Raw genomic sequence first — 144,179 nt, forward strand, 5'->3', positions numbered from 1 at the left:
TCGGAAGGTCACAAGTTCAAATCCCACCTCCACCAAGCTGCCACTGCTGGGCCCTAGAGCAAGGCTCAGTTTAAGTCATGCTGGGTGTCTGGCAAATGCTGTAAATTGACATTTATTGGACTTCATTCAACAATGCATAGGACACATCAAATTTAAATATGTATGAGTTCATTTTCATTGACCATTTATGGATATTTTCGGGTACAGGGAAGACTGAACAGGGTGTTGCATGAATCTGATATATTTTGTGCTGCCCCAAATGATGCCCCCAGATCTGAACATAGAAGGTAAACCCTTGGCAAAGAGGGGGGATTTATGTTATTATTTCTAGTTGTATGTTAGTTCTCCATACTAATAATGCATGCAGAAAACAGGATCATGGATGTTTTAAAACCAGTTATGGGGTTTTAAAACCAGCGGATCTCATCACACCCCATAAAACCTCTTCCTATGAGCTCACACCTCATCTACACTTCACTGCTGAAGCTTCACACCTCCAAACAAAGACCAGTAGCATGTCTTCAAGGTGCATTAATGCACACATTCAGGAGGTGTCAACCAGCAATTTATGTTGCAACTAACCTCAGAAGATAAAAATTCTCAAAATCTCAATATCACTTCATTTTCAACCGTTGTTTCCTAGTCAAAAGTGGAAAACTGGACAAACGTATTTGAAACATGACTTTTGTGTTTTTTCCCAAAATGTTATTACAAAGAGGCACACAGTTGTAAATTTACCTGAAATTAAACGCACTTCAACCCAGAGATCCAAACATGTTCCAGCTTGCCTTTGGCCATATGCACAATTTGAGTTCTATTAAGATATGGTTTACATGGATTAGAGTAGAAGATCTTGAATGGCCTTCTATAGAGCTCTGACCTCAACCCTACTGAACACCATTGGGATGAATCACAGCACTGACTGCACTCCAGGCCTTCTCACCTCACCTACATCAGTACCTGACTTTACTAATGCCTTGTGGCTGAATAAGCATAAATCTCTGCAGTGGAAATCCATATATAGTGTAATATCTTCCCAGAAGACTGAAGGTTATTATAACACCAAATGGGGACTTGTAAATGTTTAAAACTGTTCATCCACAGATTGAAACTACACAAATCACTGCTTACACCAAACTTAAGGCTCCCAAAATACTTACAGGTGTTCACTGTGATGTTCTTAACCTACTAATTAGCCACTCTTTTATATTCATTAAATTCAGGCCTTTGAGCCTTTAGAGAGTGATAATGTCAAATAATGTCTTCAATAGTACATATTAGCGTGTGTTTGAGGGTGTGTGGTCTACTGGTTAACACACAGGATGTAAACAGGTTGCGAGAGCATGAGAGCTGTGACTTTAGGCACAAGGAAAGCTGTGACAGTTTCCCAGAGTGAGGAAGATCATTATATACCACCAGTTCACACCAGGAGTCACACACTACTGTATGTCACACCTTACATCCCTTTAGCCAGCCTTACACATCCCTGTAATTCGCAATTACACACACTCACACACACCTCAGATTCATACAACCAGCCTTACACATCCCTGTAATCCACACACACATACACACACACACACACACACACACACACACACACACACACACACACACACAAACTCTGAAGTTTTTGGCTCTTCCTTATTTTTAAACTGTTTGTTGGATCCAGGTGTAACTTTCACAGGTTTTAATGAAAACTGTAATGGTCTGATTTATTGCCATCTATTTATTGCCTTCTATTGATGGCCTGTTATGTCTGATACCATTATGGACCAGTGTTGAGAAGTTGTACATAACATATTGGTTTCTTCTGGACATTAGTAGAGACCATTTGGATATCATCAATCCTAATTCCATCATTCCATCAATCCTAATTATTTACACTGGTTCATTGGTTTGATAATAACGAGTTAATGTTCAAATTTCTCTAATGATTTCCATCAGTCTGTGTTCAGAGGTGCAATAGGAAGATATTTAAAAGATCTTTAAAATATAGTGCTTGTGGGATTGTTGCATTTAAATAATTGAGTACATGTTCCTGTACTGAAGACCAACATGAAGAAAGAATAAACCTAATTGACTTATATTGAAAATCTAAAGGGCATTTGTTAGGCAATTTTCATTTAAACATTTCCAAACAAGGTTCTTATGAGGAGACAGTTTTATCTGCTGTATTACAGTTTTTTCTCAGGTGCATTTCTCTAAACAGCACATTGGATTTCTTGCAAAAGCCTGTACTTTTCTCAAAATCCTTAGTTCATCTTTTGAAGGTAAGTATTTGTGTCAATGAACATCTCATTCCCATCAGAATGACAAGTCCTTTTGTCATTGTTCACGAACAAGATCGTCAAAATGTTTAGTCATGTTGCCAGTATGACGGCGCACAGTTTCAGCATTTCCTGATGTAGATCTTGATGCTGCACATTCCCCTTCGTTAGTGACATTCAAGATTCTTCTGCAGAATTGATCAATTCAAGGCACATTTACAAACCAAAAAAAATCGATCAGAAATGAAATTCTCAAAACTACTTGCTCAACCTCCACATCATGTAGTTTCACCTGCACACATCATGAAAGTAGTTTCTCGTTGCTTTAAATAAAAATCTAATATGCTTTCGTACATTCATTTAATTAACTGTGTACAAGTGTCTGCAATTTCCTACATTATCCACTGTTTGTCATGTTGATACAAAAAGATATTATACTGGTTCTCACCTGAATAGTCTAAACCCCCAAAACATCAGTTCATTGCACAAGTTATTGAATACAAAATGGTTAAACCAATTCATAATCACCATCAAAATCACAAGTCCTTTTGTCATTGTTCACAAACAAGATCGTCAGAATGTTTAGACATATTGTCAGTATGTATATATTATATATATTTTATATATATTGTCAATATACGCACAGTTTCAGTATTTTTCCATGTAAAATACGGTTTGGATTACAATGTTTTAAAATGCACTTGGCTGAATTTTTCTGAATAGCATCTATAAATTTCAACATCACAAAATTATTTATTTGATTACATATTTGTTTTATATTGATTGCAAGAGACCAGAGAGGATTCACGCTGTTGCTGTACTGTAATAGTGTCTGTTTCGTTTCTTGGTTGTTCATATATTTTTTAGAAATTGTAATTCTCTGTTTTGCTCTGTTTGTATATGGAAATGACAAACTTTAAGCTTCATCGACCAGAGGATCTTACACAATTCTCACTTCACAGTCAGGAAGATAATAACGCTGTAATCTTGTGATAAGCGACATCGAAGATACTGTGTAGAGAAGTGCAAGCAAAAAGTAATTTGGAAACTAATGCATTGTATTTAAAGAATAGAAGAAGATCAATGTGACGTGACACTGTGTATTTGTGCCTATTTCATATTTATGAAAGATATGTATATATATATATATATATATATATATATATATATATATATATATATATATATATATATATATACACAACAAAAGAAAACTGATTCGACCGTAACCTAAATATATCTTATTCATCGAATGTTAACGAAGTGGAAACTGAAATTAAATGAATTGAGAAGGATGAGTCAATGTGTGTGTGTGTGTGTGTGTGTGTGTGTGTGTGTGTGTGTGTGTGTGTGTGTGTGTGTGTGTGTGTGTGTTGGGGGTGTCTCATCTCGAGTACTGCTCCCTCCCCCAGCTGCCTCGATGTCTGTGGTTGGCCAGCTGGTGCTCACAGCAACACAGCTGTGAGGTGACTGAGACACTTTGTGAACACCAACACTCAGGAAGTTCTTACATCTGCTGCGAGAAACCACCCTCCACTTACCACACACACAGACACACACAAACACACATGTTCCACTCTGTCAGCCTAGAGATCAGAGGGACAGCTTGTTATGCTTCTCTAGGCGTCTGATGGTCCACCAAACACCCCCCATAAGCTGCTACACATGTCCTCACAGTCTGACCGACCGTTTTTTTTTGGCACAATGTTCTTGTCAGGGGTGTTAGCGTTTCTTCTCGTTAATTGGGATGAGTCCATCTGCCAAATCAAAAAGGTCTGACTTCATGTGTTTGTCACTGATTCAGAAACCACTTATTGGAAATTTAAAATAATTAGGATGCCTGTTTGATTCATATCCAGACATTTGCGGTAGTTTTGGGAAACATCTATCCCTCTGGCCTCACCCTACTCTCCTGATTCTTAGGTTCTCATTTTCTGTGTTACCCATGTAATATATCCAGAATGTAGCTGGAAATTATTATTTTTTTCTTCCCAAAAACTTCTATGTCATGCCAATGCTGTTTTCACAAACCAGACCAGCTTCGCTCTACCTTAAAGCGTAGCTGAGTCACTGGCTATCTTTAAAGATAAAATACCCCCATTTTTCTCTATACACTTAGTAACTTATGAAGTACTTACCCAAACACAGATTAAATCTGTGGCCTAGTGAAAAATGCATTAGAAAAAACGCATGAGGTACTGATGTAAAGGAGATAAGGAGGCCTGGGGTGTCCAAATTCCTCCCAAAGGTGTTCAATAGGGTTGAGGTCAGAGCTATGTAGCAGGCCAATCAAGATCTTCCACTTTAGCCCATCTAAAATATATCCTAATGGAGCAGCCTTTGTGAAAAGAGGCATTGCCATGTTGGGGCAGGTTTGGGTCTCCTAGTTCAAGTGAAGGAAAAATTTATTGCCACCACATCCTACACAACTGTGTGCCTCTAACTTGTGGTAACAATTTAAGGAAAAAAACACATATTGCTGGAAAGGTCATTACTTTGGCTCATATAGTCATGAAGTGTGAGATTTTCACAGTGACTGATGAGGAAATTAGAAGGTTCATACTTGTACTTAAGTGTGTTAGCACATAACTGAAAATTGATTCCTGATAAAAATCAGTTTCCCGATTCCCACTTTCCAGTGTCCAAACCCACGTACATGATATATTCAATTTACAACATAGGGAGTTGATTAAGACTATATTTTTTCCTTTAGTAATTACACACATTCAACATGAGAATGAAGCCACAGCCCAGTGCTTCTACAGCAGACCACAAGGGAGGTGATGGTGTTATTCTTCACGAGGATTATGTGTGTGTTCAGGGCAGGGCTTGGTAATGACATGGCAACAGAGAGAATATTGTCCTGGGTTTTGACTCACACCATGTTTTTGGCCTCCCAGCCAAAGCGATGTGAAGTGAGTCTTGTTACCCACTAATGCCAGGTTATGGTGTATGTGTGCTATTTTATTGTATGTCAGTAAAAGTAAATAAAAAAAGATTATTGCAGGGATAGATGCAATGGTTAGAAGTTATCATGTGATGGTGGCCAGTTTCCCCATTATAATTCACTCCAATATGTTATTTGGATGTTTGTTATTTGGATATTTTTTTAGAGGACAGTGAATCTATACTGCTATACAGGCTGCACATTGACTACTCTAAAATATATTCAGGTTTGATTTCTATAGTATTGTCCCTTGAGAAGATATAATCAAATGGTTGCTGCAGCACGTGAACATTTTGTCCTCAAAGTTGATGTGTTAGAAGCAGGAAAAATGGGCAAGCCACTCTGCCTCCTTAATTCTAAGGAAAGACTTGCCAGTTTTATCCACTAGCCAGTTGTCCAACAATAACACATGAATACATGTAGTCCCAGAGTTACGATGGTTTGAAGTTCTTTATATTACGATGCCAATAGCGATCCAACAAAATTGTAAAAAAATGTTACGTTTCGTCCAGCAGGCTAAAGTAGCAGCATATATGTGGTATGATACATTGGGACGCAGCCAGGATGTACGTATCTCCTGCCTTGTGAGATTTCTTTCTCTCGTCAGTGGTCGCCAGTGTTTCGTTGCTTCTGTGTAAGAACTCAGGATAGCTAAACTAGCCTGATGTTGTGCATTAAGATCTTACAGGAACTGTGGTTTGGGAGTGGGCGATCAGCTTGTGTATGAAGTGAGACAAAGCCACATTTGTTAATGCTGAATTTGGTGTAGTGCATAATCAGAGTTTGGAATGATGGTAGTTCTTGAGGTACAACATGGGGGAAAAATGTTGTAGATGCATCAGTGTTTATCTTTGGCTAGCAACATTCACTGATGTTAAGCAAACACTTGTATACATGTCACGTTCTGAAGGGGAGCTCAGAGCTGAAGAGACCACAAGTGTTTCCGAATTGACTTGTACTCATAGCTGAATGCAAAATATTAGAGGGACTGCCTACTCCTACTCTGGGTTTAGATTTAAAAAGTAGAACTATTAACCAGTATTAAACTAGTATTAAACTATAAGCTAGCATCAAAGTGGCTCATCTGCTTCGTTTTAACATCTGCAAAGAAGATTATTCAATCACTTTGGCCATAATATGTTAGCTGCTGATTGCCCCAACCCACACATGGTACCATTTCTTTCATGTAAATGACATTACTCAATCTTACATTTAGGATAGTTTGAGCTCTCCGATGCTTGTGTTTTGTTTTAAGATTTATAATCACACTCTTGATGTCACCCAAATGAGGATGGGTTCCCCTTTTGAGTCTGGTTCATCTCAAGGTTTCTTCCTCATAACATCTAAGGGAGTTTTTCCTTTACCTGCAATACCCGATCCTTAAGACGCACGCTGTTTAAACTCAAGGCATTGTTTGGCCGAGATAGAAAAGACGACACAATACCCTCATCTTACAAGATGCCATGGAAAGCATTGTTTCTGAATTAGACATACATATTACATAACATTTATTTTATGGAATATATACAGTACAGACCAAAAGTTTGGACACACCTGCTCATTCAAAGAGTTTTCTTTATTTTCATGACTATGAAAATTGTAGAGTCACACTGAAGGCATCAAAACTATGAATTAACACGTGGAATTATTTACATAACAAAAAAGTGAACTGAAAATGTCATATTGTAGGTTCTTCAAAGTAGGCATCAAGAGAATGCCAAGAGTGTGCAAAGCAGTAATCTAAGCAAAAGGTGGCTACTTTGAAGAACCTACAATATGACATTTTCAGTTGTTTCACACTTTTTTGTTATGTATATAATTCCACGTGTTAATTCATAGTTTTGATCCCTTCAGTGTGAATCTACAATTTTCATAGTCATGAAAATAAAGAAAACTCTTTGAATGAGAAGGTGTGTCCAAACTTTTGGTCTGTACTGTACGTTTTATAATATAGACAAACACGTTTATACGGTTTCCTCTAACTGATGTATTTTATAATTGCATTCGCTCGACAGTTTTGGTACGTTACAGGTTGCATGTTGGACCAAAGATTAGGTTGATGTGGTATTTTATGCTCCTAATTAGCAATGAAGATTTTGCATATACACAACATTGGCGTTTACATTTATGCCTTTGGGTCCAGTTGTTGCTCACAATTGTGGATTATTTTATAAAAAGTTGGTCATAATTAACATTAGCATTAGTCAAGCCTTCCATATATGGCTGAAAACTCAACTTTGAGAAAGAATGAGGAAAATTATTATTAAATGTTAAGTACAAGCTGCGGTTTATTTTGCTGGCATTTTACTCTTCACTTTTAAATGCGATCCTCCGTCCACAATGTTCACAAAAGAAAAACAATGCAAGTGTTTGATTGATTCACATTATATTACAAGCATTTCAGGACAGTGAAGTGACAAAATGGCTCAGGAACATGACAAGGAGCCCTGATTTCAGGGGGAATGAAACACTGAAAAGCAAGGCATAAATAAAAAAAAGTTTACAATATTTTTGTATATATTTACAACAAAATAGAGTTAGCACAAAGGCATGTTGTCCTGTCGGTTAAAGCTTTCGTGTGCATCTGCGTATTTACACGATTGTCCCGTTTCCTTGACTGCGATGCGCATTTCAGGAAAACGTGCATTCAAAACATAATCGACATTGGTCAAGAAAATCACAGCTGTTCAACAGAAGCATCCAAACGTAATTGGTGGTGCCAACTGGCTGCGAGGCGAACCATCAAGCACACCTTCACGAGCCACGGAACTGCTCTCCATGCAAATGACTGGAAAACGTGAAAATTGAGGAAACGCAAAAAAAACCCAAAAGGGAGTCTCAAGTAAACAGCAACACAAATCATGTACAGTTTGAGATGCTACATTCGTTTCTTCTCGCTGGGAGCGAGATCACGCCTGACTCCTCATCGAACTCTCAAAGTTCTCCTCATCATCTGCTCGGAAAAAGTGTTCGAGCAAAGAAAATGTGTCGCCCTTCATGTTCATCGTTGTGATGTTTTCTTTAAGGGCTGCGTTCCTCGCTCTGGACTTCGCTTGATTCTCCTCACCATGGGAGGGGGTTCTAGAGCTTCTGGTAGGGGAAATCCCTAGGAAAAAACAAAAACAAAATGTGAGGTCATTGAGAGGTTGTAAGACTCGACCCAAAATGTTTCATAGTGTTTAAGACCTGAGATTCAGTACAGAATGAAAGAGAGAGAAGAAATAAGCCGCCATATTGGTGTGGTAGTGGGGGTGGTGTTTTCCCGCCACAACGCGCGCGGCTTCCCCCTGCCCCCACACCTACCCCTTCTTTCCGCCCCCAACCCCCCCGTCCTCCTCCCACAACCACCACACACTGACTGCGGCTCTCCTCATCCTTCATAATAATAATAATAATAATAATAATGATAATACGCTAAAAGCAAAACCGAAGCGTACATGTGATTTCCACGTGTACCTTCATCTAAGTCTTTTCCGCGGAGTTTGCTCGGAGGGCATCGAGCCGAAGAGGTTCGGAGCGCCGCGGCGTTTCAGCTCTTCTCCATGTTTCCTCCTCCGTTTGACGAAAAAATCTGCAAGAAAAAAAAACAACCACGTATTTTTTCCAGATGCACGCGTTATACACGTGGGGTCGTGTATCCTCCCGTATCTCTCTGCCGCTCTCCTACCTGTAATTCGGGTCGTAGTCGTTGCTGCAACGAGTCGTGCACTCGGCTTCCCGTCTCCGTCGCTCCCTCCGGCAGCGGAGTTCTCCCGTTCCGGAGGTGTAGCGGCTGCTGCAAGTGCAACCCTCTTTTTCCCCACCTGCAGCGACTCCTGGTAGAACACCGGCGTCCTCTCGGCCGCCGCTCCCTCCCACTCGTAGTCGCCGTCCAGCGGCGTGCCTGACGCGAAGTCAAAGTTCCAGCGGCGGCGGTCGCGCTCGGAGATCTCGCGGAGCTTCGAGTCGACTTCGCGCTGGAGTTCGTCGTGGTCGACCGCGCCGAAGAGGCTCCGGCGCACGTTGCTGCGGCGACGAGGAGGATTAGAAGGAGGAGGAACGGGGGCTACGACGACGACTATCGCGGCTCCTGGAGCGCTCGCCATGGCGTAACCGCAGTGATAATGATTATGGATGTGTATCCCCGAGCTAAAGCGCGACGTTACTCCGCAACAGCGTCGCTGATATCGGGTTTAAAGAGCCACAGGGCTCGGTAGAAACGTGTAGCCGTTTCGCGCGATCTGATTGGTTCGCTAGAAGCCACCCTCTCTAGGGGAGACCGCCTTCTCTCGGTTCTGATTGGCTGATGGGAATATTGGAATGGCGCCAAAACAGCACTTGTGACGCTTTGTGATTTGTTATTTGTGTGTACGTGTGTGAGCGCGTGCGCGTGTGCGCGTGCATGTAAAGGGTGGTCTGTTTGAGACTGTTGAATTGTTTGGGTGTTGTTTTTCACTTACCAACACAGTAAAGACAAAACAAATCAGGGGCAAGTTAAAAAAAAAAAAATCTTATAACAAAGACTTTTATTTTTTTCTCAAGTTTGTAATAAATTTATTTGTACTGTCTAAGTTTCACATTTTTTATCAAAAATAAAAAAATAAAGATCACTTCAAAACAGTTGAGCTTTTACTGAACTATTTATACGTTTTGCATTTCCTTTCCTGTAGAATTTGCTAAAAAAAAAAAAAAAAGCTTTTATTTCAAATTCCTAGGAAAACCACAACAGGGGTTATTTTTATGAGGTTAATATTGTAGCTTCTGCTTGAGATGACGTATGTGGGTGGTGAAGCTGTGGCTACAGTGAAAGAAGACTTGTGAAATTAGGTTTATTGGGTTTCTTGCTTTAGTAATGGCATTTATTCTTGTTGTGCTCTGTTATAATATTAATGTTCTTTATAGCCGTTGTCTCATGATGGTATTACGTTTTTTTCTCAGTTGCTTTGGAGCGTTTCTCAGATCAGAAATGAAATTCTCAAAACTCCTCGTTCAACCTCCACCTCATTTATTTACTTGTGCACGTCATAAAAACAATTTCTCGTTACTTTGATCAAATCGCGAATGCTTTAGTGCATTAATCGATTGTGTACGAGTGTCTGCTGTTTCACACATTATCAGTTGTTTATGGCATGTTGATCAAAATATATTATACTGGTTTCACCTAAATAGTTTTAACCCCCAAAACATTTTGGCATCAGTTCATTGTATGTCATTGAATGCAAAATGGTTAAATTTTAAGCTTACATTTTTTTTTACATTTTTGGTAAACATTTCTTGAATTGATAAATTGTGCAGATGAATCTTGAATGTCACTAAAGAAGGCGAGTACGGCATCAAGATCGACTTATAATCGACTAGTTCTCTAAAACAGGTCAAAGGTGACTCTTGTGAACCTTCAATTGGCGACAGAGCGAAACACAGAATTACAATTTCTGAAAATGGATGAACAACCAAGAAACTAACAAACGCTATTACGGTACAGTAAAACTGAATCCTGTCGGGTCGCTTGCATTCAGTATAAATCAAATATGCAATCAAATGAATACATTTGTGCTGTTGAAATTGACATTGGACCTCCTGGAGTGTTTAAAGGTGCTGGCATGGAGAAGCTGGTGTTGGATCTGTAATGATCACAAATGTTGAGCTATTTTATGAGTTGCTCAGTAGCTCTTAGTTTTATAACCATAAAGAACATTATCTATTATCACACACTCCAGTGCTCATGTTAGTTCTCACTCTCCAGTGATCTGTATTGTTGAAAGATTTTTGATCACACTCTTGATGTCACCCAAATGAGGATGGGTTCCCCTTTTGAGTCTGGTTCCTCTCAAGGTTTCTTCCTCATAACATCTAAGGGAGTTTTTCCTTTCCACAGTTGCCAAGGCTTTGTCTCAACATTGTCTCAAAGCAGCTTTACACAGATAATGTGGTTATAAAAAAATGAATATGTTCTTTAGAAGTGTAAGTTTGTCCCTGATGAGTGAGCCAGTGGCGACTGTGGTGAAGGAAAAACTCCCCGAAATGTCATAAGAAGAAATCTTGAGAGGAACCAGACTCAGGTGGGGAAACCCATCCTCATCTGGGTTGCACCGATTGTCCATTTATAGCAGATATAAGATGTTGCGGTGTGCAGTGATGGTGATCAGAAGCGAACTTTGGTCCTGAGTCATTGTAGCAGACTGTTGATATAGTTAGTTTGTTAGTGAACAATGACACAAGGACTTTTCATTCTGATGGGAATGAGATGTTCATTAACACAAATACTTACCTTTGAGAGATGATTAAAGTATTTTGAGGAAACTTTAGGCTTTTGCAAGAAATTGAATGTGTTGTGCTGTTTGTACACATTGTACACGTTAAAGAAATGCACTTACTGGTTTGCAAATATTAAGGATGATTCGAAAAAATGCTCCAAAGCAACTGAGAAAAACTTTAAGAGGTTGATTGATTAAGGTTGGAAACCACTATAGGCCTAGTTGTGAAATGCAAGGTTTACTTTATGCATTAATTAGAAAACAATCACAAATGACAAAAAGCTTTTTTTGTTTAGCAAATAATTGTTAGGGGTTTAATAGCAGGAGTATTCATGTAACAATAAATACATGCTACATACTTATTACAACTGAAGGACAAAAGTAAACTGAAAAGTAAATGATGCATTATATAAAAGTGTATTATGTTAAAATGAAAGTTGCCATGGTTCCCCTAATTGATTTAATTGATTTAATTATATTTATGAATTAATAAATAAATAAATAGTAATCTGTTTAACAAATGCAGTTTTATTTTTTAAAGTTTTCTAATTCAGAAAAAAAAAAAATCCCATTTATAGTACAATAGACATAAATTAATTAATTTACATAAATTCTGTGTCAATTGCATTTTTGTCTTCTTTTCTTTCCATCTTCACATATCTGGCAAATCAGTGGTCACCACATACCAGCTTTGGCCCACGGGCCCTAGTTTGGGCATCTCTGATCTTAAACTTTATTTTCTGCTGATTCTCTGAGTGGCCATGTTGATTTAGCATCACTTGCTGAAAATCGAGGTGAGGAAACCGTCCCAAGTTCTCAAGTATGACTAAATTGAGGGGGCGGTTTCTTGTCAAAAGATAAGAATTATAAGTTAGAATTATTAGAGAAATGCATTATAAGCTATAGGTTTACTTACATTGAGCAAAATGAGGCACAACATGGCATCACAGCTTTGTGTAGTTATATGATTACACAAATGTATTATTTAGTTTTATATTTTTTGGAGAAAATCCACTATGATGACCAGTACCCAATGTTAATGATAGATAGATAGATAGATAGATAGATAGATAGATAGATAGATAGATAGATAGATAGATAGATAGATGGATGGGTGGCTGGGTGATAGATAGATAGATAGATAGATAGATAGATAGATAGATAGATAGATAGATAGATAGATAGATAGATAGATAGATAGATGGGTTGCTGAGTGGCTGGGTGATGGATGGATGGATGGATGGATGGATGGATGGATGGATGGATGGATGGATGGATGGATGGATGGTCGGTCGGTCGGTCAGTCAGTCAGTACCTCTCTAAAACAGCATAAAAAAGCATGTCGAGGGCCTGGGCCACATGTCCAACAGTTGTACACAGAAGTCCTGGGAACCATCTTCAAACACACACACAGCTAAACTAACGACATTGGGTTTAAGGTATACAAAGAGCAAATATTCAATAATAGTTTAGTAAAGGGAAGATTCACTTTATCTTTTATAAGTGTGGTGTGCTTGTTTGACTAAAATGTATTGTTAGGGGTCAACAATTTCATGCTTTTACGCTTTTCAGTCATGCTGAATTTGAAAACTCTGCCTATATATTGCGCTAATTTGGGTGTCGGTCATTTTGTAGTTGTGTAATTCAGAGTGAAAACCTCATTCCCTATATTTGTTCATTCGTTTGTAACTACTCTGCATCAATGTACACTCACAAAAGGACTATTTCCCATACTGCAACTCGACACAGCGTCAAAGTTTCCTCTCGGAAAAAGAAGTTTTGCCAAAACCAAAATTAGCAAATTAAAAACACTAAATAGATTTGATTCCATTTAGCTCCATCAGGATTCTGACAGGAAACTGCCACATAATGATTCAGCTTCGCTGTCACAAAGAACGATTCAGGAAATCATTCCTACCGTATGCCATCACACTGTACAATGACTCACGTAACAGATGGTAATAGAAACATACATATTTCATTAAGTCACTTTACATACACATACATACACTGACAATTTGTATATATAATTTCTTGTTCTTTCTTTTTTAATTGCTAGTTTGCACTGTTTTTATGTAGCATCATCTGCAATATTGGGTTAATTTAAATAAGTTACAATTATATAATAACATTTTGCTTTTTTTTCCCCAGGAGCAGCAGTTAAAAAACATGTTGGATACTGGATTGAACTATAAAACACCAAGCTTTACAGAATAACTACTAAAATAACTTAAAAGTTAATTTTGTGCAAAATACAAAATGTTCACAGTAGCTGTGGGATTTTTTAACTTAAAAATCAAGTGGTTCTTATTTGTTATTATTCCAAACTTCTGAGGGAGTAATATCGCCGCCTACTGGATTGTTCGGGTATGTAATTATTTCTATTGATGCTATGCCAGAATGGCAGTAGGATTCAGAAATATGTAATAAGAACGCCACCTAGTGGCCATTGAGCACCATGCATCTGCATGATGAACATGTACTTAAATTTAAAAAAATACTTAAAAGTACAAAAAATATTTATTTAGAAATAGCACAACATACATACAATTTCCCACGAATGAACATATATGTAAATATACATACACAATATTTTATCCCCCAGGCCATCTACCTCATGAAAATGTAACTGTTCTTCCCATTGCGCAATAAAAATATATGCTATATCAATTTTTAAATTGTTGTCTTTGGATGAAATTTCCCTTCAGTTGGTCTAGGAGACCCAAACCTGTTCCAGCATGTCAACGCTAATGCACAAAGCCAGCTCCATGAAGAGTGGAAAATCGCCTGCTATAGAGCTCTGACCTTAACCTTTATTGAGATGAACTGGAATGGTGACTGCACCCCAGGCCTGCTCACCTTACCTACATCAGTACATGACTTTACTAAGCCCTTGTGGCTGAATGAACACAAATCTCCACAAGAACACCACAAATTCTGATTGAACATCTTCCCGGAAGAGTGGAGGCTATTATACCAGATAACGGGGACGAAATGTGAAGTCTTAAACTTAAAAAGCACATACCAATGTGATAGTCAGGTGTCCACAAACCTTTGTCCATAAAGTGTATATTATGTATATTTAAATGCAAATATATGACTACATTAAAAAATTCTAAACATTTTCTAAGTAAAAAAGTTGAAAAGAAAAATGTATGAAAATCTGGCCATGAAACCACTCAAGGCAACGTTGTGGGGATTCATATAACAACTTAATCATGTTGATATAAATAAAAAAAATGGGCCTGATAAGTATGGAAATAGACTTTCAGAAATGCTGGTAAACATCATCTCTGCTTTTAATTACAGATACCCTTACAGACATCCGTGAATGAGGTTTTCAGTGTGTGTGCAGTTGGTATTTGGTCCTTTTTAACTCATGGGAAGTTGCAAAATTATGTATGTATCTCACAACTTCCAATAATAAACTAACTGATCAATATTTACCCCCTGCAAGGTGTAATTATGGCTTTTGGGGCAGTTTACATTTCATTTATGCAGTTATTATATTCAGAATTCACTCATTCACTTCAACCATGGACACCATTTTGTCTTCCAAACTCACAGTATCTTCACATGACTACTGAATAATTGACTACTGAATACAACCAAACAATGAAGACAGACTGAGCAAATAAAAAACGGTTGTAAAAATAAAGCTCCTGGTGAAACAATAAGTATGTGCAATACCCATTCAAGTCCAAAATGCATTTAGCCTGGTGTTTAGCGAAGTATAGAGGTATTTATACATCTTAAGGATGGTAAGAGTCACAGATTCGCATCGGTGCATCGGCAAAAACAGTTAACGATGTGATTCATCGATTTAAAAAAGTGTGCATAGGATACAAGTTGGTCATTTTTTACATATTTGATAAAAAAAATAATTTATTTATTATATATATTAGTAGATGCGCTATACTTTTATTATTTATAAGGTGAGCAATAATTGGTGAATAATATTGGATAGGTAGATTGATTTCTGGTCGCTAAACTGTTTCTCGAGCACGTTCTCTCAGCAACACTGAAGCTACTTGAATATCATGCATCACAACTGTATGGAGACCGAGGCGTGTCCTGAGAGTCACATAGAATACAGAATAGAGGTTAAGCTCCATCTTCCTGAAGACAGAAAGATGAAGAACTCTAAAGGCCTGTTTGTGAAAGGGCGTAGATGCTTTATGTGTAGTTTTAATGTATCGTGTCTTTGGCTATGCATCGAGATACGAATCACATTGGCCTCTGTTATGGAGATGCATATCCCTAATAAATCTAGATTTCATATTTGGTCAGTTGTGGGTGTTTTGTATTTAAATGAACAGTGGCCTTCGTACACAAATATGACTTTGAGCAACCAGGAGTTCTCCAAGCAGACGTGTCCCCACTGCAGAACTAAAAGTTCATGGTAGGACTACATCTGATCTACCTATAGGAATAACTTTAACCCTAACCATTAACAACACATTAATTCAGCCTGGATCATTCACCAGCTCCTGGATGTTTGGTTCAAATTTGTCCAGCTTCATCCAGGTTGGAAGGACTGGATCAGGACTAAATCCACCCAGTGTGAATCCACCACAGGTCTTTGGGTGAATTGCTGTAGGACACACTGAAATTTTAATGTACCCAATGAGAGCATTGGGTTCCCAAAGAGCGTACACACCAAGAGCCTTCCAGCTGGCTGAAATCTCAGTACACTCTCAACATCCAAGCACAGGCTGAACTGTGTATAATAACTGGATCACACTATTTTAAGACTAGCCTACATTTTCCTGATATAATGCATAGTTATGTGAGCTCTTACACCCAAACACACAAGGGGTTGAGATTGATGAAGTGTAGCTTTGAGACTTATTAAGCTGAATCTACTGAACTTCTTACACTCCAGGAGCAAAACCTCGGCTATATGCACAACAATAAGCACATTTTCAGCACTTTTTGCAGAACATTACACACATTGTTTATTACACACATCTAAAACTAAATGATCAAGCCATCAGTTGTGCAGACACTTAATTGTAAACTCAACAATCCGGTGTAAGTGCTATAAAAAAGGTGAGGGGGTGAGAGGAAGAGGTAGACCTGGAGCAGGATGTGGACAAAGAAGATGGGGAACAAATTTATCAGATGCATCATGTCCACATCATCAGAAACACCATTGACCTTCTCACATTGTAAGACACAATATTGTAACTGCAGAAGAACAAATGCAGAGCAAATGAAATACATTGTCATCTGGGACCGATCTGCTCTGGTCCAAAACTGCTTTTATGATCATCCACAATTTTCACTCCAATACCTCCCACCATACTCTTACTTCCTTAACCCCATTGAAGAGTTTGGGGTTTTTTTCGCATGGCGGTGGAAGGTTTAAGATCTCTAGCCCAATGTCACGATACCCCTCATTCCAGCCATGGAGGAGGCTGTGACCTAATTTATGCAGGGTCTGTGCAAAGATGGATTCACCTTTAAGAAGGTGAGGACATCGTCTGTGATGTGGATGAAGTGCTATGGCCAGATTCAACTAGGTGAAGAGAATGGCTTAGGTTTTTTTTTTTTTTCTTGTTTTTTTTTTTTAAATCAGGCTTTTGTTTTGTCTCCACAAATGTTTTTGTTCTTGAACTATAATGTATTTAGAATGTTCTGATTTTCAGTGCAAATTTTGACCTTTGAAAATGAATGAACTGCACGTTTCGTCAGTATAACAATATCTCCAAAGAAATGAAACCCAAACTATATCAGTAGAAATTTTTTTTTTTTACAAGTGTTTATGATTGGGAACATCAGTGTGTAAATGAATCAAACAGAATCATATTCTATGAACCCTGTGTGCTTTATTCTGTGTAAAAATTGGGTTCAATAAAACATTTTATAAAGTTTTGAATGGTGTTTCATTTTGCAAAAGAACTGAGGTGTTCGGCTATTTGTGAGTATGGATGTGTGTGTAGTGTTTTGAAAAAATGAGCCTTTTTAAATTTGTGCTTAAGCTATCATAGAAAAACTGTAATAGCACGGGATCAAAAGCTTATGGACAGTTGGATGAAACCTTTGTATACATTATATAGCCAAATGTATGTAGTCACATGTATCAACCATGTGCTTACTGAACGTCTCGTTGTCATCAAAATAACTTGACTCCTCTTTAAAGGCTTTCCAAATTTCCCACAATTTTGAAGTGTAACTTTAGGAATTTGTGAGCATTCGGCTGCAAGCATTAGTGAAATCAGGCACTGATGTCCGAGAAAGAGGAGGAGGAAGATGTCTGGTATGTAGTGTGTGATCCAGTTCATCACAAAAGTGTTCAGTGGGGTTGAGGTCAAGGCTTTTGTGCAGGAAACTCAAGTTCTTCCAGTCCAATCTTGTCAAAGGTTGACAAACCTTGTCTTTATGACCTTTGCATTGTGTCAGGATATTGTCACTCTGGAACAGGTTTGGGTGTTTTAGTTTCGGCGAAAGGAAATTTGTAAAGCTACAGCATAAATTTGATTATATATTGTATATACACTGATCAGGCACAACATTATGACCACCTGCATAATATTGTGTTGGTTCCCCTTTTGCTGCCAAAACAGTCAACAAATTTGAGCTACAGGAGCTTCGTCTGTTGCTGACCCTGTTTACCATTCTTCCTTCCTTGGACCACTTTTGATAGATACTGACCACTGCAGACTGGGAACAACCTACAAGAGCTGCAGTGTTGGAAATGCTCTGACCCAGTCATCTCTCTATCACAATTTGGCCCTTGTCAAACTTGTTTGAATCCTTCTGCTTGCCATTTTTTCCTGCTTTTAACACATCAAATTTGAACACAAAATGTTCACTTGCTGGCTAATATATCCCACCCACTAACAGGTGCTATGATGAAGAGATAATCAGTGTTATTCACTTTAATGCTCATAATTGCTATAATGTTAATGTTATGCCCGATTGGTGTAATTGTACGCTTCAAATTTTGTCATTATGGCTGTAATTGTCAAACTTTTGGCTGAAAAATACCTACTTTTGGTATTTTTGTAACAAATTGTCTTATCAAAATGTCCTGCAAGGGGTCATAGCTATACATTATTACATTTTTCATTTTAATCTGATTTATTATTATCAAATTAATAAATAATAATAAGGATTATTATTGTTCATGTCACCAAATAGATTAAAACCAAAGTAAAACGAGCCTGTTTGGAAAATATATGAAGTAAAAAAAATGTAATGAGTAAAAGTAAAAAGTAAAAAAAAAAGCGAAGTACTGATACCAGAAAACCCCACAAAGTATAATGTATCTCTGTCAATATTATAAAATATGTCAATCGATGTGTGTTATAATTATATATATATATATATATATATATATATATATATATATATATATATATATATATATATATATTTTTTTTTTAATGCTGACTAAAGTTCATTAAAGGACAGCTCAAAGAGGTAGGATAAATCATGTCAATTCAAGGTCAGCGGTATTGCATGGCCAGGCACGTATGCGCAGATGCTGCGCAATCCGAACACCCTCGAGTGCTCCCTAGTGTTTTCGCCCGAACAGGAAGTGACGCCAGAACGTGCGATATAGTTCGCTGTATGTAGACTTTCCCCGTCCAGGCAGGCAGCGGGCGGTGGGGGAGTTATAGGAGAGGATCCATGCGGGGTTATTGACAAGCCGGTCGTGAGTCAGTACAAAGGCTCCGTGTAGAGGCGCTTGTAGTTACTGTGACGTAGAAGCGTCAGGAAGGTGTTCGTATACTTCGTTAGCCTGAGAGTTTAATAAACGGCAGCAGCGCGTGCGTGAAATGTTTCTTTATTTGAACCGAGGGTCGTTAAGCCCGTTTTTGCCCTAGCTCTGTGACTCGTGCACCGCGCGCGCGTGTATATTGATAGATAGATAGATAGATATTATATTATATTATATTATATGTGCACGTGCCTCGGTAGTCTGACCGTAGCCTGACTAGGAGGACATCGAGAACATAATCCAGGAGGAGATCGAGAACGTACCCAAAGAGGAGATCGAGAACGTACTCAAGGAGGAGATCGAGAGAACGTAATCAGGAAGGGGTTGAGAACGTACCCCATTTACACCTAAACATGGCCAAACTGGAGCAGAAGAAGAACATCAGCACTTTGGCCTTTGGTGACAAAACTGCGGAGGAGAAAGAGGAGGAGGAGGAGGAGGAGGAGGTGGACGTGAGTAACGGTCTGACTGAGCCGCCGGTAACCGGAGCTGTTCACGAGCCTGGGGTCAGAACCAAACCTGGCAAACGGAGCACCGAGAGCGAGGTGTATGACGATGGAACCAACACTTTCTTCTGGTAAGCAAACTGACAAAATGTGTGTGTGTGTTTGTGTGCGCTTATTTTAGACACCAGCGTATACACAGCTACACAATAACTACACTATAACTACACACACATCTATCCTGAGCTGACCTTTAACACCCATACAGCACGTGTTTTCCTTCTCCTCCCTGGTTTTTCCACAACTCTCTTAAATGTCCTTCTACATGCACCTGCACTCCCAATTTCCATTGCACTGGCAATGCTCCAAACCTGTTCTACCACGGCACTGCCTCTGTTCACAGAGCATTCTTTGTGATTTTGTATACAACAAAAGTTGAAAAACTTGAGTGTCCTTGATAGACCCTTGACCTCAACCTCTCTGGGATGAACACCAACGAAATCCAGCAGCTGCGCCTCAAAATCTGCAGCAAAATACACGACGGATGAAGGAGTCGGTCAGGTTCAGGGGTGCACATACTTTTGGATGCGCTTGTATAGGGAAACATGTAATGTGGACTTGGATATGGAGCTGGTTTGATTGCCTCTATTTATTATAATAATAATTTCAGGAAACGGGAAACTTTCCATCGGAATGAACAGAAACATATGGGAATTATTGGGAATAAACTGGGAATTTACTAACTAGCCTATAACATCATTTTGGGTAAAACAACCAGATTTAATGCAATTTCAGTTGAATTTCTACCTGCACATTAATCAATCATATGCGCACAGCACACTTACTGCATTCATCCATATCATAACACGGATTATTTCTTGAATCCTGCACATAAAATATTGTAAAAATAAATAAATAATAAATTACTGGTAATTTTCCAACTTGGAATATTTCCTAAACTCCCCAGATGAAGTTTCCATGGAAAGATATTGGAAATTTCCCATGAGATTTAGACTAAAATCTAGGTGGGCCCCCAAGCAAGGCCCTGTCCTGTTTTTCTTTTTGGATCTTCCCAAATCATCCCAATGCCCTACGTCTGTATGGAGATCTCTCCAATTGGAGATCACTCTGTGCAGCTGAGGAGCCCAGACACACCAAGCTGCCACTCTTGTGCCCCCCGTAACCCCATAGCTGCTCAGGTGTATGAATGAGATAAATGCAAGTTGCTCTGGATTTTTGCATTTAAGCGCCTATTACTCAACAGCAAACCTCAAAAATGATGGAACTGTAATGAATGGACATTTGGTGGCACCCAGATGAGGATGGAGCCCCTTTTCAGTTTGGTTCCTTTTAAGGTTTCTTCCTCATGCCACCCTGGGAAGTTTTTTTTTCGCCACTTGCTTACTCATAACAAACTAATAGGCATTATACGTATACACTCTTCCTTAACCGGTTTATCTCTGGAAAGCTGCTTTGAGATCATGTTCATTGTTGAAACCCATACAAGTAAAAATGAATGAAACCACAGGCTTTTAAGCCTCAACTGCTCAGTTGTAAGTAGATAAAGGTTCCTGCCAAATGCCATAATTATACTCATTACAGAGACTCAGGTGAAGGATTTCTTCCTGCTGACTATACGAATCACCAGCGCAAGTCCAGTTCTTGGTCGCACCATATGACCTTTTGTAACTGTCGGTGTGAGAACTCCGAATTTGTCTGCCTTTTTCACTCAAAGCTGCGACGGCTTTAAAGCATCGAGCGATTCAGTATGAGGAGTTCCACTATCTTCAGAGCGCACTCTGAGAGCCGCGCTGTGTTTTTATTGATCTGCGAATAATGAAATATACATGATCGGCGAGTAGAAAGTGTATATGTTCACCGTCCGCGTACAATTCGATAGAGAGCGGAAACCTTTCTCGGAAGACCGCGCGAGGCGAGGAAGAGTGTGACGTCGGAGCGGGAGCGTGTCAGGGTGCCAGCTTTGCGTCGGCTTTTCTGCAGTTCGTCCTACTCAGCGGAAACGCTACTGTAAGACTGCGTAAAGACTTTAAGCAGGATGGATGCAGTGGATCGAGGGGAAGGGGGCAGGGGAACGAGCGAGGACTTTAAAGACAAAAAAAAAGTTTGTAAAACAGGTCTCTGAGGGAACGGCCGTTTATAGCTGCTATAGCTGTCATTGAGAACAGGAAATGCCACTTGTACACTTGTTCAACAATCTGTTCGCCATTTTTTCGTTTTGCTTTTAGGAAACAATTTAGAAAGTGTGAAAAGAGATTGGATTTTTTTTTTTTTTTTTTTTTTTTTAAAAACATAAACATCGTTTTCAAATGTATATGTTTGCTCTAATAAGTTTGTCCTAATGAGTGAGCCGGGGGTGATTGTGGCAAGGAAACACTCCTTGAGATGGAATGAGGTAGGAACCTTGAGAGGAACCAGACTCGAAAGGGAACCCGCCCTCATCCCTTGGTGGCACCGAATGCCCATTCATTACAGTTCATCATTAGGTTCAGTGATAGGCACTTAAATGCAGAACTGTTCATGCAAAGTGCAGTCCTGAGTTTTTGTAGTTGGTATTAATTACAGCCCAAATCCATCGGTAGTTTTTTTTTAAGTTGCTCAGTAACTTCATGGATCTTCAGGCTATTCATGTGGAAGAGAACGGTGTTTTTCGTCATGGCGCAAGAACGGCTCTGGGGCGAGTGCTGTCACCATACCCTGCAATTTCAGGTTTCTTTTGCATACACCTCAGAGCTGACACTCCCTTTGTCGCCTGATAGGGTTTTTTTTTTTTAAAACCTAAGAAAAATTGCTTTTAACATTCCCTAAAATGTTGAAGCTCAAACAGGTCATTTTGTTGCATCCATCGCTGCAGCAGGAGGTTCAGCAGCCTATGAACCTACACAAAGGCCTCCATGTGGCATCAACGCTGGCATTCCTGCGCTCGGTCAGTCGCATGGCGTGCGCTGCTTGAACCTCGTCTCACTACTGCACGGAGTCATTATTTAATTACTGATTAATTATTTTTGATTGGATTTTTTTCCCCGTGTGTGTGTGTGTGTGTGTGTGTGTGTGTGTGTACAGGCGAGCGCACACACTGACCGTCTTATTCATCCTGACCTGCGCTCTGGTGTACGTGACTTTGCTGGAGGAGACGCCACAAGACACGGCATATAACACCAAGAGGTATGAGTCCGAAGTGTGTGTGTGAGAGTGTAAGAGAGAGTGCGTGCTTGTGTTTATATAAACACTAACTCTCTATTTGTGAGTTATTTGTTTAAACACACAAAGTGACCCAGAACTGATGATCCAGCAGTTCTGTTAGGCTGCATGCTTCTCTTCCAAATGACACTGCAAGAGAAAGTGTGTGTGTGTGTGAGTGTGAGAATTTGAGATATTGTGTCTTTGTGTGTATGTGTGTGAGTGAGTGAGTTAGATATTGTGTGTATTATTATGTGAGTAAAATTTTGTATGTGTGTGGGAACAAGTAAGATATTTTGTGTCTGAGTGAGATATTTTGTGTGTGTGTGGGTGTGTGGTGTGGTGTGAGGGTGCAAATATTCTTGCAAGAAATGTGCATTAAAGCTCAGTTTTTTTAACTTGATTAAAATTCGAAGCCACCAAAAAGTAAAAAAAAATATATATATATATATATTTATTTCAACATCAGTAAGAAAACCTCAGATTGAGTTCATTAACACAAACTGACTGATTTTAAAGAGTAAATGTGTTTGTGTCCGTGCTGCACATTTTATATTTATACTGTATATTGTTCAGTTTTGAGCGATCTTGATGATGAGGTCTGATAACGTAAACCCCCCCTGAAACATGACACTACTTTATGTGGATCTCTTCTGAATCTAAATTGAATCTGAATACAGTAAAATAAGTTGGTGTGTGTGTGTGTGTGTGTGTGTGTGTGTGTGTGTTTTTCCAGAGGGATCATAGCCAGCATTTTGGTGTTTCTATGTTTCGGAGTAACGCAGGCAAAAGACGGCCCTTTCTCACGGCCACATCCAGGTAAGAAGAACAGTTCAAGCCAACTTTGATGCTCCTCCTCTGTTTCACCTCTGTAATATCATGGAGACGAGATCAGTAAAACCACACGGGGCCAGACATTTAAACATTCATGTGTTTTAAAGAGAGATATACGGACAAGTCGGATAAACACACACTTGTCACGTTTTGATATTTAAACATTTATTATGTTTTTTATTATATTTATTATTATTATTATTTTTTGTAATGTCCATCTAATACAGTGAGTTTGCTTCCCTCGTGTAGAGATAGCAGTGGCACCCTGGCGTTTAAAATTATTATTTTTTTGCTGTAATTTAATAACGCTGATATTTGACTTTTTTTTGTCACTCAGTCTTTAAACTCAACCCATGGTATGGCTTGCGTCCTCGTGACAAAATTATTAGGTTGTGAAAGTGACCGTGTCACATGTTGTTTTATTTTTCCTCTTGAGAGATATTTTTTTCCATTAGCTAAGGTTTTTTGCTTCACAGAGACTTCCAGATCACTTTCAGCAGTCACCTTTGTCCCAAACCTAATCAGGGATGACTGCAGAGTAAAGATGTTTGCTTTTCTTAGTTACATTATTATTATTTTTTTTTGGCCACATTTTGACTCCTCAGTCCATGCTATGATTGTCAAGCCCAGGCTTTAAAACTACAGATTAGTGGGAGGGTTCCTTTAAACCACGGACCAGTTCGTCTTGTCAGATTAGGCGTGCGCTTTCAAAAAACGAACCCAGTCTATAATTTGATGCGTGCCATCGAGCGAAACCTGAAGGACCAGATGCCAAGAATGGAGCGGTTCCATAGATTTTTGAGAAGAAATACGTGCCTAAGCCAGCTGTACTTTACAGACTGGTCCCCCTGGTGTGTAAATGCAAATGTGCTTACTTATTTGAGCTGCGAGTAACGTGGCAACGGAGTAGCCTGCGGAGAAAAGGGCAGCTTCGGAGGAAAGACGAGCCGGGTCGCCCTGGAGCAGGCGGTTAGCAAGGGAGCAAGAGAGAGCATGGGCATGAAAGCAGCGATGGCAGCTCGGTTTACACACCTCATGTCTAGAGCCAGTTTGGATCACTTCACTGTGCATGAATGTGAACAGATTAGACGTGAGGTTAGAACGAAGAAGCAAAATGAGCATGTGGAAACTATACTCGTAGGAAATGCTCCCCTTCAATAGTATAGAGAAACGCAGTTTAACGGAGCGCTGCATCACAGTATCTTGTGCAGCAAGAATGTCGGCTATACTAAAGCAAGAAACCCAATGAGCACAATTCAATAAGTCTCCTTTCACTGCAGCCACAGCAATTGCACCTTCTGCATACATCACCCTTAGAAGAAGCATCAATATTAACGTCTTTTTTTCCCCCCGTGCATTATGCCTTTTCTGGAGATACGAAATGACGGCAAATTGTGTGTATTTTGTGCGAATTCTAGAGGAAAGGGAACACAAAAGTATAAATAGTTCATGGAAACAAAAAGCGTAATATCCGTTTTGGCCAACCTTTCCTCACGATGTCCAGCTTTTCCTGAAAAATCCATTATGTAAATGTCCTTGAAAGTGTATTTGCGACCATATACATTTTTTCCTCTTTGTCAGCCATTGTGGAATAAAAAACAGCCATTCAGTCTACACGGATCTGTTTGAGCTTGTGCAGTTTGCTTCAGATGCAGGTTTGTGAGCTCCGACTAGTGCGCTCTCTGACCATCCAATCAAAATACGTAAAAATGCTGACGTTATTGGACGCCTGCTAGATGGCCCCGGTGTCTCCAACTCGAAATCTGATTGTTTAAAGCAACAGCTTTATTCCCATGTACTTTACACTACAGTCACCCGCACTGTTGATTTCTGAAGGCATCAAAGCAGATTTCCTCGACCCCTGCAACACGTGATGTGAAGGCTGAAATATGATAGATAGAAACTCAACATAAATATACACTATTGGAAGCAACCAAAGGAAAAGCTTTGAAATGAATAGAATAGACTATCAGGAATAATTTAAGTCAGTGATTCCGATTAAAAAAAAACGCCCTGTTTCTGGTATAAAGGTTTTGTTTGTGTTCTCATATCTCTGCTCTGTTCTGTTTTTCAGCATACTGGCGCTTCTGGTTGTGTGTCAGCGTTGTCTATGAGCTGTTCCTCATCTTCATTCTTTTCCAGGTAAATATGGAGAGACACACACATGCACACTTGCACACACACACATTGTTGATGATAAACTAAAAATAATAATGCAAGTGCTATTATACATAAATATCCAGTGTGTGTATATATATATATATATATATATATATATATATATATATATATATATATATATATATATAATATAAAATATACATACACAAACAGTTAGTCATCGACTTACGACCTATGCAACTTACGACCATTCGATCAACCACAATCGCTAGCCCCAGCGTACTTTATTTTTTTTACCAGCTTCCGGCATCATTTCACAGTACTGTACATATAGCCTACTCTACTTACGACCAAATCGTGTTACGACTGATCTGTCGGTCCCAATGGTGGTCGTAATTTGACGACTACCTGTGTGTGTGTGTGTGTGTGTGTGTGTGTGTGTGTGTGTGTGTGTATATATATATATATATATATATATATATATATATATATATATATAAATAAAATTATAATAAAAAAATTATATTTTGTTGCAGACGGTGCAGGACGGACGTCTGTTTATGAAGTACATAGATCCGAAGTTGGGAGTTCCTCTTCCAGAGAGAGACTATGGAGGAAACTGTCTTCTCTACGATCCCGGAAACACCACTGACCCCTTCCACAACATCTGGGTAACAAACCACTTTCTTACAACACTCACAAAGACTCACATGCGCACACACTCTTAGACACACAAAACGCACAAATAAATTTTTTTTTTTTGTTACAGGATAAAATGGAAATTCTAATGGAAATTGTTCCTGCACATTTTCTTGGTTGGTACATTAAGGTGGGTATGTGTGTGTTTTTTTTTATTTTTTTTGTGTCTCTCCCTGTTTTCAATCTTGTGTTTTTTATTTTTGTTTTTTTTCCCCCCCTAAACCACTTTTCAGTGTTTTCACATGCAAAGTGTACTTGGGGAAAGTGGCAATGAATGGCCAGGAAAAATATCTGTAACAGCTGGAAGATATGGAAATCATGATCATGTTTTTTTTAGCATATTTAGCGCACCATTTCTCTGTATCTTTTTAATTAATTTCGCTTTTTAATTCTATCTACTTGGCCGTTTTAATTTGCAGAATAATTGGAATAGAATAGCCTTTATTTGTCACACATACATTACAGCACAGTGTAATTCCTTTCTTCACATATTAGCGCAGGGTCAGCCATGATAAAGCGCCCCTGGAGCACAGAGGGTTAAGGGCCTTGCTCAAGGGCCCATTAGTAGCCACTGCCTTTACTACTGAGCTACTCCTGCCATGATATACAGCATATGATACTAAGGTTTTTCATAATATTGGAAAGTTCTACCTCAATCAGTTGTAATAAATGGCGGCATGAGGGAACACCTAACAGGTTTTTTTTTTTTTTTTGCTTTAAATCGAGAAAATTAATGGTCACATATATACAACGGTGCCATATTGGACACTCCAGACTCACAAGCTTTCCTGCTAAATGGAGAAGAACCCCCATGTCATCACAGTAAAACAAACATGACTATAAAACATATTAATGGACTGCAGTACACTTCAAAAAAAAAAAAAAAAGACTGCTTTTCTACTTGGAAAAAGCATATGCAGGATTCTTCCAAAGTCTATCACAAAAGAAAATACTAGAATACTCAGGAAACCGAAACAGTATATAACTTCTAAATGCCATAGTCGAAACTAATGACCGCTCGTGACATCCACATGTTATTTCTGTTTGTCAGACATTGATGATTCGAGACTGGTGGATGTGTATGATAATTAGCGTGATGTTCGAGTTTCTGGAGTACAGTCTTGAGCATCAGCTGCCAAACTTTTCAGAGTGCTGGTGGGACCATGTGAGTATTTCTGTAATTTTTTTCTGCCTTTCTCATATTCTATACACTATAGATCGATATTTATTTACTTCTCTCACTTTCTTTCTTTGTCTTCCAGTGGATTATGGATGTGCTCTTGTGTAACGGTTTGGGGATTTATTGCGGCATGAAGACGCTGGGCTGGCTTTCGATGAAGCCGTACCAGTGGCAGGGTCTGTGGAACATTCCTACCTATAAGTAAGTACTACAGCGAAATAAGAACAACTTCCTCCTGAATATCCTCAAATACGCAATATTCTCGACATCTTAGTTTTTCGCCCTTTTTTTCTGTGCTTTTGATCATGCTCTGGGTTGAAGTGGTCCTTTTGGGCATTTCTGCCAAGGTTAATTGTTCAAATTGAATCAGATGAATCTTTGGAGGTGGGATTTTGGGTTGGAATAACATCACAGGTAGGGTTGAAAAGAGGTGGAAAATTTCCGGTAATTTTGCAGAAACTTTAAATTGGGATCTGGGTAGTTTTGTTAAGGAATTAATTGGAATTTATGGGAATTAATTAGAAATTTGCAGAAATTTGTATAGAAACTGTATCATAAACCGACATGCATGCAAACTAATACAGATTTTATTAGAGATAAAAAAAAAATTAAAAATGTTGACTTAGATTTAATTGTTAGTATAATCTTGTAGCACAACACACACAGCACAAGTAGTTACTTGGTTATATTATAGAGAGGTCAATGTGCAGCCTGTTTAGTGGATATACTGTCCTCTAAAAATAACATATAGCCATTATTGTCAAAATAGCTGGCAACAAAAGTGAGTACACCCTCAGTGAACATGTCAAAACTATGTCCAAAGTGTCAATATTTTGTGTGAGCATCATTGTTATGTAGCACTGCCTTAATCCTCCTGAGCATGGAATTCACCAGAGCTGCACAGGTTGCTGCTGGGATCCTCTTCCACTCCTCCATAATGACATCACAGAGCTGCTGGATGTTAGACACATGGCGCTTCCCCACAAGTGCTCAATAGGGTTCAGGTCTGGAGACATACTTGCCCACTCAATCACCTTCACCTTCCTCAGCAAAGCAGTTGTCATCTTGGCAGTGTGTTTGGGGTCATTATTATTTTGGAAAACTACAGTTTCTAAAGTAAGAGTATCATGTTCTGCTTTGGATTGTTACAGTAAATGTTGGAATCCATGTTTCCCCAATGAACTGCAGCTCCCCAGTACCAGCAGCACTCATGCAGCCCCAGACCATGATGCTACCACCACCATGCTCGACTGTAGGCAATAAACAATTTTCTTAATACTTCTAACACATGCTGGACATCATCTGAGCCAAACAAGTTTATCTTAGTCTTATCAGATCACAGGACATGTTTCCAGTAATTAATGCTCTTGGACAGGTTGTCTTCAGTAAACCTTTTGCTGTCTTTCTTGTGAGCCAGCTTTGGAAGAGGCTTCCTTCCGACTTGTTGCAGTGTGCGGCGTATGGTCTGAGCACTGACAAGCGGACCTTTTGCTTCTGCAACCTCTAAAGCAGGGGTCACCAACCTTTTTGAAACTGAGAGCTACTTCTTGGGTACCGATAATCTGTATGACCCTGGCCACTGTAATGTAACTCAATTTCAGGGTGTTACTGATCTTCTTATAGCCTCGGCATCTTTGTGGTGAGCAACAATTGTAATTCTTAAATCCTCAGAGAGTTTCTTTGCCGTGAGGTGTCATGTTGAACATCCAGTGGTCTGTAAATTTTAACTGCTCTTATACAAGATACACACATTTGTATGGTCCTGTCAAGCAGATAAAAACTTGAACATGATGAATAAGACTGCCGGCTTTGCACGGGTACACGACATACAGCTGTTATCATTTAGCGTGTACTCACTTTTGTTCCCAGCTCTTTTGACTTGTGACTATACAAGCTGCACATTTACTCCTCTAAAATATATCCAAGTTGAGATTGATGAATGTGCAGGGTAGAAATTCAACTGAAATTGCATTAAATCTGGTTGTTTAAACCAAGATTATTCTGCAAGATTTTTTTTTCTCAACTACATACAAGTTCCCTTTTATAGGCTATCCTGCAATTCTGTAAATTCCCAGTTTATTACTAATAATTCCCGTTAATTCCCATATATTCCCGTTAATTACCGTGAAAGGTTTCTAGTAAAAAAAACAAAAAAAAAACGATATTTTGTAATATGTCAATCTGGAGATTATTTAAAATTTCACCACATTATGAACAAGTGCGATGAACTTTTGCAAGTTACTTCAGATATACCTTTCGTTTTGTTCCATCGAATTTTCAAACTTTAAGTTTTGCTCTAGAAGATTCAATTGTACCAGGTATCAGGACAGTGTCACAGTACCATCACCTGTATCCTTCCGATTCAGAGCAACGTTTCATGATTCCTGCTTTTTGTCTGGGTTTCGTGTGTTCTGGGACATCTGGATGCCTGTCTTTCTAACATCAAATGGACGGCATCTCTACCGAGTCATGCAAAGCGCACACCTGTTCTGGAATATATTAATAATCATCACTATTAAGAACATAAGGTCATAGCAGCCAGTTTGACAATATCCAGCAATCACCATTAGAGAGAACTGGAATGAGCAAATATATTTATAGCTGCAATAAAAAAAGTAAAATTGGGAACAAATATAAAAAAAAACAGAATGCAATGATTTGCAAGTCTCATAAATTTAGGTTTTATTTACACTTGTGGAGGAAGTGCACAAAAACCATGTACTTGAGTTAGTAGAGTAGGGACACTCAGTAAAATATTTCTCCAGCAAAAGCACTCCCTTTGAACTTTACTGAAGTAACTACTAACTAACTAAGTAACTACTAACTAACTAAGTAACTTTAACTACTTCAAAAAAAAGTTCTAGTCAGGAGTTTCTTCCATCATTTATTCCTCTCTAAATGTTCTGCTTGCTGTCGAACTGACGCTGAACTGTATGTTGGTACACCAAGCGCCAATCAATACAAATTCAAAACGGAGCACGCGCTCAACCCCGATTGGTGGCTTGCTGCCTGCCTAACCAGTTACATTTCTTTTCCCGCTCATAAACAAAAAGGAACGACTCATTTCGCCAAATGTAGTATAAAAAGATATTTAACTTTGAAATGTAGTGAAGTTCAAGTAAAAGTCTCTCCAAATGGAAACACTACAATAAAGTACATATATTTTTCACTAGAAAAAAAAAAAAACTAATACTATTCCAGTATGACCGAAGTGGTATTCGTCCACTGGCCAAATCAAATCAATAGGCTATATGTTTTGTGAACTAGAACATCTAGGACACAGCGCATGCTTTATTGTCTATTCTAATGGGGCGAGCGGTTTCCAACGTTTTTTCCACCACGGACCAGTTTCACAAACAACTTTTCCACAGGGGGCACACACACATAACCAAACACAATAGCGTGCATATTATATTGCAATTAATTATTGCGTATATAATGAAAGTGTAACTCGGCTCCCCTTAATGCACAATCATTGGGAGTCCTGAGCCACATGTGGTACAGAGAGGTCTTGGCTCATGCGAATCACCTGAGGCAATGAAGTGTTTTCTTTGAAATGGCCATGGACGGTCAGGGAGCCCTCTGCCGTTTCATCATTTTATTTTTTATTTATTTTCCCTCTTTTCCAGTAAACTTTTCAGCATTTTTTTTTCTTGTGCTTATCTTTGCTAGGGCATGGTTGTGGTCTTATTTAATGAAGCATAGAATGCGGCTGAATTCGGTGTAGCTGCCTGAGTGGTAATTTTTAGTGTAAAACACATTGCAGACTGTAAAAGTCAATAGAATGGAAATAAAAGAAAAATGTAAAGGCTTTTATTCTTTCTATATCTAGACTATATCATAGCTTGGAAGCTTAATAATAACCTATAATCCGCCTTGCTGTGGTAATTAACTGCATTTTGGGGCATGGCTACGGGGATATACAGTATATGGAGATGATTCCGCTGCAAGAGCGTTAGTGAGATCAGGTGATTGTTTGAGAAGGTCTGGATTTTTCACTTCACCCCATATGTGTTCAGTTTGGTTGATGACTGGTCTCGGTGCTGGCTGCTCAAGTTCTTCCACTCCAGTCTTTAACACACCAGGTATTCTTGAAGCTCACTTTGTGTAAAGACGGCATTGTCGTGCTGGAACAGGTTTCGGATGAACTGGAACATCAATTACCTAGCCTCTTTTTCTAATACCAGTCAAGGTTTTACTAATGCTTTCATGACTAAATGAAAGCCATGCACCACGATCCAGTGTAAAGCCTTTCCAGCAACAACGAATGGGACTTAAGACTTTATGAACCATTTTTCCTGTTAAGGTCGAAATTTTAATTGTGTATAATGAAGACTTGTAATGTATTGTATTAGGCTTTGTTTGTGGATTAAGAGCATATAGTTGGCTAGACCTGTTAGAGTTCTAATATTTGTAGACAGTATGTTGCTTATCAGCTTGTAGTTATGAGGTAAAGCAAGTATACATGATGTAAAGCCACAAGCTGAAGTCTAATAAAGACTTAAGGTAAAATCATGAGGTAAAACTTGCAGCCACAGGTTAAAGAATGGGATAAAGCTTGCAGCCTTGAGGTGAAGCTTGTGTCCATGAGTTGAAAGATCCCATAAAGCTCGAAGCCACGAGTCAACACATCATAGCTTTCGCTACTAAATTAACACAAATCAAATTAAATTCACAAATTCCCACAGCCAAGCTCCACAATCTAGTAAAAAACCTTCCAAGCAGTATCTAATGGGACTTAAGTCTTTATGAACAATTGTCCTGTTGAGGTTTAAATGTTAGTGGTGAATAATGGAGACTTGTAATGTTATTAGTATTAGGTATTGGATGCTGTAGCCTCATAAACATTGTAGCAATGATGTAAAATCATGAGGTAAAACTTGTAGCCACAGGTTGAGGTAAAGCCTGCAGTTATGAGGAAATGCTTGTAGCCATGAGTTGAAAAAGTAGGTAAAGCCTTGTGCCAAACGTCAAAACACCTCAAGATCTCAATAATGATTCACAATGCTTCATTATCCACAACCTAGTCTAAAGTCTTTGCAGCATTAACTAATGGGACTTAAGACTTTATAAAGCATTTTTTTTCTTTTCTGTTTAAATGTTAATTGTAAATAATAAAGACTTTTTTTTTTTTTTTTTTTTACCTTCACAAACTGTAGAAGAGAAATTGACCAAATGTCGACAAAAATGTTGCAAGTAAAATAGTTGCATAGGCCGAAGTTATAAACTAAACATGATCGCTGCATATCTTTTTCTATTCCAAGCTTTAATAAGTACACAACTCATGTTTACCACCATGTTAATGCAGGTTTAATGTTAAGTTAATACATAAGAATGTGCTAACAAGCAATACAGTCTTCTTCTCATCGTCAGTGACGCATGGAGACACTTCTCGCCGGTGTATAAGAACCGTGCTCTATTGATTAGCAAGGAAAAACTCGCAGCTCAATATGAACCACTGCCAGATATATTTGCTTATATGATTAGCAGTGATGAAACACTGCATTGCACTGCGCTATGCATTTTATCAGTGAAGGCTAAATAATTGCTTGTGTTGTGCTCTCTAGCGTACTCATTATCATAAATTTGACAGACATGATGGTCATTAAAAACTAATCACTTTCATTGGTTTAGCTTTATTGCATGAGCTGGGCAAATCATTTCTCCTCCTGGAAGTTATGTGGAGCAATTATTCAATGAAACAGCAGCTGTTTATTATTGAACATCTCTATGGATGTTGGTTTCAATTCCGTTTGTCCATGGTTAGTGCAGGCATTTAGTACGATTTCCACCGACAAGGAAAGAAATGTCTTTTGAGGAAAATAACCATAAATTTGCTGCGAATGTTACGTCCGATTTGTGAGAATAGTATCTGACTGCAATGTGCGGTTTACCCACAGGGGGAAGATAAAGCGTATCGCATTCCAGTTCACGCCGTACAGCTGGGTAAAGTTCGAGTGGAGACCGGCATCAAACCTGCGCCGGTGGCTCGCCGTGCTCGGCATCATCTTCATGGTCAGTGTGTGTGACCCAATAAAAATGTTCTTTAATGACTGTTCAACCAAGATGTTACCAAAGAACCCTATATATAGGGCATCAAATATATGCTCAAATAAATGAACATGAACAATATTTACATAACAGTTAAATCACTGGATATTTACCAAACTCTTCCACTTCACTCTATTTTTTTTTTTTTTTTTTTTTTTTCTCCTTTTTAGTTTTTACTGGCGGAGCTAAACACCTTCTATTTGAAGTTTGTGTTATGGATGCCACCTGAACATTACCTGGTGCTGCTGAGACTTGTGTTCTTCGTCAATGTGGGTGGAGTGGCCATGAGGGAAATCTACGACTTTATGGACGACCCGTAAGTTACGATCTTTTTTGGCTTTGTTCAATTTTTTGTTAATAGTATTGTGTTACTGGGATTATGTATTATCAGTATTAGGCTTTTGTAATGTTCTAATCATTCTGACGGTATATAATAGCCATAAGGTAAAGCATGTAGCATGCATAGATAGATAGATAGATCAATAGATAGATCGATAGAGCGATCAGAAGTGCAACATGTAGCAATCGTGCAAAAATACAGATAAATAATTGAGGTAAAGCCTCAAAGATTGAAGCAGTAATTTTAAATCATGAGTTAAAGCTTATAGCCACAAGTTAAAGAATGAGGCAAAGCTTGTAGCCATTAAGAAACACAATGAGGTGAAACTTGTAACTATGAGGTAAACCGTACATTTTGTAGCCATAAAGTTTCCATGAGCTTTTATCGGGTTATAGAATGAGCTAAAGCTTGCAGCCATTAGTCAAATAATGAGAGTAAAACCATGAAGTAACACGCTTGTAGCCATGAGGTAAAAGTTGTAAATATTTGGTAAAACCATGAGGTAAAAGTTGTAAATATTTGGTAAAACCATGAGCTAAAACTTTTTATCTATGAGGAAACAAATGAGCTAAAGCATGCAGCTGAGTTAAAACTTGTAGTCGTTATGTAAAACCAACCTTTTTTAAACCGAGAACTACTTCTTGGGTACCGATTAATGTGAAGGGCTACCAGTTTGATACACACTTCTGAAATTTGCTCAGTTTACCTTTAATTATATGTTATTATTAATAATTAATAATAATTATCTACGTAAAGAAACTGATCATGTTAATTTCTCACAATAATTAACAACAATTTAACAAGGTAGGAAACAGATAAATATCAATATGCAAAACTTTATTTCTAAAAATCTCTGCAAGTATTTCCATTTTCAAATGATCACTTCCACGTTTTCACTAGCCACTAACAATTTTTAACAAATCATGCACTACGTTGCATCATGTTTGAGAGAGAGAGAGAGAGAGAGAGAGAGAGAGAGTCATTTTCAAATTCACACCAATGCAAGTGTGATTTTAAAAAAAGAATAGCAACAAAAGAAATTGAATGCAGCTCACTGGTAAGTGGCGCTATGGTGAGCTGTTTTTAGAAAAGGCCCGCAGGCCTTGCAGCCATTCGGTAAAAAATATGATCAATCCATGAAATAAAGCTTGTAGACATGAGGAAAAACTTGAGGTAAAACTTGTTGCTATGAGGTACCATGAGAGAATGCTTGTATCTATTATTTCTATTTTAGCAGTAGTCATTGAAGAAATGGGTACTGAGCGAGAACACCAGTCTGTTTAGAAACACTGACTGAGACAACAAGCAAATTAACCACCAGCCTCCAACCAAATAGATTTCCATTTGCCTGTCGATTCAGAAGGCCCCACCTCTAGCACTAGTATTCCAGTCAAGGCTGCGGCACGCAAGCGCTTCGCTTTACATCACGATTTCCTTAACTAAGAATATTTACATCCCCTTAACATAAAGAAACTTTAAATTTCAACATTGTTATATCATAAACATTAAAAACAAAAAGTGCTAATTGCTTTGTTGAAGAATATGATCAACAGAGGTTTTTAAAAGAATATACTAGATACGCAGTAAGTAATAGTAGTAGCGTTTTTTTTTGTTTGTGTGGTTTTTTTGTAGACGATGTTATTAATACTTGTTGCCCATGCATGTTTTTGAGTTGAAGAACAACCAAGTTTGTGCCAGTGACCCAGTAAACCTACTGAATCGTAAATCCGATGCTGTGTGTGTTCCTGCTTTTTCAGAAAGTTCCATAAGAAGCTGGGCCAGCAGGCCTGGATTGTGGCAGCCATCACAGTAACCGAGTTTCTCATCGTAGTGAAGTACGACCCCAACACCATCATGTTACCAATCCCCTTCTTCATCACGCAATGTTGGATCCTCGGCATTGTTCTCATCCTCACTTGGACACTGTGGCGTTTCTTTTTACGGTGAGCGATTTTAAAAAGCGAACACGAGCAAAGGTGAAAGGCGCAAAGGACTACCTCTGTCTTCACTTCTCAAACAGTGAAGTAAATGCACACAACTTGCTTTGTAGTAGTTCCATCTCTGTACTTCGTAATGGATATTTTTCAGTGGTGTTTGTACGTTTCTGGTTTTCTTTTGGCTGTTTTTCTGCACTGTGCCGCTGTCTTATGTGTGGCACTGATAGTATCTCTCTCTAGTATCTCTCTTTCTCGTGTGTGTGTGTGAGTGGGTCAGCGGTGCAGAGAGGGAGAGGTAGGTGTAGAGTGACAGCTGGTTGTTGTGCCAACATCACCTTCATCGGTCATTCTCATCAGGCTGCTTCTCCCCCCTGCATGCCCCATAAGCCAGACTTGAACTTTCACACGCTAAATTAAATGTCGTGTGAGCACTAGTGTGATATTTTAACAAAGCAGAAGAAAGGAAGCGGCAGTCTTCACCTTAATTCTTTAACAGTCAGCATTTTTAACTGCAGGCCGACAGGAAGTTTAGAGACAACATAATAGTGACCGTAGCCGCTGTCTTGTGTTTCTACTGCACATTAATGTCCATCTTTATTTCAGTTAAATGAAGGCTCACTTAAGCACCATATTTGGTTAAAGTTGATCAGCTGGCAGTAATGATGCCTCCATAGTTTGTGGGATTATATGAAACGTCCTGTCATGCCCCCTATGTTCTGAGGACAAGCAAGAAAAAACGTGTAGCGATGAGGTATAACCTTGAGGTTAATCTATGAGGTAAAGAATGAGAGAAATCAATGAAGTAAATTTTGTAGTCATGAGGTAAAAAATTAAGTTAAACTTGTAACCATAAGATGAAACGTGTAGCTATTCAGTAAAACTACGAGGTAACAAAAATGTAGAGGCAAATTTATCGCATTCTATATAAGTCTATATAATATCTATAGGATTGCAGCAATAAAAAATACCTGAAGCTGGTTACAAGTCAGCTGTAGCTGCTAGTCACAAATATTAGCATTTATCAGGGTTTAAGGATGAATTATTTAGGCCATTCAGGCTTTCTTGTATTGTATAGTTTTCAGTGTTTTACCTTTCTCTCTCTTTCTCACTGCCTTGTAGAAGTCAGTTACTTGTTCACTTCACACATCAGAATGAAGAAAACGTGTGATTTTGGTAAAATGAATGGACATCTTTAATAATACTCAAACCAGCCTATCGGGTACCAACAGAACCTGCTTGAGCCCCTGTGGTATTTTACACTCTTCAGTTTTTACACCTTTCTGTGTAAACTCGAAACACTGTGAACTCCGCATGCTGAAACACTTTATTGTCAACAGAGATCAGGGAAGAATCAGCAAACTGGTCAATAGGAGCTCAAATATTCACCCTTTACGACCGTGATGAGCAGGAAAGCATCTAAGAATATACATAAAACCGTGAGCTGGATCAGCTACAGGAGCAAGAAACTAAACAGCTGAAGAGTTTGGGTGAATCTGTGTCCAAATTAGCTTCTCGATCTTGGCTGAACGCTAATGTTATCTTTTCAAACGAAAACCTCAACATCTTCAGCCGATGTCGAAGTTTTCGTTGGGAGTGACGAGGGTGGACAGGATTAGAAATGAGTTTATTAGAGGGACAGCGCATGTAGGACGTTTTGGAGACCAAGTGAAAGAGACCCGATTGATATGGTTTGGACATATGCAGAGGAGGGACATGGGGTATATCGGTAGGAGAATGCTGAGGATGGAGCCACCAGGAAGGAGGAAAAGAGGAAGGCTGAGGAGAAGGTTTATGGATGTGGTGAGGGAAGACATGCGGGTAGTTGGGTTTAAAGAGGCAGATGTAAAGAACAGGGAAGTATGAAGAAGGATGATCCGCTGTGGCGACCCCTAATGGGAGCAGCCGAAAGAAGATGATGATGATGATGATGATAGTACAGTGGAACCCCGTTGTACGAGCATAATTCGTTCTTGAAAATTGCTCGTATGTTCGAACTAATTTTCCCCATAGGAATGAATGTAAAAGTGATTTAATCCGTTCCGAGATCTCATCCGATCGCTTATTTCTGCACTTAAAAAGTATTTGTAGCCTATTTTAAAAAACAAATACACCGCAAATTACGGTAATATAAACATAATTTAACACTTACTCGTGTGATAGTGGTTGATTGCGAGTGTGAGACGCGCACCACACTCATAACCTCCTCGGTTTCCATGGAAATTCTATTTACTTTCATTTTCACAGCACCATCACTGATTTTCTTGGGAGACATTTTTCAAGATTTCTAGTGAAATAAAAATATAAAACTAAAAAAAGTTACTGTGGGAGAGCGTATGAATACGGGAGCCACTTTTATTTGTTTTGTGTTTTTGTGTCGGTCTACTTAGTGCCCCACGCAGCACGTCTCTGGCACGCATGCACACACACACACACACACACACACACACACACACACACACACTCTCCTCCTTAAATGCACCCTCCGATCACTGGAAAAGAGAGAACAATCATTAGGTCACATTAACTTCAGGTGAGGCAATCCCCTGCCTATCTGCTCCCGGACCCACCCTCCATTCACAAACCGCCGCTCGGCCATGCCCCCGCTGCCACAGTTACGTTTTTGCTGCACTGAACAATGAGAGCGACCGAGTGATACGTCATCAACTAAGTGACTGATGCGACCCTCCGCCGAAAACGGGGAACCGGCAGCGTGGGTTCGCTCGTGCCTTCGAAATTTGCTCGTGAAACAGGGTAAAATTTTGCGAGCGAGTTTGCTCGTATCTCCGTTTGCTCGTACTATAGGTTGCTCGTACAACGGGGTTTCACTGTATAGCGCTCTCCGTGCAGTCTCGCATATAAACACAAACCTCATGTGACTTTTATGATTCACCACTAGAGGCCGCTCTTGTAATGACAGACCAAAATCTGGAAAAACAGGATACATTTTTCCCAATAGTTCCAGCAATCAGCTGTCAGTGCCGTTTAATCAAAAAAGATAAATCAGCCGACCTTTACTTTGCATATACAAGTGATGTTAGGAAGCTGGGATCAGAGCGCAGGGTCAGCCATGATACAGCACTACAGCACAGAGCCTTAAGGTCCTTGTTTAGGGGCCCAAGGCCACTTGGCGATACCACGGCGTGAACCCCCAACCTTCCGAGCAGTAACCCAGAGCCTTAACCATTCTTGTATTGTTGTAACCATAGATATATAACAACCAAGCATGAGAAGTCACTGAGTTCACACTTTTACTTATGATTGATATGAACATTATCTGTATCTGGGGGGGTTTATTTTTATCACACTGCTGCTACATGATTGGCTATTGAGCTAACTGCATGAATCTACACATGTTCCTAATAAATGTATTTTTTACATTAACAAGTCAGAGGTTGGCTAAATGCTTACATTAATTGTATAACCATATTCCCTCTTCATCTATGGCAACGAGGCCTAACGACATTTTGCCAACCAATGAAAATTAGCTCTATCTTTTCCTGTTTTCACAGCGATATCACACTTCGTTACAAAGAGACGCAAAGGCGTAAGCAGGAGGGTTCGGCCGAGCACGAGCGCCCCACCGGCAGCAAGACCCCCGTGACGTCCGGTCGCAGCAAACTGAATGGAAACACAGACCCCTTACGTCTGCGCAAGTCTTGAGGCGACGATGCTGCGTTGCAAGCGTCCAGCACCATGTGATTTACCCTGTGTGCATCCGTCCGCCCGTCTTTTCCTGAACCATTCCAACGCTCCTTTGCTGCAAACACACCCCCAAACACACACACTCACATACTCACATACTCGGCAACAGTGAGTTCATGTTACACAGCCAGAAGGTTAATGAATTTATTTATTTTAAAAAAATGTTTTGCATGATTTATTATTTGGAGCTGTAAGATCCAGAGCATGAGTACATCTTAGAAATATATAAACGGATGCATGACGGAATTACGGACAAAAACGCTCCGTTCTTCCAGATGCCTTATCGACTCCTGTAAAAAGAAAGAAGGATTTAACCGTGGTACTGTACCTTTCCTCAGCAATGCGACGCTAACCTCAAACACATTCTTACATGTGTGTCTTTTAACCTTAGTTTAACCTCTAAATTGTTCCTGGATCTTTTTCTTTTCTTTTTTTTTAATGAAAGTCACAACTTTTCTGTTTCTATGTAACAACACAACAACAAAAAAGTTCTCCAGTGAAAAGGAAAGGTACAGTTCATCTTTGTAGATGATTCTGAATCATTGATGTGTTCAAGGGGTGGCTTATTTCTTATTTTTTTTTTCTTTTTTTCTTCTTTAAAAAAAAAAACAATTCTGTTCTTTTTGCTGCTACGCAATAAGACAGGAAGGTCGGCGTGAGAGTCGAACTCATTACAGATTTTTTTTTAGGCTTTAACTTTACAAGTCCTGGAGTTAGCGCTGTTACACAGTGCTAGCAGTACCACTTGCTTGAACACACACGCACACACACTTCAACAGCTCGAGCGTTGCTTTTCCCTTCATGTTAAAACAGGGACTGAAGCACTCTCAGGAGACCCGACACTCTTATCACATGATGTTTCTCAGGTATTTTTTTCCCCCTTTAGAGAAACAGCCAGAGTCCTCAGTATGCACCAGAAGGTTGCTGCTGATGCTGCACAAGCGAGCTGTACATCAGTACATTACAGCACTACAGTACATCACACTCATAAGTGCGCAAGAGGAAAATAGACGAAACGGTGGACCGGTCACACTTTTTATGGACCAATCTTGCGTTTTATTTTACTTTTGACATTTATTTTTTTTTATTATTATTCACATTTTTCATGGACTGTTACCATGATCGTTGCTGCTCCAGCCACAGAACAAATGTTAGAAGGCTTGCATGCTAAATGCAAGCCTACGTGTTCTCGATCCTCCGCCTACTTTAAGCCTATGGTAAGGTCCGTTTATTGAAGCGTCGGTGTCTCATGTGCTCAGTGCGACCGTTTTAAATCGGATAAACGTGTAGATAAATAGCGACAAAAGCGCATATTCTGGTGGTGTTTGTGAGTGGTGCAATAGAAAGGTGGAGGGTGTGTCTTACAGTTCACCTCTTTCCTAACAATTAGCAGAAACGGACAGACTCATCTCACATCATGTCCAAAATGCTGCTGCTATTATAATCTTTATACTACTAATGTACATTTTTACATTTAGTCTTATGTTGAAATGGGTTGCCAGCACCATCAGAACAACCTCTTACTACTGCTACTACTACTACGTATTACGCTAGGTGTATTTCTTTCCTTTATGTAACATAGGGTTTTAAATAATGTTCCAAAATACTCTAGGATAAAAATTTTTTAACACATTTTGTCTTAGATTTTTTTTAAGAGTGTTCAAATGAGTGAGTGTCAGACAGGGGATTACGCCACCATTCGAATCGACTCCTAAACGCAAAGCCGGGCGATATGACTAAAAAATATCATATTGTAAATTCTTATTAGATCTTTCGATTCATATGTATCACCGAATATGGATTGATTTACCATTTTCCAGCAGTGCAGTAGTGGTGCTTTTGTCTTTTTAGCAAATTTGTAATTTTTTTTTTAAATAAGCACAGAGAAATCATCGACATAACAATCAATATTTAACAGTGAAACAAGCTGTACACAAGCCTCTTTTTTTTATGGAGAAGATTGTGAAAATGTATCTCTATTGATATCGTATGGTCATATCGTCCAGTCCTGCTGATCTCTCACACACCCTGTGTTGGCTCCAAGCAGCACAAGGGATCGAATCAGCGTAGGTTTCAAGTTCAGTAGTATATACAAAACCTCATACCTTTAGAAATTATAAAATGTTTTTTTCTTGAATGAACAATAGCAGTAAAAAAAAAAAAGCGAATTCACAGTGTAAGCTGTTTGTCACTAAGCTTGTTTAGATAATTGTTCTCGCTAGTACAGGTGAAGTACTAAACTCACTGAGACTCGTTTTGTGGAACGTGGACGTAATCTGAAAATGTCGTCTCCTTCACACGTGTTTATTATCCAGATTTATTTTTGAATAACATTTCTGAAACTACTACTGAAACGAAACCCACCTGTCTGTAGCTATAGGTGGTGGGTTTACTGAATGTCAGCTATAACTAATTTTCTTTCTAACGAACGACTGCCCATCTTAAACGTTTCTCTCAAAGGCTCGAGTCTTCACTCTGTCCCCATGCTAACGTAGCTGTCTGCATGATGGATGTTAATATAGATAAGCAATTTGTGTGTAGGTGTGATTTTTGGATGTGGTGTTTCTTCAGGGCAATAAGCTCATCTCTATTTTTCACTACAACAAGGTGTGAGAGAATGTCATGAAGAAAGCCCATTACTGAAAGAGAAGCCTATATGAATTGTTTTATAAATAAAACAAATCTGTCTTTTCATAATGTGTCTCGTGTCATTTTATTTTTAGCCTGAAAATTAAATGATCAATGAATGTCTACCGTGCAAAGAAGGTCGAATCACTCAAGTATTCCCTTAAATAAATACCTTAAATATTGCGTTTCAAACAAGATAAAAGCTATTAAAGGAAAAACTATTACTGATGTTTGACCTTGGTGCGACCTTGTTTGTATCAATTCGCAAATTGAGTCAGTTTGTTTAATTTTTTTAATAGATTCACAGACAGGCCAGTTGTAAAAAAGAGAGAAACAAAATCTGAATTCATAAAAGAAAAAGTGAAATGTCTGTATGATGAAAAACAAGGAAGTGGGGGGAATTGACCTCGATTTGACCTCGATCCTGATTGAATTGATTCCAAAATCGAATTTAAATCTACTGGTTATGTTAATACCTCAAAGTAAATTTTACATTCAACCACTGCATCTGAGAATAGGGACGAGACAAAAATAAATGTTTCTGAGCAAATAAATGGCAGGATAAAAAATTAATAAATAATCAGCTTTTATTCCTTTCAAATAGTCTGCCTCAGGCTGCAATCACACAATAGATCGCTTTCCCGAATACAGTGAAAAAAAAATTAAATTCACATGAATTTGTGAATGTAATCAAGAAAAAGTATAATATTGGTATGATGAGCTTTAGAGCAGCATCAGCATCAGTCCCTACTCATTTGACCTTGCTTTGACATTGACCCTGGTTGAATTGATTTCAAAATCAAATTTAAATCTTCTGCTTATGTTGATACAAATAAAACATTTAACACCCAAGAACAAGAAGGAGACAAACAAATACATGTCAGTAGAAATAAATAATAATTAATAATTATCCTTTATGCTTTATAAATAAAGTCTTCCACAGACTACGGTCGGACAATAGATCACTTCTACTTCCTTAAAAAACAAACAAACAAACAAAAAAAAATCAAGATTCTAAACAAATGATCAGAAATAACTGATTTTCTTTTTTTACATTTCAGCAGATTTTCTTAGATTTTTTTACATTGTTTTTATTTGGATGGAATTTCAATCCAACTTAAATCATAGAATAAGGTCAGCGATGGCATCTTGGTGGTCAAGTCAAGAGTCAAGTGGCTTTTATTGTCATTTCTGCTATACACAATGGTACACAGTACAGAGTAAAAACAAGACAACGTTCCTCCAGAACCCTGGTGCTACACTAAACAACATAGAGCTACAAAACACACAACATAAAGCTACATAAAGTGCATCGAGTGCAAACACTAGCAGACATAAAAACAGAACAGACAGACAGACAACACAAGACAGTGTGGGACAATACACATAACACAAGATGGCGCCGATCTGTAAATCTACTGTATACTCTGAATATACAGTACTGTGCAAAGAGGACTATAAAGACTAGAAACAAACACAATGCAGTGCAAAAACAGCAGTAGCAGCAGTCAAGAGGTGCAAAAAAACAGCATGTAAACAGTGTAATATGGTTAAGTATAAATAATAAATGTGTGTGAGTTTTAGTTTAGTTCTTTGTATTGAGGAGCCTGATAGCTTGCGGGAAAAACTGTTACACAGTCTGGATGTGAGGCCCGAATGCTTTGGAACCTCTTTCCTGATGGCAGGAGGGTGAAGAGTGTGTGTGAGGGGTGTGTGTGGTCGTTCACAATGCTGTTTGCGGATGCAGCGTGTGGTGTAAATGTCCATGATAGAAGGGAGAGAGACTCAGATGATCTTCTTAGCCATCCTTTTTAGGGTCTTGCGATCCAAGATGGTGCAGTTCCCAAACCAGGCAGTTATGCAGCTGCTCAGGATGCTCTCAATGGTCCCTCTGTAGAACGTGGTCAGGATGGGGGTGAGAGAGATGAGCTTTCATCAGCCTTCTCAGGAAGTAGAGATGCTCCTGAGCGAGAAGTACCACTGGAAGTACAGATACTCATGTTTGAAAAAACTCTGTTAAAGTATTGACTGCACTTTTTCACTCAAGTTAAAGTAAAGAAGTTTGGGCTCTGATATTTAAGTACAAAGTCGCTTGTTTTAATGCCACGCTGGTAACTGAACCTCACATCATATTAATATATTAATAAAAAATACATTATAATTTTGTTTGCTAATGAATGTATCCAGGCTGAACAACCACCATATAGAATACAAGTAGAAAAAAGATGATGATGATCAGGTGATTAAGGAAGTATCTGTTCTTATTTAATGAGGTTGATGGGCTGAAAATAGCACACAATGAGAATAAAAATAAATATTGATTATGTCACCAAATAGATTCAAACTAAAGTAACGAGTCTGGTTTAAAAATGTAATAAGTAGAAAGTACAGATGTTTGTGTAAAAATATGTAATTGAAAGTAAAAAGTTGTTACTATAGTACTGATATCAGAAAAATCTACTGAAGTTTAAATACTTTGTTACTGTACTTAAGTAGATTTTTTTGATATCAGTACTATAGTAACTCATTAGGCATAAACCTATAAGCAATAACATATAAATTCATATTTTGTAATATCTTTATCTCTGTAAAGCTACTTTGAGACAATTTTGATTGCTAAAAGCGCTCTACAAATACTGAATTAAACTGATTATCTGAACTTTATCAACCGCAAACTGTATATAGCTGGAGGTTCAGGAAGGATGATTGCATCTGAAAAGTACCTCAAAAAAGTTGGTTGCTTCTGCGAGAAGTTAAATTTCAATTGTTTGACAAAATAACAAACAGTTCAGGTTCTGGGAATGTTTCATAATGATTGATCATTTAGATCGCCGCTCCCTATGCCCAGAGTACGCAGATTGCTTACTCTGGGGGGTCAATATGAACATTAACATAAATATAAATAAAAGCAATGAGAAATATAAAAAAATGAATTTTACGTATGTGTAGTAAGTGACACGCCATTTTTGCATCCACACACGCCTCACCTGTGTTTGTGGCAAGTTGCAAATGATCATAATTGATGGATAACTATGTCCAGGAAGAGACAACAGCAGTCTGGTGCTGAGAAGCGAAAATGAAAACCCAAGATAAGACAATTAATTAAAAAATCTAAAATGTTAAACTTATTGAGGACTTTGATGCCAGAAACCTCTTGTAAAATTTTGAAATATCAAATGCTCCAGCAGTTAAAATTTTTTTATATTGTTTATTTTAAAAGTTAAAGTTTATTTATTATTTGTGTAATTTCAGTTTATTTATATTATATATTTGTGTGGGGTTTTTTAGGGGGGGAACCACTGTAAATTTTCATTTGCCAGCAGGGGCTCCACATTATGATGGAAAGTTTGAGATGTGTTGAGATGGGTTTTTTTTTGTTTGTTTGGTTTTTTGTTTGTTTTTTTTGGCAGCATGCATAGTCTGACTTTTCTGGCACATCCACTCATGGGAAAACGTCCTGCATTTCTAGATTTTTTTCACTGTTAAATGTTGATATTTAAAACGTATGGAAATGGCCTTATAACCCTTCGCAGATTGATAGGTAGCAGCAGTTGCTAACATTGTGTTCCAGATAAGCAAACTTCTAAGCTTTTATCAGGTGGTCACACTTGCTGATGATCAATTAAGCATCTGGCCTTAATCCTGTGGAAGCAGTAGGGGATTTTTTGTGTTGTAGTTTATCTGAGGTTATATTTACCTAATTTTAAGGCCTGACAAGGACCACATCATATTTATTATGTCCTGATACATAGGACCATAGAAGAAGGTGTACATTGTTTTTTTTTATATGACTGTATATAAGACCTGGGAGTTATTTGAGACAGGATTTTGTCTTTCAAAAATCACATCAACCAAGTTACAAAAACAGCCTTCTTTCACCTTAGAAATATTTCTAAGCTAAGAAACATGTTGTCTATATCTGATGCAGAGAAGCTCGTCCATGCGTTCCTGACCTCCAGAATAGACTACTGTAATGCATTACTAGGTGGATGTCCTGCATCATTAATAAACAAGCTTCAGTTAGTTCAGAATGCGGCATCAAGAGTTCTTACAAAGTCAAGAAAATATGATCATATAACCCCAATCTTATCGTCCCTACATTGGCTTCCTGTTAAGTTTCGAATAGACTACAAACTACTACTTCTCACTTATAAAGCACTAAATGGTTTGACTCCCATGTATCTCTCCAGTCTTTAACACGCTACAATCCGTCACGCTCCCTGAGATCTCAAAACTCTGGACTTCTAGTAGTTCCTAAAATAGCAAAGTCCACTAAAGGCGGTAAATCATTTTCACATTTAGCTTCTAAACTCTGGAATAGTCTTCCTGACAGTGTTCGAGGCTCAGACACACTCACCCAGTTTAAGTGCAGATTAAAAACTTATCCTTTTAGCAAAGCCTACACATAACACACATCACATCATAACCTTGTGCTCCAGAACATCTGATCACATCCACATTATCAACTTGTGCTGTTAATATCATGAACAGCAGCTACGCTAATTCCTCTCCACTGCTTCTCTTTCTCTCCCCATCCCGAGGCATCCTGAGGTTTGGCCAGCTCCAGTCACGTCCCACCTCATGAAGATTATGGACCTTTGAAGAAGTAGATGCCGAACTCGCAAACATCCCGTACCATCTAGAGACGTACCAGTGCCATTTGGATCCCACTACATGTGTGGAGTTTTGACAATGGACCTCCTGGAGTGTTTAAAGGCTCTGGCATGGAGAAGCTGGTGCTGGATCTGTGATGATCACAAATGTTGAGCTCAGTAGCTCCTAGTTTTATAACCATAAAGACTGCAGAAAGAACATTACTTATAATCTTATACTCCAGTACTCATGTTAGTTATCACTCTCCAGTGTTCTGTATTGTTGAAAGATTTATGATCAAACTCTTGATGTCACCCAAATGAGGATGGGTTCCATTTCTGAGTCTGGTTCCTCTCAAGGTTTCTTCCTCATTACATCTAAGGGAGTTTTTCCTTGCCACAGTCGCCACGGCTGCTCATCAGGGATAAATACACACCATTCACCTTGACTGTTGATTTCCGTAAAGCTGCTTTGAGACGATGTCTGTTGTGAAAACTTGACTTGACTTGACTTGACTTGACTTGATTTGACTTGTATATACAGAATACATAGAATATTATGTTCTATAAAACTTAATGTTTTCTGGATGTGTTAATGAGTCCATGCAGTGATTTAGGTTCCAGAATCCTGGATGTTTTCAATGTATTTTCCTGTGCACAGAGATTTTCTCTTCTCATCTTGTGATGATTGTGACAAATAAACTGTAAATGATGATATTCAAAGTTTTCGCAATTTGATGTTGAAGAACATTATTCTGAAATCGTTCCACAATTTGTACCGACAGTCTTTTACAGATTGGTGAAGCCTTCAGCTGTTAATGATTTTTAAATAATGATTTAGGATTTATTAAAAGTATTACACAGTCACACAATATATTGGGTGCTTGTAATTGTTATATTTATTTTTTATTATTATTATTAATATTATTATTTTGAGAAGTACGTTTTACTAAGCATTGGTAATATATTTGTTATAATTTTCATATGAGGGAAACCGAACTTTTATTTTGGTGACGGTTTACAGCGCGGGAACCAGTGCTGTAATTTTACCGTTACTCGGACTTTGATTTTAAAATGTATGTAGGCGTGACGCATCCGGAAGTTGGAGGAGTTGAGTAGAGTAGAGTAGAGGCATGCTGGAGGGAGAGTGAAGTGGCTGCTGCTGTTGTTGTTGTTGTTTTTGTTTTTGTTTGTCAGTATGACCGCCGGACGCGTTTCCAACTGGACTCTTGTAGTGCTCACGTGCCAGCACAAGGACAGCGTGTATGCGTTCCAGAGAGGTGACAATAACGGGCCATGATACAATCTTTTATCATTAACACTTACTTGTGTGTTTGTTCCCTTTTTAAAGCTTAATAATAATAATAATAATAATAATAATAATAATAATGTTTATGTTGATGATGACTGTGATGAGGACAATAATAATTATGTTTATGGTAATAATGGTAATAATAATGATGTTTATGTTTATGGTGATGATGATGATGATGATGGTAATAATAACGTTTATGGTGATGATGATGGTGATGATGATGGGGATGATAGTAATAATAATTATGTTTATGGTGGTGATGATTATGATGATGATGAAGGCGATTAAGGTGATGATGACAGTGATTAGGGCAATGTTAATTATGTTTATGGTGGTGATGATGGTAATAATAATGCTGTTGATGGTGATGATGGTGATGATGGTAATAATAATGTTGATGATGATGATGATGATGATGATGACGGCGATTAGTGCAATGATAATTATGTTTATGGTGGTGATGATGATGATGATAATGATGGTAAAGATGACAGTGATTAGGGCAATGTTAATTATGTTTATAGTGGTGATGGTAATAATAATGATGTTTATGGTGATGATGATGATATTAATAATAATTATGTTTATGGTGATGATGATGATATTAATAATAATTATGTTTATGGTGGTGATGATGATGATGAAGTTGATGATGGTGATGATGACAGTGATTAGGGCAGTGAAAATTATGTTTATAGTGATGATAATGATAATGATAATGGCTGTAATTAATAATAACATTGGTGGTGGTGGTGATGATGATTGTGGTTGTGGTGGTAATAATGTTTATGATGGTGATAATGATGGCGGTAATAATAATGATGGTGATGATGATAATGATGATGGTGGTAATTAATGAAATGATTGGTGGTGGTGATGATGATGATGGTTGTGGTGGTAATAATAATTATGATGATGGTAATAATAATGACACTTATGTTTGTGATGACGATGATGGTAATAAGAAGGATGGTAATGATGGTAATTTATAATAATGATAGTGGTTTTATTACTATTAATTACCATCATCACCATATTTATCATCACAATCATCATCATCATCATCACCACCATCATCACAATCCTCATCATCACCATCATTATTATTATTAACACCATCTTCCCCGTCACCATCACAATCCTCACCATCATAATTATTATTACCAAGTGACCGATATCCTTTTTGCTTCTTCCCAATGATATTATGACACTGAATCAGGTTTTAGTCCTGAGCTCAGAGAGAGGTGTTTTCTTGTTGCAGAACTGGAGATACGGCAACAGCGTGGGGTCCTGCCCCTGGAACTCTGCTGCTCACTGTCCCTGACCCACAGGAGCATGTAGGCAGTGGAGGAGCTACTCTGAACGCACTGCTGGTGGCCGCGGAGCATCTCAGTGCCAGAGCTGGATATACAGTGAGTAAGAGTTAATGAGCCTTGTGCTGTACACTCTCCGAGGATCGCTTTTAGAAATCTGTGTGAGACCAGCGACGTGTTGTAGCAGTGTGTGTTAGCAGTACGTTTTCATCCTAGAAGGAAATGATCAAGCAGGATGTAGGAAAGTTTAAACAGATTAAGCAAACAGTGGCATCCTGGTAAATAATTTAACCCTCAGGTCCTATTTCCATAGTTCTAATGCTTATATTTGTATTACTATTACTGCTACTATTAATAATATAATTATCACTATAAGAAGAATATTATAACTACTATATCTACCAATATTTTTACTGCTATTTCTATTACTACTACTAATAAAAACAGTAATAATTTCAGAAGCTGATGTAATGCCAGGTTAAATAATAGTCATGTAATAATTGCCCTACAACAAATATGGATATTTTCAGATGTTTTCATTCATAAAGAAAAATAAACATATTAATGACCTATTTGGAGTCACCCACAGAATCAAAGGTACATCTTACAGATCCGGTTGCTAGACTGAACAACGGCTAAATTCTGCCTTCAACACCTTTATCTCTGGCTGTGTTTGTGACGGTTGTTGTTTTGCGTTTAGGTGGTGACTGCAGATGTCTTGCATGACGCGCACATTCTCATTTTGCACACGGTGAGACCAGGAAATGGATTTGTAATACGTGCCAATCTTGTAATCATTCTGTGTATTTGTGTGTGTGTGTGTGTGTGTGTGTGTGTGTGTGTGTGTGTGTGTGTGTGTGTTGACCTGTGGTTTACACTTACGGAATTTGCCAGACACCCTTATCCAGAGGGACTTATCTTACTTGCACTAATGAGCAGTTGAGGGTTAAGGGCCTTGCTCAAGGGCAGCTTGGAGTTGCTGGGATTTGAACATAGGATCACAAGATCAGTGTCTTAGAATTACGGATGCCATTAAACCTTGCTTCTGTAGTGTTTTTGATAATGCAGGAGGTTCAATATAAAAGTCACAATCATTATTTATACACATATACATGTGTGTGTGTGTGTGTGTGTGTGTGTGTGTGTGTGTGTGTGTGTGTGTGTATGTGGTAGGGAAGAGATTTTCCCTGGGATGGCTGCAGTAGGGCGTTCTGCTGGATGCCTGTTCATGCACCTGAACAAACGGTCGAGGGTCCAGTTTGCTGCTTAGACATGTTACTGAACTGCCTTTCGACTAAGGTGAGCGAATCGGGTGCAGGATGAAACTTCCTACAAGGAAATTCATTTGTGTATGACGAATTTCACTTTAAAATGCAATCTCCTGTCGGCTTGTTTATATAGGCCACAAATTGATACTTAAATTGTTGAAAAAAATGCACAATATTTAAAATTCGCCACACGTATAGTTTCTTGCCATCTTATTTTTTTACACTTTTAGTTATTTGGGTTTGTGAGAATCTTGAATATCCATGCTGTATAAGAAGTGATCAACCATCAGTGGCTTTATCCAACAAAGTGTATTTTTTCCCCCCTTACGTGTCCTCCATTCACAAAATCCTCTCCCTGCAGAAAAACCCCACCCCACCCCACTTCGCCCTGTCCCTCATCATGTTCTACTAGATTGTCTGCAATCTTTCAATATGTTGTCTCTAGTGTGCATCATATTATTCATTATTTGATTAATTATTTGAATCTGATGCGTGCAGCTACTGGAAGCCAGTGGAGGGAGCATAGCAGTGGGGTGGTGTGGGAGAACTTGGGCAGGTTAAACACAAGTCACGCAGCTGCGTTTTGGATAATTTGGAGTGGGCGAATAGCGTTCAGAGGTCGACCTGCCAGCAAAAATTTGCAGTAGTCCAGTCTCGAAATCACAAGAGACTGAACAAGCACCTGAGCAGCCTGTGTGGATAGAAATGGTCAAATCCTTCTGATGTTGTACAGAAAGAACCAACAAGAGCGTGTCACATTCGCAACATGTGAGGAAAAGGACAGTTGATTGTCCATGGTTACCCCAAGGTTGCAAACAGTGGCTGAAGAGGAGATCAGAGAGTTGTGTAGAGTTATTCTAAGATCCTGACCTGGAGATGAATTACCTAGGATGCCCAACAGTTCAGTTTTGCTGGGGTTGAGTTTTAGTTAATGAGCAGTCATCCATAAAGATATGTCCACCAGGCATGCTGAGATCTGACCAGAAGCTGTGGTATCTGAAGAAGGAAAGGAGAAGATGAGTTGAGGATCATCAGCATAGCGTTGGTAAGAAAACCCATGTGAGAATATGATTTCGCCAAGAGAGTCGGAATAGAGGGAGAAAAAGAGAGGACCAGGTACTGAGCCTTGTGGGATGCCAGTGCAGAGTCTGCGTGGTTACCTGGTGTTAGCAAACTTAGGTAGGAACCAAGCCATTCCCAAGCTGCTCCACGGATACCAAGGCCTCCGAGGGTTGACAAGAGAGTCTTATGCTGCTGACATCTTAGGAGGATAAGGACAGATGACAGCTTGGATGATCTCGAAGCGTGTTGTTTCTATGTGACAATTAAAAGGGCCGTCTGTGTGGAGGGTGCGCTTTGAAGCCAGACTGCTTGGGGTCTTGGAGGTTGTTCTGTGAGAGATAGACAGACAGTTGGTTAAAAAGAGTGCTTTCCAGAGTTTTAGAAAGAAAGTAGAGAAGTAGGAGAGAAGTGATACCGATCTGGATCCAGATATAAGAAAAAAAATCCTTGAGAGGAACCAGACTCGAAACTTGTTCTCACCTCGTTGGCACCGAAAGTCCATTCGTCAAAGTTCCAATTATTGTTGAGGTGTAATGTTCTTGTTATTAACTGTGCGCGGAACTGTTCATGCAAACTGCGGTCCTAAACCCATTGTAGTAGACTGATTATTACAGTCCAAATCCATCCTTAAAGTTCTTGAGTTGCTCAGTAACTTTAGGCTGTTAATGTGAAATTATCCCCAGCTGCATGTCTCTAATTGAAGAGAATTCCATCCAGACATCACTGGTACCTCATGTTTTCACTCGAGAGTGGGAGGGGGAGAGTTGTCTTAGGGAAAAATGTCCACATTGGACCCATTTGGGCAAATGACAAATAATATGATAATATGACTAGAGCAGCATATTCAGAGATTGCAGACAATCTAATCTGAAGATTTTTTGCATGGCATAGCACTGTATGATGTGTTGGAATTCCATGTACCGCCACTCTCCTGTTGCTTTTCAAATGCACACAGGGATCCGGGTGGACTTCTCAGCGCTAGAACATCTTGGAACCGGAATGTTGGATAAAGCCGCCGATGATTTATGCACTGATGGCTGATCGGTTATTTTTCATTTGGGTTTGTTAATGAGAAATGAGACACATGACCCCCACAAACCCAAATAATTTAAATAAAGTCATAATATAAAAAGGCACGAAAGTGAGGTGAATTTAAAATATTTTACATTTTGAGCAAAGAAATTAGGAAATCCTAATTTACATGTTTTGTTTAAAAAAAATTAATGCACGCAACAAAGACAGACCAATTTGTTCAAATATACAAGCTGTAAAAAAAAAAAAAAAAGGCGTTTTTTTTTATATTTTGTTTACAAAATATCTCCCATATGTGTTTGCTAGCAATGTGTCGGTGTGTGTTGTTTTAGGTATGTGCTGGCTCTCCACCAGGAGTTTGGGTGTGTAGCACTGACATGATCCTGAGCATCACAACAATGCCAAGTGAGATTACACGTATATGGTTCGGAATTAGGGCCGGTCGGGTATATGTTTTTTTTTTTTAGCCCTCTCTCTCTCCACAAATAAAAACATCACCTTATAAGGTTTAATCTTGTAGTTAATCCTGATTCAAAATGGTCTGAGAGTCAACAGAAATTTAGATTAAAGATCTAAAGTGTGTGCTTGTGGCACATCTTTGTATCATAGGTGCCAGAAATCGCTCATTTAAATTACTTTTGTTTAACATTGTGCTATTTAAAAGGGTAAATACACCAAACCAGTTTCTGTGTTAGGGTTAGGGTTATGGTTAAGGTATAGGGATTCTGAATACAAAGGGGGGACATCTTGTAAAATGGACACAGCATACAATCATATAATATCGTTATCCATTCTAACAAGGTATACAATGGAGCAGATTGACAGAAATACTGATATGGGTTTAGATTTCAATCTCTAAAGTTCGCACCTGAGGCGGCGGTGATTCACGAGACACTCCCTAAACGAACACGAGGAAGAAACATGAGCAAAGAGGAAGCTTGTTTAATAGATTACTTTTTGTTTCTATAATATAAAAAGCAGAACAGTGCAGAGTGTGTTTTTTTTTGTTTGGTTTTTTTTAGCTCAATAATGCCAGCAGAAAATGAAACAATGTACTGAGTGTTAGTTGGATTTGAGCATGGAAAGTTTAGTGCTGGTTGGGTTGGACATCAGTGACAAAATCTTTAAGTAATCCAAAATTAATAGCAATTTACAGTACATAATATCAGATTCAAGGAATCTATAGAAATCTCTGTGCACAAGTAGGTTTTAAGTAGATTTTTTAAATATAGGATAGAAGACACGATGCTGCACAGTGGTAAAGTAAACATGGCTCTGTCCCAACTTTTTTGAGACTTGTTGGAGCCATCAAAATCAACATGTCCTTGACCTTGTATGATCTTGCCTTGTGGAGTCAGACTCCAAAAAAGACACCAGGGCACACTGGGATATAAAGCAATCCATTACTGCAAGGTCAACAAACCTGACTGGACAATACCCATTATATTCTCATCCCTCACACAAGAAAGCACTGAAACTATGGTTTTATTTCTCACCTACAATATGTGACATGCCTGGTGTAATGGAGTTATAGTTATAGTTTTATCTACCATCTCCCACATCCACAGTCCTTAAGCTAGGAATCATCAGTTTCTCTGAACAGATAAAAAAAACCCACTATTAAGTGTGTTTTTTATTTAAATGGGATGTGTTTGTATGTGTAGAAAACTCACTCTCACATCAGTTTAAGACTTACTCACGCATGCAAATGCTCATGCATGAATCATGTGTCTTTGCAGAAATGCTGTGGGAAGACTTTGCTGGTGTGCTGGCTGTGTCCTTACCTGGGGACATATCTTTTGCTGTTAACCATGGAGTCTACCTTACAGATGCACAGGTGGGTTCAGAGTAATGCAATAAATGCTGAAAGTAACATTATTATGCCAAAATTGAATCATTTTGATGGATTTTTCTGATGCATGATATGAATTTATTTAATTTTATTTAGTAGCTACCATATGTAAAATATGTTAAACACAAGATATCCTTGAATATCCAATAAAGGAGTATCACTGTATGGATATTATATACCCCTTAACTAGCTCTGTATCAACAGGGTGAAGTGCGTGATATTATCTACCGAGGTTCAGAGGAGAGGATATGCTCTGCTCTGCTGCCTGATGGGAAAGTTCCTCTGGTACGGCCACTTTCACATACACAGCATTTTTTTTTAAACCCCTGTACACAGTTCTGAGATGGGGTTTTTTTTGCTCACCACGGTTGTAAAGTGTGCTTATTTTTTGTTTTATTTAGCCAGACTGGGTCATTTTCCTCTGATATCTTTCAAAAGGTTGTTGTGTGAAACTCTCAGGAGATCTTCAACTGAAATATTCAAACCAAGCTCATCTGGTATCAAAACACTTGATAAGGTTATGTTTATAGAGATGACTCATTTTCCCTGTTCTTTTGTTTATGAAGCGTTTGACCTGTATCTTTATAATCTAAAACACTGTGCTGGTGTCACATGATTTCCTTGTTTGATAACAGGCTTGCTCGCTCATTAGGGCTTAGTTATGTTTTTTTTGTGTACACACACACACACACACACACACACACACACACACACACACACATATATATATATATATATATATATATATATACATACATAAAAATCTATGGTTCGGTATGTACCTTGTTTTTTTAATTCAAGGTTTGGTGATTTTGTTACGGTTAGTGGGAGGAACTGCAAAACATAAAATAGCTTTTTGTTTTTTATTCACTCAGCTTATTATTATTATTATTAACATTTGATATCAACATTTAAACAGTTTACATTTTTAAAACTATTGTAATGCTTGAATGCTTCATAAAATAATATATAAAATAATATTTTATAAAAAAAATAAAATGGAATAAATAAAATTAATGCAAAGCAATTTTATATTATATTGATTAAACTGAATAATCAATTAAATTAGCCAAAATTGGCAAAAAAAAATTGAAAAAAAAAAATTTAATATTTTGCATTTGTTAAACCGCATTTGGATAATACAGATGTGTGTGTGTGTGTGTGTGTGTGTGTGTGTGTGTGTGTTTTAAAATTAATGTTTGGGTTTCAGGTGTCAGGTCCTGTGTTTTTCTCCAGCTCTGTATCTGAGAGACTTTTGCAAACACATGTGACTCCTCCATTAGACGGTTGCACTTACCTGGGCATGGACTCAGGAGCAATGCCTCTGCAGGTACACAAACAGGAATATGCTGATCTAATGTATTGTTGTATCATTCATAATACTGCACTATTATTTGTTTACTTGTATTGGCTTGTCTTTAGCTTGTCCAACCCTGAATTTAGTGAAGATTTGAAGCCCTAGAAGTTATTTTTAGGACTTTAAAACATTATTTTTGGTTTTTACCTTTATAGTGTTTGCTTATGTATGATCTTATGTAGGACCCTGCAAGTTTTTTTGTCAGAGCAGGTTTATATAACAATAGGTTACTGTTCCAAGGAGATAGCTTCCAGAAGCCAACGAGAGAGGCGTTGCATAGAGATGGGATTCCCCGTGTTCAGGGGGGCCCAAGAGATGAAGAGCTGGTCGCTCCTTCTAAAAGGGCTAGTCCTGTTGATATTATCCCCATGGCACGCACAGGGCATATAGCCTTTAGCCTCTGGTCCTTTGCAGAGGAAAAAGGAGAAGAGTGAAAAGCAGAGAGCTCAGTCACACCACCAGTGAAAGCTGGGAAGCATTTATGCATGAAGGCCGGGTTAAGCCTAAGCAAAACCTTATCTCCATTGAGCGAGAATTTGGTGCACAAGGAATGAACTGAGCGTGCATGCAAATCACTGACACGTTTGGCGGAAGCCAATGCCAGAAGCAGAGCCGTCTTTAAGGACAGACGTTTAAGGGAGATGTCCACTAGGGACTCAAAAGGCCATTGGGCCAGCACCATAGAGAGGTACTATTCTGGGACTACATTTCTGGTGACCGGTAAGGAGCGGCGTGCACTCTTCATAAATCTACGGATAAGGGGGTGTTGTCCCACCGTAGTGCCGCCAAACCCGGCATGGCACGCAGCGATATCCGCCAAATAGACCTTAATCATAGAAAAGGTTCTGCCACGATCTATAAGGTTCTGCAGGAAGCCCAAAATATCAGCGACTGAGCACAGATATGAAACAAGTTGGTGCCTCTCGCACCACTCCTCAAACACACGCCGCTTGCAATCATAAAGGGGAACGTGTGAAAGAGGCCCTGGCATTCTAAATAGTGGCAATAACACGATGGGGAAGCCCCAAAGTGTTTAAATTTGCCCTCCAATGGGCCAGGCCCAGAGAGCCATACTGTCTGGGTGAGAATGGTAGATCTCCCCGTTCACTTGGGCCAGGAGGTCCGTGCGCAATGGGAGGGGCCATGGCTCCGCATACAGAAGAGGGATTATCTTTGCTAGCCACAGTGCCTTGGGCCACCTGGGTGCTATGAGGATCAGAGACAAACCCTGTACTACCACCCTGGATAGGGTTGGGGTTATCAGGCAGAGCGGAGAAAATGCGTAGAGCGGCATGTGTGGCCATGGATGAGCCAGTGCGTCCACGCCGAGGGGGGCATCCTTGTCCCGTAGCGAGAAGAACATAGAACAGTGGGCATTTTTGTGTGAGGCCGATCGACGGCCGCTCGTAGCAGCCCCACTATCTGAGGGTGGAGCCGGCACTTTCCGTATTGCGGGTTCCCCCTCGACAAAAGGTCTGCACCACTGTTCAGAGGGCCCCGGACGTGAGTCACCCGGAACGACAAAAAATGCCTTCTGCTCCATAGCAACAGCTTGTGAGCTAGAGCATGAAGCTTGGAGGAGCACATCCCCCCTTGACGGTTGATATGTGCTACAGCTGTCGTATTGTTGCAGCGCACCAGCACATGATGCCCCTGCAAGTGAGGCAGGAAATGATTTTGAGCCTTCCACACAGTAAGTGTGTTTGGCCACACCATTCACTGATCTGCCCTCCTGTGTGACTTCCCACCCTGTTAAGGATGCATCCCATGCGCGTAAAACTCCACGCCTCTCCAGTGGTGCAGCATCACCGTGACAAAGGTGACAAAGGCCTCAAAGGTAGCGCAACAGGGTTAAGATGAAGAGAAAGGTCAATTCATAAGAACCCCTCATTTTGAGAAGGCCTAGAGGCAAGACACGGACAGCCGAAGCTATAAGACCCTGTAATCAGAGACATGTGCGATCCTGAGACCCGCTGTTCTCAGCGGCGCAAGCCCTGCCTCCGCACACAGACAGTGCGAGCCCGAATGGAAGGATTGTGAATTTGTAACACACTCCTTGGTAGGCGAAATGAAGGAATCTCATGTGCGGAGGTTAGATGCTTATATGGAAAAAAAGCATCGCTCAGATTGATCGAGCAGAACCAAATGTTCTGCTTTATCGAACATGCAAGAGAGCCGTGTGATAGCATTCTAAAATTGTATTTCCTCAAATGTTTGTTCAACATTCTGAGATTCAGAATAGGACGGAAAGAACTGTCCTTTTTCGGGACCAGGACAAGAGTAAAAGCCCTGATTGCTTAGGTGCGGAGCTACAACTGGAACCGCCCCTTCTCGAGGAGGGATGAGATTTCGTCTCTTAGAATGTGAGCGGAGCTCATAACTCAGTTGGAAGGCGATGGCGCCCTGGCAAACTGAAGTCTGTAACCCCTCGTGATTGTGGGAATTACCCATTCGTGGGCTGAAACAGACAGCCACGTGACTCCCGAGCGTCCCCACGCAGCCTGGTTGACCTGGTGGACTGCTGAAAGCCGATTCGGCCGGATCGCTCATTAATGGTGCAATTCATTTGATTCGTCAGGTTTTTAATCTTTTTGTTTTTCTGAAAGACTGGGTCCGTAGCTTTTATTAAATTTGTGAGAGGAGTGTGAAGGGGGCTGTGTTGTGACACTGCCTCTGCACTTTTTCTCACATCCTTCCCCTCTGGAACGGGAAAAGCACTCTGGACGACACGGGGAACAGTGAAGCCTGTGCGAAACAGAGATCGGCACTTACCGGCGAGGGGGGCTGACTCTGCCGAAAGAGAGCCTCCATCTTTTGGACGTGTAAACCTGGAGGGCAGAGCAGGTGTCCGGAGGGCTGGCCGCCCATGAACGTGGACCGAAAACCCCCTGTGACTGAGCATCAGGTTGGCCGTTTACGTTTAGGACCAGAAGGAGCGGTGTTGGGGGGCTTCTTACCCCAAGTAGTGTGTTCGAGTTTGCATTTTAAACTTGGGGACTTTTTTTTCTGTGTAAAAGCCAGTTGTTGCTCCATGTACTAGCATCTTGTGTTACAGCTCATAGAAACCATCCTTCACTAGGTTTCTACTGGAGTTATATGGCTTCTAAGGTATTTTATTGACGCTTTCTGATGATAGTTTTGAAGAGGTCAGGCGTCTCAGGGGTGCATGTCAGGGGTTTGCAAGGGTGTGTCTCTTTTTTCTATTCCCTCATACATGTTCTTTTGTGTTTACTCGTCTCCCTGCAGATCTCTCTCTTTTTGGATATACTGATGTGCCTGTGCTCAGACCTAACTGAAACCGAGTTTGTGAACGGATCGAGTGCAGGTTGCAGTTCACCTATAGGTCCACAAGGGGAGGCATTGAGAAGCGCTCGCTCTGTGCTGTGGAGGACTTTGAGAGGCGTTCACCTTTTTCTGGGTACTTGGCCATTCTTTTTTTTGTCTATTTAATCTCTAATTTTTTGGGGGGTTGGATGAATTCATTCACACTGTGTTTGCAGTACACGCTTCCAACGGACGCTATGATTACTTGACGATGTCTGGCAGGGAACATATTGTACGTCTGACCGAGGCAGGACCAGAGACACAGATTCTTTCCCACATACAGGTGACTCGAAGTGTGGGATTTGTCTGTCTATCCAAAGTATTGCATCTGTATAAACCATGTCTTTCACTAGTATGTTCATCTCTTTCTGTTTGCAGGAATTGCAGTATGTGAGCGAGAACAGTAGGATCATTAACAGTGTACTGGAAGGAGAGGTGCATGTTGCAGCAGGGGCTGTTGTGCAGCACTGCCACTTACAGGTCAGGAGGGCTTGAAAACGTTTCAGTCTATTTGCTAGACATCTGATGACCATCATTGGCTCTATTTAGGATTTAAGTACAAAATAGCACCATCATCAATCGCCTCTCCACTATCATTTTTTCCCCCCAATCGGACTTACAGTATCCCGCCATCCAGTGTATGTAGAAAAAAGTGGCGGTGGACGAAGTACACAAAGCATGTACTTGAGTAAATGTAGAGATACAGTAGGTAAAATATGACTCCAGTAAAAGTAAAAAGTGTTCCCCTTAAACTTTTACTTGAGTCAAAGTACAAAAGTATTTGCCTTCAAATGCACTTAAGTATCCAAAGTACTATGCTTTATTATGACTATAATGTTCCTACAAAAAAAGCCCACACAAATAAGACCACAGGTGTTGTGGCAAGTTAGAATCAGGAGTTCTTCAATCATTCATTCCTCTAAAAATGTTCTGCTTGCAGTTGAACTGACGCTGGACTGAATGTTGGGGCTAAGTAGATACCACCAAGCAGCAATGGCGGTTCAAGCTTGGATGAGACCCTGTGTGAACCACGCCATGACTCAACGTCTTCCCCATTGATTAGTTTTAGCTTTGAGAAGCTTCACTCTGCTTTAGCTACTGTAACTGGATGAATATGAACATATTCTCAGCACAGTCCACAAATTTGGAGACATTTCAGACAGCTCCATTTCATGTGGAAATATCACTCTAAATGCATTTATTGCACAATTAAATACACATGTCATTGTGCACAATTTATCAAACTCTCAGAACCAAGAACCATAAAACTCCTTGGCTATTAGTGGCATTAAATACATACAACATCTATATCCTTATAATACATGTCTTTTAAATGAGCCTTCTAAGCTGCACTAGACATTCCCCCTTACTGAACAGTTCAGGATCTATTCAATCACAATCACAGAAAACCTTTATGACATTACCGGTACCTTAATTTAATGTAATCAAATCTATAAGTGGAGTGGCTGTTAGCCGATTTCCTTCCCGAGATTCTGCCAAGTCAAATAAATGTTCTGTGTCAAGGAGTTGATTTTTTTTTGTGGTTTCATAACAATTCATTGCAACCTAATTAGATTAGCAATAGCATTATGTGGAAATTAGGTGTTGACCGACAGATTTTACCGATTGCTAGGTTGGAGCGTACTTGCCGATAACTGATTAATCAAAATGGATACTGGTAAAAAAATTAATAAAATAAAATATTGCTAAAATGTATATAAAAAAAAAAAAACTACTGGTTTATGAAAATGTGATCATCATCATCTTTTTCTTTCGGCTTCTCCCATTAGGTGTCGCCACAGCAGATCATCTGTCTCCATACCCCCCTGTCCTTTACATCTGCCTCTTTCAAACCAACTACGTGCATGTCTTCCCTCACCACATCCATAAACCTCCTCCTTGGTCTTCCTCTTTTTATTCTTCATGGCGGCTCCATCCTCAGCATTCTCCTACCGATATACCCCATGTCTCTCCTCTGCACATGTCCAAACCATCTCAATCTAGCCTCCCTCACCTTGTCTCCAAAACGTCCTACATGCGCTGTCCCTCTAATAAACTTATTTCTAATCCTGTCTATTGTCGTCACTCCCAACGATAACCTCAACATCTTCAGCTCTGCTACCTCCAGCTCCACCTCCTTTTACTCAATGCCACTGTCTCTAAACCATACAACATTGCAGGTCTCACCACAGTCCTATAAACTTTTCCTTTCACTTTTGCAGACACTCTTCTATCACAAATCACTTTTGCCACTCTTCTACACCCACTCCACCCTGCCTGCACTCTTTTCTTTACTTCTAACACACTCCATTACTTTGCTGTTGACCCCATGTACCTGAACTCCTCCACCTTCTCAACACACTCTCCTCACTAGTCAACACTTTCCATCTGCATCTTTTATTGCTCTAACTTGCAGCCACCCTTGTCCCTGTCTGGCCAATCGATACAAATCCTTTTCTCCTTTCTTAGTGTACAACTTCTCATACAGCTATTCATATGCTTTTTCTTGGCTTTCGCCACATTTCTCTTCACCCTTTGCCACATCTTCTTGTACTCCTGCCTACTTTTCTCATCTCTTCTTCTTCTTCGGCTGCTCCCATTAGGGGTCGCCACAGCGGATCATCCGTCTCCATACCACCCTGTCCTCTACATCTGCCTCTTTCACACCAACTACCTGCATGTCTTCCTCACCACATCCATGAACCTCCTCCTTGGCCTTCCTCTTTTCCTCCTACCTGGTGGCTCCATCTTCAGCATTCTTCTACCAATATAATTCATGTCCCTTCTCTGCACATGTCCAAACCATCTCAATCTAGCCTCCCTCACCTTGTCACCAAAACATCCTACATGTGCTGTCCTCTAATAAACTCATTTCTAATCTTGTCCATCCTCGTCACTCCCAACGATAACCTCAACATCTTCAGCTCTGCTACCTCCAGCTCTGCCTCCTGCCTTTTACTCAATGCCACTGTCTCTAAACCATACAACATTGCAGGTCTCACCACAGTCCTATAAACTTTTCCTTTCATTCTTGCAGATACCCTACTATCACAAATCACTCCTGTCACTCTTCTCCACCCACTCCACCCTGCCTGCACTCTTTTCTTTACTTCTCTAACACACTCTCCATTACTTTGCACTGTTGACCCCAGGTACCTGAACCTCCACCTTCTCAACACACTCTCCATTACTTTGCACTGTTGACCCCAGGTACCTGAACCTCCACCTTCTCAACACACTCTCCATTACTTTGCACTGTTGACCCCAGGTACCTGAACCTCCACCTTCTCAACACACTCTCCTCACTAGTCAACACTTTCCATCTGCATCTTTTATTGCTCTAACTTGCAGCCACCCTTGTCCCTGTCTGGCCAATCGATACAAATCCTTTTCTCCTTTCTTAGTGTACAACTTCTCATACAGCTATTCATATGCTTTTTCTTGGCTTTCGCCACATTTCTCTTCACCCTTTGCCACATCTTCTTGTACTCCTGCCTACTTTTCTCATCTCTTCTTCTTCTTCTTCGGCTGCTCCCATTAGGGGTCGCCACAGCGGATCATCCGTCTCCATACCACCCTGTCCTCTACATCTGCCTCTTTCACACCAACTACCTGCATGTCTTCCCTCACCACATCCATGAACCTCCTCCTTGGCCTTCCTCTTTTCCTCCTACCTGGTGGCTCCATCTTCAGCATTCTTCTACCAATATAATTCATGTCCCTCTCTGCACATGTCCAAACCATCTCAATCTCGCCTCCTCACCTTGTCACCAAAACATCCTACATGTGCTGTCCTCTAATAAACTCATTTCTAATCTTGTCCATCCTCGTCACTCCCAATGAAAACCTTAACATCTTCAGCTCTGCTACCTCCAGCTCCACCTCCTTTTACTCAATGCCACTGTCTCTAATCCATACAACATCGCAGGTCTCACCACAGTCCTATAAACTTTTCCTTTCACTTTTGCAGACACTCTTCTATCACAAATCACTTTTGCCACTCTTCTACACCCACTCCACCCTGCCTGCACTCTTTTCTTAGCTTCTCTAACACACTCTCCATTACTTTGCGCTGTTGACCCCATGTACCTGAACTCCTCTACCTACACCACCTCTTCTCCCTGCAACTGCAACACTCCACTGCCCTCCCTCTCATTTACACACATGTACTCTGTCTTACTCCTACTGACTTTCATTCCCCTTCTCTTCAACATGTACCTCCATCTCTCCAGGCTCTTCTCAACCTGCTCCCTACTCTCACCACAAATCACAATATCATCCGCAAACATCATTGTAAATGGAGACTCCTGTCTGACCTCGTCCGTCAACCTGTCCATCATCACTACAAACAAGAAAGGGCTCAGAGCCGATCCTTGATGCAGTCCAACCTCCACCTTGAACCAGTCTGTCGTTCCTAGTGCACACTTCACTGCTGTCACACTGTCCTCATACATGTCCTGCACCACCCTCACATACTTCTCTGATACACCAGACATTCTTATACAATACCACAACTCCTCTTTTCACCTCTTCTCTCAGCCTGGCTTCCACTACTCTTTCCCATAACTTCATGGTGTGACTGATCAACTTAATTCCCCTGTAGTTACTGCAGGTCTGCACATTTCCCTTATTCTTGAAGATCGGTACCAGCACACTCCTTCTCCATTTTTCAGGCATCTTCTAACTCTCAGAAATCTTGTTGAACACCCTGGTTAAAAACTCCATTGCCATCTCTCCTAAACATCTCCATGCTTCTACCGGTATGTCATCTGGTCCAACTGACTTTCCACTCTTCATCCTCTTAATCGCTGCTCTCACTTCCTCTTTACTAATTTTATCCACTTCCTGCTTCACCATCTCCACACCATCCAACCTTCTCTCTACCTCATTTTCCTCATTCATCGGCGACTCAAAATACACCCTCCATCTTCTCAACACACTCTCCTCACTAGTCAACACTTTCCATCTGCATCTTTTATTGCTCTAACTTGCAGCCACCCCTTGTCCCTGTCTGGCCAATCGATACAAATCCTTTTCTCCTTTCTTAGTGTACAACTTCTCATACAGCTATTCATATGCTTTTTCTTGGCTTTCGCCACATTTCTCTTCACCCTTTGCCACATCTTCTTGTACTCCTGCCTACTTTTCTCATCTCTTCTTCTTCTTCGGCTGCTCCCATTAGGGGTCGCCACAGCGGATCATCCGTCTCCATACCACCCTGTCCTCTACATCTGCCTCTTTCACACCAACTACCTGCATGTCTTCCTCACCACATCCATGAACCTCCTCCTTGGCCTTCCTCTTTTCCTCCTACCTGGTGGCTCCATCTTCAGCATTCTTCTACCAATATAATTCATGTCCCTCTCTGCACATGTCCAAACCATCTCAATCTCGCCTCCCTCACCTTGTCACCAAAACATCCTACATGTGCTGTCCTCTAATAAACTCATTTCTAATCTTGTCCATCCTCGTCACTCCCAACGATAACCTCAACATCTTCAGCTCTGCTACCTCCAGCTCTGCCTCCTGCCTTTTACTCAATGCCACTGTCTCTAAACCATACAACATTGCAGGTCTCACCACAGTCCTATAAACTTTTCCTTTCATTCTTGCAGATACCCTACTATCACAAATCACTCCTGTCACTCTTCTCCACCCACTCCACCCTGCCTGCACTCTTTTCTTAGCTTCTCTAACACACTCTCCATTACTTTGCTGTTGACCCCATGTACCTGAACTCCTCCACCTTCTCAACACACTCTCCTCACTAGTCAACACTTTCCATCTGCATCTTTTATTGCTCTAACTTGCAGCCACCCTTGTCCCTGTCTGGCCAATCGATACAAATCCTTTTCTCCTTTCTTAGTGTACAACTTCTCATACAGCTATTCATATGCTTTTTCTTGGCTTTCGCCACATTTCTCTTCACCCTTTGCCACATCTTCTTGTACTCCTGCCTACTTTTCTCATCTCTTCTTCTTCTTCGGCTGCTCCCATTAGGGGTCGCCACAGCGGATCATCCGTCTCCATACCACCCTGTCCTCTACATCTGCCTCTTTCACACCAACTACCTGCATGTCTTCCTCACCACATCCATGAACCTCCTCCTTGGCCTTCCTCTTTTCCTCCTACCTGGTGGCTCCATCTTCAGCATTCTTCTACCAATATAATTCATGTCCCTTCTCTGCACATGTCCAAACCATCTCAATCTCGCCTCCCTCACCTTGTCTCCAAAACGTCCTACATGCGCTGTCCCTCTAATAAACTTATTTCTAATCCTGTCTATTGTCGTCACTCCCAATGAAAACCTTAACATCTTCAGCTCTGCTACCTCCAGCTCTGCCTCCTGCCTTTTACTCAATGCCACTGTCTCTAATCCATACAACATCGCAGGTCTCACCACAGTCCTATAAACTTTTCCTTTCACTTTTGCAGACACTCTTCTATCACAAATCACTTTTGCCACTCTTCTACACCCACTCCACCCTGCCTGCACTCTTTTCTTTACTTCTAACACACTCTCCATTACTTTGCACTGTTGACCCCAGGTACCTGAACCTCCACCTTCTCAACACACTCTCCTCACTAGTCAACACTTTCCATCTGCATCTTTTATTGCTCTAACTTGCAGCCACCCTTGTCCCTGTCTGGCCAATCGATACAAATCCTTTTCTCCTTTCTTAGTGTACAACTTCTCATACAGCTATTCATATGCTTTTTCTTGGCTTTCGCCACATTTCTCTTCACCCTCTGCCACATCTTCTTGTACTCCTGCCTACTTTTCTCATCTCTCTTCTTCTTCTTCTTCTTTCGGCTGCTCCCATTAGGGGTCGCCACAGCGGATCATCCGTCTCCATACCACCCTGTCCTCTACATCTGCCTCTTTCACACCAACTACCTGCATGTCTTCCCTCACCACATCCATGAACCTCCTCCTTGGCCTTCCTCTTTTCCTCCTACCTGGTGGCTCCATCTTCAGCATTCTTCTACCAATATAATTCATGTCCCTCTCTGCACATGTCCAAACCATCTCAATCTCGCCTCCCTCACCTTGTCTCCAAAACGTCCTACATGCGCTGTCCCTCTAATAAACTTATTTCTAATCCTGTCTATTGTCGTCACTCCCAACGAAAACCTTAACATCTTCAGCTCTGCTACCTCCAGCTCCACCTCCTTTTACTCAATGCCACTGTCTCTAATCCATACAACATCGCAGGTCTCACCACAGTCCTATAAACTTTTCCTTTCACTTTTGCAGACACTCTTCTATCACAAATCACTCCTGTCACTCTTCTCCACCCACTCCACCCTGCCTGCACTCTTTTCTTAGCTTCTCTAACACACTCTCCATTACTTTGCTGTTGACCCCATGTACCTGAACTCCTCCACCTTCTCAACACACTCTCCTCACTAGTCAACACTTTCCATCTGCATCTTTTATTGCTCTAACTTGCAGCCACCCTTGTCCCTGTCTGGCCAATCGGTATAACTCCTTTTCTCCTTCCTTAGTGTCCAACCTCTTATACAGCTCCTCATATGCCTTTTCCTTGGCTTTCGCCACATCCCTTTTACCTGCTGCCGCATCTCCTTGTACTCCTGCCTACTTTTCTCATCACTCTGTCGATCCCACTTCTGTTTTGCCAACCTCTTTCCCTAATGCTCTCCTGCACTTCCTCATTCCACCACCACGTCTCCTTGTCTTGCTTTCTATTTCCAGATGTCACACCAAGTACTTTTCTAGCTGCCTCCCTCATCACTCCTGCAGTAGTTCCCCAATCATCCGGCACCTCTTCACCACCACCGAGCCCCTGTCTGACCTCGTCCGTCAACCTGTCCATCACCACTGCAAACAGGAAAGGGCTCAGGGCCGATCCTTGATGCAGTCCAACCTTCACTCTGAACCAGTCTGTCGTACCTACTGCACACTTCACTGCCGTCACACTGTCCTCATACATGTCCTGCACCACCCTTACATACTTCTCTGACACACCTGACTTCCTCACAATACCACAACTCCTCTCTTGGCACTCTGTCTTACGCTTTCTCTAAATCCACAAATACACAATGCAATTCCTTCTGTCCTTCTCTATACTTCTCCATCAACATCCTCAAAGCAAATAAGGCATCTGTGGTGCTCTTCCTCGGCATGAAACCATACTGTTGCTCACAGATGGTCACCTCTTCTCTCAGCCTGGCTTCCACTACTCTTTCCCATAACTTCATGGTGTGACTGATCAACTTAATTCCCCTGTAGTTACTGCAGGTCTGCACATCTCCTTATGCTTAAAGATCGGTACCAGCACACTCTTCTCCATTCCTCAGGCATCCTCTCCCTTCCAGAATCCTGTTAAACAATCTGGTTAAAAACCCACTGCCATCTCTCCTAAACATCTCACGCCTCTACCGGTATGTCATCTGGTCCAACCGACTTTCCATTCTTCATCCTCTTAATCGCTGCTCTCACTTCCTCCTTACTAATCCTATCTACATCCTGCTTCACCATCTCCACACCATCCAACCTTCTCTCTACCTCATTTTCCTCATTCATCGGCGACTCAAAATACACCCTCCATCTTCTCAACACACTCTCCTCACTAGTCAACACATTTCCTCTCCATCCTTTATTGCTCTAACTTGCAGCCACCCTTGTCCCTGTCTGGCCAATCGATACAAATCCTTTTCTCCTTCCTTAGTGTCCAACCTCTTATACAGCTCCTCATATGCCTTTTCCTTGGCTTTCGCCACATTTCTCTTCACCCTCTGCCACATCTTCTTGTACTCCTGCCTACTTTTCTCATCTCTTCTTCTTCTTCGGCTGCTCCCATTAGGGGTCGCCACAGCGGATCATCCGTCTCCATACCACCCTGTCCTCTACATCTGCCTCTTTCACACCAACTACCTGCATGTTTTCCCTCACCACATCCATGAACCTCCTCCTTGGCCTTCCTCTTTTCCTCCTACCTGGTGGCTCCATCTTCAGCATTCTTCTACCAATATAATTCATGTCCCTCTCTGCACATGTCCAAACCATCTCAATCTCGCCTCCCTCACCTTGTCACCAAAACATCCTACATGTGCTGTCCCTCTAATAAACTCATTTCTAATCTTGTCCATCCTCGTCACTCCCAACGAAAACCTTAACATCTTCAGCTCTGCTACCTCCAGCTCTGCCTCCTGCCTTTTACTCAATGCCACTGTCTCTAATCCATACAACATCGCAGGTCTCACCACAGTCCTATAAACTTTCCTTTCATTCTTGCAGATACCCTACTATCACAAATCACTCCTGTCACTCTTCTCCACCCACTCCACCCTGCCTGCACTCTTTTCTTTACTTCTAACACACTCTCCATTACTTTGCACTGTTGACCCCAGGTACCTGAACCTCCACCTTCTCAACACACTCTCCTCACTAGTCAACACTTTCCATCTGCATCTTTTATTGCTCTAACTTGCAGTACATCCTTCCCAGCTCGGTCCCTCTGCCTGGCCAATCGGTATAACTCCTTTTCTCCTTCCTTAGTGTCCAACCTCTTATACAGCTCCTCATATGCCTTTTCCTTGGCTTTCGCCACATCCCTTTTACCTGCTGCCGCATCTCCTTGTACTCCTGCCTACTTTTCTCATCACTCTGTCGATCCCAATTCTGTTTTGCCAACCTCTTTCTCCTTGTGCTGTCACCATGTCTCTTTGTCTTCCTTTCTATTTCCAGATGTCACACCAAGTACTTTTCTAGCTGTCTCCCTTATCACTCTTGCAGTAGTTGCTCAATCATCCAGCACCTCCTCACCACCACCAAGCCCTTGTCTGACCTCTTCTCTGGATCTTACACTACAGCCTTCCTCCTTCAGTTTCCACCATCTTATTCTTCTTTCAGTCCTCACTCTCCCCCTCTTCTTCTTCGCCTCCAAAACCATCCTACAGACCACCATCCGATGCTGTCTAGCTACAACACTAACAGTCTCCAATCTCCTTCGGGTTGCATCTCCTACATAGAACATAGTCCACCTGTGTGCACCTTTCTCCACCCTTATACGTCACCCTATGATCCTCCTTCTTCTTAAAATAAGTGTTCACTACTGCCATGTCCATCCTTTTAGCAAAATCTACCACCATCTGCCCTTCCACATTCCTCTCCTTAAGGCCATACCTACCCATCACCTCCTTATTACCTCTGTTCCCTTCGCCTACATGCGCATTTAAATCTGCCCCAATCACCAATCTTTAATTCCTAGGTACACCATCAACTCACTCCAGAATTCTAGCTTCTCCTTCATCTCAAAACCCACTTTTGGAGCATAAGCACTGATGACATTTATCATCACCCCTCAAACTTCCAGCTTAATGTTCATCACTCTATCAGAAACTCTCTTCACCTCCACTACACTCTTACTGTACTCTTCCTTCAGAATCACCCCTACACCATTTCTCTTTCCATCCACACCATAAGAGAACAGTTTAAAGCCACCTCCAATGTTCCTGGCCTTACTCCCCTTCCACTTGGTCTCCTGAACACACAAAATATCTACCTTTCTCCTCTCCATCATATCAGCTAACTCTCTCCCTTTACCAGTCATATGAACCTTTACCATGTTTATGAAAATGCGAATAAATAAATATGAATATATTAATACATATAATTATATCATTCATAAATTATAATTAATATAATGCTCTTTATGCACCGTGCGCACTCTGTGCAGCGTGCAATCTCGCGTGTAAAAACAAACCGCACGTGGCATCAGCGATTCGACTCTAGAGGCCACTTTCATAATGACAGCGGACCTTCTCAGCTGCCAACGGACGCTACCTGGAAAAACTATTGGTATAGATTTTTGCTGATAGCTCCAGCAATCAACTATCAGTGCCAATTAATTCCCAGGACTGATGAATCGGTCTAACTCTTGAATTGGAAATCAGGATCACCATAAAGGAACATATCAGTAAAGCTTTTTATACCAGTTTAATACATTTCTGTTTTGTTTTAGACTTGAACATCAGTTTGCCTTATGGAAATTGTCATTTCAGTTGTGTGTTTTATGTTTTTCTGAAGTTTATTCGATCTAAAGCTAAAAAATTTACTACCCCAGGAAGTAACTGTGTTACTCTGTCTCTCCACATGGTTTCAGCATTACTTATTTATGTTTGATTTTAAGAAATAATAATATGTGGGTAGGATGCAGCTAACAAGGATGTATATTTATATATTCCAGGGACCAATTCAAGTGAATTCTGGGTGCCTCTTTTCCGGCCTGGACCAGACCGTATCAGATCAACTACGCCGCTTGCCTCTCAGCAGCGACATCATTGTGCAGGGGCAGAGGGTGAATGTGGGAGAACTGAAGTTAACAGTGTTTACAGTGTTTGGGGCGTATGACAGTTTGGAGGTACAGTAGATAACTTTTGGTTGTTTTTCTGTGCAAAAGCTGCTCTCTGATGCATTTGAGTTTGTAACAGGGATTGTTTTTTTTTTTTTTAATCAGATCGCTTATTCTCTTAAATTTTAAGTCTTCTATATGCAGCTAAAACTAACAGAGTTACTGATGCAGTCTGGTCATGAAAATATTTAATTTGGCTTTGAAATGTAATACTTCTGCCTCACAACATAATTTAGTTTGATTTTCAAAATATATATATATATATATATAAAAGAAGAAAAATTATGACTAAAAAGGCTTTTTTTTTTCTTTTTTCTAAAAAAACTTTGTTCATTTTTGTCTAAATAAACCAAAAAAAAAAAAAAAAAAAATATATATATATATATATATATATATATATATATATATATATATATATATATATATATATACAACATGAGTGTAAATTGTAAAAATAAATAAATAAAATACATCTCTGCAAATGTAATCCAGTTTCTGACCCAGAGCAATCTCATTGATTGACTTACAGCCTTTTACTAACAACTAAATGTCCGAAATTCAAAAATAATTGTGTAACCCTGCAACATGTAATGCTTGGCAGATATAATGATCCAGAGCAGTCTGTCAGTGTGCTTTCTAGATATTTTATTCCCAGTTGTGCAGATTTTAACTGTAAGTGTTTAAACTGTGCAGATGCATTACATGCCTCATTAATGGAGTGCAAATTCCCAAGATGGGAATCACACAGTGCATCATAATGCATCATGTTTAAGTAGTGCTACTACTCCCTTCTTTGCAGGCCCAGTGTGATGATGTTACTGCGACATTTCTCAATCAAACATGGAGTCACTTCTTTACCAGCACCGAAATCCAGTAAGAGTCAGAAAACCGCCCAGATCAATTCTGAGAAATTCATTACATCTGTAATCCGTGTGTGTGTTTTGTGTGTGTGTGTGTGTGTGTGTTGTCTCAGGAGAGAGGATCTGTGGGGAGCAGCGAGTGGAGCGTCTCAGACTCTGCTGGACGCTCGCTTGTTTTTGGCCTTTGTGCCAAAGCGAGGCTCAGTAGGACTGGATGGTATTCGCTTTTTGCTAGGAAGCCCTGGGAGTATAGAAGATTGGAGGTCAGCATGGAGACTGTCTCTTAGGGAGGTGCTATCTCTCACTGACCAGCAGTCTGAACTTCAGTGGAGAGAGGAGATGCTGTTTAGTGCAGCACGGAGAAGAGCGGTGGACACATTAAAGGGCCACAAATCTCACAACCTTCTGCCCTGTATGAGAGCAGTAGTGCTGGGAGGCAGGCAGTCAGATCTGCTGAGCACACTCGACTCTGGTGAGGTTTTTAAAAATGATTTTCACTATTATTATATAAGATTCTTTTAGGGGTGACCCCGAATAGTCGAAGATTTAATGCTTCGATCGGAGGTGTTACAAAACGAGGATCATACCATTTTTTTGTTCTATTGGGGTGCTCATTGTGGGATTTCACATAGAACTACCAGTTTCTTCCAATATGCTAAGATACCAGCCTATTACGAAAATACTGTAAATAAATATTGTAATAAATATTTCTAACGTGCATGAATAAATAAATCCGACCCACGATCCGTGACCCTCACAGGAGCATCTTGGCGGAAGCGATTTAAATATTTAACAAATGTCTGGGAGATTGTTTAAAGGTATATTCTGTTTTAATTTAATTTGATTATTAATTGGATTTTTGATGCAACAATGTTGCACTGGATTTAGAGTACGCTCGCACAGTCAATTTAGGCGATTTAATTTGTGATTGGGTAAACCGAAGATGAGCTGAACGTGCTTAGAGGAGAGCACTAACTCGCATAGTCTCTATGCAAGAGCTCACAGATTCTCCCATACTGTGATTTGTTCATGTACCGTATTTTCTGGACTATAAGCAGATATTTTTTTTCCCACACTTTAAACCCCGCGGCTTAAACAAACGAAGCGGCTAATCTATGGATTTTTTTCTGGGTTTTTCCCGGTTTCACAAGCTTCAAGCCAAAAAACCGAGCCCCATAACATTAGACTAATGAAATTGCCCGAACGGGTTCAGGTGAACCAATGAAACTCTTTATATTAAATCAGATGCGCTCCAACTGAATCGGGCCGCACCACATCATAAATATGGAAGAGGTTCCTCTGATGTTTGACCTGCCGCTCACTCGGACTGTCAACAGGAAATGCGAATCATTCGTCACGCTAAAAACAACCGGGCATGAAAAAACACACTTCACCTGTGTTCTCAGCTGCACGGCATCGGAGAAAAGCTTCACCAATGGTGATTTTTAAACGCACGATGATGCCAAAAGAAAAACTGTTGTGAAAGGAAGGAGGAAGACAGTGAACAATGACTTTCTTGGTAGGCTACTGTTTAGATACAAGCCGTGTAACAGACACTGTCTTTTATTAAAGCCTGTGTAAAGTTTTAGTTTTACACATTAGTTTTAGTGTAGACAGTTTTAGGCTTATAGACAGGTGCGGCTTATTTATGTTCAAAATAAAAATCTTTGTCAAATTCAGTGGGTGCGGCTTATATTTGGGTGTGCTTAATAGTCCGGAAATTGCGGTATATATAAATGTGATATATGTAGAACTTGAAAATCCAGACTAGTCATGTAAGCTTTTATCATTGCTTTTTTATGCATATATGCATTTAAATAATTTTCAATTCTATTCAGTTTTATTTGTATAGCGCTTTTAAGAATGTACATTGTCTCAAAGCAAATGCCTAAGGAGTTAGCCAGTGGTGACTGTGGAGAGCAAAAAAAACTGAGATGGAATGAGGAAGAAACCTGGAGAGAAACCAGACACAAAAGGAAACCTATCCTCATCTGGGATGCACTGAATGTCCATTCATTACAGTTCCATCATTGTTGACTTTTGATATTAAATTACAGTCCAAGTCCACCCTCATAGTTATTGAGTTGCTCAGTAACTAAAGCTTAGGTCTTTTCATGTGACATCCTCTCTGCCTTTCTGTTTTTCTGTCTGGTTTATTTCTGTCCATTGCATTTCAGTGGCTTTAGAGAGTTTTGCCGATCTGGGTATAGCTGCCCGCACTTTGGCTTGCATCGCGGATGTTCTTGGTTGCATGGCCGGTGAGGGAAAAGGCGGTTTGAGGAGCGGCCCTGCTGCTAATCCATCCTGGGCTCCTGCTTTCAGGCTGCTAGAACAAGGCAAGCTCGAGGCTGGTGTCCTAGAACTGGCCAATCAGAGAGCTCGCTGGCTCAACAGGTACGAGATTAGAGTACAGAAGCTGTACCGGTATTTGTAAACAGCGATTTATTGGTGTAAATGATCAATTCCTGTAGACCAGATCTGCTGGTAAGAGCTGCTAGACACTATGAGGGTGCAGGACAGATTCTTCTCAGGAAAGCAGTGATGTCAGCACGTCAGTTTGTGCACATTGGACAAGGTGAGATGCCACCAATGGGAGAGTGGCAGGAGGTGGAGTGTCCTGCCAGGCTGGACCTCGCTGGTGAGTTCCATCTTCAATGCAAATTTGTTATTCTGTACTTTATTGCATATACTTTATTGCCATTATTATTTTTAAACAGGAATAAGAATGTTTTGCTTCTTTCGCTGTGTAGGTGGTTGGAGCGATACTCCTCCCATTGCGTTCGAGCATGGAGGTGTGGTGGTGAACGTGTCGATCAAGGTTGATGGAAAACGGCCGATCGGAGCCCGAGTGCGCCGCATTCCAGAGCCCAGGCTTGTGCTCTTGAGCCGCAGCGGCCCTCCGGATTGCAGCATGACTACGCAGACAGTGTGTAATGACCTCACCGACCTAGAGGACCACTGCCAGCCCCATGCTCCATGTGAGCGTGAAAAACTTTAAAATAATGGATACATGTATTTCACTAGATACAGTTTAATAATAAATAAGAAGAGGTGATTTATTTATATCTGAAATGCTTCTGTGTGTGTGTGTTGCAGGTGCCCTGTTAAAGGCAGTGTGTGTGTGTGGTGATGTAGTGTGTGTTACGTCTCCTCTGACTCTGGAGCAGCAGTTGCTGCAGCGCTGGGGGAGGACTGGAGCTGAACAGCTGGTCTCAACTGCCTCATGGCTCAGGACTTGGTGAGACACAATGGAAACTCTACAATGTATAACATTTTTCACATCCTGTTTTTAAAAGAGGGCACACAATTAGACCCATATGTCCGAGACCTGTTTTTATCAATCAAAATTTGGTGTACTTATTATCTAAAATATTTCAAACATTATTTAAAATGCATAATATTACAATAAATATGCATTTAAAATAAATAAATAAATGAATATGCACACACTGTATATTCACGACAGAGTAACACAAAAAGAGAAGTGTCAAGATCAGAGAAAGAATACAAAACAAAGCAATACAAAAGAGGAAGTACAACAGAATAGTGAAGCCAAAACTGAACAGGATAATAACAAGTCCAAATCTGACCAAATCTAAAATAGGATCTAAAGTGCATTTGAAGGCAAATACTTTTGTACATTTACTCAAGTGAAAGTTTAAAGGGAGCACTTTTACTGGAGTAATATTTTACCGAGTGTATTTCTACTTGAACTCGAGTACACGGTTTGTGTACTTCATCCAGCACTGTCTAAGTAATAGAGTGCCAGAACTGAACATCAGAGGGAGCTAAATTGCACTACAGTGGCTGTGAAAAATCCTGGATGTAAAAATTTGACTTTGATGTAAAAAAAAAAAAAAAAAAAAAAGCCAGACTGGAGGAACTATTTCTATGAAGCTTATTTCCTAGCTTAGTAAGTGTAGTGTGTATATGTGTGTGTGTGTGTGTGTGTGTGTTTAGGTACAAGCAGTATCCTGGCGGGTGCGGCTCTGGCAGCCGTGTACAGGTGCACCGGGCGGAGTTATGACAACAATTCTCTCATCCATGCTGTACTTCACCTGGAGCAGATACTCACCACTGGTTAGTGTGGTCATTTACATTTGACAAACCCACTTATCCAGAGCAACTTACAGTTATCTAAAAAGTAAAAAAGTACCTGGAAACCATTAACTGATGGAAGTTAAAAGTCACCAATTCCAATATGACTTCAGTAAACGTCTTGAGATTTGAACAGTACTTGAGCATTTGACTAATATAGAACATAGGCTCAAAGATGCAGTAGTCCTCGACACCAAGTCATGAGTGAAAAGCCAAAAACCGTTGATTTGTGAGGTTTGATTTCCTAAAATACAAATCAAATTGGACAGCTCAACAGTGCATTAACCAAAAATCAACACAACAGTCTCTTCAACATGCCAGAATGAAGCAAAGCTCAAACAAGTCGGTCCAAAAAAAAAGACAAAGTAGTAAAGCAAACTTTCAAAAGGGAATCTACAATTAACATTAATACAAATAGAATTATCATCATGTCACAAATTAGAAGAACTATTAGTATTAAATGGACACATAAAACCAAACATTCAGAGCTGATTGTGATTTGATGCACCTTTCAGTCTCAGAGAGGGACCAATTTTTTGTGGTAGAAAGGTCACAGGCTGCAGTTGTGGGAAGGGGAATGTTGAGCCTTGGTACAACAAAGGTGCAAAAAGTAATTGATATTGGTCATTCTCAATTAAAATATAGTAAAGTAAAAAGTACATAAATGAAATCTTAAATGTAGCTGAGTAGAGAGTAAAAGTGCTTATATCTTTAATACCCAAAAGAAATACTAAAATACAGTAACAAAGTACATTTACTCAAATACTTTACACCACTGGGTTAAGGGCCTTGCTCAAGGGCCCAGTAGTGGCAGCCCAAGTGGGGGTAGGATTTGAACTCATGACCTTGATCAGTCCAACACCTTAACCACTAAGATGCCACTTATCTAGTTGACCCTGGGTTTCAGCCTTCAGGGTACAATCAATGTTATCTTTTATTGTTCTATGTGACTTTTTTCTACCTTGTAAATGATACACTACAGATCCCAGACAAATTAATAACCCAATAAATACTAGCTTAATGCTGCTGGTTGATTGGACATTATCATGAACATTTATTTCCCAAACCCCACTTTGTTTCAGTCTTCTTAATAAAGAAGAGATTTTTCATATTTCGTTCAAAACTCTATGATAATGTATACACACATATGGGTGAAATAACTAAAACACTAGATGTGTGCTGTAGGTGGAGGGTGGCAGGACCAGGTCGGAGGGCTTGTCGGTGGAGTGAAGGTGGCGAGGTCTCATGCCATGCTGCCCCTCCGAGTGGACGTGGAGCAGCTTGTGCTCCCTTCAGACTTCCTCACTGCGCTGCAGGAGCGACTCCAGCTGATCTACACGGGCAAGACACGCCTGGCACGCAATTTGCTTCAGGTCTGAGTGAGACTCCAGGACAGTAGATGATCTTAAAGAGAGGAGAGGAAATGAGATCCACCTACAGGAGATGATATGTGACTAAAGGACAGGAGATGAGATGTGATTAAAGGACAGGAGATGAGATTGAAAGAAATGATATCAAATGAGAGAAAAAAGAGAGGAGAGGAAATGAGATTGGTGGACAGGAGATGAGATTAGAAGAGAAGAGAAGCGAGGAAATGAGATTAGAGGACAGGAGATGAGATGAGATTAACGAAGAGGAGAGGAAATGAGATTAAAGGAGAGGAGAGGAGGAGAGGAGATTAAAGGAGAGTAGAGGAAATGAGATTGAAGGAGAGGAGATGAGATAAAATGATATCTTAGAGAGGCAGAGTGTCTCAGAAGTGTCTCGTGTTGGAAATCATGGACGCCGTGTCCTCCGGGCTAAAGAGGAGAGGGACTTTCCAGCGTGTTATCAGCGTTAGGTTCAAAAGCCGGAATCTCTGATGGTATGGCGGTGCACAAGTGCATACAGTATGGGCAGCTTGCATGTTTTAGAAGGCACAATGAATGCTTTATAAAACATGCAAGCTGCCCATACTGTAGAAGCCGAAAGAATGAATGCTGAAAGGTGTATATATAGAGGTTTTAGAGCAACATATGCTCCCCTCCAGACAACGTCTGTTTCAGGGAAAGCCTTGTGTATTTCAGCAGGACGATGCAAAACCACATACTGCTGTTATTACAACAGTATGGCTTCGTAGAAGAAGAGTCTGGCTGCTGAATAGAGAACATTTGGCGTTTAATTAAACAAAAAAATGCTAAAGACAACAACGGACTTTTAGCTGCTGAAAACCGATATCAGGCAAGAATAGGACCAAATTCCAACAGCAAAACTCCAGAAACTCCTAACCTCAATGTCCAGACATCTTCAAACTGTTTTGAAAAGAAGAGATGTTACACCAGGTTAAACATGAACCCCGTGCCAACTATTTTAAAACCTGAAGCAGGCATGAAGTTTGAAAGGAACTCATTTTGTGCATAAAAGTGTAGAATTTTATCAGTTTAAACATTTATGTACTCTATGTTCTATTGTGAATAAAATATCAGATCATGTGATTTGAACGTCTTTTAGATTTCATTTAATAAAAAAAAAATAAATAAATAAAAAAAAGGCACAACATTTCCGGAATTCAGGTTGTAAGAAATGAGATTAGAGGACAGGAGAGAAGATTAAAGGAAAGGAGAGGAAATGAGTTTAAAGAAAAGGACTGGAGAGGAGATGAGATTTTAGGAACTGGAGATGAAAACATTAACATATAACCAAAGAAACGACGGCCGTTAACGCCAACAGCTTCATTGTTATAATAGAAATGCAGCCCAGATGTTTGTAATTTACACACACAAACACCCCCACACACATACAAGTGCACATCTTTTCTTTCTAACAATTATTTATTCAAATCCATTCAATTAAGTAACATTTATATCTTCTCACACTACTTTACCTCTGTGTGTGATTCAGTTCGTCACTGCTGGCAAATGAACATGCTATAAACAGGATAATACGCTTCGTATCGGGCACTTAGTTACTTTAAAATCATCTAACACACACCAAGCTGCAAATTACCTTTATATGTGCAATTTATGTGGAATAAAAAGTGTGTGACAGAGTGTTTGTGAGACTTATTCAGTGGAGTTAAAGGTAATGGGTACCATGCTTGTATAGTTATTCCTAACCGGTGTATATATTTTGTAGGATGTAGTGAGAAATTGGTACAGCCGTCTCCCGTCGATTGTGCGGAACGCAGAGCAGCTGGTGAGCAATGCTGAGGAGTGTGCACGTGCCTGTACGGAGGGTGAGCGTACGCAAATGCCTATTAAAAGTGCATTATTACTATAACATTTTTACTATGACATTTTTTTCATATTCATTGCTATTGAAATCAAAACATTTACATACTTATGCATATAGTTAGTGGGTGAATTTAACTAATTATTAGGAGGTTGAGGATTTTATGGAAAATGGATACTGGATAAAAAACAAAAATAACATTCCATGTAAAATAGTACTGATCTTTATTACAAAAAGAGAACAGTACTGAATCCTGAACGTGTGCTAAAAAAATAAATATGAATATGAATCCATTAATATGACTATTCATTAAGTCAATATAATTATACAATCAATAAATTATACATAGTAAATACAATATATGCACAGTCTCACGTGTAGAAACAATCAGCGTCAGTGATTCACCTCTAGAGGCCGCTCTCGTAATGACAGTGGACCGGAAGCAGGAAAAACTATTGGTATGGATTTTTGCCGATAGTTCCAGCAATCAACTATTGATGCCTTGACCTCTGTTAATAACTAAGGGAAATTTTTGTTTAAACGCCAGCTTTTATATTAAAAAACAGATATGATATTAAAAGATTTAAAACTAAATATTCAAAATATGTTTCTGCCATTGTTTAGAGGGTCGTTCCAAATTTGGGGCTGGGCCGTATGAGGCCCACGGGGAGTAGTTTGGGGACCCCTGATCTATCTGATTCTCTGTCTATTTCACACGGGCTTGCTGTTTTATTTAGGATCCCTTAGCGCACTTGGGGCCTGCATGAACCGCTATTGGGAGCAGAAGAAAGCGATGGCTCCCGGATGTGAACCAGCTGCAGTGAGAACCATGATGGATGCCCTTCAACCGATAGCCTTGGGCCAAAGCCTGGCAGGGGCAGGAGGCGGGGGCTTCCTGTTTATTCTGACACGGCAGGGCCAGCAGGAAGAGAGTGTACGACATATTCTCAACAATACACAGGTGTGCGAGAGAGAAAGAGAGAACGATTTTTTTTCATCTATACGTTTTAATAATTGCGATCTGCAATATTTATTATTGTTAATTGAATTGAAGTTGTTCCCGAAGTTCATATTTGATTTCGTAATGATTTTGACAGGGTCTCTCTGATTTCACTGTGCACTCAGTGCAGATCGACCTCGAAGGCATTACCGTTTTACATCAGAACCCAGGTAATGCCCAGAGTCCCAGCTAAACTACACAAACTGCAGCGAGCTAAGCTAAGCGGAGCAGATGAAGATATCCTGAAGGTGTGTACCAGATGTAATTGATTGTAAAAAGACAATCTTCTGTGGTTTGGGTTCGGGTGAGTCTGTGCTTGCTGTAGCATCAGGTTTCCAGGACTTGGCGCCATAAAGGCTTGATGTGTGGTGTGTTTTGAAATGTTATTTTGCTTCACAAGTTTGCAAAGTCTGTATGTACACTGTATATACTGGGGGTCGGCAACCTGCTTCTTGTCTACTTCCAGCAACTTGACCCTCGGTAGCTGATATCAAGGTCCAGACCCCTGCTCTCGTAAGCTAACTATGGATAAATCTTTTAAAAAATATATCAATCTTAAATGTAATGTAATGTAAAGAGTGTAATTTTGCATGGACAGATATATTCGCTTTCACTGCCAACGATACTTTTACATGGTGAGAAATTGCCAAACAACGCAGAGAAAATTGAACTTCATAGGGTGGATTAACGTCTCTAATCTTAACAACGGTTGCGAATTTTGTGGCAACCTCAGGAGATATTAAAGTGCCAAAAGCCGTTTAAAGAGGGAGAACATATGAAAGAAATGTTCAATAAAATATCAGCATCTATTTCACAATTTCCCAACACTCACATCTTGCCAGGGACAAAAAGTTATAAATTGCTAACATTGAAATACAAGTCAAACTAGTGCCAACTAGAGGTGCAACTAGGCAACTACCTTATATCTGCATAAAACAACAAATTGTGTTGTATTCATTTAAAGGTCAAATATGTTTTGCAGCTCCAGGCAAATTTTATTTTAAAAATATCATTAGAAATCATTAGAAAAACTGAGACCTAGAGAAAAATTAACCAGGACTTCCAGATAAAACAAGTAGCTTTTAACCCACATATGTCCATTTACATCCTCAATGGCCAAAGGATTGAACATGTATGACCTAAAAACGGATAATTTTGGGATTATTTTTCTATTTTTATTCCTTTCGTCAAATCGTTCGATTTAAATAGTCAACATTAACACTGATTAACAGTTCAATAAACACATCTCTTGAACAACTACCTATAACTAAACCCCTAAGAAAAGGGGAAAAATAAGTTCTAAGCTTAATCATTCAGAGAGTTAGCGTATAATATATATGCTAACATATAATCCCAGAAGGTGCGGCAGAGTTTGTCTATAAAGAACCAGTGAGTGCCAGTCGAATGAGTTTTTCCAGTTTAATGCCAGTAAACACTTCTTTGAGCCCCAAGGGGTGGGAATTTGAATTTCTGTTAGCGAGGCCATTTGCTAACAGACTAGCCAATGCTAGCGCATTTTATACTGTTAATGAAAGGCTAACCGTGACCAACATGGCAAAAATATGTGTGGATTTGGTTTGAGATCTAGGTCAAAGATGTCTTTTGGAGTATTTAATATTTTAGTCCAGTATTTGAATAGATTTCAGACATTCCCATATGGTTACATGCATCACATTTGATTTAGCAGTATTATAGTAAACTCTAATAGAAGGACTGCATTGGTTAAGATTTTTATCTCCTTCCTTAATTTATCAGAGTATTTTCATTTTGGAAAATCTTTTGCATAATATATGTTTTTTACTCTACTACCATACAGAAAATTTGCTTTTTTAAAGAAATTCCACACACACACACACACACACACACACACACACACACACACACACACACACAGTGGTACCCCACTCATCGACCGGCTCGGACATCGACCTTTTCGCTTAGCGAACAGTTTTTCGACCGAAATTTGCACCTGCTGAACGACCAAATGCCCGCTTATCTTTTTTTACCCCGACCCACATGGAGCATTTTTTTTTTTTGTTACTTTTGTAATGTTTTTAATTTATACTATTTACTGTATTATTATTAGGAATCCACCTGTCACGTCCCCTTTGGCGGCTGTCAAAACCTCCGCTTTCCCTGAAGCCCCCGGCTTCAACAATGCACACCTGGGGCTCATTATTCACTCATCCCCAGCTCCTATATAAACCCCTTATACAACCCCTCATTTTCCTTGTCGGTTATTGTTGGTATGTGAAGGTGTTTGGTGCATGTTTGTCTGTGTTTTCGCTGTCACACATATTCCTATGCATTTCTTCCTTTCCGGACTCCACACGCTCTCCACGGCTGCGCTTTCTTTCCAAAACGCACCACGGATTACCTTTTTCCTCCCGTGCGTTCGCCCGTGGACCTCGCCCCTCCAGGGCGTACCACAGGTATCTCTCTCGTTTGTCGGGATTCTATGGACTGCCGTGTGTGTGTGTGTGTTTGTGTTAAACTTTCAGTGTTTTCGCTCCGGCTTTGCCTCCGCTCATTATGCTGCATAACAATTATATACAGTATTATTTATGTACCTGTATTAATACTGCTAAAAACAGGGCAAAAATTGTTAATAAATGGGTATCGGTGGAGGTCGGGAACGGATTAATTGGTTTTCTATTATTTCTTATGGGATAATTACATTCGCTCTTCGACCTTTCCGCATTTCGACCGGTTTTAAGGAACAGATTAAGGCCGATAAGCGGGGTACCACTGTGTGTGTGTGTGTGTGTGTGTGTGTGTGTGTGTGTATATGTATGTATATGTATATATATGTATATGTATGTGTGTGTATATATATATATATATATATATATATATATATATATATATATATATATATATATATATATATATATATATATTTTTTTAAAGCTCTAATTTTGTATGCTGTCAAATTTGTTACTTCTATACATAGAGTTTGAATATAAGTTTAAAGCTGTACTTCTAAATAAAATGTTACGTGTAATTGCCACTTTTTTACTGCAGTGGATTGTGTATATTGCAAAGAACTGTAAAAAGGTTTTGAACATTTTAAGCTGTAAAATATAAAGATTTGAACTTATGATTGCTATGTGCTTCTTTTTTACCATCCCATTCAATATTTAGTCCCCATTTGCTGTTATAATAACATCTTCTGGGAAGATATTCCACAGGGGTTTTGGTGAAATAATTTAGTGATATAGGTGAGGAGGCCTGGGTACCAATTCATCCCAAATGTTTTCAATAGGCTTAAGTTCTATAGTTGGAGATTTTCCACTCTAATCCATGCAAAGCATATCTTCATGGAGCTGGCTTTGTGCACATGGGCATTGTCATGCATGAACAGGTTTGGGTCTCCTAGTTCAATTTATTTGGAAAACTTCCTATACAATTGGAAATATATAACAAACTGTAAGAAACTGGAAATATGGCTGCAAAAATCCGATGTACAATAAAAAAACTCCTACAAATTGGGATTCCTACTCAGGAACCTCCTTCTCAAATCAGGTGACACCAAATCTACACACTCGTATATTTTTAATGCAGCATTTATTTAAGAAGAAAAAACATTTTCTCCCAAATTCATATTCAATATTGGTTACAAATCATTAGGCAAATAATTGTATATTCTGTACACGTAACTATAAACAAGCTGTTTTTCATGACAAGAAAATGTATATAAATCTCTCATTCCATACCCCAGTACTCTGACTGTGTGAGTTGTACAAATGTAAATGATTTGTTAATGACACTAATGTTCAGATCCCCTCCAGTTATTTCCCCGCCACGGCTGACAGCTGGTCTCGGATGCGTCCCAGGCCGTCTAGCATCGTGTCCAGTGTTTCTTTGCTCAGTTCCACAGTGACTGAAGACTCGTTAGGGCTGCTGCTCACGTTGCCATCGTCTTGGATCTGTACACAAAACGGATTCTATTTGCTCTACGATGCTTAGTGTCGTGATCGAGTATTTGCTCCAGGTTTTTACTCTTAAGCTGGTCATCTTTGTGTAATATAAAAAGGTGCCTGATGAGCTGAATCATATGTCTGACGAATACGAGGTGGTATCAAAAAGTATCGAGACTAGTTTTTTTTTTTATGCCAACAGATGGCAGCACAAGGCTGCACGCACAGTCACACGGAGCACCGACCTTCTTAAGTCAATGTGCACGCTGTCACCATGCTCTCCTCAAACACGAGTTTCTTGCCGTTTTGACACCATCCCGGAGATCCAGCACGAGTCTCAGAAGGTGCTTGATGCCGTGTCCACACTAACACGTTTTTTTTTGGTTTGAAAATGCATATTTTTCTCTCCGTTTTGGCCTTCCATCCACGTCGAGACGCCGTCGTCACTAAATGAAAACGTAGCATTTCTAAAGTTTTCATTGTGGATGAGCAACTTTTGAAATGATTGAAAATAAAGGCTTTGATATTTATCTGGATTAGTGTAGGTGAAGCCTGACACGCTTCGAAAAGAAAACTTCCAGGACAAGGGGACTTGACTTGAAGGGGATTTTGAAGGTAATAGTGTGCAAACCTACATAAATATAGTACTATATATAGTAATATAGTAAACAGAGCTAGTCTCAAAACTTTTTGATACCACCTCATATGCAAAAAATTTTTTATAATAATAATAATACTTTTCACGGCACTGTACGTGTGCTGGTGTTTGACGCGCTGTCCGTCTTACCTTCATGTTCAGGATGCAGGTAGGCACGGCCATGCGGCTCACGGAGTCAGACGCCGTCTTCATGTCCACCCTCCATTCCAAATCTCTGAGCTGAGGCAAAGAGACTGCAGCACGAACAAGTTACATGGTGTATTATAAAGATAGAACAATGCTTTTTTTTTTTTTTTCCTCACATGTACATTACAGCACAGTGGAATTCTTTCTTCACGTATCCCAGCTCATTAGAAAGCAGAGCGCAGGGTGAGCCGTGATACAAGAAAGGGCCTTGCTCAAGGGCCCAACAGTGCATCTTGGCGGTGCAGAAATCTAGAGCTACCACGTCCCCCATTACAGCTAAAGCGCAGGTAAAGCCTCTTATCTGATTGCTTAGGTGTTGGTGAGATGGATCTGACTAAGGTGTGAAACAGGTTAATGTACAGGTTGTAGTTTTGATGCTCCATATCATCTAACTACGACGGTGTTTTAGTGCCTGAAGGTCATCGATGGTTACAAATGCATGCTATTTTAAGAGTATTTGTTGTTTTTTAAGAGACTATGAGGATGGAGTGGAGAATGGAGGAGGAGTGCTACGACTTTATTCTCGTAATCTTTGATTTATTTTTTTAATTGTGCCAATTAAACGCCATTGTATTTTACACTCAATAGCAATAGGAGCAAAAAAAATGAACAATTTTTCTCCAGTGTCAGTGCTACAGAGAAACCTTTCCTCTTTTGGGTTTTTTGCTTTAAAAAAAAAAAAAGAAAGCTGAATCTTTGTACCAGAGAGAAATAAAAAGATGCTGGAGCAACTGTATAAACTGGTCAAAGGTGACGTGCCATTTATTCATAAAGTAAACTTTGTATTCATTGGCAAAGTGCTGCAGTAAAAGCAGATGACAGACAGGTGATTACATAAAAATAATCCACTATATATTCATTATCCATGCATAATATATACTCTATGGACAAAAGTATTGGGACACCTGACTTTTCCACCCATATGTGATTGGAATGAATGTAAACATTGTCTCCACCCCAGGTCTCCTCACCTCACCTATATCAGTACCTGCCTTTACTAACACCCTTGTGTCTGAATAAATCTCGCACAAATCTCCTCCAAAATCTAGTCTAAACATCTAAAGAGTGGAGGTGATTATAACAGCGAATAGGACTCCAAATGTGGGATGTTCAAAAAGCACATACGAATCCTATTCTCAGGTGTCTGCAAATGTGTGTCCATAAAGTGTAGAATACAGGAAATACTCACTCTGACTGGACAAAGCCTCATTTCTCCATGTTACACTAAAAAAAAAAAAAACGTACAAAGTAACACAAATAATCGCTGCTCAAGTACATATGTTTTACTCCTAATTACTGAACAAACTCTGGAGCTTTCTAGTCACCTTTGTTCCAGCAGGATCTTGGTGATAAGGTTTTTGAGGTTCGAGTGGAACGTTGCTGGGAAAACGGACTGGATTTGTTCCGGTGCTGTGAAATTGTGGAAGATCACATGATGCGACAGCAAATGAAATGCCGTCAGAACCTGAGGAAGAAAGACGTGCATGGTTGATAGACAGACAGACAGACAGATAAATAGTTTCGATCGATTCCAGATGACTTGCCTGAATGGCCTCACTGTTGGACACAGACAGGGCTCGAGCAGTTCTGTCCATCAGACTCTGCGACTTGTGCGCTTGCGCCGGGAAACTGTCCATGCATATTTGTCGCACAACATCTTTGGAGGGAGCCTAAAAATATATAAAAACACACAATACAGCACAATTTTATGATTGCAATTCAGTTTTATTTGTTAGCTTTTCCAACAAAAGACATTGTCCCAAAGCAGCTTTACAGATATGATGTTTAGTTTCTTCTTAATAAGACTAATAATGAGCGAGACAGTAATTTACATCCCTTCCTTAATTTACTTACATTTAATACCATTTGTTTGTAATTGCTTTGGCAATACAGATATTATTATTTGTAATAATTTTTCATCACAAAAAATAAAGCAGGGAGAGAGACTAAGGAAATAAGTCATAGACAGAAAATAGGGAACGATTCGTTCATTTTAAACGAGTCTTTAATGAATGAATCGTTTAAAAGTGATTCATTTTTATACTGGACGCGCATGCGCAGAATCTTCGTGGGTTAGGAAACAGAATTGAGTAGTTCGTCTCGTGAGCCCTCTGGTCCGTTCGTTCTTTTGTCACGTGACTCCTGTAGACGCTACACAATAGATCAGTTTTTGTTTAGAATCTTGACGTTATTGTAATAATAATAATAATTATGGGAGTCACGTGACAATGACATGTACCAGAAGATTTGAGAGGTGAGCTCTTCATTCTGTTTAGCATAACTTGACCTTAGCTGCGTTGTCATATACTATATAAATGATTGGAAACCTGGTCAAAGTTCGTGTATGTAGACGTGTTAGGGGATCTGTTATTGAAAATGTAAAATTTCATTTGATTTCTGATCACTAAACTGATCCGATCTTCCCATCACTAAGAGAGACGGAGTAAGAGAGATGTCAAAACAAATCCTGCACTTTAACGCGTATCTCACAGTGCTGTTGCCTCCTAATGTTTTGCTCCTGTTATCCGTTTGCAGGATAGTACAAATAAATATATAATAAACATGTAAATATATAACAATAAATATATAGAATACCTTTAATAAGAGCTGTAATGAACTGAAGTGTTCCTCTGCAAGAGGAGCCATCTTGAATTGACCGACCAACGTGACTGTCACGTGATCTCACTCGGCTTTCTTCGGTTCGTTTGGGCTCGCTTCGGGTTTCTCCGATTATCTTCGGCTCGTGTCGGCTCTCTTCGGCTCTTTTGGGCTCGCTTCGGGTTTCTTCGATTATCTTCGCGTCTCTTCGATTCGCTTCGGGTCTCTTCTATTTTCTTCGGCTCGTTTCGGCTCTCTTCCAGTCTCTTCTATTCTCTTAGGCTTGTTTCGGCTCTCTTCGATTCCCTTCGGCTCTCTTCGGCCTCCGGTTGCTGTCATTTAATCTAAACCCAACGTAATACACTACATTTCCAAAAGTATACTATGTGGTTCTTTTCCAAGCTGTTACCACAAACCTGGAGGCATTCAAATGTATAGGACTTTAGATGTGCTATAATAACGTTTTGCATTCACTTGAACTTGGAACGCTAACTGCACCCCAGGTCTCCATACCAACATCAGTACCTGTCTTTTATAACACCCTTGTGGCTGATGAACACAAATATCAATAAGCACACTCCAAAATCTGGTAGAACATCTTTCCAGAAGAGTGGAGGGAAGTATAGGAGCAAAATGGGACTAAATGTGGAATGTGGTGCTCAAAAATCACACCATACTTATGACCAGGTGACCCAATACTTTTGAAAATATAGTGTACTTGACTGTGTTTTGCCTGGTGTTCCTTATTTGACTACATTTTACCGAATTTCACTTTTTTTAAATCAAGTTTTAATGTAAAAGAAAAGTGCCTGTTGTGTGTGTTTCAGCTTAGCCACTTAATGCTTATTTAGTTACAGTATAATTATTCTAGTCTATAATTATCATTACTGTAATATCTTATACATAAAGCAATCCTATAGCAGCAAACTTTAAACAGTAAATTGTAATTATATTATTATTTGGAGGCCCGATACAAAGTTTATATTGGAGATCCACCAGCCTCCTTCCCTCTACTTTTCAGAGTAACTAAAAAGCACTTGAAGAAAATATAATTTCTAATCTTTAAAGAGGAGGTTATCTGGACCAGCTGTTCTTTTTCTTGTTGCTGTTTTTATTTACAGTTTTTTACTTTTTCTATAGTTGTTTTTTGTAGCACCAGGGTTCAGGAGGAACGTTGTTCAATTTCACTGTGTACTGCGTCAGCTATATATGGTTGAAATGGCAATAAAAGCTTCTTGACTTGATTTGACTTGACTTGAGTATTTTGAAAAACAGCCCATGACACATTGTCACTGTACAGTCAATCAGCGTGGATTCAGAGCTTCATACATACTTTAATTTATTATAAGATAAGATTGTATATATTCTATGCATACAATTGTCAAATGTGCTGGGGAACTAAAAACATTGTACATATGATATTGCACATAATATGAAATTGCACATATTAAGGACTTGCATATTTTATTACTTACATTGTAATAATTGTGAGATTTATAGTGCATATAATGGCACAGTGATCATTGTGTCAGCTCTGCTTCCTACTGAAAGGGGAGGAGTTATAGAGTTTGATGGCCAATGGTAGGAAAGATCTCCTTAAACGTCTTTAGAAAAAATTTAAAGAAAGAATTTAAAGTCTCAACCAGTCACGATGCTTGTCATGTATTAACTCTAAGCCCTCAAAACCTAGAAGAAACCGGCTGCAAATAATAATTCATCCTTAAATTTGCTGGCACGAATCAGCAGAATAAGGCTACATTTATTTTAATAATACATTACAATAAAAAATACATGATGACAGCTCACATAGCTGCATCAGGAGCTGTGCTTTCTTTGGATGCCTGTTTAGCTTTTTCTTTAGCAGCCCCCGAGGGATCTTGATGTATAGGTTTGTTGGGGTTATAAGATAAGATATTTCTGTGTTACAGCAGCAAAGAAAAGAAATATATAAAAATTAGAGACATAATACAAGTATTTACATCAGTGTGTAAATACAAAAAAAATGAAAAAGAGACCACCAATAAAGCTTTCAAACATATTGCACATAGGTAATATTGCACAGTTTAAATTAGTGTTATTGCACAGTTAAAAACAATAACAGTGTATAATTTGGTGACTGGTTCACTGGGAGCAGCTCTGATTGTAAAGTCGAAAGGGAGAAAAGACCATATGCTCCATAAGACACTTAGGATGTAACAGTGTGTCACTGAAGGAGCTGCTCAAAGATGAAACTGTTTCATACAGGGGGTGAGAGTCGTTCTCCAGCAATGATGATAGTTTAGCTATCATTCTCCTTTCTCCCACCTTCTGTACAGTCTATAGGAAAATCCCCAGGACTGAGCTGGTCTTTCTGATCAGCTTGTCCAATCTCTTCCTGTCTGCAGTAGAGATGCTGCTGCACCAGCAGACCACACCATAGAAGATGGCTGAGGTGACCACAGAGTCAAAAAAGGTCTTCAGTAGCTCTCCCTGCACTCCAAAAGTTATGTGTGTGTGTCAGTCCAACCCCTTTATGTTATAAGAGACAAGGAGAGATAGACAAATTAGATTAGGATTTACAATATGGAGCTGTCAGTAATTCTCTTTCTTGTATAGCTGAACAGAAGCAGCCCCAAATCATTATACAGGCACCACCATGCTTCATTGTACATCATATAATGTTATTATGCAATTAAAACTGTAAAGACTTTCACATTGACAAGTCAGGAGCCACTGTTCTATTATGTATGCAGGGGACAAAAATGGGGTATGCGGTATAGCAGTACGTTGAGGTGCCGGACATAGGGTGACGCCTTTTACCCCTCTTTTTTGTGAGGGGGGCGCTAAGTATGGTCTTGAATAACCCTCAAAGTTTCAGTGATCCTCTGGTTGTATCCTTCTTCTTCTGCTTTTCGGCTGCTCCGATTAGGGGTCGCCACAGCGGATCATCCGTCTCCATACCCCCCTGTCCATTACATCTGCCTCTTTCGAACCAACTACCTGCATGTCTTCCCTCACCACATCCATAAACTTCCTCTTTGGTCTTCCTCTTTTCCTTCTTCCTGGTGGCTCCATCATCAGCATTCTCCTACTGATATACCCCATGTCCCTTCTCTGCACATGTCCAAATCATCTCAATCTCGCCTCCCTCACTTTATCTCCAAAAACGTCCTACATGCGCTGTCCCTCTAATAAACTCATTTCTAATCCTGTCCATCATCGTCACTCCCAACGAAAACCTCAACATCTTCAGCTCTGCTACCTCCAGCTCCACCTCCTGTCTCTAAACTATACAACATCACAGGTCTCACCACAGTCCTATAAACTTTCCCTTTCACTCTTGCATATACTCTTCTATCACAAATCACCCCTGTATCCACTGTATAAGTATCAGTGATCAGACCTTCTACATGATAATAGCAGTAAATCTAAACTGCCACTTGGTGGCGCGCAAGCGGCTTTTTCTGATTCCGCACCACAGCCGTAGAAGAAGTAGAGCGGAGGGTATGACGTAGCGTCGCTCCGCCCTGCTGCTTCCTTTTTCCCAGCGGCCGTCAGCGAGACACCATGAAGGCGTCTGGCACCGTACGTAATTTAGCGGTTTTTAAAGCAGCTTTACTGACTATAATTGCGTATTTATGCTTATGAAAGTTCCGTAAAATAGGCACGGAGGTGTTTCTGGTTGTATATGTAACGTAAACGCGCTATAAAGTTAATAAATTCACGGCCGCGTTGGAGTTACAACATGGCGGCCGACAATTGGGAAGCCATGTGGTGCTGGTCGCCTGTTTCTTCTCTTATTATGGAGTATTTAGTGCAGATATCTGCTTTCATAAAAAACAAAAAGCAAAATCTATTGATTTTTTTTTAATGATTAGTAAACGCACTGTGTGAGAAACCTGGGATTTCGTGTCCACATGATGCACCTGAATGATCATACTATTGAGTTGATCAGCAGGATATTGTGAAAATCAGCATCTCGGATCATCTGCACAAATTTACCAGGGTTTAAAAGCAGTTAATTAAGTGGGTGTGAATATATAGTGACCATGAAGCCTGATCGATCTGTTCGTAAGCGAAACATCCTTAGAGTTTGGTGTAAGTCATTTTTTGAGATGTTCAAACATCAGTAAGTTGGTGCTCATGGTTTCTTCCATGCTTTTTGGTCTAAATCTTGTAATGAAAAACTTTAAACATGTCATTTTATTAATAGGATGTTGACTATAATAGTGTAGGGCTGTAGTTATAGATTATTTTAGTAGTGGAGCGTTCTAGCAATTATTCCATAGATTAATTAAATAATCGGATGAGTTTTTCTTTATTAAAGAAAGCAATACTAAATATACAAGAAAATAAGACCGGCTTGTTAAAATGAACAAGTGGTTTGTTTCATTTTTTAGAAAAAATTAAAAATTAAAAAAATTGCATACAGTAAGTGCATTCAATTGCCATATTGTCAAAATACAAATATATATAAAAACAATCAATTTAACTAAAACAAAAATGGGTAAATGCACTAGTTTTTTTTTCTTTGTTTTAGTTTGAAATTATCCCAAAGTTATTTATTTTTTTCCTCATTCTGTAGCATCTTCTGTGGTACATGTTCTAGAGTTTGGCGGGTGGTGCGTCAGTTATAATGGTCCGTGGGGAAACGTTGGAACGATGTGATTTTAAATGGACTAAACAAAGCAAATTTGCCTTGGTGCATTTTTGTGTTCGAATTAACTCAAGTTTCTCAGGGAATTGTTTCAGCTGTATAATAGGGTACTTTTTTAAATATATATAATTTGGTATTTATCTTTTTTTTTCCTAATTCCAGCTTAGGGAGTACAAAGTTGTCGGGCGTCTGTTGCCCTCCGCCAAGAACCCGGCTCCTCCTCTGTACCGCATGAGGATCTTCGCCCCCAATCATGTGGTGGCCAAGTCTCGCTTCTGGTACTTCGTCTCCCAGCTGAGGAAGATGAAGAAGGCTTCAGGAGAGACCGTGTACTGCGGCCTGGTAAGGATACGGACACCGTGGCCTGATTTGTCTATCAGAAGTTACTGATGCAGATGGGGGGGGAGAGAGTGCAGGGAAAATACCAAACTGGTCTAAAATCAGACAGGTGATGGTCGAATTGGCATGCAAAATCTTTTGTTTAAATCCTTAAAAACAGGACTCTCAGTGAGTGGATTACACCCTGAGGAAGTGTTTGGTGCTTTAGTGTTTTGCCCAAACATTCCTGACAAATATGGTGCACAGATGAGTTTAAAGACTGCAGTAGTCTTAAATTTGCTGTTCTAAGTTTACAGGTCTTGATTTTCCAAAGTCCCATGTGGTTTAGTTCATTCTTTTTTTTGCTAATCCAAATATCATTTGCTGTATAATGCAACAAACGAGACCAGCATGCGACAGCCAATCAGCTTTCTTTAATTGGAGTGAATTTGTCTCTTGGATTGTACCACAGACATAAAACTGATTTTATTTTTCAGCTATGGGGAGGTGCAAGTTTAGAGATACTTGGCGTGAAAGGAAATACATTTTAGGCTCGGTTAGGACCATTTGCTAACAGCGTATTTGTTTTTTTGATGTGATGGTCTTAAATTTCACCCTGAAAGGTTTTAATTAAAAAATGTGACTTTGTGAAACCTCCAGAAACCCTGGTCTGAGCTGCACCTTTGTCACAGTCGAAAGGAAATGTCTAATGTCTTTTTTGTTGTCGTTAGGTTCATGAGCAATCTCCACTGAAGGTGAAAAACTTTGGCATCTGGCTGCGTTATGACTCTCGCAGTGGCACCCACAACATGTACCGCGAGTACAGAGACCTCACCACCTCCGGAGCCGTTACCCAGTGCTGTGAGTATCATGATTACTTGACTTCGAAGCCTTGATGAAAACCGCACGCAAACCCAAAGATCATTGTTCTTGTATATAATGCTCTTGCTATGTGTGCGCAAAGAAATAGGACCTTGTCGCCTTTCATAAGCTCTTGCGTGCCAATGGAAGTGAATTCTTGGTTCAACATCGAACTGCAGGATCATGTTTGTGTGATCAATTTCGATCGGGTTTGATTTTAGTCAAATAATAAACTTTTGCTCGATTTGTGCAGACCGGGATATGGGAGCCCGTCACCGCGCTCGCGCTCATGCCATTCATATCATGAAGGTGCAGGTGATTCCAGCCAACAAGTGCCGCAGAGCCGCCATCAAGCAGTTCCACGTAAGTGTTGCGTCTTTATTTGTTCATCTGCTGACTAATATTTATGGACTATCCTGGTACTATTAAGGCTGCATTTGCAGTGGGTTCAGTGGTGCTTATCAGCAGGTCTCTCACTGGACTGGTTCTGTTGCCAGTTCAGCTTTAATACCTGCAAAAAGAAATGACCAGAGATCTCTTCCAGATCAAGTGTTAAGTCTTAAAATCTGGCGGCTTTGAAAACTGGCGACATTCCGCTGCAAATGTGTTTATTTAAGGAAACAAGATTATCGGCTAATGTGGTTCATGATTAAAATTTTTTTTTTTTTCCATCTTGCAGGATTCCAAGATCAAGTTCCCTCTGCCTCACAGGGTCCTGCGTCAACAGCACAAGCCCCGCTTCACCACCAGGAGACCAAAAACATTCTTCTAAAGTGTATGTTTGCAGTCCTGTTTATTGCAGAATTAAAAAAAGACTCAAAATTAAACATTTGTCTGCCTTTTTTTTTTTTTTTTTTTTTTTTTTTTTTCTCTTTCTGATGCAGGATGTACTGTTTAGAAATTGAATGGATTGTTGAAGCCAAGGAACGAGCATTTACAGATGTTTTAAAATTACACACAGACCACTTTTCAGGCCTAAATATTTTTACTTGTAGCTCCATTATATGTATTTACAAAATACCTTTAATTAAAAGGAATCTAATTATTGCTTCATTGAATATGATCAGCTAAAAAGGTTACTATTTCTGATGTTTCAGCATTTTAGCTGATTTGATTTAGAAATATTTGATGCACTATTCATCAATCAGTCTTTCTGCAATGCCCAGCTGTACCCCAGCAACCAACCTGACCAAACATTTTTACGTTTATGGTATTTGGCAGATGTCCTTATCCAGAGTGACATGCAGTGCTTTCAAATGTCTTTGTAAATACACTATGGATGAATGTCAAGAAGACTTGCATGTACTTTTTTGAATTTCCCATTCCATATTTAGTCTTTGTTATACAAAAAAACCTCCACTCCTCTGGGAAGATGTTCCACTAGATTTTGGAAATCACATGGGTGTTGGTATAGACAGGTGCTGATGAAAGTGATCTGAGGAGGCCTTGGAAGCAGTCAGTGTTTCAATTATCCCAAAGGTGTTCAATAGGGTTTGTCAGAGATCTATACCTGGAGATCTTCCACTTCAACCCATGTACATCAGATCTTCATGGAGCTGGATTTGCGCAGGTTTGGTTCTTCCTAATTCGAGGGAACTTGAATTCCAACACATTAAAAGACCTAGTGTGTGCCTCCAATTTTGTGGTAAAAGATTTGGAAAAAAAACATGACTGGGAAAAGTATTATGTGACTTTTTTTGCAGCATATGACCAAACCATTACCACATGGTACCATTATACCATGTATTTGTATACATCATTAGATACAAATTAGATACTTACTGGTACCTGCATGTTTAATGGCTTCTTATTGGTGTCTAGTAAATAGCAGCATGTGATCAAGTTCTAACATAACATGCCATCAATAGAAGGGAACAAATTACCTGAACACCCAAGCAACCAGCTGCATGCCATGCATTTCACTCCAAGGCCTTCAGTGGTGCCCAAGTGGACAGTCCACCTCTTACTACCATCATGGCTACAGAAACGCTTTATAACGGAGCGCTGCAGCACAGACAGGTATCTCATGCAGCATGAATTGCATTACTAAAAGAAGAAACCCAATGAACATAATTTAATAAGTATCTTTTTACTGCAGCCACTGCTGCGCACCTGCATACATCTTCTAGCATATTTCCCTCATAATATAACACCAGGTTTCTGTGCGTTTAAAATGAAGGTAAAGCATGTGCTTTGTATAAATGGTTTAAAAAAAAAAAAAGCTTAGCAACTGTTTTAACTTGCTTTGGCCGACTTTACCTCACGATGTCCAGCTTTTTTTGAAAAAAGTCTGTCTTTTAAATGTCCTTGTAAGTGTATCTGCAACCATTCAATTTCTTCTCTGTTCCCCATTGTGAAACGACAAAACATTACTATTAACTATTAAACCTTGTGCAGTTTGCTACAGATGCGGTTTGCGAGCTCTGACTTGTGCACTCTCTGACCATCCGATCAAAGGACGTGAAAATGCCAACATGTTTGGCCCCAGAGAGGTCAACTCGCAATCAGATTGGTTAAAGCAACAGCGTCAAGCAACATGGATTGTAAGCGTTAGGACACCTGTAGTTTTTTACAATGAAGGATCAAGGCAGACTGAGTCCTTTGAACACGGGATGTGATGACTGAAATTGCAGCAGCACAGCTGAGAAAAAAGCTTCAATATGAAGAAAATAGACTTCATCTTTCCACTGCTCCCATTAGGGGTCGCTACAGTGGATTATACCCCCCTGTCCTCTACATCTGCCTCTTTCAAACCAACTACCTGCATGTCTTCCCTCACCACATCCATAAACCTCCTTCTTGGTGGCTCCATCCTCAGCACTCTCCTACCGATATACCCCATGTCCCTCCTCTCAATCTGGCCTCTCTCACTTTGTCCCCACAACGTCCTACATGCGCTGTCCCTCTAATAAAATCTATTCCAATTCAGTCCATCGTCATCACTCCCAATGAAAATCTTACCATCTTCAGCTCTGCTACCTCCAGCTCCACCTCCTGTCTGTTACTCAATGCCACTGTCTCTAAACCATACAACATCTCAGGTCTCACCACAGTCCTATAAACTTTCCCTTTCACTCTCAAAGATACTCTTCTATCACAAATCACTCCTGCTATCACTCTTCTCCACCCACTCCACCCTGCCTGCACTCTTTTCTTCACTTCTCTAACACACTCTCCATTACTTTGCACTGTTGACCCCAGGTACCTAAACTCCTCCACCTTCTCCACCTCTTCTCCCTGCAACCAGAACACTCCACTGCCCTCCCTCTCATTCACACACATGTTCTACCAGCACACTCCTTCTCCATTCCTCAGGCATCTTCTCAACATCATCTAACAATCTTGTTAAAAACTCCACTGCCATCTCCCCTAAACATCTCCATGCTTCTACTGGTATGTCATCTGGTCCAACCGACTTTTCACTCTTCATCCTCTGAATCGCTGCTCTCACTTCCTCCTTACTAATCCTATCCACTTCCTGTTTCACCATCTCCACATCATCCAACCTTCTCTCTCTCATTTTCCTCGTTCATCAGCTGTTCAAAATACTCTCTCCATCTTCTCAACACACTCTCCTCACTAGTCAACACATTTCCATCCTTGCTCTAACTATGAAGAGAATAGACTATTGGGAATCATTTTATACATATTGATGGACAAAAATATATTAAACAGTAAGTCAATGATTTTGATCAGTGTTCTCTCCAGCAGAGAGAAAGGCCTTTTAAATAACCTGAACACCCAAACAACTCCCTAGCAACCAACCTGAATACACAAACCACCTATTGACCAATCGTAACATAAGCAACGTGACCATTTATTTATGTTTGCTAGCAAGCTAACGTTTTCTTTACTTGTGTGTGCGTAACAAAACTACGATCTGAATGTGTATCATTTTTGCTAACACGTGCTAATCACTTCATTATTCATTGCTCAGAAGTGATCAGATATATAGCCTAGTCTGTATCGTGCTTTACTTTTCTATCCAGCTTTCATGAGATAAACAAACATGATGAAACTGTCAGTGACTTTCCATAAAACTTCAAACTTCTTCAAAGATCTGATAACACTATAAGCGTATAAAAGAAACTCACCACATGGGGGCAGTGTTTGACTGAAATCCACAAGAGGATTAAAAAGTTTTAGGAAATACATTCCTTATGGGATTCAGTTTGCAATTCATTTAATTACAAGAATTTATTATAATTGTGTTTTTTGTATAAAATCGTGCTGGTCAAAAGATTTAGGTAATGTTCATATCAGACATCAGAAGAAAAATTAGGATTTCAGTGACTCTGATTGTGACATGCTCATGCATTATTTCAAAAACCTCTAAATTTCATGCCTAACAGTCTCTAGAGCTTACACAGAATGGTTTAATAAATAATTGTTGTTTGTTTCAATCCATTCCTACTTTATAAAAGGCCAGAGGAGAATGGCTAGACTTGTTTAAACTAACAGGAATGTTATCACTCTTTAAAAAAAAGAAAGAAAACTTGTCACAATTCCTTACGCTTGTCAAAAGAAGACATTGAGTTCTCGTAGCCTTTTTGTCAACTTAATCCAGTCTGGCTTCTTTTATTGACCTGGAATGTTCACCTGCTGTTTTCTGAATTTTTTTAGTTTTATGCAAACATGTAAACTGAGACAATCTTGTACCACCAACCAACTGATGTGAACATTAACTGAAATTCTCACACTTATCTGATTGATTTAATGCTTTGAGTTGCTTCCGCATGATTTTGTGAGTTCACCAGATGAATTGGCAGGTGTACAAATTTGTTAATGTCATGTTCAGGAAATGGGTACATACAGCATTATTTTTGGTCAGTTCTTACACTTTTAGCACTAGCAACACCATAACAACCAACCAGAACAAATTAGCCAACACCCTAACAATCAACCCTAACATAAGCAACATCATGGAAACCAAATTGAATAAACTAACAAAACCCAAGTAACCATCTAGCAACACCCTGACAACCAACTTGAACACATTGGAAAGCCTAATAGATTCCTAGCAGCCAACCTGAACAAACTAGCAAAGCCCTAGCAACCAACTTGAAAACTAGCAAGGCCCTACCATTGAACCCAGATTTGAGAAATGTCCTAGCAACCAACCACGAACAATAGCAACAACCGAACAACCACCTTGAACACCCAAAATACCACCTAGCTTTCAAATTGAACAATAGCAAGGCTCTAGCAAATAACCTAAACACTAGCAACAACCTAGCAATAAACATGAACACTAGCAACACCCTTGCAACCAACCTAAACACATTAGCAAACCCCTAGCAGCATGAACAAACTAGCCATGACCTAGCAACCAACCTGTAGACTAGCAAAGCCCTACCTATTAACCTGAACCCCCAAGCAACCACATAGAAGAAAATCTGAACAAACTAGTAAGACTCTAGCAAAGCATAAAAGGTTCTCCATAAAACCCAACTGCATGGTGTTTCCTGTCAGTCCCTTTAAAAAAGGAATCTCCCTGTATTTATCTGTGCTTTTGTTATTCAGCAGTCAACATTTTGTTTGTAGCTTCCATATGCAGAAAGCATTTGGAAAGAATATGGAACGGGTATCAGGAACATGGCTTTCTCTTTCACGCTGGTGAAAACAACAAGCCCAGCTAAAACACATGCAGTCTGTAACGTCTCCGAGCAGGTACGCGAACAGATTTTTTCCGTCAGTCGTGAAAAACTAGTAATGACACAGAAATATATCTGAATATCCTGTTCCCACACCAGTTGCTTCCTTCTTAAAACATTTTATGACAGCATATATTTCAGGGAAATGGTAATTCATTCCATCGAACCTTTTAATTTTGGGGGGATGTAAGTTGGCAAACTGGTCTTTTCAGAAGTGGCGAAATGAGTTATGGAGGTAAACTGTAGTCTATAGTACTGGTAAAGATTTTGGTTTAAGGGGTGAGAGTCTAATTCCTGCTGACCAGCGTCTGGTCAGTGTGGGTGGCAGGTGTTTTTTTTTGTGGTCACCAGGGGGATGGTTTGGTGCAGCATGATGCAGCCTACTGTATGTGTATGAATGTGTGTATTAGTAAATGTTTGAATCCCCCGATGGTGTGCACTTTCCAGGAACCTTGTGCTGTGTGCCTGAGCCTCAGGCCACAAAATCCACAGAACATAAAGGCTCTTAGTTTCGAGGGCTGGCTGGCAGGTACAGAGGTGCATGGCGGTTGTGTTTGATTTGGTGCGTACGTGTGTTTATGAGTGATGGTTAGGGTTAGGAGTGGGTAATTAGGTCACGCACACACACACACACACACACACACACACACACACACACACACACGCTTTGAATTTCCTGCTACCAGAAAGAACATGAGTGGTTGAATAATTTATGCTAAATATAGAAAATATGGGTTCTGACATCCGAACGAGAAAATAAATAGCAATAATTTCCCATTTATTATTATTATTATTATTATTATTATTATTATTATTATTATTATTATTTCAAAATGATTTATAAGAAGCTTGTAGCTAGAGAAGATGAGCAATTGAGTCCTGATACAATGCGATTACACTGCTGAAAAAGTTTTCTGAAAGTTTTCATTCCTATTCACTCGGAAAATTCACTCTTATACATTGAATTGCTGCATTATTGACTAAAAGACAGGAGGTGGAGTTGAAGGTGTCAGAGTTGAAGATGCTGCGATTTTCATCGGGAGAGGAGGCTGGACTAGATTATAAATAAGTTTATTAGAGGGACCATACAGGTAGGATGTTTTGGAGACAATGTGAGAGGGACTAGATTGAGGTGGTTTGGTCAGAGGAGGGGTATATACATGGGGCCAATCGGTAGAAGAATGCTGAGGATGAAGTTGCCAGGCACGAGTAAAGAGGAAGGCCAAGGATTGGGTTTATGGATGTGTTGGGTTTAGAGGCTTGGTTTAAAAGAGGCAGATGTAGAGGGAAGAAGAAGGAGGAGAAGAAGACATAAACTCTTGGCTTACGTCATCATTATGGCTGAAGGCAATATCCTGTCCCTGGTCAAGGTCAGTAGTCTCTTCAACCAGCCCGTGTCGATTAGTCAATTAGCACTTTGCCTATGTTGCTTGTCAGCTGGATAGCTGTGTTTTTTTGCTATACAAGGTTTAATAAAACAACAATATCTAAAATTCCAACTGCCTGCTCCATGACAGAAGACTGCACTAAATGCATGGATACAGCAAGCTTCACTGAAATCCACTCTCTGCCCAAGACTGGTGTCTGTGAACCAACCAGAACAAGTGGTAAATCCAAGTACGAGGTTGTATCAAAACGTTTCGAGACTAGCTCTGTTTACAACAAAGTAGTTTATTTATCTATGTTTACACACTATCACCTTCAAAATATTCACCTTGCACAGCAATACAGCGCTCTTAGTGTTTCTGCCACTTCTGGAATGTGTCCTGGAAGGCTTCTTTTCGAAGCCTATCAAGCACTGGATCTTCATCTTCAGGAAGAGGGCAAAGTCCGCAGGTACCAAATCCCATGAGTTGGGTGGGTGCGGAAGTGAGATCATGTGGTTTGCTCTCTGACGATCATCATGCACAAGTTGCTGAATGGTTCCAACATTTTGGGGGGATTGAGCTTGTTACAGCTCTTCCTGATCTCTTGTGGTCCTTCAGTGATGTCCTTCCTCTCTTGAAGTGCGTGTGCCGCTCAAAACACCTCGAACGACTCATTGCAGCAGTACTGTATGTCAAACGTATGTCATGTCAAACATCTCTGTGGCAGATTTGTCCAGTTTGCTCTTTGTTCTAACTTGCTGTTCATGATTAAATCACATAACGCACATTATCAGAAAAGCACCAGTGAGCACCATTAGTGGATATTTTTTTAATACCACCTCCTGCCATCATGATAACGCCCAGTCTTTTCATCACACAAAATATACTTCCAAGTGCCAAGAATTCCTGCTGTGTTCAGTGCTTACTGCACTTCTATTCACATGCACTCAAGTCTGACAAAGTAATCCAGTTCAATGGGAAGAAACTTGAATAGGCCTCTGCCGTCTGGATGTATGAGAAGTAGAGTTAGGGGTAATAGAGGTAGCATAAAAATTCGCATATCAACAGTTACCCCGAGCATTTTACTAACAAAAGAAGCAAACCTACAATTACACTCCCTCATACAGTATAAACACCTTTCATAAGGAAAGAATCCGATAATCTTAGGCCGCAGTGGTTTTCAGAGTGTGGGGTGTGGCCCTCTAGTGGAAAATAAAGACATGACAGGTGGGACACAATGAACAGGATTTATCAAATTTTTTTTGTGATTTTCCTTTTTGTGATTTTCCTATTAAAGATGAAGTTTGTATTCTCAAAGCAACCACAAACAAGCAATTAGGTCATTAATGCAAGTAAATCAAAACATTTAAATCAGTTAGGATACCTAACACAACTAAACTTTTATTTTCTTTATTAATTAATTAATTTCTCTATTAACTTAATGCATCTGATGTTATTGATTTAGACTTAAAATTTCAAAACTTGAAGTATTTCATTATACATTATACGAAAATCCACACCTTATTTAAATTGTGGAATGGCATAAAGACTTTGAGAACCAACACCATACCATATCACACTGAACAATTTAACATATTAACTGCTAACGGCCGTGAAAACATTAAACCGGTCCGTGGTGCAAAAAAGGTTGGGGACCACTGTGCTAGATGATACCACCCTAAACCAAACCCCCTCTTTATTGATAGACATTGAAGGAACACCACTATCTTCTGTAATGTTGATTCTTGACTCTCATCACCACTATGGGCAACTCCAATATCTCAGCATTCCTGCAAGACTCATATTCTCTGTACAGTTTATTTGCACAAACCAGAAACCCTGAGAAAAACACCTGTTCAACTCCTGGATTGCTTTCTTTGGTGATGCAGCTTACTGTAACACCCATGTCACAACTTTCACCCATGTCAAAAAGCCCACATGACCTCCTGTCCGAGCGTATAGCAATCACACCATTTCCTTTAAATAGACTCGGGCACTCAGTGTTACTTTGCAAAGTTTTGCTACAATACTGTGTCTGATAATTACAAGTCTTTGTGGAATACTCTGTGGAATTCTCTCATTAAGATTAGACAGGCTGAATCATTGCGTTTTGAAATCTGTTCTTAAAACTTTCAGGTTTTTTTTATTTTTGTGATGTATCTGCGATGTTAATTTTATTTAGTAATTATTATTATTATATAAAATTTTTATTTTTATTTTCTATTTTTATGCTTGGAAAGCACTTTGAAATGTAACTTTTATAGGTGCTATATAAAATAAAAATTATTATTATTATTATTATTATTTGTTATACAGTCAGGTGGTTGTGTTGAAAGAGGCAGATGTAGAGGACGGGTGGGTATGGAGATGGATGATCCGCTGTGGCGACCCCCAATGGAGCAGTCGAAAGAAGAAGAAGAAGAAGATTTGTTAAAGTCACGTGAAAATGAAAGTACACATTCGTCGAATTCTATGGTTTTTACATATCAGGACAGAATAAAAATCACCTGGTCCTTGTCAGGCCTTAGAATTAGATAAATACAACTGCAGATGGAATAAGTGACATATTACAGCGTGTCATTATTTATTTTTTACAAAAATCAAGCAGGAATGAAGAAACCATTTGTGAAACACTAAGTACAGCTTAGCTTGTAAAAAAATATGGCTCACTCTTATAAAATTCAGTTTATTTAGGTTTGTAGGCACTTGTTTATGCACAGTTTTGCCACAGCATTTCAGTCAGGTTGAGGTCTGAACTTTGACATAGCCAAACACCTTGATTCTGTTTTTTTTTCCCCAGCCACTTCTTTGTAGATTTGCTGGTGTGCTTGGGATCAATTCTGGACAAGTGTTAGCTGATGGACAGATGAAGCTCAGTTCCTGTTGCAGAGCAAGCTCAAATCATTAACCCCTCTGCCTCCACTGTGCTTGACAGTTGGTATGAGGTGATTGTGCTGATAATCTGTTTGATTTTGGCCGAACATTTCTCTGTAAATTATGGCCAAACATCTGCACTTTGATCTCATCTGTCTGAAGGACATTGTTCCAGAGGTCTGGAACAGTGTGGTTGAACACTGATTAGAAGGTCATGCGTTCAAATCCCAGCACCACTAAGCTGCCACTGCTGGGCCCTTAAGCAAAGCCCTTAACCCTCACTTGTATGAATGATGTATGAATGAAGGGCATTTGGCAAATGTAAAAGTTGTTTTCTCGAGTGAAGAACGGCTGTCTCCTGGCAACCCTCCCAAACAAACCAATAATTGCTCGATCTTTTTTAAATGTACTGTTGTGAACTTTACCATGCTCACTGTAGGTTCTAAGATTGTCTGTTTTGTTTTTTGCAGTTTCTATGTACAGTTTTGACCCCGGGGTGAATTTGCTTGGGTGTCCATTCCTGGGAAAATTGGCAAATGTCTTGAATGTTTTCCACTTGTAAATAATGTTCCCTTATTATAGAATGATGCACTGAAAATTGTTTGAAAAGATCAGATTGACAATCAGCAGCAATTGCTTCCAGATAATTAGATTTATTGATCTTCTTGAAATTGTGTTAACACATCTGATTGCTCCAGATCAGCAAACTACTAAATCATGGGCTTTTATAGAGATGGTCACACTTGCTGATGATCAAATAATCAAAGGCATTTCATTAACAGCACGTGGCTACTGCTTAGCTTTTATAAATCCTATGGAAGCAATAAAGGCGTACTTAATTTTTCACACACGACTATAACGTTTTGGCTTTATTTTTGTAAAAATTACTAATAACACTGTACGTCATTGTTCACCTGAAGTAAATTTAAGATCTTCTAAGGATCAGATGATTTTATTATGCCCTGCTATGTAAAACCACAGAATTCAAAGAGGGTGCACTTTCATTTTCTCATGACTGTATTCCCGTCATTACTGCACTGATCTTCCATTTTTAAAGAAAATCTTCCATTTTTGGGGTTAGTCAAAAATACGTAAACATCCATTTACAAGTGCGAAAGATTAACCACTCAAATAAATCAAACTGAGACTGAATTATATTCCGTTTCATTGGTCCTGACTTGCATTTCCTTCAAAATCTCCAAAGTGCATATAGTATAATGGTGCCTTGCAATTCTACTGATTGTTTAACAATGATCAGTTGAGAAATGCAAAACGTAAGGTATACGTCCATGCGGTATATTAGAATCCACTTTCAGAAACATTGTTCAGATATCTGTAGAAGATCTGAACACACTAGAGGTTCAGGGTTATTGAGAATATGAAATATATAAAAACCACACTGTATTCGACCCAGAACGTGTTTTTATAGTATTTTACAGTTTCCCCATATATATAAAAAAGCCTTTATTTGACACAAAAAATGCCTCGGTCAGCGGAAAGCGGGGAGGCCAAATGCAAACAAAACTATCAGTAGCATGACAGAGATGAGTGTCTTTCCCACACTGTACCTGAACAGGATCCTGCATCGCCAGCAGCTTTCGACCTGCGGCAGCCATTTTGATTGATTTGATTTGAACTTGCCTGGTTTTCGAGAGCATTTTGCAGGACAAGCAATAAAAAAGCACAGACCTTAGTCTTGGACTGTGAGCTGGTATTTAAATTACATACACTTGAACTTTTTCACCTTGCTTCAATTTTTTAGAGCTTTTACCTAAAACCTCCCACGATTTACTGCCCTAGGGCTAATATCTCATGCCAGTCTAACAGCACTCAAAAAACAACAACATGGAAAAGGACTTTAATGGATGCAGTACTGAAGAGGGACTGTTTTATTTGCAACCAATTTTCCTCATTTTTCTATACACAAGTTTGTTTATTCAGTTATTTATTTCATGTTAAGTAACTATTAGTAATTATTAAAGAAGTGGGAGGCAATGGCTTGGTGGTTAAGGCATTAAACTTTTGATATGAAGGTTGTGAGTTAAAATCGCAGCCACATCAAGCTACCACTTCTGGGCCCCTGAGAAAGGCCCTTAACCCCATAGCTGCTCAGATGTATGAATGAGATGAATATCTCAATGGATAAGGGTGTCTGCAAAATGCCATAAATGTAAATAAAATCATGAGATATTAAGTTGGAGGAATCATACCTTCATTATAATTTCTGTAAGAACACCATAAGAGCACAATAAGAGGTAATGGGATAAATAAAGATTATAATATAGACTAAATACAATAGGAAAGGTTAGGCAAGGGCTCTTTTATTTTTGCGTTTACACACAATCACCTTCAAAATAGTCCCCTAGCAGAGCAATACAGCACTCCTAGTGTTTCTGCCACTTCTGGAATATCCTGGAAGTCTTTTTTTTAAGCATATCAAGTACCTTCTGCGATTCGCACTGGATCTCTGCAATGGTGTCAAAACGGCGACCTTTTAGCTTCATTTTCAGGAAGAGGGCAAACAGATCACGTTGTTTTCTGCTGTCCATGACGAAATTGCAGACATGGTCAGATCAGCACCAGTTACTCTCGATGTAGAGTAGACGATGACTTTTGGGACACTGACTTACTGTATGAAGGTCGGTGCTTCCTGTGACTGTGCGGGCAGCCTTGTACTGCCATCTGTTGGCCTGTTACAAATTTTTGATACTAACATTATTAAAACTAAAATATGAGGACACAGTGCTCCAGTTTCCCCTCAGCCGAATTCTTTTTGCAGATGTGTTTCTCATTCAAAATGCTATATATACATAGTTTCAGGTTCAGCATTAAACCCTCAGCAATAACATTATGTGATGATGGGAGCTCTGATGTACTCATTATCACTAACGTCTCTGGGTCCTGAAATCATGCCAGTTTGTGCCAGCAAGGGTTTCTTTACAACTTTCTCACAAACCCCTCCTTTACATTCTCAAATAAAGCAGCCATTATCAGGAGCCCAGTTCTTGGCCTACGCTGTGGTGAGAGAGAGAGAGATGAATACAGTAGTTTCAGTATGTTCATCGAGCTTAAATTGACCCTCGTTTTTTTTTTTTTTTTTGTTCCAAAGATCCAGCAGCCTTTCCACAAATGGATTTTTGATCCATTAAGTAAAAAAGAGAGAAAGAAGGCCCTGCCTTTCAGGTTGACAGCAGGAGAATTCTAGCAAGAGTTGCCAACGGCGACCACAGGATGAACAGAGGGAAAGTCAGTCTCTCCGGATCCTCGCGCCAGAGTGGCGCTAAAATATATCTGCCTCCTGATTTTCACAGACAAGCGGGAGGAAAAGAACGAGCGAAAGAGCACACTGTAGCTTATTTTAATGTTCTAGATGGTTAAAGTGCACTGCAAGCATTTTTTTTAAACCACTTCCAGCTAGCAAACATCTCTAGAAAAAGTGTGAATGCTGTTAACCCCAAAACTGTCACATTATAGAAAGATTTTATTATGTTTTTTAGTTGTGTTTCAGATAGATTTAGGGGCAAATCAATGTATGGGTCACAAAATTCTAACTTTTCCTTTCTTACCTAACAGCTAGTAATATTTAATGCTATAATTTGAAATTTGATTAAAAAAGAAGCAGTTCAAAAAGGTTTTGACTCTTTGGGGAAAAAAAAGCAGAGTAAGAAAATGAATAATAAAAATTTAAATGGAATCAGAACTGTTGGTAGCTGTGTATTCCAGAGGTTGCCAGATTTGTCTTATTTAGAGATGTCCACAAGAAGGGATTTCCAGTAGCATCTAGACCTCTTTGTTTAAAAACACGAGTAAAATATGAGATAGACAAGAAGATACATTAAATGGAGAACTGTTCGTGAACACCTGACCATAGGATTCTGTACTTTTGAACATGCGATTCCCCATTCAGTCTCCATTTGCTGTTACCAACCTTCACTCTTCTGAGTAGATGTTCTACTAGATTTTGGGGGTTGCTTGTAGAAATTTTGCTCATGAAGACACAAGGGTGTTAGTAAAGTCATTAGGTGAGGTGAGGAGGCCTGGGGTGCAGTCTTTGAAGTCATTCCAAAGGTCTCTTCATGTAGGTGGCTTTGTGCACAGGGGCATTGTCATGTTGGAACTAGCCTAGTATCTCCTAGTTCAAGTAAAGGAAAAATTTATTCGACCGCATCCAAAGACTATACAATTATTTTGTGGTAGCAGTTTGGGCAAAAACCCAAATATGTCTGGAAAAGTCAAGTGTCCCAATACTTTTGTCTATATAAAATATATATCAATTAGAATATGGCAAGAATTACAATAAACAGCTAATAAGCGTTTGGGATATTGATAATATTTTGTGGCATGTGTAGACATAATTGTATAATCACAGTGATCGTGACAAATCCAGACTTATTTTCTCAGAATGGCCTTTTTTTGGCAAGTTATAAAATATCACTAGATACAAGTATGTTCTAATATAATGAAAGTCATGAAATCACAGTGTAATAAAGGATGTGGCTATTTTACCATACTTTGAGCTCTGTATATTGAGTTGTTTATTTAAAAAAAATCCTGCTAAGAAAATATTCTGGTTATAATTTTATTTAAAAAAAAATAGAAAATCGGCCCTTTGTCAGGAATGTGACCCTGGACAACAATTCCCATCAACCACTACACCACTGTCACATGTCACTAATCGCTCACACAGCTTGATTAAAGCACATATATAAGTCTCAGCTTTCACCAATCTTGGTTTCATGTTTGTCTTCTATGCATGTTGTTGAGTTTCATGGTATATGGCTTCTTGAGAAGGTATGGTTTGTGGTTACTGTTTTCATGCTTTTAGATTTTTACCTTGGCACTACATTATCTGCACTTGCATCCACTCCCTAGTCTTTCAATTACAAGATACTGTGATTTCGAAGCTTTTGGGAGATCAAATGAATAGTCAGTTAACAGTATCCTTTTTATGAATGTTGCATTGCCTCAAAATGGGGCCTTAGCAGTTTTGTGAATGTGTTTCCATCCCAACAAAAAGTAAATTTTCATAGACCTTTTGGCATATTGTGGGTCCATCAATCAAGTTGGGTTGCTGGATGAAGCAGATCTCACACAAGGAGAACGGTCATGAGGAAAACATAACTGAGACTTGCCTCCTGTTATTCTCATGTGAGTCTCTGAATGGCTCTTAAAATCTGGGACTTCTCAAAACCATTCTAATATTGAGTAGACAAAAATACAAAGCGAACATTCTGACAAAACCTAATGTCAAAACCTTTCTGCTTCTCTTTGTTGAACTGTGATTCATCACTCTGTTCTGAATTTGGTTTTAAATTCCATCTTGTTTCGGCTTGGTGTTTTTAGTACCAGTACTATTTTCTTGACTTGGTTCCTGTTACCCACTGCACCCTCATCTGTTTGCAGAATCCTTCTAATTCAGAGATGCCCTAGTTTGGCCGGTGGACATTTGCTGCCACCCAGATGAGGATTGGTTCCTTTTTGAATCTGGTTCCTTTGAAGGTTTCTTCCTCATGCCATCTCATGGAGTTTTTTATTGCCACAGTCACCACTGGTTCTCTCATTAGGGATGAATTTGATTATAAGAAACAAACTCGTACATTCTTTTATAACGGCTTTAATCCAGTTTGCCATGCCATACATGAGAAAAGAATTTAAAAAAATTTTCAATTATTTTAAGCTGCAAAAAAAAAAAAAAAAAAAAAGAAAAAAGAATTTAATTGATTTCACACAAACATTAATAAAATAAGGGCCAGCTTAATGTGGAATTGATTTTCTCTTTTGAGAAATCCTAAAAGCTGTAAAATAAAACGCTAAAGAATCAAAATCACTTGACTGTCGTAAAAAGGAAGAGGCAGCGATTTCGAGCATGCGCAGAACAATATCTGGGTTCTACAACACACTACAAATCATATTTTGGTGCACTACAGATCGTATTTCCAGTGCAGAGTGAGTAGTCACAGTAAATCCAGTTTCTTTTCATAAGACTGACATTGTTGTGTATGTATTAAAGTTTAATAAAAAAATGTAAATAGAAGTGACACTGGGTCAAAGTGCGAGGCGGAGACTAAAACTTCTGGTCCACCACTTAATACATTTGTGAGAGAACTCGGGTTTTAATGTTCTGCATGTAAAAAAGGGTTGCATTCGATACACGTACACTAAACCGGAAGCCCTGTACCAAAATGGTTCAGTATGAATATTGTGTACTTTACACCCATATTCTTTATGTGATATTTCAATAATTTTATTTTAAGAAATGTAGACATTTTTAGAATTTTGTTATACTACATAATGGGGTACTAAGTGTAGATTAATGGGTCGGTAAAATTTTCTGCAATCCTTTTCAAGTCTGGAACATAGTTAATATCCAAGGTTCCTCAGGAACGTTTTAAGTGGCAGACTACAAGTTTTGGTCTCCGCCTCGCAGTTTGAGTGCATTTAAAAAAAAAAAAAAAAAAAAAATATATATATATATATATATATATATATATATATATATATATATATATATATATATATATATATATATATGATATAAAAAGAAACTGGAGTTAGTGCAGTGTTACTGTGGCTACTCAGTCCATACTGGAAATATGATTTGTTTTGCGCATGCATGAAAATGCTAAATAATTTAGCGTTCTTTATTTTTTTTTTTTCTAGCTTTAAGATTTTCTCTTAAAAGGAGAAAATCCTGACAATTCCACATATCGAGAGCGTGAATGAAGATATTTGTTGAAGTAAGCTGAAATAAGTAGAACAGTTAAGTATAAATATCTTTAGAAAATGTAATATTAAAACACACCAGTATTACTCAAATGGGTGAATGTAAACTATTTAATTAAAATTTTCCTTTAATTTAATTAATTAATTACATTTCTGTTCATTTCATTGATAAATTAGTTTAATCAATATAATGTATTACGTTAATATGATTTATACTTTTATTTTTATAAAATATTATAAATTTTTATATATTATTGAACCAAGCAGGCATATTATTTAATTGTTTGAAAATTGTTTTAAAACTGTTTAAATGTTGATCACAAATGTTAATAATAATAGTAAACTGCTTTAAAACGTCAATTAATTTTGTTTTGCATTCCTTCCCCCTGATTGCATTTCATGCACCATGATTTAAAACCAGAAAAAATCGAGCTAGCATATCTCTCAGAAATGAAAAAGATGGCTGGATTCAAAGGAATCAGTGGCAATAATGTTGTGGTTATAAGTTAATTAGAGTGGTATGGGTGGTGAGCTGGGTGAAATCCTAAATTGTTGGCTTGAAAGATCTGCCCACACCTCAGCCTACTCAGTTAATCCTATCAGCATGCGTGAAAAGTGTGTGTTTGCCCAGGGAATTGGGGCAAATTATTCAATTTGTGCGTTTTGAGAATGATGTTTGGATAGCTAATTTGTGGAGGACATTTCCTGTGGAGAAGAGAGTGAGCGAGAGAGGGAGAGAGAGAGGGACATAACCTCGTTTCAAATTCTAATTTGAGGAGCAGAAGCAGGCAAGCTAAAATAAACGAGACAATCATGAGAAAAATTCCTGCCGAATGGAACCCGCAGTTCGCTCGAAGTTGTATAAATAAAGCCCGGTTAAATCTTACAAAAAAACAGTGTGAAATGGTGTGTGTTTAAAGCTTTGCACCCAGTTAAACTCGCATCTCCCTGTACAGCAGTTTGTACATTAGCCAAAGTGATATTAATGGGTGGGTAAGACGGTATGTGTGTGTTGGTCGGGGGGGGTTGAAGGGGGGGCATGTTCCTACTGTAAGTAAAGAATAGTTCACTTCTAATCAAATCTATTACATCCTAATTTATCTAATCTAAGTGCTTAAGTGGAAACAGATCTGGAGCATGTCCTAGGCAGTGGACATGTCCATCACACACTCATTCACATGTACATTTATTGCATTTGGCAGACGCCCTTATCTCATTCACACTTGAACAGTAGATGGTTAAAGGCTTTGCTCAAGGCGGCAGTAGCAGCTTAGTGGTGGTGGAATTTGAACTCACACCCTTCTAAACCGAAGTCCAACATCTTAACCACTGAGCAACTCCTTTCCTGTTTTTCCTATTTCCCCATTGTTTTTTATCCATTTCCACGTTGGAGTAACCAATCAAACCGCTGGATGGTTTTGGAGGAGGAAACATGAATACCCAGTGGAAACCCAAGCAAAGGGAAACATATTGTTTGGCACTATAACAAAACATATAATAGCAAAACATAGTCTAGTTCAGACTAATGAAAATATATACTGTACAATATCCAGTAGTGTCTTAAGAAAATATTCATACTATTACTCTCATGAATAATCTCTAGCAATATATATTAAAAAAATCTTGTGATTTAATAATTCAGAAAATGCTTTAGAATTTTCAATTTATTTAAAATAATTAAAGTAAATGTTCAAGATTCTGCCCTGTTTTTTTGTGACTTATTTGGGCCAGGTGAACATCATGTAATAAATACAGACACGTACAGATGTACGATATGGGTTAACACTTTGAACTTTGGCTCTAATGGTCATGAGTTCAAATCTCAACCACACTAAGCTCAAAATCCTGGGCGCCTGAACAAGGCCTTTAACCCCATAGCTGCTCAGTTGTATGAATTAGATAAATGTAAGCCGCCTGGATAAAAGCATCTGCCAAATTTCATAAATGTCCCAAGAGAAAGGTGTCAATGATGGAGTAAAAATGTGTGCATACACTGATGGATATTTTAGGCAGCAAATGAATATTTTTTCCCCAAAGTCGATATTTTAGAAGGAGGAAAAATGGGCAAGCGTAAGGATTTGAGCGAGTCTGACAAGGGCCATTTTGAGATTGATGGACAACTGGGTCAGAGCGTCTACAAAACTGCAGCTCTTGTGGGATGTTCCCGGTCTGCAGTGGTCAGTATACATCAATAGTAGTCCAAGGAAGGAACAGTGGTGAACCCTGACAGGGTCATGAGCTGCCAAGGCTCAATGATTTACATGAGAAGCGAAGGCTGGCCCATGTGGTCCAATCCAACAGATGAGCTCAAATTGCTGAACAAGTTAAAGAATGCTGTTAATGCTCAAAGGGTCAGGACTGTTTTGGTAGCAAAAGGGGACCAACACAATATGGCAGGTGGTCATAATGTTATGCTATCATCTGTGTTCATAATTAACCCTGGTCGGTGTAGTTGAACATACAAATCCATTAATATTTTGTTTCATAAATATGTATTAAATTATTCTCAATAGTCTATTCTTTTCATTTCATAGCTTTTGTTTTTATACACTGTGCTGCATCTAGTAGTTTCTGTTTACGTTTGAGTTTTTCTCCAGTCAGATTTTCGCCATCATATCAAATGTGATAATCACAAAAATGCATGGAAAACCCGGGGTGGACGCTATTTTATGCTGTCGATATTGATGTTTGTGAATGAGTGACCTGTCTGTGATGCAGTTCTCTCTTAAACTGTTTTTCTCTGTAATATAGATAGTTTCTACAGCCACTGTGTCATAATGATGGTATTAAGAGGTGGACTGGTTCAGGTAGGACAACACTAAAGGCCTGTGAAACACACAGAGTTCATAGAGAACGTGTACTTTGACAAGTCTTTTGAATGAAAATCTCTTTCAAAGTGTTAATCACAGTTGATAACGGACGACCGAGTGTGTGAGTATTCTATGACTTGGATTCAGAGTCGGCCATATTGACCTCTTGACATCCAGCAAATGTGTGACCTTGATCGTGTTAGCCGCACCGCACAAAAGATCAGACTTTCCTTATGTCTAATCTCTTCTACTGGAGCATCGAATCAGATGACATGAGTGGATTGAAGCAAAATATAAAAGAGATTCATCAAATTACTAAGAAATCTGTGTAAATATTTCAGATTTAACTTTTTAATCTATCATTTGTGATTAAATTAGTGGCATTATATTCGAAAAAATTTCTAAATTAAAGGCATTTCCTTCGATGCTTCCAGACTTTTGGACCCCACTGTTCTTGTAATATTTATTTATGATGTAAACGGCACTTATTAGAATAAAGTCATCCTGTCCAGAATAAATAGAAAACAGAGTTTTGAGAGCACAAAGACAGAATTCTAACATTTCAGGAATATTAATGTGCACGCTGACAGTCCCTTTACAGTTCTGGACAAATGTTCGAAAAAGGGAAAAAAAAAATCTTGGAACGACTCCGAAGCGATCAAAAACCCCAGAACACATTCTTTCAAGTGCCAAACCTTCCACATATTTAACAAGCGTTGACAGCGTTTTACACTTTTAATAAATGGCAGAACATTTTGACGTATTTATTACAAGCTGACGATGCTTGGAAATGTCCCATGTTTATGTATATGTGTATGAAATGTCGATCCGGCCGTTCTGTCTTTCATTTAGTCCGAAAGCATTACTCAATTAATTTATTAGGATTTGTACTTTCTACAATATTTTTATTTGAAGCAAAACATAATGTTTAGCTTGGATTTGCAGAAGAAAGAAGTTAGAATCGTGAACCAGTGAAGAATAAACTATTTCACATTACTTCATAGTTCAGCAGGAGAGACAGATAGAATAAAGTGATATTATTGCTGGCTGTCGCTCCAGTTTGACCCACCATGCTGTGGTTTGGTCTGAAGGCATGCACCTGGCATCCGCAATGCATAGGAACATGTAACATGCACTCCTCAGAGGCCGATCAGTGACTCGTGCCCTTGGCTGGTCTTTAGATTGTGGATCGTTCATAAAATATTCTGGAGAAAATCAACTCTCTCTCTCTCTCTCTCTCTCTCTCTCTCTCTCTCAGTCAATGTAAGTGTGCTTTACTGGCATGACAAAACTTTTACATTTTTATTGTTAAAGCAACTGCATACAAATATAAATGTTTACAAAAAAAAAAGTAAGTTGCACTTAGAAAGAAGTAAGATGCATTTTGATGAGAATTCAGTAAAAGGAAAATGGTAATATATAGTGTATAAAAACAGAAATAAAATAGTTTAAACAAATATTAACAAAAAAGCAAAAATATGCATTGAAGTAACAGTGTATAATAATGTTACACTAATATAAAGTAAAATGAGTTGATGTACATTTATTGGAAACATCTTTCTCTTTCTCACTCCCTCACTCTTTCATTCTCTCATTCTCCATATATATCTCTTTCATGCTCTCTCACATCAGTTTCTCCCTCTTCATCTCTCTCTCTCTCTCTCTCTCTCTCTCTCTCTCTCTTTCGCTCTCTCTCTCTCTCTCTCTGATTATCCATTTTTCTTTTTCTTTCATACACTTTGAGGTAACAATACTTTGTATTTTATTCTCTCATACTCTATCTTTCATAATCTGGCTCTCATTCTCTTTCTCTCTTTTATGCTCTCTCTCTCTCTGAGGTAAAACTGCTTTGTATTTTATTGACCGTTCCTCATTCTTCAAACCACATGTTGTGTTTTATCAGGCAAACAGTGTAACGAGAAGCAACAAAGCATTTTCAGTATCTAATTTTGTACACATTAAAACACTTTCAATTAGTTAGACCTGACTCTTAATATCTGTCAGAACACAAGGTCTTAAACTAGTTGTGTCTTTCTTTGGGTTGTAATCCCATATGTGTCTATTGGCTACTTTTAGCATTACAGCATTTACTCACTATGATGTAGGGATGTGCATCTCCATAACTGAGGCTGATGCAGTTCATCAGCCTCAGTTGCACCCCGATTCGATCCGATTTTGATTTGATTCAACACATGATTCAATATGATGCTATGCAAATTAATATGGTACAAAATAGTTTGCTTGTATTTCCTTGGTTTAAACAGAGAGCAAATTATAAAGTGCCGTTTGACTTCTAATGCATGGCCCTTTCATAAACAAGGCCTTTGTTGTGCAAAAAAAAGAGAAGTTTACAGTTCTGTCTGCAATAAGATGCAGCTCTACCTCTGACATGTTAATCTATATTCTACTCCAGCTCACTCCTCGGTCTCAGTAGTGTTGGACCAGTGGCAACAGTGGTGAGAAAAAGCTCCATGAAATGGTACTTGAGAAGAACCAGACTCAAGGGAACCCATCCTCATCAGGGTGACACTGAATGACTGTTCATTATAGTTCAGTCATTGTTGAGGTTATCAACTGTTCTCTCATGAAGACTTAAATGTAATACTATTCATGACAACTGTAGTTCTAAGCCATTGTAGCAAACAGTTTACATTTTTGTCCAAAATTACAGTCCAAATCTATTTTCATTGTTCTTAAGTTCTCAGTGGTAACCTTACGGACCCTTGTTCGTGTAGATTTACGTGATTTGTCAATAAGTATTTAATAAGACAAAAAGATCTAATATCTACAACAACCTACAAAAGTAACAGAACAGAATTTTGCTGTTTTTTATTTAATACAGCTATTATATTTGTATTTAGTATATTTTGTTATATTCAATATATGAATATAATAATAAGGTATAAATTGGAATAAAACACCTCAGCCACATCTGCAGTAGAACCAGGTTAACAGTACAAATATAGGAAGAATTTTTATTTAGTTTTTATTTGTATTGCAACTAGATATATTACACAGTATGGACCAAAGTTTGTGGACACTAGGCCATAAGATGCTTTTCCTATTTTTCATTTAGTCACCATTTGCCTTTATAACCTCCACTTGACTGGGAACATGTTTCACTAGATTTTGTAGTGTTCTTGAGATTTACGTTTATTCAGCTACAAGGGTGTTAGTAAAGCCAGGTACTGATGTAGATGAGGTGAGGAAGCCTGGGGAGCAGTCAGCGTTCCAATTCATTCCAATAGTGTTTAATAGGTTTGAGGTCAGAGCTCCATAGCGGAAGATCTTTCACTCCAAACCATGTAATCCATATCTTCATAGAGCTCACACTTGTGCACAGGAGCATTGTCATGCTGAAATATGTTTTTGTCCCGTAGTTCATGTAAAATGTAATGCTGCCACATAAGTCATTATATACAATTGTTTCTTCAACTTTGTGGTACCAGTTAAGGAAAGAATTACATATGGCTGGAAAAAACAGGGATCCCAATTCTTTTGTTCAAATTTGTAGATTAGTTGCAGTTGAGTTTAGATACAAATGTATTTATCAATTTTTTAAACAGTATATTTATCCTGTTCTAGCAAGAAAACAACAATCACACACGAGTCTCAGCAACTTCTTATACATACAATACTCATTTGTGTTTATTCCACTTATCTACAAAAATAAATCTGCAGTGAATGTTTTATGTAAGTAATAATTGGCTCCGGTCTGTTGAATTATTAGGAAAAATAAATAAATACGCACTCGATATGGAAAAGGAGTCATGACCTCCAGTGGCCTGGGGTCAGAATTATTTTTTTAATACTTACCTAACAGACCACAGTCAGTTGTTGCTTATACTACAGTTACCACTAACATTTGTGTAGAACTGATTTCTTATGCACAAGGTTATGCCGTTGATATACAGGTGTTTCGAGAGAGAGACAGATGGATGGATAGATTTTTCATTATCTGCAATGATTAACAGAATCAGTGAAATCTGTTAATAGGAATAAATATTTATATTTAATTGTCCTTTTTTTTATCAATAGCAAAGTAACTTTGTAAAGTGATATAGAAATGTAATGCAGCATCTGTTGTGGTAATAAAAAAAATATTTTTATGTTCATATAGTTGTAAATATTTACTTTTGCATCACACGTAGTAAAAGTGTGTTTTCCGATGTGTAGTAGTGGACCAAAAGTGCTTCAAAAAAGCACTTGTTTTAATACATAACCACCGAAATATGATTCCTTGACTATTTTTCTTTTGTTTTTACCTCATTCTACATAAAGCATTGGTTATAAAATATTACCAGTCACCACAGGTTTAATGCATGAGCATAAAAAATGTTAGCAGAATGTAACAGAACCTTCACAAGAAATTCCATGTGATTTACGATTTCTAACAAACGTGAGAGAGAACTAGCGTGGAAGGTCGTTGTGTACCTGAAGTTCGCTCCGCCTAGATGACGGTGAGCCAAATCCTGATGGAGGTCTTGGTTCTAGGAGTATAAGTGGACTTTTTTTCCTGTGCAACCTGAGAGGGTGACAAGGCAACCGCATGCTGGAGAACTACTGGGACTGTCATTGCAGAGAACTTGAAGTTTGACTAACTGCTTCCCCTCCTTTCAAAGACTAAGCCCTGACTAAGGCTTGGGAACTGTTGGAGCTGCCCGTATTTGAATGGAGGCCTCTGTTCCACTGCTCGTGCTCTACACCATCTCCAGCACCTGCCACCCACCAAGTACACCACATCACCTAAACCTTTCTGTGCCTTGATCTCCTCCCTCTTCTGGCTGCCTTCTTGGGAATTTTATACCTTCTATCCAAATCACTAAAGGAAAGCTTAAATCGAGGGACATTCGAGTTTGGAGTAAGAAGATCACAGGCTTTGTAACCGCTACACATTCAACGTATGTAATGCAAGGTAAAAATGTAACTCTTTTCCATTTTACACTATTCTCCACCCAGTGAATCACCATGTTCCTTAACAACAGCTCATTATATACATTTGGTGATTGTTTACCTATATGTACTGGAGCATGGAACTAGAGGTTTAGCACAACTAGCCTTATTTCATTAAAATGTTTCAAATTACAGATATTCCCAGACTTACGATGGAGATCCATTTCAATCGTACGTCGAGACATGGCCTAGCCTACTCAGAATGGCAATCAGTATGGGGTAGTACATACATTTGTTAATAAATAAATAAATTACAATACATAATTTAGCAAAACAGAGCAATTTACAGTACCGTAAAAACTATACAGTATATATATATAGCGGGCGTGTGAATGAGTGTGGGTTTGTGAGTAGAGGGCGTAGCATACGCTGCTACGTTTGCCTGCCACGTGAAACTTAAATGTTTACAATTTTGGATCGCAATAGTCATCGTAGGATTGGAAAATCGTAAGTCAAACCATCGGAACTCAGGGACCAACTGTAACCTAAGAAAAATAAATGTATGCATGTTTGGGTATGTTTTGCTAATTTGTTTACATTAGTTGTCTATATTTATTAGTTAGCTATATTTTACTAGATTAGCTTCTTTTTCCTCTTCTTCTTCTTCTTCTTCTTCTTCTTCTTCTTATTAATAACTGTGTTAGAGTAGCAAAGATTCCTCTGGCTAACATAACTGGTAAGGCAACATTGCATACCTAGACATTTAATAGTTTTCTAATAGTGTTAGATGAGTCACTTTTTTACATGAAAACACAACCTTCATCATTTACTACTTAATACTTGAGGTCATTTTGTAGATGTCCACTATGAAAAAGTTTGATCTAGTATCTTCTGAATCAATTCTCTTAAATATCACCTAAATATTTATATTCACTTTATTAATTGTCCAATTTTGGAACATTCAGTCCAGAACAAACATCTCATAAAGCAATGGTTTTCTGAAGAATAAAGTGAATACAGCAGATCTTTACAGTTCCAGCACATTGTATGAATTCTCAGTTTCCCTATGGGAACTTCCTGTATTTACATAGGACGTGTGTTGGGGCAAGAACTTCTGCATGTCGAGGTAGATCCACAAACGATTGTGCTTTTGTGCCTTTTATTTATTTTTTGATAATCCATGATAAGGAAACAAAAAGCTTTGTAACATCTAGCTTTTGTTCAAGCTAAAGGCTGCAGTGAAATATAAAAAATTCTACCTTAAGTATTTTCTCCTCTTTGATACAATGCACCAGTCAGGATTTTTTTTTTTTTGGCGGGTTCATCAAAACTCCTGTGGATCTTTGTGTATATAACTACTGCCCTCTAGAGACCAAACATTAGAGTTACATGTGCCAGATGGTATGTGAGGGTACGCAGCACAGTACGACCTTCTATGTCGCACCTTCTAGTGTCTATTGAATATCTTTTAGAAAATTGGAGACAATAATAAAAATATAATCTTATAGGGTGTATATATATATATATATATATATATATATATATATATATATATATATATATATATATATATATATTTTTTTTTTTTTCAATATTATCCCAATGCAAATCCCAAACCAATATTTTATTAACAATAGAATAGCATATCTAATGTTAAACTGAGAAAATGTACCGTTTCATGGAAAATGTATGATAATTTTGAATTCTGTAACAAAAAGTTGGGACAGAGCTGTGGTTATCACTGTGTAGCCACCTCTATACATCGGGTAACAGTCCATATAAATCAGAAAATACAGGATTATTCTTCTTGTTGCTCAACAGTCCTGGGTCTTCTTTGTTGTATTTTTTTTTTTTTTTTGTTTCATGATGCAGCAAAGTTTTTAGTTGGTGAACGGTAAAGAACTGCGGGTAGATTCAGTACATTCAGAAAGTATTCAGACCCCCTTCACTTTTTCAATATTATGTTGCAGCCTTATACTAGAAAATTTTAATGTTTTTATATATATATATATATATATATATATATATATATATATATATATATATATATATATATATCTGACAGGACCATACAAATGTGTGTATCTTGTATTACAGCAGTTAAAATGTTCTTTGATTACAATTCTCTCATACTGACCACTGGATGTTTAAATGGCACCTCATGGCAAAGTCTCTGAGGAATTAAAAGTGTTGCTCTTCACAAAGATGGCCGAGGCTATAAGAAGATCGGTAACACTCTGAAACTGAGTTACAGTACAGTTGCCAGGGTCATACAGAGGTTTTCCAAGACTGGTTCCACTCGAAACAGGCTTCGGAAGCGTCCATCAAAGAAGTTGAGTCCTCGTGCTGTGTGTCAGGTGCCTCGTGCTGTGTGTCAGAATATATATATATATATATATATATATATATATATATATATATATATATATTCTGGTTACATTTGTTTTGTCCTACACCCACACTGTATAACATTTAGTGGACCTGATAATGCAGCCAAGAAAAAATGAAGAGAAATAGAAAATGATTAGTTCACAATTTAACTTTTAATAGTGTTGACTGCACAGTTTTTAAAGTAAAAACTGCAAAATCTCTGTACAGGAAACAGAAACGAATAGTTTTACATGATTTTCCCTGTGAAAGTAAGGGCTACAGATAAAGATAGTAACTAAATCTTAATTACCAGATTCAATGTCATATTCGCAATTTTTTTTATAGTAAATACAATAGTATAGAAATTAAAAGCTCAAATGTGAGGCCTGAAACGTGTTGTGCGGTAGTAAGTGTAAATCCTAACTATCTGCTTGTTTGCGAGGAAGGTTGGGTTTATGAACTAATTTCTGTATTTTATATAGAATATTTGTGGCTATCACAACTAATTGACAGAAGAAGAGATTGAACCGATCATTTCTACTTTCTGTACCGTGCTACTGTGGTTTTCACATTAGGAATGAAAGAATTTAAAACCATCACTACATGTTGTGTATTAGTGCCATTTTCACATATTGTTCCACACAAAACAACATTTGTTGACAAGTCTGACCGAACCCCAGAGCCTCATACACACTGAAAGGATGTTACTTTCTGTAAAACTTTAAAAGGTTAAAAAATACTTTATATGGACCAAAGTATTGGAAACCCGACTTTTTAACCAAGTGTGTTCCCCAAATCTTCTTCTTCTTCTTCTTTCGGCTGCTCCCATTAGGGGTCGCCACAGCGGATCATCCTTCTCCATACCACCCTGTCCTCTACATCTGCCTCTTTCACACCAACTACCTGCATGTCTTCCCTCACCACATCCATGAACCTCCTCCTTGGTCTTCCTCTTTTCCTCCTACCTGGTGGCTCCATCCTCAGCATTCTTCTACCAATATAATTCATATTCCCCCTCTGCACATGTCCAAACCATCTCAATCTCACCTCCCTCACCTTGTCACCAAAACATCCTACATGCGCTGTCCCTTTAATAAACTCATTTCTAATCTTGTCCATCGTCACTCCCAACAAAAACCTTAACATCTTCAGCTCTGCTACCTTCAGCTCCACCTCCTGTCTTTTACTCAATGCCACTGTCTCTTGTCCATACAACATCGCAGGTCTCTCCACAATCCTATAAACTTTTCTTTCATTCTTGCAGATACTCTTCTATCACAAATCACTCCTGTCACTCTTCTCCACCCACTCCACCCTGCCTGCACTCTTTTCTTTACTTCTCTAACACACTCTCCATTACTTTGCACTGTTGACCCCAGGTACCTGAACTCCTCCACCTTCTCCACCTCTTCTCCCTGCAACCCCACCACTCCACTGCCCTCCCGCTCATTCACACACACATGTACTCTGTCTTACTCCTACTGACTTTCTTTCCTCTTCTCTCCAGAGCATATCTCCACCTCTCCAGGCTCTTCTCAACCTGCTCTCTACTCTCACCACAAATCACAATATCATCCGCAAACATCATGGTCCACAGAGACTCCTGTCTGACCTCATCCGTCAACCTGTCCATCACCACTGCAAATGGTTTTGCATTGTTTTGCACTGTTTTCACTGTTTCTCCCCAAATATTACCCCAAATTTGAGAATGAACAATTGTACAGGATGTTTTTGGATGCTGTAGCATTAAATAGAAACTCTCCTGCTATAGGGTTCTGAATCTCCACAAGCACACTCCAACATCTAGTGGAGCATCTTCTGAGCAAATGGGGAGTAAATGTGGAATTTAATTAAAGTATATACAAATATTATGGTCAGATGTCTACAAACCTTTCAAATGTTCACCTACATTAGGCAACAGAATGAGGAACAAATGGCCATAATTTATGGTAATTTTGTGCTATTTGTTTGGAATTGTTGTTTATTAAATTGGATATTTACACAAGATGCAAATGAAACATAGTTTACTATAGAGGGGTAAATGTGTCTTTAACGGGTTTTAGTTTAATTAGTTGAATTGAGTAGAACAATGAACTAGTAAGTGAGTTGTGCATTATAGGTAAAGTCTGTAAACTAACTACTTCACCTTCATTTACATAAAAAGAAACTGAAAGGTTCACTGAAGGTTGTCCCTTTAGCTTCATAAGCCACTAGTGAAAATAAAGTTTAAACATATTCAAAGGGATTTCACAAGTAACACTCATGTAACCAGGATGAATGTAACAATTCTTTGAATGTAGTAAAAAGGGGTAGCTAAGTAGTTGAGATAGCAGACTTCTGATCAGAGGGTTGTGAGTTCAAATCCCAGCACCGCTTAGTTGCCACTGCTGTGCCCTTGAGCCCTCAACTGCTCAGTTGTATAAATGAAATACTTATAAGTTGCCCTGGATAAGGGTGCAAAACTGAGCATGAACAACAAACATAGAAAGATGAACCAGAGAAAACAGTAGCAGCAAACGCTGATTCTATAACGAGTGTTAATTATCTGGCAACGTGATTCAGGTGCACAGTGGCCTATGGGAAATGTCATTCATGACATGATCCTGACACGTTGTTGTTACCGCTGTGCTGTTTAATGCTCCATTTTTGTATGCTTTGAATAACATTTATTTGAGTCCTAACTTAGACACTATTTGCTCTTTAAACGGTCGTCTCTTGAGCATGAATGTTGGGCGAAATCTCTTAGTCCACAAAGAAGGATAAAAGAAAAAACTTCAAAGTCGTCTGTAAACAATTTTATGAACAAAATGTTCATAAAATGTGTTTTAAGTTTGTAGATTACAATTTTTAATGGGGTGATGTCCCACAAAAAGAGACTTCACATGGCTTTCATGGTTTTCGCTGCTGGCTTAGGTTGAAATTAAAAACCTAATTAAGTCTTGAGCTTTTCCTCATCCATATGCAATTATCACTTTGAATTGAAAAAAAAAACTGAAAATCCACAGTCACAGATTTACAATCAGACATGGTCCACAGTCAGTCAGCATGATCCAAACTCAATCCCAGGTCCAAAGTCAGACAACATAAATGAACATGCATTGCTGTGCAGTCCAAATGTTCATCAAAGCCTTCTTCTTGTCTTTCTCACATTATTCATCTATCTGTGATGTGATCTGAGACTGAACTCTGTCGGTAATCATTTAATAAGCATGATAGACAGACCTTGACAAAGATCTTGTATATTTGACAAAATACAAGATCATATCTTCCACTATGCGGCTCCCCTGTGTCAGAGATGGCAAACATACACACATCCTTCACTCAAGTAGAAGTACAGATACTCATGTTTTAAAAGACTAAAGGTTTAAGTACAGACTACACTTTTTCACTCAAGTTAAAGTAAAGAGGTTTGGGCTCTGACATGCACTTAAGTAAAAAGTAGCCAATACCTGTTTTAGTTTCATGTCATGTCATAACTGCACCTAATAATATATAATAATATATTTATACAAATGAATTTCAATGTCAAACTCAATGCAAGACCAGATTATTCTGTCAGAGAAGGATGACTGGAAGCAGGATCCAAATGCAGGACACAACAGGGGCATGGTGAAAATGTTCTTTAATAAGTGTACCACGCTGCGGAAAAACACAAACTACTGGAGGGACGCCCTTCGTGAAGGTCTGAGGTGGAGTGACGCCCATTGTGGAGACCACAACATCAGCGAAACCCAGGGGCCAGGAAAACACCTTGGAGAAACCTGGGGTGAAGCGATGTAGACGGCAAGGCTCGGCCCAAACGTAGAACGCAACAGGGGTTGAAAATAGTCTTTAATTAGTGTAAGAGGTAGGGGAAAAAAATTATACAATTAAATAAAATAAAAAATAAAGCTCCAAACCTATAGAGCAAAACCTAGCAATGCAGGACAGGCAAATTCAGAATCCAAAAACAGTCCGAAATCCAAATACCGGCAAACAGAGCAATAATGGGCAGAGCAGAAGCACAAAGAAAAAAACAAGTCCAAACCAGAAACGGGCAGGAACAGGAACCAGAGCACCAGGCAGGGTGGCAAGAACATGGAGATAACCTCAGAAGATTATGATCAGGTGATGAGCAATGTCGATGTTCTCAGTCATGTTTACATCGTTGACTCCCTCTGTCTCATCCATGTTAGCCATACAATGAGAAGAAAAAATATTGATTATGTCACCAAATAAATTAAATCTAAAGTAAAGAGCCTGGTTTGAAAATGTGTAAAAATGACAGATATTTGGGTAAAAGATTGAATGAGTAAAAGTAAAAGGGTTTTTGTTTTGTTAGCATTTCTACTGTCTATTTCTGTACCATATCTTAGATCGACATGTGCAATATCACTTATGTATAGATAACAATGTGCATGTTACTCAATTACTTTCACTTCTTTATTAATGTTATGCCAGATCGGTGTATATACATTATGACCACCAACCTAATATTGTCTTGTCCCTCTTTTGCTGCCAAAACACTCCAGACCCGAAGCGGATTAACAGCATTAACTTCAGCAATGTGAGTTGCTGTAGCTTGTCTGTTGGATCAGACCACACGGACTAGCCTTCGCTCAATACATGCATCAATTGGTCTTGGCCGCCCGTGGCCCTGTCCCCGGTTCACCACTGTTCCTTCCGTGGACCACTTTTAATTTATTCTGACCGCTGCAGACTGGGAAACACCCCACAAGAGCTGCAGTGTTGGAGATGCTCTGACCCAGTCATCTAGCCATCACAACTTAGCCCTTGTCAAACTCACACAAATCCTTACGCTTGCTCATTTTTCCTGCTTCTAACACATCAACACCACACCCATATCACACCCACTTATGGGTGCCATGATGAGAGAGTGTAATTCACTTCACTGGTTATAATGTTATAAGGTCATAATGTTATGCCTGGTCAGTGTGTATTTACAGACGCTCCTCACTTTGTGAACATTCACTTTACGAACTTTCGTGGAAATAAACAAACCTGTCCTCAAAGTGAAATTTGCTCGGAGTTGAAAAAATTCAAAGCGGAGGAGAGCCATCGCTAGCTAGCGGTCGACCGTAATCAGTCTACATGATGCACACTGGAAGAATCAGGGCGAATAATTTTGAATTTTTTTATTATTGATTTTTTATAATTTTTTTTATTACTTAATACTTAATTTTATTTCAATTATTTCGCTTTTTTGTTTTAGTATATTTTATTGTGTATTTGAGTATTTATAGCTCTTACATCATAAGGAGATAACAAACACAGTAACAACTTACGAACAAATTCAGCATCTGTATACTTTTTAATAAAAAAATTATTAGTTGGGATTTAAACTCATTTCATTATGAATGAATACCCCATAATCCCCCATTTGTAAATCCAGGTAGAGAAAAACTCTTCTGTTAATCAGAGATAAAAAAATTAAATAAAAAATTGGTAAAGTTGCAAAAATATTACATTACCATGTTATACCATTGTTTATAAAATCAACAGGATTTTGTTGTTGCTTTGTGTTGTGTAGTGAAATTAATGAAATGTGATACATTACACTTATTACATTGTTCAAATATTTATTCTCCTGTTTTGGATAAATCAGTCTTGACTAAGCCAGTCTTTCTTCGTGGCTTTCCACTGTAGCGCCTGCCACATTTGGAGACCCTCTTCCCCCCTAATGTGGTAAACTAAATCAGCTGTGCTGACCTATGACCTGCACTGAGCTAAAAATAGGGTCTAGGTTAAGCCCTTTGGAATGCTGCAGTGTAGGTGTGTGCCACACATGAACAATTACAAAAGGGTCCGCAGGGGCAAACCAGGACTAATGTGTTTTTCAGATGTGCTAAACGCTACACAACAGCCTGGCCAAAATTGCTTCCAGTACCCATGTTGATTGTTTGTTTCTCTTCTACCTTATTTGTTATCTGACAATCACCTATTTATGACACTAGGAGGCCATCCATCGACGCATACTTTGGTCTTCATTGAGTTATTTTTCTTTTTTTAGTATTTTCCCATTCACGCTTCACATTGTTGTGAAACTGTTGACAGCTACAGCTGGTCTGTGCTGGTGGTCCAGGCCCTCAGAGTCCAAGCAGGAGATCTCTAGGGATCCTTATGTTCATTTCAAACGCTGAGGCATGAATCATGCATCCATCTTTACCTGTTAAACCACAATGAGATCAAGAGCGCTCCATCACTCGTTCCAAGAAGCTTCTCCTCTCCCCTCCCTTAGCGTGTTTGAGGGGTGGGGGGAGTAATGTTGGACAGTGGCTGCAGTCCTTTGTGAGCAGGGATCATCTTCCATGTTGGAGGAAGTAAGTGAGGAGAGAACCAGGCATGCAGCTCCAGAGAGAACAGGAAACTCAGCCAAGCTGCTGACCACAGCCTCCAAAGAAAACACTTTGCCTCATAGCAAAATCAGAACCACATGTGGACACAAAAAAGAAACAGGGAAACTGCAATAATGGAGAGACTCTGTTTCCTCTCTGGTGATTGGCTATACCTTTGGGAATTGGCAATGTTTAACCCCTGGGATCGACAAGGCTCAGGTGTGAAGTGAATGAGTCAGTCAGGGTGTGAGTGAAGTTCAGACTCGAAGTGATTTGCACAAGAATTGACACTTCACAGAGACAGTTGGAGTCATTCCGAAGTCGATTTCTTGCTCATCATACTCACATGGGGATCGAGGCACTGAGTTTAATCTACGAATCCAAACAGCAAATCTACTGCTTGCTTTATGAAAACAGTGAAATGCACGCTGTCTAGATGAATATATAGCGAGGAGACAAAAGAGCATTTATTACACGGGAATTAGACTTTGAAAACAACAAGCCCAGACAAAGTGCATGACTGAAACAGGTGTTTATATATACAGAGGGTTAGACTGTCATGCCGGCTCAAGCTTAATTTGCTGGTATAACATATAAAGCTATAGCAGCGCTCTTGGACACACAAGATGCTTGTAAAAACTGAAGCCCGCTTGTCCTGCTGGGTTATTTTTATGTGCCATGTCTCATTTATATGTGTGAGTAAAACATAAACTCAGTACAAATCCATTATAACCACACACTCCTGCTTTGTGTACGCTGTGAACTTTATTTAAAACTATTACATGCCGTATAGGCGCAGCGAGGGAGCGTGTAGCATTGCCGCCTCACAGCTTCAGGCTCTTGGGATCGATCTTGTGCTTTGGCTACGGACTGTTTGGAGTTTTACACTTCCCAGTTTATACTCTATTGGCCCTAGGTGTGTGTGTCCTGCAAATTTCCCATCCAGGGTGTCTTACTGAATTCCCAGGCTTCACTATGATCATGACTAGTTTATAGCCGCTACTATAAATTAATGTAATGTAACAATGTAACGGTTGTATTTTCTAAGCAATAACGAATGCCTACATGTATGAATGCTGAAATGTTTGAGGCTGGGCTCAAGTCAAACTATACGCAACACACTCATTCTTTATGATAGTCTTAGTATGGGGAAACCGGTGAGGTCAGTACAGAACATTATTCCTCTCTTTCCAAGCATCTCCATGAATCTGTCAGGATATAACGATACCGTGATGTCTGACAGTCGGAAGGTAGAGACTAGAGGTGTCCCCAAATAATCGAAAGTGAATAGAAAGTGAAACTGCCAGGGGGTTTGGATTTATTCACGCAAAATATTTATTACAAGCTTCTTTTTTCCACATTTTTATTCACAGCATTAACATGATAGGCTGTATATTAACACACTGGGAGAAAAACGGTAGTTCTATGATGAACAACCCGATATAACCAAAATAGTATGATCCTCATTTAATAGCACCTCTGCAAAGATTTGACGGTGAGATAGGAGGAGTCCGATTCGACTACCAATCAAAGCATTGAATATTTGATTGTTTGGGGTCCTTAATTGGGATACTCCAAAACTGAGAGAACATAACTCTCCCATGCCAGCAGGTGGCAGTACTCTGTATTCGGCATCCCAAAAGGGAAACCGAAAGAGCTAGAACTGTAAATATATATAGGAAGCAGCATTTACACCTGCCACAGTCATTACTAATGGATTCCTCTAGCTTTATTCAATTGTGTCTGCAAAGTCTTGCATCCACAAACCAATGTTTTTATTAAAATATTCCTCTGGTCGAATGAGGTGACCTCTTTTCTCAGTTGTTTTTTTTTGCTTTCTTCAGTTTTGTTTTTTATTAGCTAAGCTGAATAGATAATCGGAGTTCTCTTTCTAGCCGACAAGCTCCGCTGTCGAGTTGATTTGCAGAATCAGCTGAAAAATAGCTGACGCTATCCGACTAGAGCCAACGATAAATTACAAAAAAAAGCCCGACCCGCACTAAAAACCATCCCACATTGCCATCAACATGGTGTGTCCCATTACATTTACATATACCTTGGTGTTGCTGGGATTTTAACTCATGACCTTCTGATCAGAAGTCCAACATATGCTCCCTACAACTCCCTGTAGTCCATTATCATGTTTTGAGAGCTAGTTCCTGTTGTTTGTTTGCACTTCTTGATGAGTTTGTATGAGCTGTGAACATGATCTATGAGCATTTTATGGATTGATCATGAGCTATGAACAATTATTAGGCTTTAACAAGCTGCTTCAAGTATTTCATGGTAGTGCAGCACTGTTTCCTGTCAGACAACAAGACAACAGGTTTCTTGGAAACTGGGACCATGGTGAACCATGCAGGAAGGATAAGGATGTCGTTAAGTACTAGATTTACTGCCTTGAAGGCATGGAACTGACCACATGGCAGATACTGGTAAAGTGTAATCCTGAAAGTGAGGCCTGCACCAGTTACTGTTGATTCATTATTCTACAAGTGGAAATATGCCCAATTAGAAAAAATGGCTTTTAGGATTTAGTGGTGAGACTGGTGATCACTGGTAAAGATCACTGGTGAAAAAGCAGTTGATATAGCAGGGGTCATCAGGTGACAAAAAACAATATTATACTGTATAGTGAATATTACTTTCCTAAACCTTGACAACTGCTGAACTTTAAAAGTTTCTGTAGCAGATTCTTCAATCACACAGTCTTTATTTAGAATTATTTAATGGCATTATTTCAGATTGTAGGCAAAATGAGTACCATGGCATGTGAGAAGCAAAACATGACCATGTGGAAATTTCATGCCAGACACTGTATCTCTGTAGCATGTCTAAATATGTAGCATTGGATTAAAAAAGCATTTTATATTGCGGTTTTCAAAATTTGTCGCCTTTCCCGGCAAGACCTGTTAAGCAATATATGGGCCTGCTTTTTCCTCAAAAACTCATGAACAGCATGTACGTCCTGCACATTCTACATATACAATCGCTAGTGGTTCAGCGCAGAGCTTGTAAGTGAGCTCATAGCTGCCTAAATATAGCCTGGCCTTGATTAACGAGCTCTAAATGGGTATTTTCCCCATGAAAACACTTGGCAGTTGAGTGAGTGATGAGCTATTGCAGGCTCGTGCCAGTGGTGATGGTGAGGGTCGTAAGGTCAGAGTCTGGCTGCGCTGTGAGGCTATTAGCGTGGGGGTCCTCATTCCAGCTCGCCGCTCTTGCATCGCCTGAATCAGACACACGAGCGCTGTGAAAACCCAAGCACCAGAAAGAAAATAACCCGAGGCCTCATCTGCCCAGCAGCAGACCATCATCTGCACTGAGAGAGAGGGAGCAATCTGTCCATCCACTCGTGCATGGTAGCTGGGAACCGGAATGCATGAGGGGAAAAACTATTCTATAAACAGGTATTTGAATAGACACAAGTGTAAACATCATGACTGTATGTGATAAAAAAATAAACAAATTTCAATGTAAAACTGGAAGCAAGCAGTAAAAACACTATTAATGTATGTTTTAGTGCTTTTTTGTGTAGTTTTAGGTTTGAAATGAGAAAAGGGGTGGATGATAGAAAAGAAATGCATGAAAATGTGTCGCATTAACATATAAAGGATAAAGAGAAGCTTTAAATAACATTAAGTGTACATTAGATTCTCATCAGCAAAGATCACACATATGATCCTGTATGCATTTTTGATTTTTCATATTTAAACATGCTATAGATCCAGAGTTGCGGTCTATACACATTTACATGGCAGGGAATACAAATGAATGCTCTAGGACCATCCACAGAGCTTGTACTGAGAAGAATTCCACCCAGTAATGTGTGTGTCTAATGACAGGCCTTCAAAAGGAAAGGTGGTATTGAGCTGCCCTGGACAGATGAGTTGAAGATAAATAAATCAGAGCTTATTCCCGAGACAATTAGGGTGTAGGATGGACAGAGAGGGTGTGGTGGAGAAGAAAAAGGCAGACAGAAGTTTTATGGGTCATGCTTGACACTTCACCAGACCAAACTAAAATGTTAGAAAAAAAAAGGACAGAGGGCAGGAATGTTTCGCAGATGGAGCTCAGACTCACATGATGCTCCCAGCTGCTTATTCACACCGCAAATCTCAGGATTGAATTTTTTTACCTTCAAAAAGAGTCAAAAAGTCTATATTTGGAATACAGAAATTAAAATCTACATTACATGGGCAAAATTATTGGGAATTTTCCAGCCATATGTGGTTCTTCCTCAAACTGTTACCCCAATGTAGGAGGCACACAATTATATAGAATGTATTTTAGTGCGGTAGCATTAAATTTTTCCTTCACTTAAACTAGGAGACCAAAACCTGTTCCAGCATGGCAATGCCCCTGTACACAAAGCCAGCTCCATAAAGTGAGGGTTACCTCAACCCTGTTGAACACCTTTGGGATGAATTGAAGCCCTGATTGAACCCCAGGCCTCCTCACTTCACCTACTGAATGTGCAAAAGTCTGTTCAATCACACAGAACATCTTCCTTGAAGAGGTTATTATGACAGCAAATAGGGACTAAATGTGAAATGGGATGTTCAAAAAGCAAATATAATTGTTATAGTATGGTGTCTACAAACCTTTGTCCAGAGTGTATTTTTACTATATCAATATAATTGGTATAAACATATCAGAAGTTCAGAAAAGTTCATTTACAGAGCAGTAAGATTTCAGGCAATGATGTTAGCTATATTTAAACCTTGAAGTGTCTATTATTACACAAACAAAGAAAGTGTAAACTTCCGGGTATGCAATGCTCATTCATGTGCTTTCATGTAATAAGATTTTTTACGCAAATTTGTCAGCTCAAATGTAGCTCAGCTGAATAAACGTGTAAAATTTAGACCAAGAGATGTGTTTGACTCGATCCAGGTGCTGTTTTGAATCTTGACTCATGATGTCTGAACACTAATACGTCTTTTAGCTTGTGTAATTGATGGTCGTAACATTCTGGTTTGCAGAAACACGTTTAATTTTGGAAAAGTGCTGGAAATCCTCAGAGGAATTTCTTTGTGGAAAGAATTACACTGAACAAAAGAACAAATCAACATAAGGTGTTGTGATGGGCCATTACAAGCAGACAGAACAGCTTGAGGGTGTTTTGTCGGAAATTTTACACGTTTCTGGAACTGTAGTCGTGGATGGAGACTATTCTTTATAAAAGGATTCCTCAAACTGGGTTTTGATGATGATCCAAAATGGTAACAGCCAAAGAATATGATTTACACCATTTCTATTTCAACAAATCTTTCCATGTGTCCTTGTGCGGACATTGACAGAAGAACTTTGCACTGATTTGCAGTGAAACAAACCAACAGCAGAACAGAGCACCGGAAAGCTTTGCTTTCATTTGAGTGTGTTTGCAAACACAGTAGGCCGAAATACCTGATCCTATTTATATTCTTTTTTTAGTTTAGATTGAGTTTCAGAGTTTTTCTCAGTTGCTTTGGAGCATTGTTCAGATCAGAAATGAAATTCTCAAAACTACTTATTCAACCTCCATCTCATGAACTTGTGCACATCCTAAAACCATTTCTCATTGCTTTAAACAAATTGTGAATGCTTTGGTACATTCGTTTAATCGATTGTGTACAAGTGTCTGCTGTTTATCAATTGTTTGTCATGTTGATCATAATATATTATACTGGTTTCACCCGATTAGTCTAAACCTCCAAAACACCAAGTCATTGAATGCAAAATGGTTAAACCAGTTGTCATCATCTGTATTCATATTTGTATAAAAAAATTTTTGTAAATGTGTCTTGTATTGATAAATTGTGCAGATGAATCTTGAATGTCACTAATAAAGGCGAGTGTACGGCATCGAGATCAACTAATGATCAACAGGTTCACTAAAACTGGTCAAAGGTAAATCTCGTGAACCTTCAATTGGTGAGCAGATACAGACAGAGTAAAACATCGAATCACAATTTCTGAAAATAGATGAACAACAAGGAAATGAATGGACACTATTACAGTACAGTAAACGTGTCAATCCTGTCCGGTCTTTTGCAATCAATATAGAGTACATACAGTAATGTGTACATTTGTGCTGTTGACATTTTAAATGCCATAGAGAAGAAAATAATTCTTTTGCATTTTCAATAGATCGATCGATCGATCTATCTATCTATCTATCTATCTATCTATCTATCTATCTATCTATCTATCTATCTATCTGTCTGTCTGTCTGTCTGTCTGTCTGTCTGTCTGTCTGTCTGTCTGTCTGTCCACTTATCTGTGTCTATCTATCTATGTGTATGTGTCTATCTATCTATCTATCTATCTATCTATCTATCTATCTATCTATCTATCTATCTATCTGTCTGTCTGTCTGTCTGTCTGTCTGTCTGTCTGTCTGTCTGTCTGTCTGTCTGTCTGTCCACTTATCTGTATCTATCTATCTATCTATCTATCTATCTATCTATCTATCTATCTATCTATCTATCTATCTATCTGTCTGTCTGTCTGTCTGTCTGTCTGTCCACTTATCTGTGTCTATCTATCTATGTGTATCTATCTATCTATCTATCTATCTATCTATCTATCTATCTATCTATCTGTCTGTCTGTCTCTGTCTGTCTGTCTGTCTGTCTGTCTGTCTGTCTGTCTGTCTGTCTGTCTGTCTGTCTGTCTGTCTGTCTGTCTGGCTGGCTGGCTGTCTGTCTGTCTGTCTGTCCACTTATCTGTGTCTGTCTATCTATTTGTCTATCTATTTGTCTATCTATTTGTCTGTCTATCTATCTATCTATCTATCTATCTATCTATCTATCTATCTATCTATCTATCTATCTATCTATCTATCTATCTATCTATCTATCAGTACATTGTGATGGCTAAAACAGCTCAGGCCTGGGCCACATTCTCTCCATCTGTCTGCCAGCAGGGATGAGGAGAGGTGCGCTACAACGTCAGACAGCTCTGGGAAGTTTCACAAATTCACTTCGCTTCACTTATTGACAGACGCAACATGGCCAGTCTGCTTTTATCTACCCAGCAACCGCATTAATGTGCCTGAGGACCAGGGGCTCCTTACTGTCTGACAAGAAACTCGTATAAGTGATACTAGCTCTTTGTGTGTGTTGTGTTTTGTTGCCACTGTGAGCAATTAATGGCATAATATAAGTGACATCATTACAACATTATGAGAACAGTGTGTAAGAGCAGCAGCTCAAGTTAATCAGAAACGTTCGTAGATGAGCCAGTATAGCCACAAAGGTTTTCCAATATCACCTCAAACCTCGGTGCACTTTCTCTGGCAAGACAATAAAAAAATATATATTGGCAAAAGTTTTTTTATATATATATATTTTTTACAGTGTATTACAAAACATTATTAAACACACATAAACACAAAACGGGGAGTTATTATTCTTTATTTTCCATTTACAGCAGAGTTGTAATTTTTTTATGTATAAGATGCAGCTGAGGTTAAGAGCTGAGTCGGAGGACTGATTTTTTTCTTGAATTTTCCCCTCCCTTTTACTCATGCATATATGCATGCATTACATTAGCAGAGATCTGGATCATCTACACTATAGCATTATGTATTAATATAACTACTATAGCAGTTATCGTAGTGGTAACACCCCTGTTACCTTTTAGTTTTTTTTTTACCTAAAAACTCAACACTTACCCGTGTGCATGATGATTATTACGTATGTAGTTAAAGAAGGCTAAACTGATAACAACTCTTGAATTCTACAGGTCTTTTTTTTTTTTTTTACTTTAGAACCAGTGCCCAGATTCAATGAAACTTGAGCCCCGAGCTTTTTAGTGTTGGAGGTCAGTGGACTGGGCTGATATTACAGCTCTCCAGATGCATGCCGTTTTTCCTTGTCTCTCTCGTAATGAGTTTTCCAGTGCAGTGCTTCTTAAGGCCTACTTTTATGTTGCTCATTTACGTGTGTCAGTGCCAACCCACACACTTCTCCTGCAGGAGAACAGCTCCCAGAACATCGTCACAGAGCAGCCTTTCGTCTTAATATTTAATGCTTTTATCATCTGACAAACAGTTGTTTTTTTTTGTGGGAGGAGAAAAAAAAAGTCTAAAGTCTAGATTTAGAGCATCCTAGGAGGAGACGTTGTGATCTGGTTGAAGCTCTGGTTTGCTGTCACAGCTCATGTAAATGTGAAGGCAAAAGAAATAAACAACAGAACTGTTAGAGACCCTTTGGTTTAACTGTCTATCGTCTTTCAAAAAAAACATCCTACAAACTGTTTCAACTATCCAGCCTATGGACACCGGAGAAGACTTGCTTTTCTTGATCCTTTGTTCACTTTGAAAAGTCTTTTCTATCCTTTTTTTTGTCTTGTCATTCTGGTTGATTTCTAGCGCAAATATCAGCTCCTACATACCAGCATTACATTACTGCAAAACATCCACTAAAGGGCATGCATCTCTCCCTGAACCTCCCCTTACTGTAAACATGCCACCCACAAGTACTCCCCAATGTGTGGGCCTAAATAAAGGTATAATTATAGTCAAGGGTAAATAATATATATTTAGAGTACATATGCTAATGAGGAGAAACAGCTGATCCAAAATAAAAAATAGTATAACTGCTTTGATTGTAGGCTTTCACAGAAGTAGACCCCAATCATATATCAGCAAAACATAGGACTCGCAGTAAGGCAATACAATATACACTATATCTCTAAAAGTATTGGGTCGCCTGGTCATAAGAACGGTATGTGATTTTTGAGCATTGCATTCCACATTTAGTCCCAATTTATTCCCAGGCCTGGGGTGCAGTCAGCGTTCACATTCATCCCAAAGGTGTTCAGTAGGGATGAGATCAGAGCTCTATAGCAGGCCACTCAAGATCCTTCTCTCCAAAGCATGTAAAGAATATCTTCAAGGAGCTCACTTTGTGCACAGGAGCATTGCCATGCGGAAACCGGTTTGGGTTTCCAAGTTAAACAGTTTGGAAAAGATCCACATATAGCAGGAAAGGTCAGGTGACCCAATACCTTTGGAAATATAGTGTACATATATGCTTTCAGGTTTAAAAAAATAATTACAAAATCCATAGAGTTTCAAAAAAGGTATTTTTATCAGTAGTGGATCAGAAGTACTGACCTACATTTACAACCTAAATTCTAATATTGGTTTTCATGAAATTGTATTAATTTATTCCCAACAGTTTATTCCTTTCATTTTGTATGAGTATGTGGATGTTAGATTTTTTGTTCAATCAAATTTTAGCCTCTATGTGCTGCCATGTTAATCTAATCTGCCCCGGGCCTTTAAAGTCAGTACTGCTTAGTACCTTAGTCTCTATTACCAATAGGTCTGTTTCTTTAACCAATCAGATTTCAAGTTTGCCTCACAGGGCAGCTAGCTGGCCCAGAATACCGTCAGCATTTTTCCGTCATCTGATTGGTTAATTTGGTCTTGGACATACTTAAAAACACATTTTCAGAAAAAGCTAGACATCGTGAAGAGGTCGGTCAACCCCGAAGCTAGCTAGCGTGTCTCAGCCCAGGAAAGGGTTTGTTCACCACTTCCAGGCCAGTGAATGCAAGCGGTACCACTGGCTTACAGCCTCTGAGGAGCGGTGCAAATTATGAGTCTGCATCTCTGGTGAGTAGGTTGTATTTAAATTAAATTTTTTTATGTTTATGTCATGTTATTAGACAAATATTGATTCTGAACTGCTCCAGATTATGTAGGTGGCACAGATGCGATGGTAGTGTAGAGGTTTGGAGTCTTAACTGTGTTTCTTTCTTGAGTCAAATGGTATTTACCCTCCATATGTAAATTGCCTCTCTCTCTGTAATGCCACGTGTTGTTATACTGCGTTTTTGTATAGTATTGATGTTTTTTATAATTGCGACGTGACAGTGGTGGTTTTAAGAGGTGGATTAAGTCTGATAAGTCCCCACTTAAGGCCCAGGTACCAAATGCACGGCCCACCACTGTCTTTTTTTAATAAATGGTGTACAGGGATGAATCATGCCCTTGCTCCAGTGATGTGAGATTAGACTCAAGGCTACATTAGTACAGTTCAATTAAATATTATTTGTATAGCGATTTTAAGTATGGGCATGGTCCAATCGCCGCTTTACAGAAATAAATTGATTATAAATATACATTATAAATAAATATTTAAAATGTATTAATTCCCCATATATAAATGTAAAATACATGTTAGTAAATTTGAGCAGTTCGAGTTACTACTCTTGACCTGAGCCACAGTAGAAAAAATATTGAATATTTATAGGGATTCAATTATTATTATTTATTTGTAATTATTTATTTGTAATTTTCTTTTTGCTGCACAGTTTCAAACAATAAAGCTTTTTGTACTTTTGCATTTTCTTTCCTGTAGAATTTTCATAACACACGATGTGCCTTCATTTCAAATCCCTAGGAAAACCGTAACACACAAAAAAATGCGGCGAAGGTCAATTTATGAGGTTAATATTGATGCTTTCGCTAGAGAGGTGGGTGTTGCAGCTGTGATGAATTGTGTTCATTGGGTTTCTTCCTTTAGTAATACAATTCATCCTTGCTGTATTAAATGCTTATTTGTGATGCAGTGCTGTTATACTGCGTTTCTGTATAATATTGGTTTCTATAGCCGTAGCATCATAATGATGAGGTGTGAAATGCAGCACATCACTGGTGTATATTAACATCATCTTGCAGTATCAACACAGTTTTTGTTTTGTCTGTTACCACCACATTGTTTTTATTTAAAACCTTTGGAATGCTAAAATGCCTCTATGCCTCCATTTTAAATAAGGATGGAGCATTCTCATCAACAAAAGCTACACTTTTTGCTCCCATGTTTGCTAATGTTAAATGCTACAATTTGCTTGCTGCTATTGTGCCTGTGAAGCAGCCTGTAAAGTGGTTTAAAATGTGATTCATTTAACATTTCCCCAACTTAAATCATCACATATTATCAGTGATTTTTGGTGCATTGTTACATCCCTAATATTTTACATTACTGACCATTTACAGTAATTTTGAACTATAAATCATATTTGCAGTAATATAGTGTAATATATTACACAGTTTTAAATGCAATAAATACAATGCATTTGGCTGATGCAGGAAACTACTTGGATTTGAACACACAAACTTTTGTGTAGCAAATTATTAGCCTTATTTACTGAGCCAGCAAACAAATAGTTAAACAGATTCAATTTAAAAATACAGTGAATTCAGAGGTAAAATTGGTTAAATGTATTATAATAATTTGCTGTAAATATGTTTTTTGCAGCCTGTTACTGGCAACCGGACCAAAATAAGAAAATAATCTTCAAGTGAGAAGACTTTAATTATAATGTTTTTTTAATGGATATTTCAAACTAATAAAATATTTCTGACATTTCTACAGAGAAATCTGTTCCTAGTTGATCTTTAATAATTATTTAATATTGAAATACTATTGGGATAATGTCTTCTTTTTTCAGATGCTCCTGTTTGGGGTCACGCCATAATATGTTTAATTTCACTGTATACTGTATATGGCTGAAATAACAATAAACGCTAGTGCAGTTTGAACTATTTGTGCTAGTGTAGACAGACGCTGACTTGACTTGAGAAGTCTCAAAATCCACTTGAATATGCTACGAATTCAGTTCAGATCATTACAGTCTGCATATGCCTGCATACGTGACGTTTGTATGGCATCAAGGGTCTTACGGTAAGTGTATTTCCAACACCAAGCCAGTTACAGGAAAGACCCTTACCCTTCCCAAAGTCCCTTTTTCTATATACTGTAGTTCCATTAACGCATTAGTTGTACAATCAGTTAATGCAAATAGAAAGAACAGACAAAGTTTCTTTGTGTCTTTCTAAAAAAGAGTGGGGGGGGTTGATGAGGTCTAGCCCCCCTTTTTTTTTGGATCTTACACTTGTCTGGATCCAGCGTATCCCCTAAACCTTTAGCAAAAAGGCTGCTTTCTTTGCTTGAACAATTCCCCATTCAGTCCAAAGTTGGCAAATTTTCTGCACTTAGGTAAAACATCAGGTTGGAAATCATCAAGTTTACAGTACAAAGGAACCAAAACCGTATCTACCGAGACTCAGTAAATAATTACTACATTGATCCTAATTCAGAATGGCTCCTGAATTATATACATGCCATGTTTAATGTCTTGTGTTCATATCTAGGCTGACATATTGAATGTGACACTATTTAATAAACAAACACAAGATATCAGTAATACATTTGTTTTGTTTGTTTAATTACTTGACTTGTCATGTCAGCTATGATTTTTTTTTTGGCCGTCTAATTCCTGGTCCTAATTCCTATTCTTAGTTAATACAATTTTTTATATTTTAGTATGCAGTTTAGGGCAGTAAAATGCATACTCTGAGATCTTATTGGGCACCAAAGAATTCATAGTGCAGACCCTTTTCCAAACCTGGGATACAGCCCAGACTGTTTGCAATGCTCGACTAGATGGACTGTCAGGTCGAAATCTTCACCATCTCGTTTCCACTAAGGCTTATGCCAAGTGCAGTTTGAACTATTTGTGCTGGTGCAGACAGACGCTGAGTAGCAGACAGAGCTGTTGGCTGGCATGAGCCCTTCAACCCTGGCCTTACAAATACACACAATCATCAGACTCCAGGCAACGGTGAATAATACCTGCCCTTAAGCCACTAGTTCGAGTTGAAAACCTTGCAGTGTTGCTGATTTTGACTGCTGGCCTATTACATGTCATGTTGAGTCAGCAGGCCTTTACCTCCATCTGTAAACTAAACGATCAGCATTACACTCAAGGTGCCAATCATTTACTGAAAGACCTCATGCACTCTGAGGGGGAAAGAAAGTGAAAATAGCTTTTCAGATAAGCATTATTCGAGTGACCACACTGCCTAATGTGAAACATACTGCGTACAACCTGACAACTTAGTACCTTTTAGGTGTAATATGCTGGTGCTGTATTTTTGTGAATGCTGGGATTGTGAGTGGGTTTTATGACTGAAATGGCATCTCTGAAATCTCATGTCCTTGTGAAAATTATTTTAATTAAATGGAAAGTGAGCAACACAAAACACATCATATAATTTGACCTTTTGTGTCTCACATTCCTGAATCTTACTTTGCCTTTGTATTATTGTTTGCTCATTGCCTGACTCTATGCATATCTCAACAAATTATTGTTTCACAGTTTAAATGACCTGCTTTATCAGACTGCCTGTCTTTATCAAGCAGTGGTGGGCAGTAAATATCATGCCTAGAGCTTCAGTTGTTTCAATCCACAATCCTGAGTCAATCCACTTCATAATACCATAATTATGATCCCATGGCAAAAAAACTATAAATACAAAAATGCAGTATAAGGGAGAGCTGCATTCTTACATTTTTCTTTTTTTTACATTTTTGTAGTAACTTTTGAGTAAGGTTCCCTGGTGGTCTAGTGGTTAGGATGCGGCGCTCTCACCGCTGCGGCCCGGTTTCGATTCCCGGTCAGGGAACCAACCCCAGACACTTTCAGTGCCGGTCCCAAGCCCGGATAAATGGGGAGGTTTGGGTTAGGACGGGCATCCAACATAAAAACGTGCCAAATCAAACGTGTGGAGGATCTGCTGTGGCGACCCCTAATGGGAGAAGCCGAAAGAAAGTAGTACCTTTTGAGTTCTTAACCCTTGAAAACATTTGGGATTATGGGTTTTCTTAATGTTCAAGAATGTTCTTGTAAGTATATATGCAACCAAATCAATTTCTTCTAATCTGGCAGCTATTATGGAATGAAAAAAAGCTATTAAATACACACTAATATATTTGAGCTCATGCAGTTTGCTACAAATGCTGTTTGTGAGCTTTGACCATTGCACACTCTGACCATCCACTCAAAGACCGTGAAAATGCTGACCTTATTTTTTCCCCTTGTTAGATGGCCCCAGTGTTGTCAACTTGAAATCAGTAAAAATCAGCTTCATTCTCATGGATTTTACACTACAGATGCCCTCAGTGATGATTCTGAAGGCATCATGACAGGTTTCTTTGACCCTGGCAACACATGATGGCTGAAAGCTGATTGGATAAAAATAAAAGTATACATTCCTGGTAGCAGCGTAACTGAGAGAAAGCTATGAAGTGGAGAGAATTGACTATTAGGAATAATAAATAGATATTATTGAACAATAATATATTAAAACATAATTCAGGGATGGTGGTGATGGTGTTTAGGCTAGCAGAGAAGGCCTTGCTGACCCTGACAGCCTACCACTGGTACTTAGTTATGAAATATTCAGATTTCTGTCAGCTTTATATCATCACCCTTTGGTGTTATAGTTTTCAAAAACATTGTGATAGAATATTTTTAAAGAACCTACTTGCTATTTAAACTTTTTGCTGCACAGTTGCATTCCTACAAAGAGTCACGTGAGCTTGATAACCATGGAGCCTGTGAAAGAATGAGAGAATGTGAAAGAAGCGAATGTGAAAGAAGCGGAAAAGGTAATGTTGTGATAGCTATTAGAACAATGACTCATAGTGATCATGAGTTTATACCTAATCATATGTTAATGTTAACAAGAACTAGCACTCTTAAAGGTCAGTCATCACGTGTTTACTAATGATTCATAAAAAGGTGAATAACATTCTACCTCACTGGATTAAACAGAAATGTTTCCTCACTACAGGAATGCTGTGCCGGAATGCCTGCGTTTCTGATTCGAAAGCAGCTTCTATGATGATTTATCTAATTTTAGTTCACAGGCAGGATTTTGGTCATGCGCAGGGTTCTTAAGAAAACACGAGCACATTTATCTGTTCAGTGTAACTACCTCAAGAAATCCTTCTGACTTCTCATCCTCATATGTGGTGGAAAAAATTGCAATAAGTACTTTTTTTAACTTTCGTACTTGATGTGTGTAATGTATGACACATTACACAAATAAAACATTCTTGTTGCAAGTATGGAAAAACTCTACTGAAACATCACGAATAGTTTACTGGAGAGTCATCAATTTTATAAACATTCTCAAGAAGACTTGCGATTATAAGGAAATTATGAATCATCGTTAAACAAGCAGGAGTGTAATGAACCTGCTGGCTAAGTCTTTTCGTTGCATATATTTATGAATATTTGTGAACAATTAACAAATCAGGTTTTTTTGGATCTCTATGTACTCTTTGTTATCACCTTTGCATCACAACCTTGGGGTAACCATAGACAGATTTAAAGCACTAATGTTGCCCACAAAGTTAAGTCAAGTCAAGTTTATTTCTATAGCGCTTTTCACAACAGACATTGTCTCAAAGCAGCTTTACAGAAATCAACAGTCAAGGTGAACAGTGTGTATTTATCCCTGATGAGCAGCCATGGAGACTGTGGCAAGGAAAAACTCCCTTAGATGTTATGAGGAAGAAACCTTGAGAGGAACCAAACTCAAAAGGGGACCCATCCTCATTTGGGCGACATCAAGTGTTTGATCACAAAGCGATGGGTACAGGGAAAATTTTTTTTGGACTGTTCATCTGTTGGATCGGACCACATGGGCCAGCCTTCGCTCCCCACATGCATTAGTGAGCCTTGGCCGCCCATGACACTATCGCCGGTTTACCAGTGTTCCTTCCTTTGAAAACACTTCAATAAATACTGAACAGCCCACAAGAGCTGCAGTTTTGGAGATGCTCTGACCCAGTCATCTAGCCATTACAATTTGTCTGTTGTCAAACAAGTCCCACGATGAAGAAATTATTGTTATTCACTTAACGTTCATAATGTTATAATGTCATAATAATATGCCTGGATGGTGTACTTCTGTGTTAAAAGGGATCTAGAAGTAATATTGATTAGTAATATAATGAAACCTTAACAAACAATTCATGCCATCGACCCCAAGCAATGCGCAATGTTGCCAGTTATTTATAAAATAATGGCTGTATGTTAAGTTTATTTTTCAGAGGACAGTAAATCTGTACTGCTATACAATCTGCACATTGACTACTCTAAAATATATCCAAGTTTCATTTCTATAGTATTGTCCTTTAAGAAGATACACTAAAATGGTTGCTGAAATGTAAGGGGTGCACTCACTTTTGTGAGATACTGTGTCTTTAGAATATTAAATATTATATAATTATATATATTTTTTAAATTTGATTGAATCAAATTAATTTGTGCCAATTTACTCAATTACTCAATTAAATATAATAAAAGTGTATTACATTAATTTGATTTATTCTAATTAATTTTTATATATTCTAATTTTTTTTATAAAATATTATAAAATATAAAATAATATATAAAATAATATTTTATAACCAAGCTGGCTTTTTATTTAAGATCGTTTTAAAAATGCAAACTGTTGCTCAAAAATCTTAATATTAATAAACTGCGTTAATAAAAAAATGACAAGCATTTTTATGTTTTGCATTTCTTCCCCCTAACTCTACTTAACCGTGAGTTAAAAACCGAGGTACGTACTGAACTGTGAATTTTATTTACGGTTACACTACTAGGAAACAGCAGTAGTCAGGTTCAGGAATAATAAAATAACTTGAAATTTTCAGCATCTTTTCACATAATGTCTTTTTGCACCAAATTATAAGGAGCATTATCGCAGCCCATCCCTACCCAGGATACAAGGAAGATACGAATGAAGACTTTTCTTTGTTCTGGCACATAGGTGATGGAATGAACTTCCTTTTGACGTCTGAACAGCTGAGTCACTAACAATCTTCAAACAATGACTAAAGGCCTACCTTTGTATGATGTTATGATGTTAGCCGCTCTGGATAAGGGCGCCTCTGCCAAATGGCATAAATGTAATATATGGTTTTACAAGCATTTTGGGTGAATGATCGGAAAACAGAACCGAGTGCTGGCCTTATCATAACCACATATTTTAATTAAAAAGGACAATCTTCCCACTACACTGTGTAACCAATTTAGCTTTGACATTTATTCCTCCATGATTTGTTTTTGAGGCTAATGGTGACCATGACCATAGCTGGCAGGCTTTATCCTAAAAAAGCCTACTTAGCTATTAACTGTCATTTTACAGATAGCACCATGAATAACACAATATATTAGAAGCATATATACTTGTCACATGTACATTATAGCACAGAGAAATACTTTCTTTGCATATCCCAGGTGATTAGGAAGTTAGGGTCAGAGTACAGGATCAGCCATGATGCCAGGTCCCTAAAGAAGACAGGGTTAAGGGCCTTGCTCAAAGGCTTAACAATGGCAGCTTGGCTGTACTGCGGCTTTAACAGCTAACATACTGATCACAACCCAGAACCTTAACCATTGAGCTTCCACATCCCCAAGCAACCATCATAAGAAGTTGAAATGCATACATTTGCATACAAACACAGTGAATTTTACAGTCTATATTCCTATGCCAAATTCCTCCTGCCTCTTTCGATATCTAATTTGATTAATCAGTGAAATGTTTTATATGAATAAGTGTATGCTTGGAGTAGCTTGGCTTTCATAACCCACAGGAAAAGTCATTCATTTTCCTCACACTCTCTGTGATTTGAGAAAACAATTTCACATTCTTAGTTAACCACTATGAACTTACAAAAAAAAGAAGCTTATGCTGAAACACAGCATCCATCTGCAACATTATTTTAAAGCTGTGCAAAACCACAGCTGTAGCCTTGTAATGACATTGACGAGACTCGGGTATCAGCACAGTTAATAAAGTGGCAGTATGCAAAGGTAATGGTTAAATTGTTTAAATGGTTAAATTAGTTAAATTGTTGAACCAGGTAATATCAAGGATTAAGGCTGGGAGGTCAAGAACAGCAATTCCAAATTGGAAAGCTTTCAAGTCCGTGGCAACCGAGTTTCTTGGGAAAAAGATGACTGTGAAAAACCTGTGGAAAATTTGCTTTGGTCCTTTAGAGCACTTGGTACGTGACATGAACGTGTCATTGAAAGCTCACTTCTTACACTCGCATTTAGACTATTTCCCTTTGAACCGTGAGGCAGTGAGTGTTGAGCATGGGGAGAGATTCCACCAGGATATTGCAGGCATGGAGAAAA

At 39.0% G+C, this 144,179-nt stretch overlaps 5 protein-coding genes, 1 non-coding gene and 1 pseudogene across 7 annotated transcripts; 5 read left to right on the forward strand and 2 right to left on the reverse strand.

The window, feature by feature from the left end:
- LOC124392598 overlaps positions 1-1,396 on the forward strand; it is a 13,491-nt pseudogene extending 12,095 nt beyond the window's left edge.
- Positions 1,397-7,586: 6,190 nt separating this feature from the next.
- Positions 7,587-9,706, reverse strand: cdkn1cb (cyclin-dependent kinase inhibitor 1Cb). Its single transcript, XM_046859620.1, has 3 exons — positions 8,885-9,706; positions 8,674-8,788; positions 7,587-8,323 (listed from the first exon to the last, which is right to left on the reverse strand). Exons 1-2 carry the CDS (start codon positions 9,300-9,302, stop codon positions 8,676-8,678), a joined length of 531 nt encoding a protein of 176 aa, XP_046715576.1. The 5' UTR covers positions 9,303-9,706; the 3' UTR covers positions 7,587-8,323; positions 8,674-8,675.
- A 9,331-nt stretch (positions 9,707-19,037) lies between these two features.
- Positions 19,038-42,378, forward strand: ptdss2 (phosphatidylserine synthase 2). Its single transcript, XM_046859845.1, has 12 exons — positions 19,038-19,756; positions 22,704-22,805; positions 23,557-23,639; positions 25,729-25,796; positions 26,312-26,446; positions 26,545-26,604; positions 27,526-27,639; positions 27,737-27,855; positions 33,555-33,669; positions 33,876-34,021; positions 35,803-35,988; positions 39,492-42,378. The coding sequence occupies exons 1-12, from the start codon at positions 19,533-19,535 to the stop codon at positions 39,640-39,642; spliced, it is 1,503 nt and encodes a 500-aa protein (XP_046715801.1). The 5' UTR covers positions 19,038-19,532; the 3' UTR covers positions 39,643-42,378.
- A 5,628-nt stretch (positions 42,379-48,006) lies between these two features.
- On the forward strand, positions 48,007-80,538 carry LOC124392425 (L-fucose kinase). Its single transcript, XM_046859459.1, is given in 25 exon segments — positions 48,007-48,184; positions 49,481-49,510; positions 49,513-49,631; positions 50,233-50,283; positions 50,706-50,831; positions 53,227-53,299; positions 54,634-54,731; positions 54,951-55,031; positions 55,957-56,076; positions 59,350-59,521; positions 59,604-59,710; positions 59,806-59,907; positions 70,641-70,814; positions 71,605-71,678; positions 71,779-72,137; positions 73,843-74,059; positions 74,137-74,303; positions 74,416-74,643; positions 74,762-74,849; positions 74,851-74,903; positions 75,626-75,745; positions 76,949-77,136; positions 78,878-78,977; positions 79,711-79,934; positions 80,071-80,538. Coding segments are annotated over 25 exon segments (3,249 nt in total). The 5' UTR covers positions 48,007-48,102; the 3' UTR covers positions 80,167-80,538.
- Positions 80,539-83,523: 2,985 nt separating this feature from the next.
- Positions 83,524-87,471, reverse strand: commd9 (COMM domain containing 9). 2 transcript variants are annotated; one of them, XM_046858620.1, is made up of 6 exons: positions 87,333-87,471; positions 86,282-86,407; positions 86,063-86,202; positions 85,927-85,961; positions 84,681-84,784; positions 83,524-83,902 (listed from the first exon to the last, which is right to left on the reverse strand). In XM_046858620.1, the coding sequence occupies exons 1-6, from the start codon at positions 87,381-87,383 to the stop codon at positions 83,765-83,767; spliced, it is 594 nt and encodes a 197-aa protein (XP_046714576.1). In that variant the 5' UTR covers positions 87,384-87,471; the 3' UTR covers positions 83,524-83,764. The 2 variants fall into 2 exon arrangements, with proteins under 2 accessions (XP_046714576.1, XP_046714577.1); XM_046858621.1 differs by lacking the exon at positions 87,333-87,471 and adding an exon at positions 86,592-86,749.
- Positions 87,472-90,748: 3,277 nt separating this feature from the next.
- On the forward strand, positions 90,749-93,977 carry rpl18a (ribosomal protein L18a). The gene is made up of 5 exons (XM_046858584.1): positions 90,749-90,899; positions 92,134-92,313; positions 93,021-93,150; positions 93,404-93,513; positions 93,830-93,977. Exons 1-5 carry the CDS (start codon positions 90,882-90,884, stop codon positions 93,920-93,922), a joined length of 531 nt encoding a protein of 176 aa, XP_046714540.1. The 5' UTR covers positions 90,749-90,881; the 3' UTR covers positions 93,923-93,977.
- On the forward strand, positions 93,191-93,321 carry LOC124392999. Its single transcript, XR_006927272.1, has one exon. It is a non-coding gene; the product is annotated as a small nucleolar RNA SNORA68 (small nucleolar RNA).
- Positions 93,978-144,179: the final 50,202 nt, after the last annotated feature.

Source organism: Silurus meridionalis, chromosome 10 (assembly GCF_014805685.1).
Source record: "Silurus meridionalis isolate SWU-2019-XX chromosome 10, ASM1480568v1, whole genome shotgun sequence".
In the NCBI taxonomy this organism is placed as follows: domain Eukaryota; kingdom Metazoa; phylum Chordata; class Actinopteri; order Siluriformes; family Siluridae; genus Silurus; species Silurus meridionalis.

What these genes read in the sequence shown, in the direction of transcription:
- rpl18a (XM_046858584.1), top strand. An exon ending in CGGAGCCGTTACCCAGTGCT is followed by an intron (nt 93,151 to 93,403) that starts GTGAGTATCATG and finishes CGATTTGTGCAG; the next exon opens with ACCGGGATATGGGAGCCCGT. An exon ending in CCGCCATCAAGCAGTTCCAC is followed by an intron (nt 93,514 to 93,829) that starts GTAAGTGTTGCG and finishes TCCATCTTGCAG; the next exon opens with GATTCCAAGATCAAGTTCCC.
- commd9 (XM_046858620.1), bottom strand. Translation starts at nt 87,383, where the DNA reads ATGGCTCCTCTTGCAGAGGAACACTTCAGTTCATTACAGCTCTTATTA. An exon ending in CATTACAGCTCTTATTAAAG is followed by an intron (nt 86,408 to 87,332) that starts GTATTCTATATA and finishes ATATATTTTTAG; the next exon opens with GCTCCCTCCAAAGATGTTGT. An exon ending in CCTGCATCCTGAACATGAAG is followed by an intron (nt 83,903 to 84,680) that starts GTAAGACGGACA and finishes TTTTGTGTACAG; the next exon opens with ATCCAAGACGATGGCAACGT.
- ptdss2 (XM_046859845.1), top strand. Translation starts at nt 19,533, where the DNA reads ATGGCCAAACTGGAGCAGAAGAAGAACATCAGCACTTTGGCCTTTGGT. An exon ending in ACGGCATATAACACCAAGAG is followed by an intron (nt 22,806 to 23,556) that starts GTATGAGTCCGA and finishes GTGTTTTTCCAG; the next exon opens with AGGGATCATAGCCAGCATTT. An exon ending in ACCCCTTCCACAACATCTGG is followed by an intron (nt 26,447 to 26,544) that starts GTAACAAACCAC and finishes TTTTTGTTACAG; the next exon opens with GATAAAATGGAAATTCTAAT.
- cdkn1cb (XM_046859620.1), bottom strand. Translation starts at nt 9,302, where the DNA reads ATGGCGAGCGCTCCAGGAGCCGCGATAGTCGTCGTCGTAGCCCCCGTT. An exon ending in GACTACGACCCGAATTACAG is followed by an intron (nt 8,789 to 8,884) that starts GTAGGAGAGCGG and finishes TTTTTCTTGCAG; the next exon opens with ATTTTTTCGTCAAACGGAGG.